At 37.4% G+C, this 140,627-nt stretch overlaps 1 protein-coding gene and 1 pseudogene across 1 annotated transcript; both read right to left on the bottom strand.

Annotated features, from left to right (window-relative positions):
* Positions 1–42,523: 42,523 nt before the first annotated feature.
* ZCWPW2 (zinc finger CW-type and PWWP domain containing 2) lies at positions 42,524–135,886 on the bottom strand. The gene is made up of 8 exons (XM_028107165.1): positions 135,546–135,886; positions 116,180–116,339; positions 88,462–88,576; positions 74,815–74,861; positions 53,570–53,628; positions 52,385–52,452; positions 45,871–45,995; positions 42,524–42,685 (listed from the first exon to the last, which is right to left on the bottom strand). Exons 1-8 carry the CDS (start codon positions 135,884–135,886, stop codon positions 42,524–42,526), a joined length of 1,077 nt encoding a protein of 358 aa, XP_027962966.1.
* LOC114212348 (ATP synthase F(0) complex subunit C2, mitochondrial pseudogene) lies at positions 127,301–127,742 on the bottom strand (annotated as a pseudogene).
* Positions 135,887–140,627: the final 4,741 nt, after the last annotated feature.

Below are 140,627 nucleotides of genomic sequence, written 5' to 3'. Positions count from 1 at the left end.
ATGGAGTCCATTGTTCTGGGCTTTGAGTTCCATAATGCCCCCATATGGATCAGCAGATAAATGAACTATTCATGCATTTCTTAGCAGAGGGTGGCCTTTTTTCCATAACATATAACCTATCACAGATAAGGCTTACCTAATGAAACTAGAAAATTGCATTGTTCGTGACTGCTTTGCATTAACTTAAGACAACTTTTCCAGATCAAGACACTGTCTCAATAGATGCAGCTACACGAGAACATATCATTAGGTCCTATCCTTCAATCTCTTAATCTCTGACTCTGCCTGTAAATGTGACAGAAATTAATTGCCACTTTAATTTAAGCGGTGTGGACAGCCAATCTGGATATTGCAATGTGAACATGCGCTTGCAAAGAAAAAAGTTTGGGGACTGAATTACTCATTAGCTGTTCTTCAGAATTTCTAAAAACCAGATTTCAAGCTCATTTTCTAAGTTGGGAACTTATTAAAAATAAAATGAGCTTGCATTAGTCTGAAATTCACTGTATGGCATATGACCCTTTATGTTAATAATACATCAGCCAAAAACATATAGAGCTCTGTGCCTCCAAAGAAGTGCTTACTCTCCATTTCCTCCCCAGTATATTGTAATAAATCAATTCTTATAGTATTTTTATAACAGTAAATTAGATTGTGTGTGTAAAGTTCTCAGCAGAGTGCGTTAGTGCATAGTGAGCACTCCACAATCATTCCCTGTTAGGCTGAAAATAGATGATAGAAATGCACTGTGAGCACTCATCTGAGGACCTTGATTTAGGAAGAAGAAATTGTCAGTTTAATCTTTTTATATAAATTATTCTAAAAGATATTTTGTATCTTCAAAGAATGAAGCCCCTTCTGACAATAGGAAGAAAGTCAGTGTGGTGTTTTGTGCAACGAAGTTTTGAATATGTCAGATTTTCCTTCCCCAGTGTAGAAGTAAAAATTACATGTCAGGTCCAACAGGAGCTCAAACAGCTGACTGGTAAGTTATTATTCTTACATGCTTGTCACTTCTAAATGTGTTTGTGAACTTCTTTCAAGGCTTAAATGAAGATTAAATCAAAATAAAGATACAATACTTCAACTAAATTTGTTCTAAATTTAGGCATGTGCTTGTAAAGAGTCCCACTGTTAAATGCAAATATTTTTCTTTCTCTGCCCTTCTATTTTTTGGGGACACAGATTTTTTTTTGCATCTGTCGTAAGTAAATATGGGCTCAGAAAATATATTACATTTCAAAACTGTTGATTGCACCTAATTATGCATGTAAATTGCTACTTCAAGCATGCAGACAGCTTGCAACATTTTGAAAATTTTGCCCTAGTAGTCATCTGAGGTATTTGTGTTACTATTTTGCTTTTGCCTTAAATGACTTCATTTCCCGATTAGCCTCCCGATAATGATGGATCTATCTATGAATAATTCTGACCTTTTGAGGTCTCTCTTTTAGATGACTCAAATTAGCAAATCAGCACTTTCAACAAAACACCCTTCTTATTGTTTATACCGGACCATTTGATGTTTTGAGTCATTGAGATGAGAGTTTTCAAAAAGGTGTCCTGAAAGAACCATCTAACCCCTTGCTACTCAAAATGTGGTCAATGGCCCGGTAGCGTCCCAACGCCTGTATTGTTAGACACGCAGTCTCAGGCCCCACCCCAGACTGACTGCATCATAGTCTGCATTTTAACATGATCCCCAAGGGATTCCTACTACATGCAAGTTTGAGAAGCACTGCTCTAATCCATCACATAGTTGGCCTTTCTACATTATAATTATCTTTGGCACTATTCCCCTAAAATACTACTGGGAGAGACTTATTAGGAAAACACAATCGTGGAAACTTTATCCCCCCCCCTTGATCAAGACTTTCGTTATTGTCCCTTCCTGCCCTCCCCTCCAGGATCTCAGTGTTGCATAAGGAGAAGTTACATTAATTAAGAATGTAACCGTGTTGTGTATCTGGTAATGGATTAGAAGTATACAATTTTCTCACATCAAAAGACATTAACCTAAAAAGGGAAGAGCAATTTATCTTGAATAATAAATTTTATGCAAACATGTGGAACTGGTTCCTTAAAAGCTTTGGTTATTTTTGACCTCCTGCTTGAGACTTGAAAGTGCACAGTTTCCGCTCTGCCTGGATTATTGATACTTTCTGCTACAACGCAAGCAGAAACCACCAAGTTTCTGGCTGTGCAATGAAAATCTAATAAAGCTTCAGTAATCTGGCATAAGGATGGACTAAATTATATGCCTCAGTATTTTTAGGAACTAACAGAACTTGTTACTTGAAAGAATTTCTTTAAAGTGCATAGAGGTAGATCAATGAATTATTCCTTTAAAAGGCTATCCAGTACAGTAGTTCTCACCTTTAACGTACAGGGTATTACCAGGGGAAAGCTGTTGAAAATGCAGGTTATGATTCAGCAGGACAGAATCTGGGCCAGAGAATATGCATTTCTAGCAAACTTCCAGGTGAAGCCAGTGCTTCAGGTCCTCAGACCTAACAGACTTGCTTTATCATCATTAATGGCTCTTAAATTTTAATCACCAGGAGAGTGATCACTTGGGGATTTTTTCAAATCTGTGATGCCCAGACTACCCGCTCCCAGACAAATTCGATCAGAATCTTTGGGGGTGAGAGCTAGGCATCAGTGGTTTTTAAACCTATGCAAGTAATAATGATATCTAGGCAAGATTGGAAATCACTGTAAATCCGTGATTCTCCAAGTGTGGTCCCCACACCAGCACCAGCAGCTCTTGGGAGCCAGATCTAAATGCTGACTCTCAGGCTCTGCCCCAGACCTACTCAGTATCTACACCTGAAGATCCCCAGGTGATATGGTTGCACCTTTAAAGTTCGAGAAGCACTGCAGCAACCTGATCATAACTCTTGAATCCTCTTAGCTCTTTACGGATCTACACCCTTTCTAAATGTTTGTAGAGAACCTCATGGATAAAGTTCCAATGGAGAAGAGGAATCCACAGGCATCCCTAGCTGTTTTAATATCCCTGTGATTAGTGGCACTGTCCAGCATAACTTTTCTGAAATAATAGAAATGTTTTATATCTGTGCTCTTCAATAAGTAGCCACCAGCCACATGTGGCTATTGAGCATATGAATTATGGCTAATGTGAGTGAAAAACTTTTAATTTTATTTCATTTTAATTGACTCAAATTTAAATAACCTCATGTGGTTATTGGCTCCCCTACTGAACAGAGCAGCTCGAGAGTAATCATCCTTCCTGTTGCTCAACCCTTATTCAAATTCCCAGGTTGAACACAGGGAGTTTTTGCTCAATTTTTGTATGTATTAATCCCCAGTGAATGCATCAGGATGAAAAACATCTGCCTTGCCACCTCATTTACATAATAAGTAACATTATGCTTATTATTTTGAATGAGAGGAGTTTAACTTGAATTAAATGCCACCAACAGTTGTCAAAACCTTTTTCCTAGTATTCATAATTACGTAGCTTTAATTTTACAGCCTTTTCAAACATCAGCACACGTGGGGTGCATTTGGAACTGCCTTAAGAAAAGGAGACAAAAGAGTGCAAATAGATTCTGGGTAGAAGATACATGAAGATACCCCCTCCCCCAATATCTTATTGGTGCATAATGGAAAGTTGCATAAATTAAGAGTGGATCTCTGTTGAAAATAAATATCAACACTTGAAGATTCCTCTCAAAATGGAAGATGAGATACAAAACAAAGGAGGGATCAAAGAGCTTAGGTGACAGAAGATAGTAAATGGAATTCAAAGTAGAAATGTACTCCACAATTACCCAGAATGTAAATATCTAATCTGTGGAATGGGACAGGATAGGAGGGAAGGGGGGGGATGGGCATGGAGGGAGGAGAGTATGAAACAAAAATACTCATTATCTGAAGACAGGCACCAGCATCCTGAGTCTTCCCTTCTCGGAACAACAAGCAGTAACCACCGTTAGTTACAGCAGCCCTGCCTACCGGCTATCAGGTACACTCCATACACCATCCCCCGCAGTCCACCCAACAACCCCGTGAGGTGACTACAATCAGGAACGACACTATTCAGAGGACATCATCTTAACTGACACATCTCAGAATAAAAAAGCAAATCCCTACTTGAGAGGGAACAGGACAGTGTTCAAATAAAGTCAGCCCTTTCCTTTGAAAAGGTCATGTGTCATTTCCAAGCTGAATTAACCACAACCTATCTTATAAAAGGAAGCTCACACTGGGAAAATATTTCATCATCATCATATTCATATTTCATCAGGGTCTCTGCCTTGCCCGGCTGCTGATCTGGTACTGTGTGATACAAGATTATGCCCGCAAAGAAATGTGTAGCTAAGGGCAACAGCCTCACTTCTGAGCACGGTCACTTCATAGCAACTGAAACCAATAAATAGACTGCCGTTGTTGTCCTCAGAAAAGAAACTCCAAGGGACTTCAGACAATATGATTTCAGGAGGTTGGCCGCCAACTCAGAGGCCATTCAAAACTCGTTTTGACTCTCATGCAGGCGTCTTCAGATCCCATCCACCAGACTCCTTTTCTGCAGAAAGTGAGGGCAAGTTTTTTATAATCCACATCAATCTACCTCAGAAGGGAGGAGGCAGAGTAACCCCGAAAGAAAAAGAAAATATTTACTCCCTTCCCCCGATGGACAACAAAGGCCAAACCCCATTCTGTGTTTACACCACTTTGCTGATAGCCCATGCCTAACAACGCAGCTGATTAAAAATTAAGTCACATGCTCTAATCATTGTTGTAGGCGATGTTTGGAGGATTCCCCCGCCCTTGTTCAGACATGTACATGTTTCTTGTCTAAAGTTATAGGCGTAGTTTATAGACATAAGGATTCCAGGGATTCTGAGCTTTAATTTCTGGGTCACCTGAAAATACTCCAGAGCATTGCAGCTTTAAGAGCAGTCACATTCTACTCTGGCAATATTGAAGCCCGTCTGCCTGGTGAGCGCGCCTGCTTGGATTCTGGTATCTTGTACAGAATGCCGGCTTTGCTGAGCTGCTCCTAGACTTGATTAGTGCCAAAATACCACCTTTGTTACTGATAAAGAGCAGCTTGGAGGAGGTAGCTTGCATCTGAAGGCAGATGATCTTCCTATTTCTGAACCCTCCAGGTCAGGCGGACAGATCCACCCAGTCACAGTCTTGTGGGGCTATTGCAAGCTTTCCTTGTGTGTGCCTTGCTGGCAGCTAGTTCCCAGAAGGTACAAGGAATAGATAGGCCAGTAAGCTCAGTTCATTTTTCCCAAATTCACTGGGCAGTTAAGATACCTCTCCTAGGACGGAGAGTAAAAAGGGGAGATGCTAGGAGTGTCTTGAACTCCCTACATATAGTAAGAAACATGAGAAGTAGGGAAGAAATGCTAAGCCCCCCAAACAAATTCTGCTTCGTTATCAGCCCCAGGTCCCACATCCCGTGTCCCGATCCTCCTCACTGCCTGGTGCCTCCTGTGGTGGGTGGGAATTCTGGGAGCCCACCCGGGACAGCTCCATTTCCTGCCTGTTGATCCACTCATTGGTCCAGTGTGGTCACCAGGCCACGACCTGCTCTACCAGTCACACTCCCCTCAATTGTGGGAACTAATTTACTGGGTCTTAGATGTGGTTGGTCAGAATTAACATTCCTCATACAAAGCTGTCAAGAATTAAAACTCCTGACCTGGCTCTCATTAGCATCATGCTAGAATCAACTGAGCAAACCAGACATTTTACAGAGGTGTAAAGCTTGCAGAGGTGCTACTCTAGCAAGTGCCTTTTATCTTACAAGTGCCTAATAAATATTACATTTTCATAATTTGGCTTTTTACACCAGAAATTATCTTTCATTCCCTTGTGTAGTATATTTTAGAAGACCCACCTAATGCAGTGCCTTGCGCATGGTGGGACTAAATAAATGTTTGAGAATGAATATTAAAGACCTTTTATGTGACGGCTCAGAAATGACTTTGCATCTCATCTTGGAAAATTTAGTACTCAAAAAAGTAAAACAAGAACAGGCTATTTAGAAAGCTAGGTTTTCACCATGGACTTACTCTTGTCACATGTTCGTATCAACGCCCCTGAATTATTGCAGGAAGGTAAATAACCATAACTTCATTCAAGTACCTTGTCTGAGCCTCCATTCCCTTTTTGATTAACTGAGGGACCTATCATTCCTTTCAGCTCAAGATCTGAGATAACAATAGTAGATATTTTCTGACCAGTTAAGTGCACACTGAAAGCAACCAATAATCAAGTGAGGGTAGGACACCGTCCGTAGTTTATAATGACATGCTTTCATTTTCATCTATTGAATAGCAGATCTCCTATTTTTGGATATGGCCACTGGTCTCCAGGTCATCAGGTCCTTATCTGTACACTGTGCTTTTCATTTGGGAAGCAGACTATAAGCAACATGCACAACTATAGTCATAATTAGGCAAGACTTTTTGGAAAACCAAGAATCTGAATGTAAATATGAAACAGGAAACAACCCACAGAGACAGCCATAAATAAAAGAAATTTTTCCCTCCTAGGGAAAACCAACAGAGGGTGGTGATGAGTTGTAAGATTCACCTGGATGTATTTTTAGAGCAAAGGACCACTCTGGTAGGGAGACTGAAATTTGAATGGGTGATACATACCGTTTTAATAGAAAAGTATTCTCATGTTAAGAATACCATATACATGCTTAGAAATTAAGGCATAAGTAAACACCAACTGTTTGCTTCTTCTCGCTACTCCCTCGGCTTGCAGGCGTCCAGGCTCTGCTCTCTTCACACCATTGTGTTCCGGGTCATTGGTCACCTCCCCGCTGCCAAAATCAGTACCTTTCCAGCTCTTGATCTTAGCTGGCCTCCTGTCTCATATTTCGCTCCAACCTTCTCAAGAAGCTACTCAGTCTTGATTCCCTCCTCAGCCTCAGACTATTCCTTACTGTCTGTCTTACTCTTTTTTTTTACTCATCTCCAAATGACCTGCCCTAGTCCACGTATACTCTCTCTTCACAAAACTTCAACTTGCTCATCTTGGAGAAATAGTGCTCCCTGTCACCACCAGAGAGATGAAGCAGAGCATTAGACATTTACCGATGGCATCTCTTTAATTATTATAACTGCTCTCTGCAGCAGCCCTTACTAACCCTATTGGATGCACGAGGAAACAGAGGTTCTGCCAGTCTGAGAAACAGGCCTAAAGCCTGTTTCGGGTAGTGAGCAGGATCAGATGTTTTAACCCAGGCCTGGCTGGCTTAAACTGCATGCTCCTTCACCACCTATGTATATCAATTATCTATTGCTGCGTAATAGACCACCGCAGAACTCAGTGCCTGAAACACAAATAATCATTTATGTTGTGCACACATGGGCATTGCCGATGGCGCTTGGTGGGCAGGCCCCGCCTCTGCTCCACGCTGGAGATCCACTGAAGATGGCTCACGCACAGAGCTGGTAAGCCGCTGCCGGCTCTTGTGTGGGAGGTCAGGGCCTCCCCTCCCCTCCACATGGGCCTCACCTACTCGGGCTTCTCCACAGCATGGTGGCTGGGTTCCCAAAGAGAACCTAATAAAGGGAGGCAGAAGTACTTGGTTGCGTAGAGTCGTTTCTGTTATACTGTCGGTTGAGGCCTTCCCATGTTCAAGGGAAGGTGAAAGAGACCCCGCCTCTTGTTGGGGAAAGAGGAAGGTACCAGAAGAGCTTACAGAACAGGAGGAAACGTTGTCTCGGCCATCTGTGCAGAAAACAAGCTGCCACAGCCTAGTTCCTCCACTCTAAAGAGGACTTTCCAATCTTTACCTCCAAGCCCTGACATCTCTTCTGAAAGCCAGTTCCCCAGGTCTGATTGTCCATTCAAGTTTTTCAAAAGCCGAATTCACTTTCAATCCAAGCATCATCCCTCCCAGTCACCGATGCTGAACAGCTCACCTGCGGCTCTTCCTCTTTCTGTCCCCGTGGGCCCACATTCCGATGCTCTAACCTGTCAGTTCTTTTTCATCAGGTGGTGTATCCATCCTTGCGAAAACATTTATTGAGTACCTACTATGTGACTGGCCCTGCATCAGTTATTGTTCGTTATTAGTGATAATGATACAGCAGTACACACACAGACATAAATATGTATGAAACGTTATATATATAAACATACATTGTCTTTGCTCTCAAGTAGTTTATAGGGTTTTGCAGAAAGAATAGACACATCAACAAAAAGTTGAATCAACAAAAAGTTACAACTGTCATAAACATTATATTCCAAGTACACTGCAGGGTGTGGAGGTCGCAAGGAAAAGGAACTCTATCCTAGAATTGGGTGAGTGAAGGAAGAAGGCAGTGAGTTTAAAGGAATAATAGGAGTCTTATTCCATCAGAGCTCACACACTGCAAACAGATATATATATATATAAATAAATAAATTTCATATCATTATATATTTATAATTATCATATATTTTATAATTTTATATTTATAAATTTAAAATATATTTTATATCTTTGCATAAATGTATTATTTTATATTTTTATTAAAAATTTATATTTTTACATAAATATATATGTATATTTAAATTAAATAGAATACCCTTTAGCTCAGGATGACTATCAGTTGGTCTGCCAAGAGACAGTCTCTGAAACATTGAATAATACCCACAACTGAACCTCTGTTCAAACATATTTCTCCATAGACTCTTTTTGAATGTGTCTAACCTGTGGAAGGTAAATTAATTTAGTTGGGATTAACCAATATCACTGAGCATTGTAATGTTTGAAAGTCAATGTAGAGAGATTTTTTTAAAGTCTTTCCAGGAATTTGAGAGCTTTTTTTTTTTATTTTAAATTGGTTCAGACTAGGTCTTTTTTTTTTTTAAAGATTTTATTTATTCATGAGAGACAGAGAGAGAGAAAGAGAGAGAGAAGCTGAGAGAGAAGCAGGCTTCCCGCCGAGCAGGGGGCCCGATGTGGGACTCGATCCCAGGAGCCTGGGATCATGACCCGAGCCAAAGGCAGACGCTTAACCATCTGAGCCACCCACCCAGGCGCCCCAGGAATTTGAGAGCTTTTTAAATCACAAGGAAAGAAATCTTGCATGGCCCTGTGTGCTGGTGTTTTGCCAGTTTGCGCACAAACATCTCCTTCATCGCGTTTGTTATGTCCCCTGCTCTGCTCTGTGTCACCAGGAACTGCATTTCTGGGCTCCCTTGCTTACTTGTCTCTGGTTTGTTTGCGTCCATGGGAGGCACTGGTAGAAAGGAGGGTACAAGGAGGGGAGAAACTGGGGTGTTTCTTCCATCTCTCCACCTTGGCTGAACTCAGCAGCAGCACCCTCTGTGTCTCTCATTCCCACCAGATAGCCCCAGATTCTAGGATTAGGGAATACAGCCCCCTCCCCCGAAGGCTCCCAGCCCTAGGAATGGGACCAACCTCTTGATCCCATGAACCTCTGGTGCTTTCCACACCCTCTGGCTGCCATGTGTGAACAATTGCATCGCAATGTCTTCTATTTGAAAGATTAGAGGGGCGTCTGGGTTCCTGATTGGACCCTGACTCTTACACCTAGCTAGTTCATTTTTTGAAGTTATTTTCAATTATTATACAATACACATAAAATTTGCCATCATAACCGTATTTAAGTGTGTAGCTCAGTGACACTAATACATGTATGTGCACACCATCACCACCGTCCATCTCCAGAACTCTGCTCACTTGCAAAACTGAAACTCTGTACCCATTAAACAACTCCTCATTCTCCCCACCCTGGCCCCTGGCAACCACCATTCTACCCTCTATGAATTTGACTGCTCTATGTATCTCATGTAAGTAGAATCATACAATATTTGTCCTTTTGTGACTAGTTTATTTCACTTAACATAACGTCCTCAATGTTCATCATGTTGCACCATGTGTCAAATTTCCTTCCTTTTTAAGAATAAATAAATAACATGCCATTGTGTGTATATACCAAATTTTGTTTAACCATTCATATGCTGATGGACCCATAGCTATTAGGAATAATGCTGCTAGGGACATAGGTCCCTGATTTGAGTCCCTGATTTCAGTTCTTTTGGGCATATACCTGGAACTGGAATTTCTGGATCATATGGTAATTCTATTTTTAATTGTTTGAAGAACGACCAGATTGTTTTCCCTGGTGGCTGCACCATGTACATTCTCACCAACCATACATGAGAGTTCTAATTTCTCCATATCCTTGCCCATACTTCATATTTTCTGTCTTTTTGATAATAGCCACCCTAATGGGTACGTAGTGGCATCTCATTGTGGTTCTTAGCTCATTTTAATACCAGAACAGTTGGCTTTGGGTGGCAAAGATCATTGACTCAATCTTGTCTTCTGGTCATATGGTAAGTAAGAAGCAGGATTTCTGGCATTAAGCTCATTGCTGCTCTATGTTCCCATGACAAGTTTGAGTAAGAGCCTTACGAGTGCCCAACAGTTGAGGCCCCATGAAGATTTCAGAGTAAGACAGCTCTTCTTCAAATCCCACCTCAACCACTCTATGACCTTGGACAATTCAGCATACCTCTCTCTGATCTCAGGGTTTTTTTGCCATTACATTGCAAATAATAACCTCTGCCTTGCACAGCTAGAAGAATTATATTTTCTCTACATATTTACTTATATTCCAGATTCTTAGTTTTAAATATTTGATACTTCATATCTTGCTAGCTTGTTTATATAGTTAAAACCTCATATGCTTTTGTTGACACAGTATCAATAAAAAGAACTGAAAATGTGCCCATGTTGCTCTCCCTGGTGGCTAAGCTTCAGAGAGGTGATTAATTAAAAGTACAAGTCCCTGATGTCTGATCATATAATTTCAAATTCAAACTCCACCACTAGTAGATGTGTGACTTTGGAAAGTTACCTAAATTATTAAATGTCTCTGAGCCTCAGTTTCCCTATCTGTAAAGTAGGTACAATAATTGTTCCTATATCTTTGGGTTGCTGTGGGGACTAAATGATAAAATCACCCCAAGCTCTTACTTATCACATTTATAGATATGCATTAAGGATTATTAGATTCCATTTTAATTGCAAATTTAAAATGTTAATGGATCCACTCTTGAAAGATCCATTCACTGAAACTTTTACATTTCATAGAGGAGATTCTAGTTGGGATATATTAGGGCACATTGATAAAGAATGCTGCTGGCAGGGCACCTGGGTGGCTCAGTTGGTTAAGCGACTGCCTTCGGCTCAGGTCATGATCCCAGGGTCCTGGGATCAAGCCTCGCATCAGGCTCCCCGCTTGGGGAGAAGCCTGCTTCTCCCTCTCCCACTCACCCTGCTTGTGTTCCCTCTCACGCTGTCTCTCTCTGTCAATTAAATAAATAAAATCTTAAAAAAAAAAAAAAGAATGCTGCTGGCTCCATTTGCAACCCTCACCTGCCTTTCCCAAACTCCAGGGTGCATAGGAACTTCATATCAAGTTAGGTAATCTACTATGGGGGTGGGACAAGCTCTAGGGGTCTGGTCTTCCCTCAGTATACTTAAATGGTAAAACTCCACTATGCTTTTAGTGTAGTACAGGAAGTCAGAAGTCTAGATTTTGATCAACAACCCAAAATGAGGTCAACCAGGGTCTTCTCATGAGGGCAGGACTTTTGCTCAACCACAGTCCAAAGTTCCCAGGAGTGTATAATGAGCCTGACTCATTTACTTCTTCTTCCTTAAATGAGAAAATAAAGCACAATATCTACCTCATTCATTCACCAATTCATTTCACAAACCCTTCTTGAGGACTTATGCCAGGCACTAAGAAAAATACCAGAAATGCAAGACACAGTTCTAGCCCTCCAGGAGATCAGGAGACTGACAATCAGCACAAGGTGTTATGGGAATCCACTGGCATCTAACTTAGTCTGAGGAGTCTGGGAGGAGGCGATGGCTGGGCTGAATCTGGAAAGATGAGAAGTTAACAAAGAATAAAAAGGAGGGAGTGTGATGTTCCAGGAAAAGAGAACAGTGGGTATGGAAACACGGAGGATGAGAGTAATGTGACCTGTTGGGGGGAACCTCAAGTGTGTTAAAGAGAAATGAGAGGCTGATGCAGAAGTTGGCTGGATCCAGATCATGAAGGCATTTCTATGTCATAGTAAGAAGTTCAGATGTCAGACCATGCATACTATGGGGGAAAGGTGGTGGTATTTTAAGATGGAAATAAGAAAAGGGAGGGGGTGTCTATGACAACTCTATAGAGAAGAGTAAGACTAGAGGTCAAAGAAACCAACTAGGACACCACAGCAGTAATAAAAGCAAGAAATAAGATTTCTAACAAGTCAGCTGCCACAGAAAGGAAGAGAAAGCACTGCATTCTAAATTGGAATTAGGAAGATGATCAACAGGACTGGGTGAGTCATTACATGTACCTGTTGCTTCTAAATTAAGAGTTCTAAGTTTATTGAGTAAACTATAACTATCCCCTAACCACATGTGAGTACATCAAACAAGTTTTCAAAAAATGGCCAAAGTGAAAGCAAAATCTGTGTGCCATGTAGTTGTCAGATATCAACCAAAGCTGACCTATTTTAGCATCAGCTATGCTCTTGAATTTCAGAGGCCAACAAATTCTGTGGAATTATTGTTGAGGAGAAAAGAGAAAAAGCCCATACCTTCAACATGGTGTAAATATTTGCTTCTATGTTTACAGTGTTACTCATTCTGAAGATTTCTGAAGATTCCCTTGAGTCTTTAGTCATGAAACTAAGTATATGCTTTTCTGTGTCAAACCTCAAACACCCATCTATTTTCTCTTGCCTGTAAGCAACTCTCCATGTAACCATATCCAACAAGAATCCATTGGTTCTATTTTTAAAGATCTCTGAGTAAATATGTTCCTTGATGTCCTTGAGCAACCCAATCCAGTTCTTAAGACCCTTCCCATGATGAAAACCTTCCTCACAATGACTGTAACTCTCTCCTATGGCCAAGAAAGACACTCCCTTTCTCATGCTGTTTGGAGAGTGCTGAAGAATAGCTATTGTACCAAAGGCATAGACTTGTATTTGACTGGATCTTATAAATGGAAATGACTTCTCCCTCAGAGATCAGTACAAGGCAAATGACACTAAATTTGCTGAAAATTACACCTCTCAGGTTCTATAGCTAATCACTCACCACTTATAAGTAAATGAATTTTGTTTTACAGTGGAAGGAATAATAAACCTGAACACCAATTCCAGAACTAGCCATATCTTCAACATTTTCTTTCCTCATTGTTTGCATATATATTTAGAACAAGGCAAAAAAGAAAAAAAAAGAACAAGGCAACCATTTTGGAGTATATAATTGAAAGACATTCACTATTACAAGATATAATTATCATATGTTTTATAGTAAATTCCTATGTCTAAGAAAGTCTTAGTAAGCTGGATAATGGTCTCCTTCCATGGTCAAGCACTGGCCACATTTTAGGGCTAGACCATGGGTATTAGATGATGGGAATCCAGAATTGGAATCTAGTAAAAACAAAAGGGGGATCAGGAGTGAAATGTAGGCTCAATTCAAGGCTATAACCAGAAAGAAAGTAACAAGCTATTTGTTTCAGTAAAGATGGGACCATGGAAACTTGATTTCACTAGTATTCTCTTGAATCTGTCTCTCTCTGCTGTATCATCTTTGTCCTCTGGCTGGCTCTACATGTATTAGACTAAATTATGTCACATACCTTCCCATGAACTAATCACCATGGCCAACATAATATGATGATCTAATTGATGTAAGCCAATCATATCCTGCCCCTGAATGTGTGTGTGTGTGTGTGTGTGTGTGTGTGTGTGTGTGTGTGTGTACGTGGTTGTGTGTGTGTGGGTGGGGAGTGGTCAGTGTCACCAAACCACATGTCTGCCACAACAGAAAAGGGATGGGACAAGATGCTAAAGAGGCATCAGTGCCCACTGAAATGTCTGCTGAATCAGTTATCAATGAGATAACAGGTGGATAAAATCAGAGAAAAAGGAAGCAAAAGAATTTGAGAACAAAACAGTCATGGCACCGGCTTCAGACTCAATTCACCAGGCACAAGAGAACCTGACACTGAAGCAAACCAGCCTCAAATGGTAGGTTGATTATATTCTTGCTGCTGTAGTCACTAAGAATAACTCCTTAGAGAGGATTAAAGCCAAGACGGACATTCATGGCAGTCACTTCCTGATTTTAATTATTAAGAAAAGAACAATGATGGTTATAATGCCAGATAGCTCATGGCAGTAAATCACTACTGTAGAATAGAAAAAGGCATTCATTCTTTCAAGCAACTAATGGACTATTTAGTAAATGTCTGCTCTTAAGGACAAAGTAGAACTCTGAAACGCTAAACATTTCATTAAATAAAACAACTTGTTTCCTAAGAACTGTGCTATGTGCAATGACAAGATGTTCTAGGACTGACTGAGTCCTTTGATAGGAACAAGATGTTTACATGCCAATGTTGAATAGGGAAGGGGGAAGGGCCGCAGCCTCCAGGCAAGTGCATTTTATAGTTACCAGGATCTGAGGGCAAATACCACTTGTTTTATTTATATCAAGAAATTCTGCCTAAGAGCCAATCAATTAGTAAATATCTTGCACAGTACTTGCAAGTGGTAAGTACTCAATAAATGTTCACTGAAATAAAGTATTTATTGAGTGCCTTGTAAGTACTGTGACAGACCCTGATGGTAGTTTAGAAGACCCTGAACATATCCCAGGGCATTCACTATTGCCAAGTATGTAGATGGCTTCTTATCACAAGCATCTGCGGCTCTGCTTGAGGGAGATACTTAGTCCTTACATGGGGTAGGCTGGGGGTACTGGGCAGTTACTGGCCCTGGGAGCAGCTCTCAACCAATGATGGATAAGGATGGGTGGATAAACGCCCCAGCTTCTCAGCCTCTCAGGTGAGACAGCTCTGAGGCATGTCCTATGCTGGTGTCACAGAGGTCTTGAATAGGAATGAACCTCAATTGCCTATAGCACTAAACTTCTCATTAATATACACTTCATTGTTTTCCTTCTCTGCCTTTTCTTGCTTTCCCATTTCCTGCCAATGCTTCCTGGGATCACCTTCTAAATAAACCAGCCCTTTTCCTTGCAACCTTCTCTCATGATCAGCTTCTGTAGGAGCACAGCCTGGGACAGTAGTCCTCCTAATAGCCATTCCCCCTTTTCTCTTCATTGTCACAACCCTAATATTTTGAGGAGAGGCAGTAAGCCTAGTCCCAGGATATGGATTATTACTGGGATACACAAAACATGGCAATCCCATTTTCTGTTTTCCTAGCCAACGTGGCAACTACAAGAGGGTAGCATGATCACTTTAGCCAGTGAGATAGAGGCATACAACTAATGGAAATTGGAGAAGCTGCTGTCGTCCTGATAACAAGTTATAGATGCAACTGCTCTCTTCTTGCCTTAAATGCAATTATGGTGCCATTTGGCATCTGCTACAGAAAAGAGATCCATAGCCAAGACTTTGTGGGCCCCCAACATCACTGACTTACTGAACCAACAAGAACACTGGGCCATCTCTGAGACCTCTTGTTATAGGAGAAGGTACAACCTTATATGTTTAAGTCATTGTTATTCAATTTCCTGTTACATGCAGCCAAAAGCAATCCTAACCAATTCAAATACCTAGGACTGTGTTAAGGGTTGAAAGAGATCAAGAAGGCACAACCCATGTCTGTTTCACTGGGGAGTAAAAACAATGTTATAAGATAATTAGAACCATTTGTATTAACTCTAAGATGATGGCTATGATATAATATTTGTTTCAAGCACAGATTCAAGTACTGTGGAGTGTTTGAGGCTAGGGAATCCTTCAGGTCTCTTCCAATTTCAAGTTTCTATCATCCTCTTCCTGTATGGAAGGAAAAAGAGTAGTGGAGAGGTCCAGGGAAGAAGAGAAGAAAGAAGTGGACCTTGAAAGGTGGAGATGAACATGAATCAAGTGAAATAAGGGGCACTGCAATCAGAGCAAGGGGCTGGAAATACACGCTTTAGAAATAATGCTTACAACTTGAAAGCCTCATAATAGAGACCCTACACGTGGACACCCCCAAAATGAAGTGTGAATGCAGCAGCTGCTGATGAATTTTGGGTGGATGTAGCCATACATGGATGTAGCCTTATTAGCTATTTCAGAAGACCATGTCTCCAAAGGATTGTCTGCCAAGACTGGATCCAGATCTCTTGCTTTTAAACCCTCTGAGGAATCTCAAAATCAGCTCAATGGATAATGACAAAAGTGTTAACTCGTGTTACACCACTCTCCGAAGATGAGACCAGGATGTCATCAGGTGTGGCATTAAATGCCAGCTGAAAAGAAAGCAGGAGAGACTGCTGTGGCGGAATTCACTGACACTGAACCCTGGAGCAGAGCCTGTTGTCATTACTTGGCATTTATGGCATCTGTGATTCATTAGCTATTCCTTGGCAAAATCCTGTGAACTCGACTCTTTTTTTTTTTTTTTTTAATAAAAGAAGGGAAAGAGGGCCAGAGAATAAGGTCAAGGTAACTAAGATTCTTTTCAACAGTAAGATAAACCAATGTTACCATGAGTCTGAAAGCTAGAGTTTTATGGCGGAAAGAAATACATGGTCCCTGCTGCTTCTAAACAGGACCACTGACTGTGTATTACACAGAGAACTAAAACTAGTGCTATCTACATTTTACAAAGTGCTAGCACGTATGCTGCCTTATTCATGCTTCACAAAACCCCAGGAGATAGATAAGTCAAAAATTAAATCCCTGGTTTGCAGAGGAGGAAACTGAGGCTCCAGAGGTTAAGCAATCAAGGTCACCTTGCTGGGAAAGGGCTGGAATTCAAGCCTTCAACTGCAAACTCCCATTCTCTGTTCATTACTCCACACTGACATGTAACTTTCAGCTACATGAAACCAACTTGAGGGCCAACTCTGATTAGCCTCTGAGTGCCCAAGATGCAGGCCAACACACAGATATATAACTCATTAGAATCTGTACCAATAAAGTAATTAATTCACTTACTCATTGAACAATTATTTCTTAAATGCTGATGATGCACCAAGCACTATGCAATGTGCTGTGGATCCTTAGAGAAAGAAAGGTCCTTACAATTCTTTTCAGAGACTCTAAGCATCTTTGAATACTCTCCTCACACCTGAGGCAGAATGCCTTTCCTGGAAACAGATGTTCAGCTAGCTTTCATATTGGGGGCAAGACCTGCCAAGGTTTGCTGCCTTGGATCATCAAGAACAAAGTGGTCTATAAAAGTGAACAGAAGATAGTGATGAGAGAGGTCCAGGAACCCAGAGAGAAAAGGTATATGTCAGAAGCTCCACAAGGGCACTGTCCAATAGACCTTTCTGGGATGATGGAAATGTCCTATATATGTGCTGTCCAATTTGGTAGCCACTTGATATGTGGCTTGTATGACTGAGGAACTGAATTTTTTTGAGGAACTGAATTTTTAACTTTGTTTAATTTTAATGAATTCCTAACCACATGTACAAAGTGGACAGCCCAGTTCTAGAAGCTAACCTGACAGCTGAGCGACTGGAACACGTCTGGTATCACAGGGTAGGGAGAGCGACAACGTTTGCTTGAACAGAGTTGGAAATAGATTCCCTTTCCAAAATTTCTCATGGGGAGAGAATTATCTTTCCTCAGAAAACCAGTTTGGTAAGCTAATTGGGGTCACAGCAAGGCTGTGAGAACATGGCTGTCACACTAATTTGAGGTTTCTGAATCTCAGCACTTTTGACATTTTACCCTGGGCAATTCTTCGCTAGGGTTAGGAGCTGTCCTGTGTGTTGCAGCATGGTTAGCGGCATCCCTGGCCTTTACCCAGTCCATGCCAGTATCATCCCCAGCTGTGGCAACCAAATATATCTGCAGACATTGCCAAACACTCCCTGGAGATCAAAATTGCTCCCGTTTGACAACCACTACAGGAGGTCAAGAAAGAAAGCCAAGGCCAAGCTGCTCTGCTAGGCAAAATAAAAAAAAGTAGGGGTTGCTCTGGGAAAGAAGAGAAGAAAACAGCCTTGAGGATGAGAAGTGCAGGGAAAAAGAGAACAGCCTGAAAGAGGCAAGCATTTTGGGGTCCATTAGGTAAAGAACCAGGGAGAGCCCCGAGTTGCAGCAGAAAAAAAGTCAAGAATAAGAAATCTGGCTCTTCAATTTGCAGTTGTTTTCAATGCTACCATATAAAATCCTCCTTCATAACCTCCTACACCTGCCCAGTAAAATTTACTATGCTTTACAAATGTTTCTGTGGGTGGATTTTTGTTGAAATCAAGAAAAAAGCTAAGATTCATGCTTGGATTAAATTACAAACCTAAAGCAGGTACCTGGGCAGATAGGTGATGATGATGATGATGATAAAACTAAAGCTTGGATTTGTTGAGCCCTTTTTATAAACCAGACACCATTCCAAGCACACCTTAAAATACATAAGTAACTTTTGATGACATGAGCATTATTATTAGTTTCACTTTACATATGAGGCTATTGAAGCACAGAGAGGTAAATTGCCCAAATCAGGCAGGACTCACTCAATCAGAAAAGCAGAACCCCCACGACTATTGTGGAATAAAAAATGTATTAAAAACAATGAGATCTTTTAGAACTGTGGGAAGACCTAGAGAAATGGAGGTCTGGAAAAAGGACATCCAAGGACCAGAGGAACATCAGTAACAAGGACATGGCACAGGTGGATGAGTGGAACTAGCAGACACATCCCACAGTGGAGCTGGGATCACAATGGGGGCGTCAAGTGTTTGGTGGTGGGCCTGGGCCCACAGCTAGTCAGTGGCTTATAGTCCACGAACGGTATGTGGAGTGGGGAAAAGTGGGGCATGCTGGAGTCCACAGGTATCTTTGGGTCTATCTCTCAGTGACACTGCTGTCTCCCTGATGGCGTTTATCTCTGCACTATAAATTAAGTTAGACTCCTTTAATCAAACACCTAAAAAATTAACTGAAAGACAGATATTCACACATTTATATAAATAGATGTTCATTCAATATTATTCATGAGCATAAAAACATGTTCACTGTGGGGGCGCCTGGGTGGTGCAGCCGGTTAAGTGTACACCTCTTGGTTTTGGCTCCGGTCGTGATCTAAGGATCGTGAGATTGAGCCATGTGTTGGCCTCCACACTGAGCGTAGAGTCTGCTTGAGAGTCTCTCTCCCTGTCCCTCTGCCCCTTCTGCTCGTGCTCTCTCTCCAAAATACATAAATAAATATTTTTTAAAAACCCACAAAAACATGTTCCCTATTATAAACAATTAAAAGAATAGGAAGAATTTATATAAGTTATAGTAGAGCTATCAAAATTATGTCATTTTAAAGACTAATGATATGAGGGAAAGATTATCATGTAATATTAAATGGAAAAACATATGTGATATGTGTGTATGTGTATACAGTGATACAGTTTTTTATAAAATTATTCATGCACACCCAAAAAATGACCAGAAGGAAAGATACCCACATCCAAGTGGGGGATAATGGATAAGTTAAAAAAATATCTTTTTAGATTTTATTTACTTGAGAGAGAGTGAGAGCAAGAGAGCATGAGCACACACAGATGGAGAGGGAGAGAGAGAAGCAGACTCCCCACTGAGCAGGGAGCCCAATGTGGGGCTCAATCCCAGGACCCTGGGATCATGACCTGAGCCAAGGCAGACGCTTAACTGACTGAGCTACCCAGGCGCCCCTAAAATTTTTTATTTAAATTTTATTTAGTTAACATATAGTGTATGTAGTTTCAGGGTAGAATTTAGTGATTCATCAGTTGCATGTAACACCCAGGGCTCATTTCATGAAGTGCCCGCCTTAATGCCATCCCCCCACCCACCTCCCCCTCAGCAACCCTCGGTTTGTGTCCTACAGCTAAGAGTCTCTTATGGTTTGTCTCCCTCTCTACTTTTATATTATTTTATTTTTCCTTCCCTTCCCTATGATCATCTGTTTTGTTTTTAAATTCTACATAGGAGTGAAATCATATGGTATTTGTCTTTTTCTGACTAACTTATTTCACTTAGTATAATACTCTCTAATTCTATCCATGTGGTTGCAAATGGCAGGAGCTAATTCTTTTTGATGGCTGAGTAATATTCCATTGCATATACCACATCTTCTTTATCCATTTATCTGTCAATAGGCAGCTAGGCTCTTTCCATATTTTGGCTATTGTGGACATTGCTGCTATAAACATTGGGGGTGTATGTGTCCCTTCAAATCACCATTTTTATATCCTTTGAATACATACTTAGTAATGCAATTGCTGGGTCATAGAGTGAAAGACCTAGATATGAGACAGGAATCCATCAAAATCCTAGAAGAGAACACAGGCAGTAACCTTTTTGACCTTGGCTACAGCAATTTCTGGCTAGACATGTCTCCAAAGGTAAGAGAAACAAAAGCAAAAATGAACTATTGGGACTTCATCAGGATAAAAAGCTTTTGCACAGGAAAGGAAACAACAAAACTAAAAGGCAACCTATGGAATGGGAGAAGATCATTCACAAATGACATATCAGATAATAGGCTAGTATTATCCAAAATCTATTAAAAAATTTATCAAACTCAACACCCCCAAAAAACCAAAAATCCAATCCAGAAATGGGCAGAAGACATGAACAGACATTTCTCCAAAGAAAATATGCAAATGGCTAATAGACACATGAAAAAATACTCAACATCATTCGGCAACAGGGAAATACAAATCAAAACCACGATGAGATACCACTTCACACAGGTCAGAATGACTAAAACTAGCAACTGAGGAAACAAAAGATGTTGGCGAGGATGCAGAGAAAGAGGAACACTCCTACACTGTTGGTGGGAATGCAAGCTGGTGCAACCACTCTGGAAAACAGTATGGAGATTCCTCAAAAACATAATGGATAATTTTATTTTCTTTTTCCTATGTTATATTTTCTCTTAGTGATTACAGAAAAATAATTTTAAATTGTTTAGTCTGCTTCATACTTTTTTTTTACATGGGCTTTTTTATTTGTTTGCTATTGTGTGTATTTGGCCAATTTACATAAGATAGCCACAGTTAAGATTCCTCACAAAAATCCCTTTTTCTAAGAAAAAAAAATGCAACTCACTTATTAAGGAAATGAGGGGAAAATTTTAAAGTCCTGTTCATAAACATCTCAAATGAGTTAAAGCAGCTCTGGAGGTCACAGCTTGTCCCTGTTCTTGTCCTCAGTAATGCAGTAAAAGGGGCCAGAACAGCCCCCCCTTTGGAATGGTTCCAAAATGGTTTGGAAAGTTGAGGTTCGGAGCTCAACTGTGGTGCTCTGAACCTCAACTTCAGGTAGGAAGCCTCACTGCCTTCTATTTCTCTCTCCCCCGCCCTCCTTGTCCCACCTTCACATGCAAGATCGAGTTGACTGAGCCAGTCTTAAGGTTCTGGAGCATTAAACAACTGACCTTCACCTTCTACTGGGGTCACGTCGGTGTCTTTGGGGTTATGTCTGAGTTGGCTTGGCACTGCATCTTTAGGGAATAAAGGGTGGTAAAATACTTCTGGCCAGCCTTTCACTCTTTCTCTTGCACTCTCCTGGTGTCCTAAAATTCTACCTCATTTCACCAAAAAAGAATTCCCTATGATTTTCTAAGTCTGAGGCCCATCATGCTAGTGGTCATGATAGAGCAGTTAGATGTGGAACAGGCAAACAGGCTGGAAGGAAACCCCTAATTGTACAAATGGAAGTTTCAACAGGCTGCTCCTACATTGGTTCATTGTAAACCTTGACATGTGGAAGATGCCCAGGAATGGGGAAAAAAAGAGTAGGAGATTGATACAGTCAAGCAGAGAAGTTTATTAACATAAGTCAGAGCCCTGGCCTCCCCTCCTTTCCCTCTGACACATGCGTGATCAGTGAGCATGAGGAAGCTGTGTGAAAGTGTTATGGGCTATTTCCCCTGTAAAAGTGTGATTCATGCGCATTTTGTTGACCTGGAAATATGATTTCCTATATGTTTTAGTTCTCCAGCAATGAGATCTTCATCCAGTTTCAGAGTCTCTGCACAATGCCAGCTAAGCTTCTCACTGGGTGACTTGGAAGAACACATTTGGTGCAATTGGCTAAATCATTTTCATCCTCTTACCAGCAGGTTCCAATCATGGCTACCTAATCAATCTTCTGGCCATCTCCATTAATCCCCAAAATGACCCAGATAATCCGATTGGCTGCAGTGCCACCTAGTCACAATTTACATCAGACCATCTGGTGATTCCATCTACTCTGAAGGTAGCCCACGAGGACCATCTGCTTCAATGCTCTATATGTCCTGCTGACGGAGGCGAAGGTTAAGGCCGACCACACACCACCAAGTCATTCCATCCTGCTTTTGCGTGAACCAAAGAAATCCTAAAATGCACTGTAATTTAGCTGCTCACATCCTGCAGAGCCTGCTTTGCATTTTCAGTGAACACATCGTAATATTCAGAATGCAAATTAAACTTTATGGGTGCCATAACCTTGGCCATTTATTGCAGCAGATTCCGTAATTGCCTGATGCTGCTAATACGGCCAAGACTACTTGGGCATTTTTTTTTTTTAAAGATTTTATTTATTTATTCATGAGAGACAGAGACAGACAGAGAGAGAGAGGCAGAGGGAAAAGCAGGCTCCCAAGGAGCAGGGAACCCGATGCGGGACCCGATCCCAGGAGTCTGGGATCATGACCTGAGCCAAAGGCAGACGCTTAACCATCTGAGCCACCCAGGCGCCCAGGCATTTTTTTTTTTTAAACTTTTGCAGATAGAGCTGCCATGTTGATTAAGCAATCCTGATGCTTTTTTGCACTGTTTTTTAGGCGAAGGTATTAGCTAAGATCCTTTTGCATGCAAGTAACCAGAGTCAGCCTCAGCTAGAGATGGACAGTAAAATTGAAAACAAAATATATTAGTATGTTCAAATTCAAGTAGCACTTATGAAATAAGTGGAGTTAACATTCTAAAGGAAAACCAGCTTGCACCAAAATACAAGGAGAGTTGGGGGAAAAAGTCACTTCAAGACCAACTGGTGGCTATAAATTATACTAGATGGTAAAATTTGCTTCTTTGAATAATTTGAACAAGGCATCTATAGCTTGCACTAATTTGGAAGAAAACCACCCAGCATTAGGATTATCACCAAATAATTAAGAAAATTGTGAATAGATTGATAGTATATATTTACTCATTAGTTCAATAAAAAAAAAAGGAAAAAAAAGCAAGCCAAGGCTATTATGTGACACCGGTAAGTCAATCAGAAAAAGGTCCCCATTCCTCTAGACAGATAAAGCTAGCCCTGACCAGGCATATTCCATTGTAATCCTCAGCCCTGGGGAAACCACCACCAAATAAAATGTCCCAGGACAACAAACCACTTCTAGTTTAAGCACATGGTGGTACAACGAGGTGCCTGATTTGGAAATGGAAATAGGCAATGTTGTTGGAATGTCCTGGGGGATGGACTTCCCCAAGGAAGATAACCGGCAGGGACTTGGATGGAGTTAAAGGAGGGGTTTCAGGATTTGAATAAAAACCAAACTCCAAGCCGTGTTTTGGGATGTCCTGGATTACAGGAGAATTGTTGCTCTTCCCCTGTCCCAGTGGACTGCCTGTATAAAGAAGAGTTTGGTTCCTTGCCTTTTGCCTCTTCCACCCAAGGCCATGGACATGAGAACTGGATCTTAAACGAGGACCCTGCAGAGCGCATTCCTTCAGGAGTGCTAATGGGCTTTCTGCTTGTTACTTGTGAGGTGGGGAAAAGAAGTGAACATTTTGAATAGATGCAGGAGGCTAAACAATCAAGACAACCGATATTCTGTCAGAGCAGCTCAGTAGATTGCATGAAAGGGCCCAGTGCTTTACCTCTCCCTGTGTCACATGAACTCGTCATTCCTCTCCCTAAAGAGGCACAATCTCTCTCCCTACCTTCATATCTCTGCTCAACCACATAACTTATTTTGGACAAATTGAATGAGATGGAAATAACCGTGTGCAAATTCCAAGCCTACTCTTCAAAGAAACTTCCATGTTTCTGCTCGTTCTCTTGTGCTGGTGCCATGAGAAGAACATGCCTGAGCTAGTTCTCTGCCCCGACAGTGGGTAAGACACATGGAATAGAGTTGTCCCAATCAAAATCAGAGCCCCCAGCCAACACCACGATGCAGGAGTGAACCCAAATGCAGGTCAGACAACTCATAAGTGTGTACATTATTACTAACAAATGATCATTGTTGTAAGCCCCTGAGTTTGGGGATAATTTGTTACACAGCAATAGCTAATTGATACAATGGAATTAGGCAGATCCTGGAGTCCCAGTATTCAAGTTTATGGACCTTTTTATAAACACTTTCCATTAACCCACTGCAACTCCTAATTTCTGCTTCTCTGTTTCCAGTTCCAAATTCCCAAGAGGGACAAATAGCTGGAGAGGATACAGTATAATCCCATAGAACATAATTTTCTGTGTTCAGGGGCCAGAAAACCTTTCCAAAGGTGTCTGCCACAGCTGGGCCATCTTCCCAGGTCAAGTACTGTGAGTGATTCCTCCTTAAACCTGTATCTCCTTGCATGGCTGATTATCAAACATCTCACTCAGTTCCAAATACAATGTCAGCAGTCAAGGAAAGTAGATGATATTAAGAACAAAACACTGTCTTTATCTCTGCCGACTGTCCATTTATTCCTGGAAATTCTCACAACCTAGTGTTTCCCCTCAGCACAGAATTGATGTTCATCATCAATTTATCATGGCAAAATGTGATCAGTGGGCACCCATGTCCTCTTATAAAAGGTTATTTCCTTGGACAAGTTGGGACCTGGTCCTTTGTACCCAGAAAGGCAGTTGCTCTGTGTCCTTTGGATAGTCCACATGGCTTGTGTAGACATGAGCCTGTCACAGGCTTCATTTAAAAGCCTTATCACAACCTTTAAAATCCAAGTAAACTATTCTCATAAAGTCCTGGGGAAAAGCGATACCATTTTTGTTTACTCTTTTCAAGAATTTAATAACTAGGATGATTTTTTCCTTCCAGAACAGGGTCTGTTTGTGTTTACCTCTTTATTCTCTCTCTACATTGTATTATGAGGTCTTGAAATAATATCTGAAAAACAACTTTTCTGGAGCTTGGGGTAAAACTCACTACTCTGTCATTTTGGGGATCACCTTATTCTCTTCTTAGAATACAGAATTAATTTTGGCCTCTTGGCCACTTTAAAAAACAACATTTTCTTTTTTCATGGGAATAAATGAGTATTTCCAACTTTGGAGTACCTGCATTCACACTTTAACTTAGTTTATTTCCAATAATAGATTTGAGACCAGAAGAAATTTTGCTGTTAATTTTAAAAATTTAAGGACTTAAAGTTTAAAGAAAAAAAAAACACAATTGAAAAGTGCACCAAAAAGTGCACTATAAAAAAAGTACATGACAAATGGAGGTCCCTTCATACCAGATTTTTTTTATCCTAATACCAACTGGGAAGCAAATACATAGAATCATCTCACTTAGGCCATTCAGTCAGTAACTCTTGGAAAGCTATGCCACTTTTCTTACAATGGCTTCTCCGTAACCCACCTCCTGTTTTAGGGACATATGACAGCTTTCACTTAAAAACATATGAATATATATGCTATAAGGAGTGAAACTGCAACTTTACCATTTTAGACAAAGACATGTGAACCAATTTGCTAAACAGTTTCTGTTTGTAAAATATCATACGAGACAAATCTGAATTGTGCACTAGGTGTAGATGAGCCCAGTGCTTAGTTTCACACATATGCCAAGGGCCAGTGAAGTCAGGTGACCTCATCTACAACTCTGTAATCTGTCGTGTGCGTGTGAAATTTCTCATGTTTTGAAACACTCACACGTTCCGCCTTTATTTGGCTCCAAAGGTGTTTTCTGTTGTATAATTTTATTATTTAGTTCTTTTAAAGATTTTATTTTTAAGTGTCTCTACACCCAACGTGGGGTTTGAACTCACAACCCTGAGATCAAGAGTTGCGTACTCTCCTAACCGAGTCAGCCGGGTGCCCCTCTAAGTTTACTTAAGTTTAGTGTGACTTCACGATAACCATGAGTTCTAAAAGACTGAAAACTTGATGAAAGTCAAAGTATAGAAAGAATACATGTTCCAAAAATAACTTCCTCATAGGACTCCTCCACTAAGATGAGTGGGAAAATGCGCTGATGTGCCATGTTAGCCCATGGACAGGCCCAGAGGTCACCGGGAAAGCCCATCAGCAGATGAGAAGTAAGCAGTGTGGGCACTTACATTTTAGGCAACAATTAGCCACCAACACTGATGAGCTCTGCAAATGGCTGCAGGGTGCTAAGCTCAAACGTGCACCTGTGAAGTCAAAGGGGCAGGGCATAGTTGTTCTGCATCCATCTCTAGTCTCGGGCATTAGTATGGTTAGTAATCACATGGCTTTAAACAGTAAAAAAAGAAATATAGAATGGGAAAATCGTGTACACTAGATTATCTAGCAAGATGGTATGTGTAGTGTTGAAGACCACGGTTCTGGAGCCAGATTGAATTGGAACCCCAGCTCGGCTGCAAGAGTGGGCAAGTTACAGAACCTTTTTGTGTGGCAGTTTTCTTATCTGTAAGACACGGACAATAGCAGGGCCCATCTCCTTGAGTGGTTGTGAGGATCAAATGTTTTATTACAAGCTTATGCACATAGCACAGTGCCAGGCACATAATAAGCGGTTAACAAAGTTAGCTATCATCATTCACGCAAAGGAAAGTGGAGCATCAAAGCAAATACACATTGAGTCTGATTTTTAATTTTCTTTCATCAATCACAAATTTTCTTTTGCTTGAAAAAAACATTCAATTGACAAACTCACTTAGATAAAACTTTTCTCGATTCTCCACCATAAGCTTCCTACGGTTGTTACTCTGAAATAAAACAGAATGAGTGTCAGAGTAGTAGATGTTGTCTGTGCCTCCCACATCACCTTGTCACCGTGTCATCCTGATCATCTTAGTCCATTCCAGTGTGCACAGCAGGTCAGAAGCATGGGAATTACCATCCTCTATGACCAGCCCTTAACTAATGGCCAGCGGGAACTGGTGTATAAATACCCCAGCTTCCTCCCTCTACTCCCCTTCCCAGGGATAGCTCTGAGGCGTGTCCCTCTGCTGGCTCCCAGGGTTCCCCAGCAGGACCGAGCTCCAGTTGCCCACAAGGGTAACTTGTTGATAGCACACCTTCAGTGGCCCCTTCCCTTCCCTGTGTCACTTCCCCACCTTCCTACTGTAGTGTGTTGTCTAGCACAAATTACCTGTGTTATCTGTCCCAAATAAACCACTGAGCCCAAATCTTGTCTGATTCTGGGGGAAACCCCAACGAAGACATCCAGCAACACAAATACACAAGCTTCAAAAATGTGTTCTAAACATTTGTCTTTAAATAAAAAAAAGTATTTAAATGCACACCAAGCAAATTCAAGAAATTCCAACCTATTCTATTTTCTGTAGAACTTGTTTTGAGCCTTAGATATTTAATGGTTTCAAGAGAACTTTTTATTTCTTCTAAAAATCTTTGGCTCACGAATGCTATCACACAGTGAACATTTCTATTCTTTATTTCAATCTCATTTGAGACTGGAAGAATAGCTTTGACCTTGTTTGGAGTCACTTGAACTCCGTGGGCTCCAAGCTAACTTTTTCTCCCACACCCAAGCTCCATTTACTGCCAGCAAAACATGACTTCCTAGTTCAAATAAAAATATCTTTGAAAAGCCTTATAAAAAGGTTCATAAGATGTGTTGGTATTTGAAATGGCTCTGAGGTATATAAATGAATCAGGAACACACAGATTAAGTTTCCTTTGAAATGTAGTTTCCAAAAGAAAGGAGTCCTTGGGGGAAAGTATTTATGAGGATTTACTGCTTTGTTTTGTTTATTCTATTTTGTTTTAGTTAAAATGGTTAAAGAATTGTTGAAAATTTTCTCTTTGATAAAATCACTCTTGAATTCTCTTGAAACTACTGTTTAGAGAAAATCATTTCTCCGGAGAATAAACATTTAAAGTTCTTGCTACTTAGAGAACCAAATTCTTGAGGTTCTGTTAATCCAAAAAATTTGTTTTAGTGTTCTTAAATCAAATGTCTTTAAGGATTGTGCATTTAACATGAATAGATTTCAGCATGTTTACATTTATGCCAAATTTATAAGGTCATTGGCATTACAGCTCATAAAAAATCATTTGTAAGAAAGATTAAAGTTTCTTTACCCTTAAAATTCATTTGCTTGCTTTCCACTAAAGTTAATGTTTTCAGTAAATCATTACCATATTCAAGTGTGTCTATATTTTAAACACTTCATATTCATTAAATATGCACCAAAGAAATATTTTTTAAAAATACTTTTGCCTATGCATGACTAGGCTAATAAAAAAATTCTCTAGAGATTTAAAGAGCCCGTTTTCATAACCTACGCAATACAGTAAATATTTTAGAGCTCAGGAAAAATTCATTATAAATGATACTACACATGCCTATAAATGATACTACACATGTCCTCAAGTATTTTAAATTAATTTGCTTTGATAAAAATGTACAGTAGTAGGTTTCTGGGTAAACTATTTATTAAGTGCATTTCCTTTTAGTTATCTCTAATATTTTGCCTCGCAGTTTGAATAGCCACTTATTTTTATTTAAGAAGAAAAACACAGAGTAATTTTTTTCAGTACTAATCTTTTTTCTTTAAGTAACAAACTCCTTTTCCTCCCACAAACAAATCCTAGTCTTAAATAGTTGTCCTTTTTCCTTTCTAGTTATAGCTCAGTGGCAATCGCTCTATTCTCTTCCCCCTTCACACCCACCCACCCACACACGCACGCACGCATGCACACACGCGTGTGCACTACAGGATTTCTGTCTGCATCTCTGTTTCTGTATATCTTTCTGGCTTCCTCTCTGATTCTTTCTCTGTACCCTACTCCCCGCCTTCCCTTATGTCTCCCTCTCTATGAAATCTGCTTTTCAGAATTAAAGCACAAATAAAATAATCCATTAATTTGCCAAGATTATGTTTATAAAAGAGAGCAAGCAAGCAAGAAAACTGTCAGTTTTATATCGAGAGAACACTGCTGCCATAGGAGAACATGAAGGAGCTCTTGTTTATGTGATAATTTAAAATGTTAAATGTAGGGTTAAGTTCTGCTTAATGCCTACACACACACACACACACACACACACACACACACACACTGGAATATTATGCAGCCATCAAAAGGAATGAGATCTTGCCATTTGCAACGATGTGGATGGAACTGGAGGGTATTATGCTGAGCGAAATAAGTCAATCAGAGAAAGACATGTATCATATGACCTCACTGATATGAGGAATTCTTAATCTCAGGAAACAAACTGAGGGTTGCTGGAGTGGGGGGGTGGGTGGGAGGGATGGGGTGGTTTGGTGATAGATATTGGGGAGGGTATGTGCTATGGTGAGTGCTGTGAATTGTGCAAGACTGTTGAATCACAGACCTGTACCTCTGAAACAAATAATGCAATATATGTTAAGAAAGAAAAAAAGAAGAAGATAGCAGGAGGGGAAGAATGAAGGGGTGGAAATCGGAGGGGGAGACGAACCACGAGAGACGATGGACTCTGAAAAACAAAATGAGGGTTCTAGAGGGGAGGGGGGTGGGGGGAGGGGTTAGCCTGGTGATGGGTATTAAAGAGGGCATGTTCTGCATGGAGCACTGGGTGTTATGCACAAACAATGAATCATGGAACACTACATCAAAAACTAATGATGTAATGTATGGTGATTAACATAACAATAAAAGATTTTTAAAAAGTTCTGCCTAATGCCTTTCAGAGGGGTGTTTACTTATTAAAGATAAACTTGTTTATCTGAGGTGAAATGCAAGATTAAAATAGTGCAGATCTCTATGAAATACAAACACAATTTCATTTATTTATGATCACCAACATGCTGTAATCAAAGCAGATCTCATTAGTCAGTGATCACTCGATTCATTTTGACATGTGTTTCTTGCAGCAAGAGAGGGAAAAGAGGTGAAATTCGTCGCATAGAATGACAGGAACATTTAGGAAACAGAGTTTTATTTGTTCTCCTGTTGGGAGAGCTAATTACTCATCGATTTGAGACCTAATGTCTTGATAAACATATATTGATTGAGCCTGATTATTTCCTGCAATGTCAGAAACATTCACACATATTTGTGTTACTACAAAAGCTATGTAATTTATTGGTGGGCATTAATGGCTTTAATGAAGTCAGAAAGCTTCAAGTGGCAGAAATAATGAAAGGAAGATTGCAATCAGTGAATTTTCTAATTCTCCATTCCAGCTACAAATATTAGCCTATTTTGACTCGTTAGCCATGTTCATGTTTATATAATGATTCATTTACATTAATAGGTCTGTTTAAAGTACACCAACATCCAGTGCCCAATTCAAATTCAGGAAACAAGAGAAAGAGGAGTCCAAGCCACTGAGAGAGATTTAAATGTGTAGTTGGACTGGTGAGAAACACAATGAACTAACTAGTGAAATCTGCAACAAATGGTGAACTCAGCCTCAGCCATATGGGTCTTAGTGAACGGGCTACATTCTTCCAGTCTCATGGCCTTTGAACTTGCAATTTCCTTGCTTGGGATGCTCCTTCCCAGACACATGCATAGTTCTCTGCTTAAGTGTCTCATCAGAGAAAGCTTTCCTGACACCCTATATCAAATACATAAAATAGCATCCCCATCTTTGATTTTTCTTCTTGGCTTCATATCTTCATTGACCTGGTCCATATTTTTTTTTTTTTTAATTTCTATAGGTCTTATCCACTAGCATTTACTTTGTTCCTTTTTGTTTACTGCTTTCCTTAGCTCCTAGAGAGTGTCTGGTGGGCATTAAATACTTGTTGATTTGACTAGAAGGTAATTGTGAAGCACAAAACCATCATTTCTTTTGACTAATATCTCAATACAATGCGAGTCACTGAAAGAAATGAAAGATATGATTCTTCTTTTTAAGATGCTTATCATCTATTTGGTAAGAAGAGCCTGTCACCCATTATATTAGCTATCTGTTGCTGTGTAACACATTAACCCCAAACATCAGTAACTTAAAACAATGAACAGTTATTATCACACACAGTTTCTGTGGGTCAGGAATTGAGGAGTGCTCAGCTGGGTCGTTCTGACTCAGAGGGTGTCATGAGCTTGCAGTCGAGATACTGAGCTGTGGTCATCTGAAGGCGGGACTGGCGCTGGAGGGTCATTTCCAAAAGAGCTCCTTCACATGGCTGTCGGGTTAGTGCTGGTGTTGGCAGAAGGCTTCAGTTCCACGACATGGACCTCTGCTTGAGTGCGCTCATGCTGTGCAGTTGGATTCTTCCAGATGAGGGATCCAAAATGAGTACAGTGGAAGCCACAATGTCTCTTATGACCCAGCCTTGGAGGTCAGAATGTGTCATGTTTGAGATACTTTCATGGTGACCCAGGTGAGCTCTGTTCAGTGTGGAAGGGGACCAAGCAAGGGTATGAATCCCAGGTGAGAATCATCTTGGAGATTGGCTACCACACATGAAATAAACAATGAAGCACACATGCCCATGTGTAATTAAGTACTACATGATAAACACATGCAAGCTTCAATCAGTTTTGAGAATACATAATTAGAAAGGCCAAGTCAGATAGCAAATTTCATCCTCATTTGGGCAAGCGTGTTTAAACATTTATAAACAGTATTTATTAAGCACCCTGCTTTCTGTGCCAGGTCCAGGGATTATGAATAAAGCCCAGATCCCAGGAAGGAGGTACTCATAGTCCATTGTGGGGAAGGTAAAAATTTTGGAGCAATAATGATTTTGAATGAATTTAAATACTTTGTGTAGGAGGGCAAGAACTATCATCCAAAGCCCGTTTTTCTCTGGGCACTAAAAGCAAAAATTACAAATACACAAAATAATCACATGTCAATGGAAAATAATGCTTCATGCTCTCATTATAAGCAATTTCAATTTAATACAAGAAAGGTGGATTTTAGGAATAGTCAGCTAAGTAATCTAAGATCAAATATTCACCGATCATGATTATAATACCCCAGGGGAAGCCATGTGACTACCTCAATAAAAGAAATCAGTAGAAACTGATGTTATTCTCTCAAGCACCTCGACTTCCCCACTTTTGCCCAAATTGGAATGTAACTTCCTAGATTTTTAAATTTTCAGTCCACCAAAACTTTTTCCAGCCCAATGACTCTCCAAAGTAGTATTTGTCACGACAGTGATTGACCGAAAGGACATTTAATGTCTAAATCAAGTGACCATTGATTCTTTTAACATTCTCTCCTGCCCATCACCTGATTTATTATTATTCTTATCTCAGTCACACATTTCAGCCTGCGTCTATGGCCTATGTTCATGCTAATTTTCATCCCTCTCTAAGTAATTAGGGAAAAAAATCTACCATCTCATAGTCATTTAGTCGATGTTCCTTAAGACAGAGATTAACTCAATGCACTGCTTTAGGTAACACAAAATTCAAGTAGAAACCAAACCCCAGTCTAGCAGAGAAACAGACACTCATACACCTCTGATGGAAGATAATAAACGATAGCCATAAAAAGCCTTGCAACTGTGTAGACAATCTCACTTATTAATTCCTATTCTAGGAAAGTCTTGAAAAAAAATTAAGGTACACAAAGATGGAATGATAAGGATGTTCATGACAGAGTGGCTTATAACTGTATAATTGGAAATGCAGAAACAAATTAAATGTCCATCAAGGAAGGGAGTCATCATTAAAAAAGCAATCATTAAAAAATCATGTTGTAGAACAACATCTTATGACAATGAAATACATTCACAATATATAGTTAAGAGAAAAAAGTGATGGAAATAATTACGTGATTTTTGTTCCATATGTGCATTTAAGAGTACATATTTACTTGGAAATAAGGTTGTAGAAATTTTTAAATGTCAACAGTGATTTACCTGTAGCTGGTAGAATTGTAAAGTGATTTGCATTTTCTTACTGGAATTTTCTCTTACTCTTGTCCCCCTGGCAGGAGAACATGCCTGGGCTAGCACATTGAAAATGACAGGTGATGCATGAAGCAGAGCTGAGTTGCCCCATTACCCCATCTGAGACTTCCCTAGATCATCTGACTGCTAGCTGGTCCCCAATAGACAAATAAGCCTAGCATGATCAACAGAAGAACCACACCTAAGCAGACCTGCAGCCGACCACAGACACACAACTGAGATCACCTGTAAGTAGCCAAGTTGGCTGAACCTTGCAGGTTCCCAAACTAAAAAATGTGCTTTGTTGTTTGCCCCTGGCATTTCATGGTCGCCCAATACCCTGCATTATTGTAGCAATAGATAATGGAAAGAGCTAGAGCTTGTCAGGATTTGGGGAACTGGAAAAAAAAAAAAAGCAATGACCCCCCTGAGATTCAGTCCAAAGGTGTTTGAGTATAGAGCTTGTTGGAAAACGTTTTTGAACAGGTGAGACTGGTAGAAAGTTTTAAATCAATATCAGAATAGAACTAGTGTTCTAACCCACCCACGCAAGGCACTATGCCATGGTCTGGGTGGGTCACGAGTGGAAGGACACGGAGCCCCCACCTCTTGGAGGTCACTCCGCAATAATGAGAATTTCTCTTGACACAGATAGATACTGCTCTCAGAGAGTTAGCAACAATCGTATTAAAATGCTACAGCCCCAAAGAGCTTCAGATTGCTGAAGTTGGTTCAAAATGCATTAGCTCTTCTCCAACACGATTCTGAAAGCACAGTAAAATCAAAAAGTCTCCGCTTGCCGCCCGATGAACTTGAAGTAATGAGGTCTATAAGTTGACTTGAACAGAAGAAAATGATATTAAGCTTTCATGGAGGACAAATGAAAGTATCTACCTGTAACCTTTCTGACAGCCAGAGACCCTTTGCCATTTAAAACTCTGCTCGCTGTGGCACATTATTCCCAGGCAGCTGAGAGTTTAATAAGACTTCGCTGAGACACCTCACCTTCCAGTCCCTGGCTGCCTGCTGGCAAGCCTACGGCACTCGCCGAGAAAGCTGACAATCTGAGCTAACATCAGGGCACAGATTTCCTCAGACAGAGGGGCACCGGCTGGCATAGTAATGTCTGCCCGCTGCCCCCTCCGTGCATGCAGATCGCACCACGGTCTGATTCCAAGCCAGTCGCAGCGCCCGGCACCCTTGGGTGTTGATCTTGGAGATTCCGCTGGTCCTTGCTCTTCCTTGCCAAAATACCCGGCTCTCCTGCTGAATGAAGGGCTGCCCCTTTAGTGTGATATATAAGGCTTTCTTTGAGCAAAGGCCAACCTGCCTGGTTCAGCCTTCATTCCCAACATTCTTCCCATCAAACCCACCATCCCCTGTGCTCTGCTTACTTGGGTTAGGGTATCTGCTCTTCCTCTGTGCTTTGTTCAGCCTGTGACTCTCATGGTCTCCAGCCAGCCCACTCTTCTACCTTCAAATTCTGGCTTTGCTTCACAGGTCGCTCTTCCCAACTAGACTATAAAAGTAGTAGTGATACTTACACAACAGCCAATGCGCCAGGGCCTTTGCTAGGTGCCTTCCCCATTTTAACTCATTTCATTCTGTTCAACCACTCTAGGAGATTAGTATTGTTATTACTATTATTATCATCACCAACATCCCAATTTTCAGATAAAGAGAGTGAGGCACAGAGAGGCTAAGGAAGCTTGCCTGAAGTCAGAATCAGTTCCATGGGGTTGGAGATCATGTGTGTCTTGTTCACTGTTGTATTACTTGTGTCTAACACGAAACCTGGCCCATTGTATTGAAGGAAGGAAGGAAGAAAATGCCTCCATGAAGCTGTTTCTGGAGTCAGAATTAATCTCACTCTCCTCTCCTTTCACATCCATTCCCCAGTACTTAACACACAAGTACCTAACACATAACCTCATAAGGTTGGACCACCAATTCCAAATAATCTGCACTTTCATCACACAGTGCCGCACATCCACACCCTAACCCTCGTTTGCTGGGAAGAAGTCAGGCTTTCCTAGATCAGGTAGTTTCCAGCTCTGGTTCTGCCTGAGAGCAGTGGGCGCTGAGAGAGGAGACCAGGAGTCTGTGGGAGAGGTGGGAGAAAGACCACGGGCAGGGGTTGGAGGCTGGGTGGCCGCCACTTACCCTGAAGAAGCACAGCGCTGCCCCCTCTGGAGTGAAGGGGCTCCGAGAGCTTGCGGGCTCATTTAGAACTACCATCCGACATGAGTGTGCCTTGCCAATCCCCCCTCCTGTGCCTCCCACACTTTGGCTTCATCCACAGTAGCAGGGGAAGTTCTAGAGGTTATGGAGAACGGGGGCAATGGATGGCAGCCAGACGACTAAACAGGAAGTGGAGAGGTAAATGGTGGTGATCATATCGAGGACCTCGGGTCTCCTCCAGCTGTGTTGGTAAAAGTACTGAGTCCCCTTAGGTCAAGGCCTTGTCAGGTTTAAAGATCAGGTATCATTGTCATTGGCCTTCTTTGCAATTCGAGAAGAACCAAAGGAGGGACTTGAGTAGGGAGCCCTAGTTCTCACTTGGCTCCCTCCATGAATAGCTATTCTGTTGGCAGCTAAGGACGAAAGCTGTCTGTAGACGTCAGACTCTATAGGGTGGTTTCTCACTTCTGGCAGGGGGCACCTGACACAGAAGGAATTGTATTAAGGGATTTTGTAATTAGTGACTCTCAGCTATCTAGAAAGAGAACTCCCTTCTGCTTTCAGACATTCAATCTTCAAATGCACTTTGTTTTGTGGACCACCTATAGATTTTTATGTTCTTCCATCACTGGACTGTAAGCTCCAGAAGAGAGGGGACATGGCCACATTCATAGTTTTCTCCTGCCTGCTCCTTTCCCTCTGCAAATTGCAAGAGGGCTGTTTTACAAAATTTTATACTTATGCAATTTAATTGTATATCATAATAAGCAAGTGTCACTGCTAAAATAGACTAATTCTGGTCAAATATTTTGGTGAGCTTCCTGTCTTTCAAAAGATCTTTGGAGCCAGGACCGAAAGTCCAGCTTGCTGGAGGAGGGCATGCTGAACACAACCCAGGTTCCCTACGAAAGGCATCCATAGATTTACTGGAACACATCCAAAATGCCACAGAATCCTGCCACTACCCATCAATATTAAGACTTTCTTCCCCTTTTTCTTTTTTAACCGAATGTCTGTGAAGAAAGCAAGGTGATTTAAAGCCATAGCTGAAATTCAACAGTGAGATGTCCCTTAAAGACAGACATTACTCTTAACACACCCATCAGAGAGATCACACGCTGCTAGTGTCAGTTTCCAAAGATTCATTTTAAAAAAGAGGAAAAAAGGAACTCTGATATTGATGACTAATAGAGTAATATGTATTACTTATTAAGTAATAAGTAATACTTATTAATACTAATAAGTAAGTGATCATTTCAAATGTATAATTACATTTTAGCCCAGTAATTATTAGTTGCAATGTACTTAAACACATACTCTGTATCCTTCAAAAAGAATAGATAAGAAATGAAGTTGATTTACAAAGCACTTTCACATAAAATATCTCATTTATTCCTCACAACAGTGCTTTTGCTTTAGATAGTTCCGTCCCCCATTCACACATGAGGAAACTAGATGCTCAATCCACCACCCACCTAGTAACCAGATTATGAAACAGTATAGACAGTAAACAAGGGCATGGGATCTGGAACAGACAGAAATGTACTCAAATTCTGGCCTTTCCATCTACTGGTCATGTGACTTAGACAAGTTAATAAAATCTGGACCCCAAACTAGATTTTGCAACTTAAAATCCTATGATACCATACCAAAGAGCTAAGGAAGACTTGAGGAACAGAAATGGGATGGAATTATATGCATACTCTTCTTTGCCAAATGAGACATTCCACCATTATTGGCATATCTCCACCTTTTGTAAACACTATAGAGTCTAAAAATACTTAAAAGGAAGAAGTGACCCACTCTTATGAACCCTTAGTGATATGTTGGTGGTGTTGGTATCCTGTTTACTTATAATATCTATATATATGCTGCCTCCATGATAAAGCAATCTGAGGCACTTTACAATAAAACTCACCACTGTGAGCTGGGTAGGGAATGGGCTAAGCCTTCCCAGTTGAGGAGCCAATCTGGACCAGATCCAAAAAAAGCTGGGAGTGTCACTGGGCACAAGGCCTTGCGCTAGCACTCTGGGTCCATCCCAGGAGGCAGGGCTATTTTGATAGTAGCTCCATCCTAAGAAGAAAACATCCCATGGGCCAGATACAGCTGGAAAGCCGCCACTAGAGCTGATCGGTGAAACTGTTGCTGGAACTAAGAAATCAGGTGTATCCGTTAACTATTGCTACAATAATGCTGTGTAACAAACCACCCCAAAACTCAGTGGCTAAAAGCAAAACACTTTCTTCTATTCAGGATCTACAGATCACCTGGGGCAGCTCTGCTTCATTTGGCACATCTCTGGGTCTGGGTCTTCTCCTTGGCCTTTCATCCTTCCTGAACTAGAGGGCTTGCAGGAACATGTTCTTTTCAGGACAATGGCAGAGGTACAAGAGGTAAAGAAGAAACACCCAAAGCCTCCTAAGTCCTCGACTATAAATTGGTACCATCACTCCAGCTCTGTTTCATTGATCAAAGCAAGAGGCCCAGGCCAAAGTCACAAGGCAGGAAGTATACTCTGACTGTGACAGAGCCATGATAATTATGCAGTGCAGGAAGACACAAAGAACTTGGATCAGCAACTACTTCACACCTACTGAGGCAGAGTCATTTTTTTCCTACAACTTAGTGGGTTTTCTATGTATTTGATTCCAGTCCATTCTATGTGTCAAAGCCACATTTTTTTTCCAAGACAGGCTTTTCTCTCCCGATTTAATTACTAGCACTTTGGGCACATCTGGTGGCAGTAGTACTATACCTTTAAGCTTCATAGGAGGTTTAAAAGTCACTTGGTAATAGTTTGTAATGTTATTAGCCACACCCCTGATTGGGTCTTTACCCTGAGGCCATGTTTTCCTGCAAGCCACCTAGATTTGGTCTTTGTCTCTCCTGCTATGATGCAACAACCGGACCCTAGACTTGATCTTTGTCCCCAGGCCATATCTAAATTCGAGAATCTTCTTCTGGCTGGAGAGGCTGAAGATTAGAAACAGCTTTATTTTTTAAGCCAACAACTTCTGGACTGCTTGCAAACTGTGTTTTATTTGGTTCTGAGCATATCTCCTTTCCTGTAGTATTTACCTATATGCATTTATTTAAAAGCAAACAGCTCAAGCTTTCAAAATTTTTCTTGGGAAACGAATTTCTCCTAGCTCCCCCGTCCTTTCATTTGATTATGCTGTTCACTGCTCTGCGTGCTTACACCACGCAACAAATCAGTGGGTGGAAAAATCGTAATATTTGGATTTGCATACACAGAATGTTCCACTTGAACCTTAAGGTCAAATTTATCTGTACAAAACAACTCTTCCATAACTCTACTGAGTGATAGCAAGATCTGGCTTAGCCCCAAAGAAGAAATTAGAATTTTTTAATTGTACTTGTTTAGATCTCTTCTTGGAACCATAGAGAAGAAATAAGAGAACAGGATTTGGATATTCCTATTTTGGATTTTCAAAATCTTACCTTTGTCCCTTGGAAGGGCCGCAGGTGCAAATTCTACTGGTCTGGAAGTGTGTGGAACAGAACTATACCATTTGTTAGCCCCAATAAATGGTGGAGTCATGGAATACCAGTTATTTGGTAGAGCATTAGATAATAGAATGGTTTGGTTCCATCAAAAGCATGACACAGATCAGTTCAAGTTCATGAATCAAAGGTTCCTCCTTTTTAAAATTTTTTAAAAAGATTTTATTTATTTTTTTGACAGAGAGAGTACAAACAGGGGGAGTGGCAGGCAGAGGAAGAAGCAGAAGCAGACTCCCTGCTAAGCAGGGAGCCCAATGTGGGACTAGATCCCAGGACCCTGAGATCACGACCTGAGCCAAAGGCAGATGCTTAACTGACTGAGCCACCCAGGCACCCCAAGGTTCCTCCTTTTAGAGTTAACCACCAATTTCCTCCACAAAGGCTCTAGGCTGATTTATAAAGCTTATGATAGTGCTTAGGTCTATTAGTGGATGTATAAACTATCTATGGCCCACCACCCTCCACTGCAGAATCAGTGAGTTCAAGGCTGTAGACATTACAGACTTTTGCAAGTATATGGGTACACATCCCTCTTTATCCCACTGGTGGCAACAAGAGGCTAACCTATCAAAAGTGTATGGCCTGTCTCCACTAGAGATAAAGCTAAGCTTCTGACCTCTGGGAATCCCTGCATAAATTCAACTTTTAGCATAGGGCAAATGGACCAGGACTTCCTGGAATATAGGGCAACAGAGCTGGCTTTGGTGCTTACCTCTCCACAGTCTGTAGATCTAACTGGGGACTCAGCTGCCAACAGACCCAGCCCTTCTATAGGTTCATGGAGGCTGTACCCTATGTGGGTTTCACCCAACTCGTTCCAAAGAGGATCAGTCAGCCACTCCACAAACTAGACAAAGAGGGGCTCTCATTCCAACCCAAATGTTTGGGCAGGAGGTCCTGACATATTGCCTTATATCTCCCATATCAAATTTGGTATGACTCGTGTACTTAGAATTCAATCTCCCTGGATGGGCAGATATAATTTCCTTATGATGTCCTCTTCTGGGCCCAGCAAGAGGCTCTAGCTGTAAAAGTATGGTGTTGTCCACCTCTAGGCCTGCCTTAGGAGTCAGCATAGTCACATATAAGTCCGTGGTCCCAGTGCCCCAGAAGCAGGTTTGTTACCTCAGGTTCTACTGAAAGAAGCATGTTATTCCATCGGCCCTAGGAGAAACAGGCTGTCAGAAGAGAAATGCTTTGAGACAACAATTGTGGTTGTAACTTGCATAGTTTTCTGTGTGTTGATTGTCCTATGTTCTATATATATGTTTTCTAATACAGCAACTTCTGTGGAAAAAAGCCTAGGCTCAGAGAAATTAAATAACTTGCCTCAGGTCTCCCAATGAGCACTGGGACCTGAAGGCCAGCATTGGGTCTCCACAGTCCCACTGCTCTGCCCTGGTGTATGTTATCTGGCCTGCCTGCCCTGGAAATGCAGTATTTACCAGTAGGAAGGGTTTGCCAGCCAGGCATGATTCTCAGCTTTGAGGATAGAGATGTTAGTTGACTGCTCCTTCATCCGTTTTCCTGAACACATTCTATCTGGAAATTTGAAGAGGACTTTTCCCCAAGAGCCTCTTCTTGGAAGGAGATTGAAGTCTCCTCTGCATACTGAGCCAACCCAAATGTTTGTTTTCAGAACCATTTTGAGCTGCTCAAGTGCACAAAGACTTCAGTGGAAATTCCAGACTTTTACAACTTAGAACGTCGCAGAAATGAATTCAGTCTGGAAATTTCAGTATCTTACCTATAGAATCTGACTTTGATGAGCACTGGCTGTTCCACCAAGAGGAATTAGCTGCAAGTGATCTAATGAGTCTACTACATGGGAGCTTATATCAAACACTTGAATTGTGGGTCAAGTCCTTCAAATACAATCGTAGCCATTTTACAGTTGATTCTAAGAAGTAACAGGAAAATGGGATCGATTACTTCTTGAGACATTTGTGAATATAAAATCATAGTGACAAGAGAAAAAAGAAAAGTTTTTCTGAAATGCTATGGAGTAAATTCTGTTGGAAGAAAAAGAGAAAGCCTTAACTTCCATTGTTTTATACCACTGAGAAGTAAATATGATGTATTGAGAGACTATTCATCGTCACTCTGGTTTGTGGAGTGGTTTGGAAAGGCAGGCACTGTCAAAGCATGAATAGTTAGAACTTGTGCTGAATGCACACAGTTTGGCCCAAACTGGGTATCTGCCCCCCATTTCTAATATGCATGTATTCATTTTTTTTAAGATTTTATTTATTAGAGTGTGTGTACAGGGCGGGGGGGCAGAGGAAGAGGGTGAAGCAGACTTTCCACTGAGCGCGGAGCCCAGTGTGGGGCTCAATCTCAGGACCCTGAGATCATGACCTGAGCTGAAGTCAGACACTAAACCCACTGAGCCACCCAGGCGCCCCCGATCTGTATGTATGCAGATGTTCAGTGAACAGCATTGTGAATACCAAGAACCCAGGAGTTGTTCATACCTCCCCCTAGTGTTGCATCTCTATATCCAGTCTCTAAATACTAATAATCCACTAATATTAAGGTAGCTGGAAGCCATTCCGCTCTCTTCATATAGCACCATAGTCAGGCTCTCAGAATCTCGTAACTGAATTCCCCAAGCCGCCTCCTAACAGGCCCCCTGACCCCAGTGTTACTCCTGCTCACTCCAACCTCTGTGCTGCTGCTGGTGTGATCTTTCGGAAATGTAAAAGGGATTTTGCCGTCTAAAACTCTCCACTTGGCCCCTGCAGTTATAAACTCCTTGGCCTGTTTACACAGTGCTGCCCATCTGCTGTGACAACCTTCACACCAGCACACGGTCACTCTAGCTAATTCAACAAGCAAGAGGGCCAAGATGCTCTATCACTCTTTCTTTTCTCTCCAAGCTTTGGTTTTTGTTTCCATGTGCTTGGAATGCCCCTTCTCTGACCCCATACTCCCAGGAGAGAGATAGGCATGGAAAGCGAGCAAGTGTGGGCAGTAGAGATGGGTGTGCAACACGATGAAGGACACTCGGCAAAACTGTTCATGGGGATTCCTACAGGATGGGATGGCAGGGGAGGTGTTAAGGGAGTGGAATTGCATGATATACTTTTTGCCTTCCTATAATGCTTATAGATTTTTTTTATTGAGAATATGCTTAATTTATCTCTTTATATTTTTTCACCACATATTCCCATCCTCACCTTCAGAGATACTGATTCAATGGGGAAGCATCCAGGATTCTGATCTTCCACAGCCTCCCTACCTCCCCCTAGACTCCGTTAATCAGTTTTGGGAATCATGGTTGAAATGGTTATTTCCCAATATAAGGCAACTGACACCTCTGAGAAAAACGTCAACTCTATTATACAATACTTTTTTATTATTTCCTTTTCTTTTGTAGTAGCTTAATTCCACTACCAATACATATTCTCATGTCTCTACTACACTTGAATTATCTGTATGAATTATAATAGCCTTGACAGCCATCTAAATAGCCACATTTGAATAAAGGGCCTAAATAATCATTGTAAAAAGCATGTGTTTGTGCAGTAAGTTTATAAACCATTTTAAAATTCAGGCAAACAAGAAAAAAAGCTACAAATACAAATATCAGGGCTTCTTAAATCCTAAATTTTTAACACTAACTTAAGTACCATTTGATTGGTTCTCAAAACAATGGCTATTCTCAAAGTATAAAATAGAAAGTTATTATAAATATCAGCTTTGGTATAACATATACCTATTTCCCTATTTTCAAGTTTTTGACTTCGGGAAAATATAAACATGTAAGTGTTCTTATAATTAACTTTTGAAAATATTTATAATACCCTAAAATTCAGACATTAGAGCATCTATTTCTTTAAATTTGTTTGTTATATTTTCAATACATTCTCCAGCTTTTAATTTTATCCCATCAATTACAAGATAGTCCTCTTCATAGTGGTTTTCAAATGGACTGCCTGCTGGAACTCCAGGGTTGCATTTAGATAACTGTAAAAATAACCATACAATTCATCAGAACTACATCAGGTTTACTGGAAGACCAGGCTTAATTATTTGAACAAAATGTAAAGTAGTCAGTAACTTCACAAGCCACAGCAGTTACACAAAGTGTTCTGTTATGCTGGTGGTCCAATAATGATCCCCATGTAGAGTAGAATGTATAGTAAATGTGTTAATATGAGAAGAACTGATTATTCAGGCCCTATCTCTTTTCCCCAACTTTATACATATTTAGTTTTAATATTAAGCTTTGGGGAAACATGATCAGCTTCATTCTATGAGTTTTCTATATTTGTTTATTTTTTAAATTATTATTATAGGTAATACAACTTAAAACCATTTAAATCACTTTCTCTGGCTATCTTCTCATAAGCCTCTGCATTACTTACAAATAGCAATCGTTTGCTCTAGCTCAGTAGGAAGGGACACTAGTAAAAACAATGCAAACATCCATAAACACACACAAGATTTATAACTTCAAGGCTCATTAAAGGTAGAGTGAACTTCCATGAAATTAAGAAAAAAACAATTTATACAAGTATATTCACGTACCAAAAAGTGTAGCTTTTAATACAAATAATTATTCACTAAACTCTGTCTTATTTATATATGGCTTATCTAATTCAGGTGGATTTTACACAAATCTGATATTAATTCCCTCTCATTGCTTGCAAAGCCGGGGCATGACAACCAGTGTTAAAATTAGCTAAAGAAGAGTGTAATGAGGAAGGTGACTCTACTAAGGAAAATAATCTCATAAAACATTTCAGTGACAAATAGAAGAGAATTTTGATTATCCACGTGTATATGCATTTTTTTTTAATGTTGCTACTCTCACCCATTGGTATAAATGCTTGAGAGTAATCAACCTGAACCCTCATACATGAAATGGATGAAAATCATCAAATTTACAACTTTGAAAAGAGCTCAAACAATATCTGCTCAGAGAATTAACATACTCAGAACCTTAAAATTACCAGGTGGCTCTTTTGGGGATGTTAGTTTGTAAGAGGCCACTTTCTCCTGCAAACACAACACAGCTCCAGTTTTAAGTGGTGTTAACTTTGGAAGCCATACTAATTTTCTCTACTAACTTAAAAAAAAGAAAGCAAGAAAAAGAAAAGAAAAAAAAGAAACCCCTGAGGTGATCATTTCTTTTCTTTTAAACTGGAAATTGTTCCAGCTTTGATAGTTGGTTTCATTGCTATTCTCCTCATTTAGAAGTGAACAAGGCCCTAAATATACTGAACCTGGTATGAATGCCAGGCTTACAAAGCTCAGTGCAGAGAAGGGCTTATGACCCAGTCTGCAGGGGGCACTCACCTGCCTGCCAGCAAGTTAAAATGATTAATTTTTACAATTCCTCAATGGCTTTTGAAAGCATAAAATATTACAAGAATCTAAAACAAAAAGCAAGCTCCTGCCTGGTGATATATTAAAACTACGTATTTTACCTTAAGAAATAAAACTCAGAAGTCATTTTCTGTTCTATCATCTTACTGGTTATAATGGTAAAACAGAAGCCAATTCTGTGGCTGTAAAAGCTCCAGGACGTCTCTATAAAAATCAACCTGGCCAGAGTTTTGAAAAGACAAACTGCAAAGACTGAAAACACATTGCACAAAACCATATGGTGCTCCAACAAAGCACACACTTGCTAGGAAAGAATAATTTGTATATTCATTACGTGTATATAATATATATATCACCAGTCTATAGATCTTGTTTTACAGAAAGTAAGATCTATACAGAGAAAACAAGTTTTCTCAAAAAGGAGCTCTAATTGGAAAAATGGCATTGACAACCCATGCAAATTCAAATATGGGTTGATATTGCCGGTGCTAATTAAGAAAGCTATGTTTTTCAAGTTGGTAAGAGTTTTCAGCATTAATTTTATTTTCTTTTGGTGTATTGATCTCTTTAACTGTAACTCTTGTATATTTTGATTTCTAACTCAAGAAGGGAGGTGTTTACGAATCATCTTTTTTCTTGTTGGGAGTCCTGAATGAAATCACGCAATTGGGCAGTCCTCCAAAGGGTGTAAACAACCTTGTCCATATACAAATCCACCTTTTTCAGCATCTGAGAAGAGACACACTAGGGAACAGGTAGTTGCTCCAAGTGAGAATGTGAGAAAAGATATGAAGTAAGGAAATCTCAGCCCTTATTCTCTCCGGTGACCACCACTGCCAATTCTCATCTGTAGTAACAGCTAACCTTAGGTGTCAGTTACTATGCAAAATATTTTTCCTGGTTTGCCTTATTTAAAAAAATCCTCTGGGGCATGTGATAAGCAACTGTGCCAAATTACACAAGTCCTCAATGGCAGGACTAGGACTGGGACATTGATAGGATATTCCAGAGTCAGTGCTCCTAACCATTGCGCTCTCTCGACTCCAGGCACAGTAGGTATCTACACAATGAATGAGAGAATGAATGAAACCTTAAGGATACAGGACTTCTTGTTGCCATTTTTCTCCCTATTTCGAGAACAGCTGTACTGCCTTGTGGAAGTGTCTGCATTATGACTTATTTTTCTCACACCTACCACATTGCTGCTCTGTATTAATGACCTGGGCTCGCACCCTCATTTTATTTGCACGAACATGGAGCTGATGTGCTGAGCAGCTTGTCAACCAAAATTTATGTTGCCACATACAAATATTGAATAAAGTAATAAGCACACACTTACTTAGCACAACATAGGTAGCCAAAAGAAAAAAAGAAGGAAAATTCTACATCCAATGTGTTAATACTGAGGTCTGCCCCTGCAGAGGTTGTTCTGTGCACGGACCAGGCAGGGCAGATGTCCTAGCAAGCTGCTCTTAGTCTGGCCCATTCTCCTGACTGTGAAGGTGGGCAGCAGTGGAGAGGTCTCTCTGCTGTGGCACCCCATCAGCTTCTGTGAGCCCCCCCAATCTTTCTTCATTTCAGCCTCAAAGATCTGAAATACAATGAGTTCTTCCGCTCATAGATTTTTTTTTTTTCAAAGACTAAAAATGTATTCTGACTTTTCAATAGGCTACTAGTTTATTATTCACTTCAGGATAATCAAGGGCTCAAATTTCAGAAGGGAAAAAAAGAATTCTCCATATAGTTAAAATGTACATCCAGAAACAATTTCTGCCATGTAAAGAAACTGAAGTTGCTGTTTAGGCCTGATCATGGGCTACCTTTGCTCCTCCATTTACCTCCTCTTCCCGCTCCTCTTCGGACTCATCAGGGGCCGTGGCGGGCTCCAGCGCCTGTTGCAGCATTTGCTCCAGCTCTTTCAGCATAACCTCTGTCTCACAGACAACTAAAAAACATCAGTAAAAAAGGCTACATCTTCATTAATTCAATCGAATCCGTAATCTTAACCACCCCAAAAGAGAACATTGTCCAAATGGACCAAGATAAAAAAAAAATTTGTATACTTTTCACGTATGACCTCCACTTGATGCAAAATAATTATGGATTTCCAGGTGAATATTTTACACTTATTCCTTTAAAAATGTAGGTGATCTTCTTGCTATGGTCACAAAAAGCTCACTAGGAGGGTTTTTTGTTTTGTTAAATCAGGGCCAAACTAAATTGTTTTTTATAAACCAGGGGTCAGCAAACTCTTCCTGGGAAGGGAAAGAGAGTAAATATTGCAGGCTTTGTGGTCTCTGTCACCACCACTCATTTCTGCTGCTACAGTCTGAACCACAGACATGTACCTAAACAAATGTGAGTCACTATGTTCCTATCAAACTTTATTTACAGAAGCAAGTGGACTGTGGGCCACAGTTTGCCATCCCTCCAGTAAACACTTTTTTAAATTTTTTTTTAAATTTTTTTAAAGATTTTATTTATTTATTTGAGAGAGAGAATGAGAGAGAGAGAGAGAGAGAGAGCATGAGAGGGGAGAGGGTCAGAGGGAGAAGCAGACTCCCTGCTGAACAGGGAGCCCGATGCAGGACTCGATCCCGGGACTCCAGGATCATGACCTGAGCCGAAGGCAGTAGCTTAACCAACTGAGCCACCCAGGTGCCCAACCTCCAGTAAACTCTTAAAACTACTGTTTAAGAGGGAAAACCATGTAATTAAATGGCGAGGCTAAACACAGGCTAGTCTATTCCTAATCCAAACACCAACAAATCTTAATTGCTTAATCTGATATCTATCTGTATCTATCTATCTATCTATCTATATATATGTAGATATAGATATATTTTAAATACCACACTTAAACAAAATTTGTGTGCGTGTGTGTGTACTACTGTGACATGAATTCACTGAACTTGCTGAGCTAAAATAATAACCCCACAAAAGAAATAAACTACTATTATATAACTCTATAGACTCAACTACTGATTAATAACATGCAGTTGAATTCCTGACTTAAAATAAACATTTTTGTTTGATATAGTCTTGTTGAAGTAAAAATCAAGAAGACCACATGTGGCCTGCTGTCCTGTACAACAGACAGATGGAGCATCTGAGACGCCCTTCCAAAGGCAACATGATTCAAAGAGAAAGGCCATGAATACACACCCCATCATTTTCCACTCTGGTGACAAAAAGCAGATATACCACCTCCTATTATCCACCATTCTTTGGCAGGTCACCAAAAATCACACTAGGTAGAGCAGCTAAAAGTTCGTGGAACATGAAAATAGACCCAAGCAGGACATACGCTTTCAAGCTAAAATATTATCAATGTATATGGAAGCAAGGCATTCTCAGCACTAAGTTTTAATCTAATTGTTGAACATATTTCAAAATTTTCTAACTAATCATGTTTAGGAAGAGTGCATATGATATATGCATCCCTTTATGTGTGTGTGTTCATCCTTGTAAACTAAGCACGTTGTAAGGTAAAAAACAGAGACTGTTAATGTGAAAAGTTTTATGTTTCCTTTCCTCCAGTTCAAAAGAATCCATGTTTTATCAGAATCTTCTTTGCTGATAATTTTCTCTCATCTTTTACTCATAAGAAGGAAATTTTAATGACTTTTTTGAAAAAATTTTTTAAGGTTTTATTTATTTATTTGACAGAGAGAGACACAGCGAGAGAGGGAACACAGCAGGGGGAGTGGAAGAGGGAGAAGCAGGCTCTCCGCGGAGCAGGGAGCCCGATGTGGGGCTCAATCCCAGGACCCTGGGACCATAACCTGAGCTGAAGGCGAACGCTTAATGACTGAGCTACCCAGGCACCCCAGGAAATTTTAAAATTCTGCTAGAACATTATTAAATAATAGTGTTAAATAAAAAGTCATGGGAGGTTATGAAATAGAAAATTTTCCCTTTCTTGGTTGTCACTACAGTATAAAAAAACAATTTTTAGTTAACATTTTTCACATTACAATTTTATCTACAAAAATAATTTTTCTGTCAATACTTATCACTTGCCCCAAGTGCTTTTATATTCATTCAACAAATATCAATTATTTGCCTACTAAGGGCAAGGGACTCGAGAGTAGGCACAGACCAATGAACCTCCCTGGACATCATCTCTTCCCAGCCAGTCTTAGGTTTTCTCTATGAAAGACTTCTTTCAAAACAGTTTGAAAGTAGCATTCTGATAAGCCATTTGCATAACACAGAACCAGTTCTTATGTTTAAAAACACAACAAAAACTATAACTGACCTGTTAGTTGTGTCCACATATATATGTGTTCTGTGTAATTGCTAAAGCATAAGAACACAGAGTTTGAACTATTATGTTCTAAAACAATGGTATTACAAATTTGGTAGGCATAAGAATCACCTGGAGGATTTACTACAAAAACATGAATGCAACCCATGTCTACTGATTCAGAATTTTCTAGAGGTATGTACATTTTTATTGAAGCAATTTTGTTAATGGAATTAACCTCTCTTTATGATAGATTTCCTACTTAGTAACCTGTTACTTAACAGACAACTACTTGTGGTTATCTTCACACTGATTCTCTAGTCCCACTCACGGATGTTGTGTTTTCCTACTTTACATGCTGAGTCTACGGAAATTGATACTGACATTTAATGCACTATTGAGAAGATGGATTTTGAGTTACGCTCTAAAGGAAAAATGGCACGCAAACATCTTTATATTTCTAAGGCTAGGCTAAAATACAATCAATTTATGATAATGAATGTCATTACCAAATGGCATCATAGTCCCTTCATTTTCAAGTGATCTGGAAAAATATGTACACTGCCTTTTGATCATAGGGTAGACAAAGTAATGGAAGACTTCATAAATCAACCAGGGTTCATAACACCAACTTGACTGATGTCAAATTCTGCCACCAGAGCAATGGGAGGTTTGCTTTCCTAAATAGGTATTCCTATATTGTAAATGGATAGAGTTCAAAAATAATTCTCAAGAAACAGCAGTTATTGTAATCTACAAACTAGGTTATCAAAATTGGCCGATGATATCCTCCAAAGATAGAGACAGAATGAATGCTTTTGCTGATTGCATGACCAATCATCTTCTATCAATACTGATTATCTTGTAGTTTCCCTGACTTGTTTCAATTTGTTTAGAGTAAAGTGGTAGCATTACAGTTATTCCATCACTCAGAGAAAGTTCTTTAAAAAAGAAAAAGGTATCTCTTATACCGAAGTCTGTATCTGGCTTTTAAAAATGAATTTTTATAAAATGATCTGTGTAGTTTTTCCATCCCTGATAAGAAGTAACTTACTGTTGGTCTCAATAAATCAGTTGCTATTTTAAAAGTCTTCAAATGTATATTTATGGAGTTTTCTCCAATCTCTACTTTTCTACTAAATCTTTAAAGAAGCTGTTTATTTCCTATGTAAAGAGGCTACTGGTTAGGCTACCTACCCCAAAGCTGGCACTGAAAAATATCATCTTCAATAAGCTGTCAGGGTCATTTCAATATTGAAATTTTGAAGGCATTTTTATGGAAGAGGGTGAGGAGGACAAAAAAGTATTTGGGTTTTGTTTTGTTATTAAGTAACCACAAACACCCCTCTTGTGTGCTTACAATTTAAATGTAGAGATGAGTAAAATACAAGTTGGAATGTAATGAAGAGAGCACCATTCCTGGAGACACAAACAGAAATAGGAGGCAAGGAGTTTTCTAGGAAAGGGGCATGTCAGTGAACCCTACCTTTTAGTCTATAGGTTAAGGGTAACTCTGAACAAAGAGTAGGTGGACAAAGTTTGTCCTCAACAGCAAAAAATCAACTTTCTCCCCGTCACCCCTTCTACCTCCCAGGCCCAGCCCCTAAGGCCTTCATGCCCCGCCCCCCTCTTTGGGCTTTCCCTATGATCCAGACCTTTCCTATATTAACCATCGTTTTCCATGCTTATCTGTCTCAGGTAGCTGATGAATATATCCTTTGCTAATTTATTATTGAATGCCATAGATTATCAGTTGAACCTGGGTAATATGCCAACCTTTTATTTATTTAAACTTTTATAGACTGTCTACTACCCGAAAAGAAATGAGGTATTTACCAACAAAAACCAATGATACAACAAAACAGATGATGAAAACCCAAAGACAAAAAGAAATCAAAATCAGTTCATTAAGGGGGTATGAATGGCAATAACGAAATCTTAAAATTGCTTAGGTCAGCTACCAGTACTGCACCCAAACCCGACAGAGTTAGCTTAATGATTCCTGATATTCAAAGCAACAAAGGACACAGCTGCACACTTTGATTAATTTTAAGAAGATATGTGACTTAGAAAAACCATAGAACCTCTTAAGTGTCTCGGTTTCCCCATTTATAAAATGGGAGATATATTATCTACCTTATTTACTTCATATAGATCTTACAAGGGCTAAATAAATATATATGAAGTGTTTAGAACAGTGAAGACACATAGTAATTGTTATAGGTGTTGGCTACCATTATTACTATTGGTATTATTATTTCATCATTGTAGATGATTTTTCTTGTCCTTAAACACTGAAAAAAAGTGAATTAAAGGGACAATATAAATATAATTTATAATATTCCTGGTAGTAATTTTCCCCAAAACACAGATCTGCTCAACAAATAGCTATTTCTTAGATTAAATCTGCATAGCCATGGGCATACAGTTTAAATTATTTAATGATTCCTCAACTTTTTCTATTAATTTCCAAAAGTCCTCTCCTTGTTGGATAAGAGGGCTTCTACTGCATGTCTTAATCACAGATGAAACAAGTGACACGTGGACAGGTAAAGTAGCTACACTTAATTAGCTCTCCTTCTGGCTTCTAACTAAGGAAGAGAGAAAAGCAAAGGGTAGAGTTTAAAACCCAGAAAGGAATAGCAAATCTGGGCAGTAGGTTGATGGGAGACTTTAGCATCTGGGAGTGTAAGGAAAGTGGCTCCAAAAAGTAGGGCAGACATTCAAGAAGATGGTATAATTTTCACTGGATCTAAGACTGATCCTACCTCAAGCCAAGAAGAAAAGGAGTGATTTCAGAGACTTAGATTAAGGGATCCACTGAACTATGGGTAGGGGTAAAAAACTGAGGGGGCTTAATCCACTCTTTCAAGAAGTAGTCAGCTCTTGCAAAGAACACAGTAGACTAGATGTTTCTGCTTTTTAGTTGTTTGAAATGGGATAAAGGAGTAAAACACAGAACAGATTAATGATTTGAACAATTAACTATTGAGACTTGAGAGCCACACAGAATGGGTGGCTGAAAGGCTGTCAGTGGATAACTATGGAGATGCATTCACTCATTTATGCAAAGAGTGATTTCCAGTCAATGAATTCCTGGCTCTGATGGCTTTCTTCTGCAGTAGCCCCTGTGAGTCGAAGGCGGGAAGGATCCCAGCATTGGAGCCCTCAGCTGCAGTACCAAGGTCTCCTAGTGGGAACTCAGTCCAGGGATAAACTGCCTTTTGCCTTTCTACAGAAATATTTGAACTAATTATGTGAGGCAAAGGGACAACATAGTCAAGAAAAGGCACCCATGTTAGCAGGAAAGTAGCAGCAGAATAAATTTAAGAGATAGAAACAACAGAATTTTGTAGTGGTTTAGGAGAGGAACAAAAGGATTTAAAAAAATAACTACTCTGTCCTTCTTCTGACTGCTTTCCTTTTTCTTTTAATAAGACTAAAGATGAATGGCTTATTTAGTCAGTTGAAACACAGAGCCATAGGACCTGGGGGTGACCACAATGGAGGGGGAATATGGTGTGGATAACTTCTTGGGGTTTAATGGGCTTTGGAACCTCTTTGCGTGGCTGCCAAAGTTTCATCTTACATATAAGCACTTGCCTGCTTTTCAAGACTATCAAAAATGAAGGAAGAGTAAAGCTCCTTTGAACACTAAAACTTTCTCCCTGCATTCCACATTCACCCTACCGTGTTCTAATACCAATGGCAATTAATTCAGCTGGAAGCCCCAGGTTGCTGCTTTTTTTTTTCTCTCCCTTTGGCACCCCAAGGACCCCAGTAATTTTGAAATGGAGAGGTCTGGATTTTAATGTATTGATGCGGGTATTTCCTTCCATAGCCACTGGTGCTTTATTTTTTTTTTTTTAAATAATACATGATAGAGCCAGAGAAAATTTAATTCACGGAGATAGAAATCTAAAGACAACTGAAGAGATCTAGTATGTAAATCAATACCAAAAATGACCCACTAATAGTTCTCATATATGTATTTATGTACATTTTTTTCTTCCAAAAATTCCAACTACATTTGGTAGAATTAAATAGAAGTAAAAGAACTAAAAGCAGGAGAGGCTTTCACATACCCATGTTTTCCTTTGATAAGGCATCATCTGAACAAACATTTTCAAAAGAGCATTTAAAAATAGCTTTCCTAGAAAAAGAATTTGACAGATTTAGTTTCAAAAGAGCAATCATGTATATTTAAGTGGCCATTTGTATATTCATTGATAATTATAAATTATGAATATATTTCTTTATCTTGAGGTACGTTTCCTTGGTTGTTTTATACAGTAAGACAGCACGATACAGTGAAAAACCAAAGGGAAATAATATTGATCTGAGCTCTCACTAGGTGAGAGTGAAAAGCGTGGAAAGCTTTTCTAGGTGAAAAGCACTAATGACCCACCAAGTACCTTATATAGGCTTTTTCATGCAATCCTCCCCCAGAAAACCTACTAAGGAATTGCTACTCTCATTTTATAAAGAAACTGAAGCTCTAAGAAATTGAGAAATTTGACAGTGTAGGAAATGGTTGGACATGACACAGCTAAATTCTGTCAGACTGCAAAATCCATGCTTTTCCCACGACACTGTGTTGCTGACTTAGAGTCAGAGAACATTTGTTCAAATGCATTTTCTCTAACCATAAGATCTTGAGAAAGCCAGTTAGTTTCCATAAGTCATAAGTTTTTTGCCTTTTAAATAGAGATGATTATGATACACCCCCTACCTATTTGATGGGGTTATTGTGAAGTATAACTAAGATAAGTAAGGCCTTTTTAAAAATTTAATTATTCATCCTCTGAAGAAGGACAAAGAATAAGAGAAGGACTATCATATCAGAGTCAGACTTTGTCTTTGAGCAGGACTCCTTTAATACAGCACTGATTACCAGTCATCAAAAAAATAAGTCAATTAACTGTGTGGTTGGTTCAATGATAAACACTAAAACTTGTCATCGGTGGCTTATCAGTTCATTATAAAGCCCTGTTTCTGGTTTGCACTATTTTAAAACCAAACACCCGCTTCTCATCTGCTTGCTCACATGATATTAATCTTTGATAATTCTGCTTCAACATATTTGTATAAACATAAAACCTTCTCCATACTTCTAAAACTACTACTTATCACCTTAATTCTTTTAGAAAATTTTCATGTTTCCCTAGAGAAAAAGAATCAAGAATCAGGGGGCAATGACATAATAATTAAATTACACACACACACACACATTTCAATTTTATCGTAATATTTTTCAATAAAAAAAATACCTTTTCCTTCTTCTAAATTTGGGCTTCTTCTTTTCAGTAGTGTTTTTGGAAACTTGCATCTATAAAATAACAATAAAAAGATGAGTTAGTTCAAATGGGACTAATGAGTTCAGTAAGATAATGGGTCCTATATGGTCCAAGTAATTTAGTCCAGAAGAAAAACTCTGGCCCACAGCTCTCAACCACACCTGGAACTCCAAGTCAACCATTTCATAGTCACTACAATTACACTGATCTGCTCAACTTTCAGGAATAGTAGACTAATCCAATGAGTGCCCATCTCCCATGTCCACCCCCCTTCTCACTTCACAAACATATAATAACACTAGGCAAAACAATCTTTATGTTTTAAAACATAGATGACCTTTAAAGAAAGAAAAAGAACTATTCAGATGCCAGAAACATGAAGGGTGCAAAACCATATGGATAGGAAGTGACATGGTAAAGGCCTACAAAAAATGTATACCAGGATAGGGCCAAAAGGGTTGGGGATTTTAATATCTAAGCAAAGACGAGATGAAGGATGTGGAGAAATTGGCACCTCCATACACTGTTGGTGGGAATGTGAAATGGTGGAGCCACTTTGGAATACAGTTTAACAGTTCTTCAAGATGTTAAACAGAGAATTACCTTATGATTCAGCAATTCTACTCCTAAGTATATACCCATGAGAAGTGAAAACATTATGTCCATACAAGAAATTGCATATAAATGTTCATAGCAGCATTATTCATAAGAGCTCCCAAGTAGAAACAACCCAATGTCCATCGATGGATAGATAATATGTAGTCTATCCATACAATGGAATATTATTTAACCTTTAAAAACAACAAAGTCCTGACAAATACTAAAACATGGATGAATCTTGAAGCCATTATGCTAAGTGAAAAGTGAAAAAGTCAGACACAAAGACCACATGTTGTATGACACCACTTATATAAACTGTCCATAAAAAGGTAAATCCATTGAGACAGAGACAGATTAGTAGTTGTCAGTGGAAGGTGGGAAATGGGCAGTGACTGCTAATAGGTATGAGGTTTCCTTTGGGGTAATGAAAAAATGTTCTAAATTCATATAGCGGTATTGATCGCAAAACTGTGATTATACTAAAAACCACTGAACTGCATATTTTAAAACAGTGAATAAATTACATCTCAATAAAGGTATAATTTTTTTAAAATTTGGTGACACGGAAAAATGGAAAGTAAGGAGACAGAATATAATATATCAATGATTAACAAAAGGAACCCAACATAGCGATATTACTGTTAGAAAAAAGCATAATCATAGATAAAAAGGGTTATTACCTAATGCTAAAAGAAACAACCCACCCAGAAATATATTAGTCCTCACCTGTATATACCTAGAATTTCAGCCTTAAAATATATAAAGTGAAAAACAGAAAAGAATCACAAGTAGAAACTGATAAATCTACATTAAAAGGAGATTTTAATTTACTTCTCATACAAAAATGAAAAGGCAAAAAAAAAACAGCAAAGAAACAGGAATGTTCAACAACACAGAAAATGTTTAATCTAATAAACACATCTTGAACCTGGGACTGAATAATTAAGGAATACATATAGCTTTCAAGCCTGAAACATTTACAAATTTGACCACCTACTAGGTCACAAAGGAAGCCTCAAAATATTAAAGTAACCTCTCTATTTTACAGACCACAGTCACTGGCTAAAATGCAATAAAATAAGAAATCAGAGGTGCCTGGGTGGCTCAGATAGTTAAGTGTCTGCCTTTGGCTCAGGTCATGATCTTAGGGTCCTGGAATCGAGCCACACGTCAGGCTCCTTGCTCAGCAAGGGAGCCTGCTTCTCCCTCTCCCTCTGCCTGCCGCTCTGCCTACTTGTGTTCTCTCTCTATCCCTCTGTGAAATAAATAAATAATCTTTAAAAAAAATCAAAACTCAAAAGATAGCTGAATAAAATCTGTAATCAATTCATAGATGTAGAATAATTACATTCTCCCATGAACCTACGCATGATAAGAGTTATGATCTATGTCATTTGGAATTATTGTGTCACATTTTAGTTACTGGTATACGTGACTTATTTTTTCACTGGGTAATACATTTGTCTCCATGTCATTCCTTGAACGCTATAGGAGCATGTGAAGTGTTTGCGGAATACATGAATGAATAAATGTTCAGAGAAAGATACAATAAAAACAAATATCACTAGGAAAAAACAGTGCCAATGTTACTGTCCATTCTGTCCCATCGTGGTTGTTGATTTAAGCATTTAACAAATTCATACAATTTGTCCTCATCTCCTAAGACAGAACCACAATGCAACTTTCACTGCAATGTTAGCTTCTTTTGTCTTTTCACTTTAACCTGCTAAAGTGAGCGGTTTCTTAGCCCATTTTGTCTAAATCTTTCAGTTACACTGATCTTAATTTTACTGATCTTGAGTCAAGCAACCACACTGCAAGGGTGGGAACAATTTTTTTTATATATATTAAATGTTTAGCAGCTAGCAGAGTGCCATTCACATTGTATGTTCAAAAGCATTAACTATAATGAGATGAAGGTTGAATTTAATAACTCTCAAAGCATTATTAAACAGCTTAAATACATCAATAACCATTCAAAAGAAGTTTGTATGAAACACTCAGGGAATTCATATTATGATGATGCTAAAAAATAAGTGGGTTTTGTGTGTGTGTGTGTGTGTGTGTGTGTGTGTGTGTGTGTGTGTGTGATCTGCAACCACAAGGTAATACTCAAATATTTTTTCCATCCCTGTTTCATATATATACATGAAAGTAAATAAGGTAAAAGAGCATTAGGAAATATTATTGTCTAAATCATTGTTCTACATCTCCAAAGACAATGTAGAGCTATTTCTACCTTGTTATTAAGGATCAACTTAAATTATGTGCATATTTGAGTATAAAGTGAAAAGGTTGCTGCAAGGGGAAATAAGATTAAAGTAACAAAGTACAAACTACTTCATAGGTATTAATAGAAAGAAATACTGTTAAATAGCTACCATAAATCAGGGAGATTTCTGTTAGAGATAATAAATTCCTTTCTACTTTGTTAAATATTCCATAAAAGCCAAAATGAAGTAGTCAGTATTGCCAAATGCCCCATACTTTCCAGCTCCACGCCTTGATAAAATATGCTATGATGGAGAAGAGCACTGAATTTGGAATGACAGGATCATGATTTGAATTTAATCCTGGTAAGCTGTATCACTTCTGGTAAGTCACAGACTTACCAGAATATCTAGCAAGAGCCTGGTATAAAGTAGACACTTAATAAGTATTTTCTGACTAAATGACCATTCTGTATTTCAGGACCTTCTTTTATAACTACTGTTAAAATATAACTATCTCAAAGCTTTTGGGGGTAAGATGAAATTAAATAACATCCCAGAAGGTATTTAACAGTGCTCAACAATTAGTCAATGTTCAATCATTGTTTAACCCGTTATACTAGTCCACTGGGCTAGTGTCAGAATTCTATCATTTTTCCTTACAGCATATGACAGAACTTGGCACTTGTTACGGTTGGACTTATGGTAATCCATTAGTTTCCCAAGGCTGCCATAACAAAGTAACACAAACTTGGTAAAGCATCAGAAATTTATTTATTTATAGTTCTGTAGGACATAAGTCTGTCTCTTATGGACAGACCCTTAAGGATACTGGTCACTGGATGCAGGCCCAACTAATCCAGGATGATCTCATATCAAAATCCTTACCTTAATTACCTCTGCAAAGATCCTTAATTCCAAATAAGGTCACATTCTGAGGTTCCTGGAGAACGTATTTTCTGGGGGCTACTATTCAACCCACAAGTAGATACTATAATCTTTATCTATTTTATCCCTTCCACTTCTCTTCCTGTGTTGCAGCTGATTCTCCCATGTTGTCGAGCCTCATGCTATTCAGAGTCAGGGCTGCCACATGCAGAATTAGCAATACCTGAGAGTTTGTTAGACATGCAAATTCTCATGCCCATCCTAGGCCTACCAAATCAGAAACTCAGGGAGTGGGGCCCAGAAATCCATATTTAAATAAGTTCTTCAGGTGACCTGTACCCCAACTAGAGTTTTCTAGGCCTTGGTCTAGCCCACATGCATCCATACAAATATAATGCTATATACTGTCATTGATTTTAAAGAAACCAAAGCCAGTATTAATTCTTTTCTTGCTAGATGTAGAGGAATCTACAATAAGTGTATGTATAGAGAGCAAATGCCATTTACTGAAAAAAAATATATTTATTTAATGATAATTAGGACTGCTGACTGGATTGGCAATGGCAGAATTGCCCTTAATTGCCACAGACAGATAATCCATAAGAATTGTGTTTATATCAGATTTATATAATCTTCATAAAGTGACTTGACGTTGCTCATATCCTTAAGTCACTATTCATCTAAATGAAAATAATTTTATTTTTAAGAAGAACTTTGTTAGCTGTGTTAAATCTGAGGGCATAAAATTTTGATTCAGCATTTTATGCTCATAGAATACATAAATATGTTTTGTAACCTTCCATTGAGAGTAATTGTCAATCAACGAACACTAAAGAGCTGCCTACTTTGACAGAATTTCCAAACGTGAATCTGTGTCTTGAATAATATACACAAACTCCTTGTCAAAAGTTATCATATAGAAGGAAAAGCCAATATTCTTATTTCCATTTGGAAAATCTGCTGGGAAAATCTGCTTGGAATAAGGATGAAAACTAGTTTTATGCAGCTTTGTAAATGATGGTTATTACTTAATCTGAGTTTCCGGAGAGTACAAATAATAAAGTTAAGTTTTCAGGCCTAGATAATAATTGTTTTCACTCTTCTTTGAAAAGGGGGAAAATTAAAATAATCATTTTCTAGCCCTATTTTAAACAAGATTTTAACAGAGAGAATACAAATCTAGTGCTTCTTACATAAATGTCACTCGATTACCATATGCTCCAGTCCAGTCGCTCTTAGTAGAGTTCAGTATTCCTGCGAGATTTGAACGATATCAGAGATCAGTCCCTGGCAATATGACTTATAAATATCTTGCTGTCCCCTGCACTATCTTTAGCCATGTGTAAGTTCTTACTAAAGCACTGTGGATTTCTCTGCTTTGAGGGGCTTAGCAGAGAAAACACTGGAGTGTGTATTCAAGCAGTGAGCTGAGACAGAGGAGAGTATTTTCCCTAAAAATAGAAGTTGACCACTAGACCACCTGAAGTAGAAGGCATGAAAGACTTTCTATTAACACCTCACAATCCTGGCTGAGGATACAAGTTAACAGCACACTTCAAGAAACTCTATGATTAGCTACTTCACTGACAATTTTTAAAGTCTTGGATTTAATTTTTTTAATGGTCTTTGACTATACCAAGGATAAAACATATAAAATCAGGAGGTTTTTTTTTTTTTAATAGGACAGATTTCTCTCATATCCATAAAGAGATTAAAAATACTAAAAGCTAATGGAAACAGGGTGTCCAGGGAATAAAGACCTGCATGAAAAGCAGAATTTATGCCACAGTTGTTTATCTGATTGAATGGTACCAGTAAATTAGATTACGTGACCTCTCTTTGGAGACTCTAAAAATCCAAGTCTGTTGCAAACAATTCCTGTCTGCACATAGTTTTTCCTAAAGTCATTGGGCATTTTAGCAAGAGGAGAACAAGGCTTTCTAAGGAAGACTTCCTAGAATTGACATACAGGTCTACCTTGGGGATATTATAGGTTCAGTTCCAGACCACTGCAACAAAGTGACTATTACAATAAAGTGAGTCAAATGAATTTTTTGGTTTCCCCGTGCATATAAAAATTATGTTTATACTATCCTGTAGTCTATTAGGTGTGCAAAGCATGTCTATAAAAGCAATGTACATACCTTAATTAAAAAACTTTATTGCTAAAAAATATGCAAACCACCATCTGAGTTTTCAGCAAGTCCTAGTCTTTTTCCTGGTGGAGGGTCTTGCCTTGATGTTGATGGCTGCTGACCGATCAGGGTAGTGATTGCTGAAGGCTGAGGCGGCTGTGGCAATTTCTTAAAATAAGGCAACAATGAAGTTTGCCACATCAATTGACTCTTCCTTTCACAAATAATTTCTCTGTAGTATGTGATGCTGTTTGAAGGCATTTTACCCATAATAGCACTTTCAAAATTGGAGTTAATCCTTTCAAATCCTGCCACGGCTTTATCAACAAAGTTCATTATATTCTAAATCCTTTGTTGTCATTTCAACAATCTTCACAGCATCTGCACCAGGAGTAGATTCCATCTTAAGAAACCACTTTCTTTGCTCATCCATAAGAAGCAACTCCTCATCCGTTCAAGTTTTATCATGAGATTGCGGGAATTCAGTCCCATCTTCAGGTTCTATTTATAATTCTAGTTTCTTGCTATTTCTATCATATCTGCAGTTACTTCCCCCACTGAAGTCTTGAATAACTCAATGTCATCCATAAGGGTTGAAATCAATTTCTTCAAAATTCCTGTTAGGTTGATATTTTGACCTCTTCCCATGAATTACAAATGTTCTTAATGACATCTAGAAGGGTGATTCTTTTCCAGAAGGTTTTCAATTTACTTTGCCCAGATCCATCAGAGCAATCACTCTCTATGGCAACTATAGCCTTTTGAAACATATTTCTTAAATAATAAGACTTGAAAGTTGAAATTACTCCTTGATCCATGGGCTGTAGAATGGATGTTGAATTAGCAGGTATGAAATCAACATTATTCTCATTGTATATCTCCATCATAGCTCATGGGTGACTATGTGCATTGTCAATGAGCAGTAATATTTTGAAAGGAATAATTTTTTTTCTGAGCAGTAGGTCTCAACGGTGGGCTTAAAATATTCAGTAAAACATGTTGTAAATAGAGGTACTATCATCCAGGCTTTGTTGTTCCATTTATAGAGCATAGGCAGAATAGATAATTTAGCATAATTCTTATTGGGCCCTAGGATTTTTGGACTGGTTTCAACTTAAAGTCACCAAGTGCATTAGCCTCTAACAAGAGAGTCAGCCTATTCTGTGAAGCTTTGAAGCCAGGCATTGACTTCTCCTCTCCAGCTATGAAAGTCCTAGATGGTGTCTTCTTCCAAAATAAGGATATTTCATCTACAGTGAAAAACAGTTGTTTAATGGAGCCACATTCATAAATTAGGTTAGCTAGATCTTCTGGATAACTTGCTTTGGCTTCTACATCAACACTTAACTGCTTTACCTTACACTTTTATAAAGACAGCTTCTTTCCTTCAACCTTATGAACCGATCTCTGCTAGCTTCAAATTTTTCTTCTACAGCTCCCTCACCTCTCTCAGCCTTCAGACAATTGAACACACATTTCTCTTCTATCCCCCAAGCTGCTCCCACTGCCACTGCCCATCTTATGAGAATGACAAGGAGATCAATCTGGCTAAAGTCAGATCCATGGACTGAAAGCCAAAGCAAAGAAAGGGTTAAGCAAATACTTAAGTCCCAAAGTAAACTTTTTTTTAACTTAAATATGTATTTAGTTAGAATGACTAACTGGAATATCTTTAAATAGAGCAGGGGTGCCTATGCCTGCTCAGTTGGAAGAGCATGTGACTCTTGATCTTGGGGTTATGAGTTCAAGCCTCAAGTTGGGTGTAGAGATTACTTAAAAACAGAATCTTTAAAAAAAAAATTACTTCCCTGGAAGTCTGTTTCACAACACTGCCTTGTAGTGGTACAGTTTCCCAGTTTCCCTCCATGTTTTGAGCACAGGGTAATTGAAATTAGTATGAAAATAACTTTCTACATTAAGATTTCCATTGATGATTTAAAGGGGTAAATGGATAATTTATATATATATATTAATATATATTTCTATGTATTTTAAAAATGCAAATGCACAACAAAATAGTGCAATTGCATTTTAAAATTTAGATTTGGGGTGATGAAAATATTCTCTATTTTGATCAGGGATGGTAGTTACATGAGTGTATACATTTAAGAAAAACTCATGAAACTCTACACTTAAGATCTTCCACAGTGTTTAAATTTTACCTCAATACAAAAAATTAAGAAAAAGGTAAGTCAAATGAAAGAAAACTATAGTAACTAACAGTATAGAAAAATGGCAAAATGGTTATAGAATACCTGAATGATTCAAGTTTGGGGAACACTGGCCAATGGAAAGGTGAATGATGCCCACGGAGTAGAATCCAAAAGGAAACTAAATGAGTTTTGAATTCTGACTGTGACTCTTCCCAAGGGGTTCCTCTGCTTACTATTCTTTTCAGAGATTTCTGTCTGCCTGGGGCTAGAAGCCAGCAGTAGGGATCTATTTTAATATTTATCTTTGGGGAAGGATGCATATAAAGTTAGTGAATCAAGTGAATTTCAGTACATGAATTCTATATTAATAGCAAGCTTATTAGTTAACACAAATATCTAGACATCTAGTCATAAAATGTAAGCAACTTATCCTGCGACAGGGCTAATGAAAATTTCCTGATTATGAAGAATTTTTGCAATAATTTTGGGGAAAATATTTTTTCATCAGAAAATATAATAGCTTAATTTCCTCACACATAAATGTATAAATCAAGACAGTTACATTAATTTTGTCATTCAAAGTGTTACAAGTTAAACTCTTGGCAGTAATAAAAGCGAAGTGTTAGGAAAAAAGATACCCATACATACACACATAATTTCTGTATATAAGGAAAAAAATTAGAAAACATAATGACAAAGAGATCCTTTTCCAATTAGTAACAGTATCTGAGATAGTCTTAATTAGAAATATGTAAAATTCTACATTAAAAAAACTAAAGAGAAATGAATAGAGAGACAGGTTGTGTTTCTACATGGGTATATTTAATATTATAAACTTATAAATTCTCCCTAAATTAACACATAGATTTTCTACAATACCAATCATCATCTCAACAGAATTTTTCTTGGGACTTCACTATATAATTCTAAAGTTCATTTGTATGTAGTTAAAATGATTTAAATTGTGCTTTTATTGGGGTTTCCAGAAGAAAGGCAAGGTAGGGTAGGGTGAACAGTTCAGGATTGGCTAGTTTGAATAATTCTGGAGGGCTCTGGCCTATAGGAATGGTCTCCAGTTGCCTAGTACTCAATTCTGGGATGATTTAGGGCAATGGAAATAGTGGCTTGGTATTTCAGAGTTTGGTAAGAAGCCAGTTGAGGTTGATAAGGGTTTAGGACTGGTTGATTTGCATATGAAAGATGTACCCCTTGCTACCTGTAAGGGGCAGTCCTTCCCCAGCCAGAAAGGTTTTTTTAAAATGTCAAAATATCATAATATACAGAAAATACATACATACATTATACATATATATACACCCACACATATACGTATGCAAAGACACAATACAATTTGAAAAAGTAAAGATAAGAACTATGAAAACAATTTTAAAAAATTATAGAAATGAAGGATCACAAATCCACACATTAAAGAAAAGATAAACAATAACTAAGGCAATTTGAAATTTGTTTTAAGACCAGATAGATGAATAGATACAGAAGCAGGTATTTTGACACATCAAATGTCATATGTTACATGATGAAGATGGCATATTATATATTATAAAGAAGGCAAAAAACAGTAAAGAAGGGAAACATTACTTGCTAGTCAATAAATGGTATTGGAATAGTTGGCAGTGTAGGGAGGAAAAATGTCTTTTTCCTCTACCCTTCTAAGTTCTCAGTGGGGGCTCTGGTAACAAAAAACAGATTAACAAGAGAAAAGCATTAGGGGCACCTGGGTGAGTCAGTTGAGTGTCCAACTCTTGATTTCAGCTCAGGTTATGATCTCGGGGTCCTGGGATCGACCCCCAACTCGGGCTCCATACTTAGTGGGGGGTTTGCTTGAGGGTTCTCTCTCTCCTTCTCCCTTTACCCCTCCCCCCTGCTCACACACACACTCTCTCAAATAAGTAAATAAATCCTTAAAAAAAGCAAACAACAACAAGCATACAGATTTATTTAATGTAAGTTTTATGTGACACGGCAGTCTTCATTAAGGACATGAACACCCAAAGAAGCAGTTAAACCTGAGTTTTTAAGCTAGGTTTGAAGAGTAGAAGGTCATGGGAAAATATGACAGGACATGAAAGGGAAGGAGCTAAGTGTAGGAAACTGTGGAAATGGCAAGGCTTACTCCCTCAGATTCTTCTCAGGTTCCCTCTACCTTCAGAGATAAAAATGCTTCTTTCCTCCCATTGTAAGGATGACATCTTACATGAGGCTCTTACAACCTGCTCCAGGGTAAGTCAGAAAATTCTTCCTGCACCTGCCATATCACAAATTCCTTCAGCTTGAAAAATTCAATATACCAAGATGCCATGTTTGGGGTAGTATGTCCTGAAACCCATCTTAGCAAGTTGCATAAAATTTTTATACCCTATCCTTGTATCTCATATAAAAATAAATCCATATTCCCATAATAATAGCTAACATTTGTGAAATGTTTTCTATGTTCTAAGCACTGTGTTATGTACTTTATACAAATTGTCAGAGCAATCTTTACACAAATTGTCAGAGTCAGAGTCTTTGCAATACTTCCATTCTTCCCACGTAACAGGAGATTGAGAGCTTACAGAGTTAAGTAGCTAACTTAAGATCACTCTGCTAGTAGGTGACAGAGCCAGGATTTATGCCTTGACAGTCTACCTCTAGATGTTCTTCTTCTTACTCACTCCACTGCATTATTATCTATGAAGAAGTTTATGCTAAGTAATAAGTAAAAAAAATCTCAGAAATGTAGATGTGACCACATACAAATATTTAACCTCCACATTTCCAGGAAAAAAATAATGGAAAAGCAAGCAATATGCTGGGAAAAGCAAATACTGAAACGATGACAAAAAATTAATATTTTCAAGACTAGCATATAAAATGTTCATATAAATTTGCAAGCAAATATTAAGAACTCAGACATAGACAATTTATTACCTCAAGTCAAAGAAACGCAAATTAAAACAACAAAGTATGACATACACTGGCGACAACATCTTTATGTGACAATACCTGTCAATGACTGTGGCATTTGCATGCACTGCTGGTAAGAGTGAACAACCCGACGTGTTCCTATAGCTGTCCTAGGGATCCTTCTACCAGGAATTGTCAGAAGGAAACCAAACATGTGGTGGGAAAGGAAGCAATATTCATGGAGATTTTCATCAAAGTGTGACCAACAGCAATAGAAGAAAGATTAAATGAATCACAACATATTTTGTTTTAATGAAAGGGCAGTCTTTCAAAGCATGTCAGAAAAGCTCTAAAACCCTAAAAGAAAAAAAGGTTTTACTATGTAAGTACAACAAAAGAACTACAAAAAAGGAAAACTGAGAAAATGTTTGCAGCATATTAACAAAGTATTAACAATCAATAACTAAAGAGAGCACCTACAATTTAATAAAAAAAAATAAGAGAGAGAAGCCAGCCTATGGAAGAAACAGGCAAGAGTATAAACAGGCAGTTTTCAGAAGAAATACAATGTCAATAAATACATTAATAAATGCTCAACCTCGGGGCGCCTGGGTGGCTCAGTCAGTTAAACGTCTGCCTTCAGCTCAGGTCCTGAACTTGAGGTCTTGGGATGGCACCCTGCTTCTCCCTTTCCTGCTGCTGCCCCTGCTTGTGCATGCTCTCTCTCTCTCAAATAAATAAATAAAATCTTTAAAAAAAAAGAAGTGCTTAACCTCATTAAAATAAAAAAATAGATAACAGCAAATGAAAATAACAATATTATTGTTATTTTGCATCTCCTTTTAAATATTGGCAAATATGTAAAGACTGGTGATATCTAAAGCTGGCAAGACAGTAGGAAAAGCACTGGTGGGAGTACTCAGATGTAACTGCTTTGAAGAGAATTTGACAATACTTGACTAGAATTTTTAACTTTTATTTTGAAATAATTTTAGATTTACAGAAAATTGCATATTTAGCTCGAAAGAGTTCCCATATATCCTTCACCCAGCCTTCCCTAATGTTAACATTACACATAATCATAGTACAATTGTCAAAACACAAATTAGCATTGCTACAAAACCATTAACTGAATAAAGACCTAATTCAAATTTCATCAGTTTTCCCATTGATGTTCTTCTTCTGTTTCAGGACTCAAACTAGGATCTCACATTACATTTGATTATTATGCTTCCATAGTTTCCCTCAATATGTAACAATTTTTCAGTCTTTCCTTATATATAACCAGATTTTAAACACACACACTTTACCCAGCAATTTCACTTATAGGAATTATTCTGCTGAAATTTGTGCACAAATGTACAAAAATGCACAAAGATGCTTATTTTCAGATTTTGAAATAGTGAAATGTTAGAGGTGGGGCAGCAAGGGGGAAGAAAATGACTTGAACTTTCCATTTTACACACTTTTGTAACCCTTGGTATTTTTTCACTAGCATGTATTATATAAATTTATAATAAAAATACAACAAATTATAAAGAAAAAAAGACTGGTAATGGCTAGGAGTTGGCAAGTTAAGGCAGTCTAGACATTCCCTTACACCAGTAACGGTACTATAGGTGGTACAATAATGTAGGGGAATTTGGCAAATGGGAGAAGTTTAGCAATTTGGCAAAATTTAAAATGTGCCTACTCTTTGACTCAGCAAGTCCTCTTCTAGCAATTTTTAGTGTAGAAATATTTACAGAAACATTTAAAGAGATTTGTGTACAATGATGTTGCTGCATTTTTATTTATAATTTTGCTAATCCAGAATCAACCTAAATGTCCAGGAGAGTGTTCAATAAATGAAGAAACTTCTATAAAAAGATATGCTATGCAAATGGGTTTGATCTGGTAGATCTCTGATTTGAGATGATGTCCACAATATATTATTGAATGAAAAAAGTAAGGTTTAATTCATTCCATTTATGTTAACAAAGTATATCTACTTTATACATATAAATATTAGATTTTATTTACTCATAAAAATTTATTTGCACATATAACACATATATTTATACTTTATATAGTATACATATACTATATAAAGTATATAAAATTATTAACAGTGGTTTTTCTTTCAGAACTGAAATTATAGCTGGGAAAGAATTTATATCTGCTCTTTTTTGTTTTCTCACAATGCTACTTCACTAATTAAAAAAAAACCTCTTAAAAGTAATAAGAACCATAAAACATGAAAAGGATTTGTGATATAATACATACATGAAAACATTAATAGCACATTATTCAATGATTAAAACTATGCAAATAAACATGTATATAGAAATAACTGTAAACAAATGCATAAAATTAATTTAAAATTTTTAATTAAGGGGATGGATTGTGGATGATTTAAAAAATTCTGTCCTCCAAATATAATGTTATTATATTACTTTGAAAAAATTAAATGATTAAAATGTGGGACTTACTTTTAAAAACAGACTTTTACTTTTATCTAATAGAACTATGATGCTATTGTAAGTCTGAAAATTTTAAATGATTCTTAAATCCTTCCTATTTCTTAGAAATTAGAAAAGTACTAGGCTTTATTAAACAAGCACCTACTAAAATACAGTAAACTCTATGCTATTATACTGGCTTTTCATGTTACCTTTATAACAATCACATAAGGTAATTATTATAGTTCCCAAATCAGAGATTAATCCGATGAGGCTCAAAGATTAAGTTAACTTGCCTAAGGTACGGAACTAGCCCTTGAAGGCAGATCTGGCTCATTCATAAGTTTCTATTCTCTCTACCACAATATGCTGTTTCCTGAATATTTGTTTTTATATTCAAACATCTTTCAGAATCTGTAACAGGCAACACCAGAAGCTACTCCACCCATTTCCTGATACACTACTATTTTTATTCTTTCATTTCCTTATTTCTAGGGCCAACTGACCCAGATATTCACTCTGGTCTGCACAAGTCCTTTGACATTCTGAAATTACTTACTGAGCTGTTATAAATATTTCATGGAATATTAGAGCAGAAAGGGACTTAGAGACAATCTAGATCTTCCCCTTCTGTTTTTTCGAGTGGGACTCAGAGATTAGTGAGGCTTACTCTAATTCTCTTTCATTCAGACAGCTCCACTGGGCAGAGCGGTGGTCAGGTGAAAAGGTATGTGCACCTAATACTATTCCCCTCTATCTGAACGGGTAGCCACATGCGGCTGAAGAGCTCAAAGAAGGAGCCTATGGGAATGGCAGAGGCATTTATTTAGAGCTCTCCTACTTGACCCAAGAAGCACCGTTTCCTGGTAGGCACTTAGGAATGGTATTCAAGGTGGCAACATTCTTACATCTTGGTCCAAAAAGGCAGCAGCACCAGCCAGTGCAGCTCAGCACAGGCCAACACAGAACTTGGACAACTTATTCCTCAAAGTCCTCTCATGATTTAAGGGAGGCAGGTAACACTATGGTTACCTTTGATCTATCAAGCCCATTTGGGGAATTTATCCTATAAAAATAATGGCATCAGTATTTAAAGATATACATACAAGGAGGTTTATGAAAGCACTGCATGTAGCAGTTATCAAACCATACCCATGACTTGAAAACTCCCACACATTGATTGACTAACTGTGATATATCTGCTATGGTAGGCTCTGCAGAATGTTAAAAACAGATCTGTATCTGTTAGCCTTAAGTAGTTAAATCTATAGAATAACATATAATCAGATCTCGTTGTTGTAAAAACAAGACAACCACAAAACACTTACACACAATAAGTATACATATTTGTTTACATAAATATAAATAAATAGACTGTTAAGATTTGCAACCCAGGATAAGGAGCTGTACAGCCAACTACCTTACTTTTTTATTATTCATCTCTGTATTGCATTTTTGGCAGTGGTGAACATCCCTATACCTATTTTCTTCATTCACGAACCAGAGACAACACTGACTCTTCCACATAATTGTTGTTGATTCAAATGAAGTAGCATAGGTGTATGTCTGGCCTTAGCAGGCACTTAATACATATTATTATTATTTTTATTGTTATTATTACCTTTTGCTTTCACACCAACAGCTTCTTCTTGTCCACATATAGAGTTTTATATAAAACAGTTCTATCTTTAAAGAATACTATCTTCAGGGGAGCCTGGGGGGCTCAGTCAGTTAAGCGTATGACTCTTGGTTTCAGCTCAGGTCATGATCTCAGGGTTGTGAGACTGAGCCCCACATCAGGCTCCAAGCTCAGCACGGAGTCTGCTCAGGATTCTCTCTCTCCCTCTCCCTCTGCCCCTCTGCCTGCTCGCACTCTCTCTTTCTCTCTCTCTAAAATAAATAACATCTTTAAAATAAATAAGTAAATAAATAAAATCTTAAAAAACATAGTATCTTCAATATCCATAGATCCAAAATGTATAGAAAAATAAAAACTGCTTTATTAGGTGAAATTAACACTCAAACTCTAATACGACTAGCTTGCTAATACTTTAATAAAAACTAAGGAAAATAATATTAAATAAAAGTACCTAAGGAGCACTGTGTGGCTATGGTGAATTCCTTCACTTCTCTAACTATAAATGATCTCCTTTGTAGGTGATGATGACAATATCTGCTATGCCTTCTTCCCAAGGGTCTGAAGTGAAAGACAATGTTTCTGGAAATGCTTTGTAATCTGAAACTGCTATATTGATGAAGAGTTGTTTTAAAGGTAGGATTGTGCCTGTTCATAAGGATGAAGCTCACGATTATTTAAGAGTCAAATATACAAAGTAATTCATATACTTAAAAAGATACTAAAAAGTGATTTGGTATCTCAAAGATAGTAAAGGGATTTAAAAAGCAAAGAAGTGTTAAAAGAAGGTGTGGTATTATGGACCATCAGAAATGCAATCCTACCCTGGCTGTGCCTCTCTTGTTAGTCGCTTAATACCCCTGGGAGCAGCTTCCTTGTAAGAACAATTATGGTAATACCTATTTCCCACTCGTATTATAGGGGTCAAATGAGGCAATCTATCTTAGTTCTCAGCTCTATCAGACCTAACCACTCCCTTTTATAAGAAATATTTTGAAACGTACCATTCTCTATTCTTAAATGAAAGTCTTAGACCACTAACTGTAACCCCGTATGTAGACTGGTCCAGATAGAAGCTGTATTCTCCTCCTTCCCTTCACCACTGGGTGCGGCCATATTACTAAATTTTGCCAATGGGATGTCAGAGAAATGACATGTGCAGCTTCAAGTTAATGTTTTCTTGTTCAGCTAATTGTTTGGACTCCTTTTCCACTTTACCTATTTTCATGGGCCAGAATGTAGATGTGATAGTGCAATCAACTTTTGACCATATTGATTAGGACCAACCCTGGGGGTTGGCATAACAATAAAACAGAAAAAACTTGGGAGTCTAAATGATCTTATGGGGCAAAGCCTCTTCCAACCCTGGATCATTGGCCCACATTTGGTCAGGTATACAATAAAGAGACAGATAAACTTCTGTCTTGTATGACTCCCTGTAATTTGGAGTCTCCTTGTTACAGCAATTGTAGCCTGTAACATAATTAATATATCTGACTACATGAATAATTTCAAAATACTATAACTGTAAAAAGAAATAAAATATTTTGATAATAAAATAAAAATTCATTTCTATATGTGTATGCTTGAGAACAACTACATTTGAAGACATAATCAGTAAGATAAATGCCAGTCAACCTTATCACAAATAAATAAGTTTGGATAAAGTCAATCTGTACTGGTCTATAGAAAAATGTACCAACAGAAGTAGTGGTGGACATAAGAACAGAAACTACTTTTTTTTTACTTATAACTTTATTGTAGACATACTTCATTCATTCCTTTTTTAAAAATATTTTATTTATTTAGAGAGAGAACGAGACAGAGCATGAGTGGGGGGGGAAGGGTATAGGGAGAGGGAAAAGCAGACTCCCTGCTGAGCAGGGAGCCCAATGCAGTGCTCCATCCCAGGACCTTGGGATCATGACCTGAGCTGAAGGCAGGCACTTAACCAACTGAGCCACCCAGGTGCCCCATACTTCATTCATTCTTTTATTATTCTTATTAATTTACATATCTGACTTCTAGACTGTAAGAAAGTATCTGCATTTCCTTTTTTTATTTATTAAGTTTTAGATAGTTAACATACAGTGCAATATTGGTTTCAGGAGAATTCAGTGATTCATCATTTACATACAACACCCAGTGCTCATCATAACAAGTGCCCTCCTAATACCCTTCACCCATCTAGCCCATCCTGCACTCACCTCCTCCATCAACCCTTGGTTTGTTTTCTATCATTAAGAGTCTTCTATTGCTTGATTCCCTCTCTCCTTTTTTTCTTTTCCCCTTCCCATATGTTTATCTGTTTTCTTTCTTAAATTCCACATATGAGTGAGATCATATGGTATTTGTCTTTCTCTGACTGACTTATTTCACTTAGCATAATATACTCTAGCTCCATCCATGTCATTGCAAATGGCAAGATTTCATCATTTTTGATGACTGAATAGTATTCCATTACACACACACACACACACACACACACACACACACACACGCTAAAATACTGAAATATTCTGAAATATGGCTTTTTGCCTAACATGTTATACTTCAGTATTATTTGAATATAAACATATTCCAATATATATGTGTATATACATATACAATGAATATAACATATATTCATGCCACACCTTCATTCATTCATCAGTTGATGGACATTTGGACTCCTCTATAGTTTGGCTATTGTTGATAATGCTGCCATAAACATCAGGGTGCATGTATTCAAAGATTCCTTTGAATCTGTATTTTTGTATAATTTGGGTAAATACCTAGCAGTGCAATTGCTGGATGGTAGGGTAGTTCTATTTTAAACATTTTGAGGAATCTCCATACTGTTATCTAGAGTGGTTCTACCAGTTTGCATTCCCAACAACACAAGAAACAACAGGTGTTGGCGAGGACATGAAACTACTTTTAAGTTAAGTAGTAACAGATCAGACATTTTACATAATGAAAGAAAAGAAACTAATCTTAATTGAAAGAGAGATAATATTCCAAAATAAATTATAGAATGCCCAAGCATAGAAAATGAGAAGTATTATATTCTCCCAAATGAGTCTGGCAAAATAATTCCCTATAGGGGAAATAATTCTCTGTGTGCTATGACATGAGATGACCTAGTCACAGAAATCCCACAACACATCAGGGCCACATTCAGTCTCTAGTACTTGAAAATAATTTGACCATAACTTTTAATACGTGAGGAAGAATGTCTTTTTTTTTTGTAAGATTTTATTTATTTATTTAGAGAGAGAGAGGAAAAAGAGAGCGCAAGTGGGAAGAGGGCTAGAGGGAGAGAGAGAGAATCTCAAGCAGATGCCATGTTGAGTGCGGAGGCTGACACGGGGCTCAACCTCACCACCCTGAGATCATGACTTGAACTGAAATCAAGAGTGGGGCACTCAATCAACTGAGCCACCCAGGTGCCCCAAGGAAGACTATCTGGATAATCTTGATAATAAATTACAAAAAGAAGCAATTTATTACATAAGATATAATAAAGAATTTTAAGGTAGACTTTGGGGACAGTATCAAAGTAAGATTGGAAAACAACAGACTATCTAAAAATAACTTCAATCTGTAATATTTGTAACAGATTTCTTAGCATTATTCTAAAGTGTTACAAATATTTAAAGGGTAGCAATACTATGAAATATTTCTAAAGGTTTATTTTTTGAAATTCAAAGAGATCAATACATTTATCTGTCAATTTACTAATATTTGATTTTAAGACTGTTAAAAGGCATCACAAATTTCTTGTTTCAGATTTGTAAATGTTTTCCATGGTATCTCAGCAACTGCACTTCTACTCTTTACAGCTAAATATGTAGTTAAATATGTTCCAATATGTTGAGTAGAAAATAAGTAAATTATTCAATAATTTCTAGAACAGTGTGTTTATTACATTTCAGTTTCCTGCTCTATAATAAGTCTTCTAAATTCCTTGGCTTTTTGTCTAACATGTTATACTTCAGTATTATTTTGTATTGAATCACTACACAATTAACAGTTGACCCTTGAACACCACAGGTTCGAAATGCACAGACCATTTACACACAGATTTTCTACGGTACAGTATTGTATATGTATATTCTCTTCCTTATGATTTTAACATTTCCTTTTCTCTAGCTTACTTTATTGTAAGAATACCGTATATAATACATATAACATACAAAATATGTGTTAATTGTTTATGTTTTTATTATGGCTTTCAGTTGACAATAGGTTATTAGTAGTTAAGTTTTAGGGGAGTCAAATGTTATACATGGGTTTTTGACTGCAGCAGTCAGTGCTCCAACCCTGTGTTGTTCAAGGGTCAACTGTATATTTGTAGTTTGTTGAGTCTAGCAGCACATTCAAAAGTCATGCCAAATGCAAGATAGTTAGTTTCCTTACCTTTGCCCAACAAAAAGCCCTGTATTCCTCCAAACCACTGTAGCCCAAGACACTTCTACAAATTCCTAACACACTCCAAGACACATAGGGAAGTGTCTCTCAAATTATCTGTGTTAAAGGATCAGTTTTTCCCCCAGTATGCCCAAGATCTATACTTCATTACAATTAAAAATGTTACTAGGAAAAAAGTGGAATAGAAAATAAATACAAAATATAAGTTCCATTTTATCATTACACTCAACAGACAAAAATGACTCTGTTGAATTACTATACAAGTTTCTAAATGGTTCCTGTCAGTTTTTGCTCTTAGCTCATTGCAGACCAATAATAAATAGTTCACAGACTAGCTCTGGTCCACGGATCACACTTTAAATAGCACTGTCCTAGAGACAGTAGTACCATAGTCATTGAGAATCACTGGTAAAAATAAAGCAATATATAGAAATGTTAGTTATTATCTTTATCTTTTTTGATTCTAAATATCCTTTAGCAGAGAATAAAATAAACAATTCCACCCACATTAACAATCGTGCACTAGCTCACACGTTCTGTCTAAATGGTCAGACATACACACAAGTACTCTTTCCTTTCAAGAGACAACCTTGTCTTCTATGATATGGAATTCCTCTCTGCAAGGGTGCAACAACATTATTTAGCCAGTGAAAAGTACAGATTACTTTTACAAGTCAAAAAGCAAAAGGGTAAAACAAAATCAGATTTTAAAAGGACTCATGATAAAAATAAATAAATAATACAAAAATAAAAGAATTCATGATATATACATACTCAGAATACAAAAATGATGCTTACCTTGTTGCCTGTCCATCTGTAGGTTTGTGACCGACATTTTTTCTGTTCTGCCAGGTCACACTCAACCTTCCCTGGGCCCACCCTGCACCAACCCCACCATTCAACACAGGAAATACTAGAGGGATAGGCTCTCCTTTCAATCACAATCCTTTTTCTTATGACATCAATATATTATTTGTCTAAAAGAATTTGATTTAAGCATTGGGTCTTTCTCTTTTTAAGTACTGTCCTGTTAAGAATACTGTCATTTGAGGAGAATGTCAAAGTTCATCCTATCCCAATCATAGTTTTTTTTTTTTTTAATTTATTATTTGAGAGCAAGAATGAGAGAGAGAGAGTACATGAGAGGGGAGAGGGTCAGAGGGAGAAGGAGGCTCCTCGCCAAGCAGGGAGCCTGATGTGGGACTCGATCCCGGGACTCCGGGATCATGACCTGAGCCGAAGGCAGTCGCTTAACCAACTGAGCCACCCAGGCGCTCCAATCATAGTTTTGACAATAAGTAGTTAAACATCTCCCTGCATACAATACACAGAATGATGTGTTAAATTTTTTAAATTCTTTTAAAATGCTATTGACTTTACAAATTTTATTTAAAAAATTCTAGGTTTAGGTTGATATAAATGGCTGATCTTATTCTCAACTTCAAGGTAAAGTCCATATTAAGCTGTGGTTTTTAGTTGTTTAAATTTTCCATGAGATTGCACACATTCCAATAACATGGTACACAAAAAATATTTTAGTATATGAGAGTTTGTACGTGAAATACAATGTAAATAAAAGCAATTGCTAACTTGTTAACTTTAAATTTTTCTACTGTTCTAATTTCTAATAATTCTATAACACTGATATAAGTAGTCATAAATATTACATTTCTAGTGTCAACCTAAGAAAGGAAACATATACTCAACCAACATTTAGAAGAAAAAACTCATTATATGTCATTTTGCTTTTAAATATTAATTCAATTTTCTTTTAAAAATAGCTTTAATCAAATGGAATTTGAAGTCTGCATATTTTATATAATGAAACATGATCTTACCCTTTTCTTGGCTACCACAGCAACTTTGCCATCTGCCTTGGATTTATCTGTAAGATAATAAAGTATGGTTGTTTCAAAAAAATGCCTACACTCCTGTTTAAATAAGTGCAATGTTATACAATTAAAATTTTCTACTTTTCTCATACTGTAGTATGGGTTTTTAATGGTTCTTTTGATCAAAATGCTAACAAACTCAACTTCCCAGAGTAGAACAAAATAATCCAAAAGTAATAGCATTAGGGATTCATATACTTATTTGACAAACCTCCTCCCTTAAATCTAATTAGTTAGATGTTCTCGAGTTAGAATCTAGTGTATCTTATTCTAGGTTCCGGTCAGCTTATGTACTCTCAAGTATATGGGATCTGCACTTGATCTTAGCCAAAAGGCCGAGAAGCGATCAAGTATATGGGATCTGGAATGAAATCCCAGTGATCTCTACTTGAACATCCACTCCATGCCAGACATGGGATAAAGACTTTACATAGACAATATCTTATTTAAACTTCATGATAATCTTGCAAAGTATGTAGTCCATCACCATTTCACAGCCAAGAAAGTTGAGGCTAAGTACCATGCCTGAGGCCATGCAGTGGGACCAGACCCAGTTGACGGCAAGTCTCTAATCTTTATGTCTGCTGCCTCCATGTGGGATCCCTATGTAACACTCAACAAAAAAGGACTACAACCAAAGAGAATACAGAAAATTATTTTAAGATTTTATTTTGATATATGCAAACCTGTGTGTGAATTAGTAAAAATTATTGGCAATAACAATTAATAATTGGATTTTTATGGGTTCAATGTTGAATCCCAACTACATGAATTGTACATAAATATTTACTCATACATTTGTTTTATTAACCTTAATATTATGGTAATGAAAAACGAATAGAGCTATGGACATTAGTATTAAGGTTTTAGGATTATATTTAACATTAAGAACACATAGAAATTAAATTTATCAATATAGGACTATAATTCACAATGAACATGTAAAACTAACAAAAAGAATAAATATCCATGAATATAAGAGTAAATAAATGCTTGCTATCTAAAAGCAAACTTTGCAGTAAGAAACAAATTATTGGCATAAAACACAGAAATCCAGAGAAGATTATTATATTTATACCTATAATTAGCTGGCCACATGTAAACTGCCCTCTTTCCTATGTTTAGCTGTGTGCTTGGAATAATCCCTTCTTCTGGAATACCCTTTTTCTCCCCACTGATGAATTTACAAGACCATTCACCATCACAGATGATTCCTCCGCCTAGGAGAAATAACCATCTCTGTTGCAAAACCACAGCATCCCAGGACACAGAACTTTCTTCCTTGTATTATGGTTACTTCTATATATGTCTAAGCACTCTGCAAAACTAGAATGTGCCTTAAAGACAGGGACCATGTTTTATATAAAGTAGGTGCTCAATATTTTTTTATAATTAAAAATGTACATGTATTTTATTCAAAATCTTATATGGATCTGAAATATACATTTTACTTGAACAAACTAATATAATTTATTGATTAAAATACATATAATGTTTACATGATATAAGTTACTATACTAGACAGTGTAAGGTATAAAACACTGTATATGTTCTCAGGTCTTTAGTTTCTTTATTGATAAACCAGGAGTAATTAATTATTATCTTATTGGTATATTATGAGATTCAAATAATAGAATTTACATAAAGTTCCTAAAACAATGTCTGGTAGCTAATAGATTATCAACAATGTTCTCTTTCATTTTAGCTAATAAAGACATTCTAGGGGTGCATGTATGTGTATGTGTTTGCGTGTGAGAGAGAGAGACAGAGAGAGCTAATCTATGGAATACTAGCAAAAATAGTTTAGTGATGACATATTTTACTACTGTATCATCTTGTTAAGTGATTCTATCATTCTCCCATTTAAATAATTTGTTTTAGTCTTTTTAACATAGTTGGAAATAAGTTGATAAGTAATGATAAAAGAGCAAAGATTATTGAAATTCCACAATTATTTCAAATTTATAAAAGGGCCCTGATGATAATTATAAGATAGAATAAATTCTGTTGTAGCTAAAATTTTTTTCTTTTCTCTTTTGAAAATCACTAATAACGATAAAAGCCATGATGAAATATCAACCTGTACCCATAGTTAAAACTGCACAAAAAGGAAACTCAAAAACTAAAACTAGATCCAATGGACCCTGATCATATACTGAGAGTTAATAAAAAAAGAATACAAATTCTCCTCAACATATACATCATTCTTATGTAAAATTTCCAGTAGGGAGACAACTGTGAACAGAAATAGCCAAACTGCTGTTCAAGGAACATTTTATGTTGAAAAGTTGCACAACCTGGTACAACATAGAAGTGTTTTGGGGAGTATCAACAACCACTCTGATTTTCAAAGGGATTTGCCAAAGGGAGAAAGTCTGATGTAATGCTGAGAAACATTACAATCATTAGGAATTTTTCTATTAATAACAGTAAGTCCATGTTCAACTTCAGCAACATTAAACACTTTCTAAGAGCTGAATTTTCCCTAGTGAGAGAAGTTTAATTTCCTCCCTTCAGAAATCTCTGCATGTAGGGACCCTCACACAGAGTGAAAGCAGTTAACAGGAAATGTAGATCTGGATAATTAAAAGGGTCTTTACTCCACTTCTGAGCTATAGCCACATCATAGTTTTAAAGTGCAAAAGAGGGGCTCCTGGGTGGCTCAGTCGTTAAGCGTCTGATCTTCGGCTCAGGTCATGATCCTAGGGTCCTGGGATCGAGCCCCGCATCGGGCTCCCTGCTCTGCAGGAAGCCTGCTTCTCCCTCTCCCACTCCCCTTGCTTGTGTTCCCTCTCTCACTGTGTCTCTCTCTGTCAAATAAATAAATAAAATCTTAAAAAAAAAATAAAGTGCAAAAGAGGAGTGGCAGGTAGAAAATGACAATGTTCCAAGCCAATAGAGGTGGTTATGCCTCATGACTCATAACAGATGTTAAAAATTTTTTATTTATAAGGATATTAGAGAGGAGTACAAATATTAACATAAATCAATGGCTTCTTTTTTTAAAAAAATATATTTTTTAAGATTTTATTTATTTATTTGACAGAAAGAGACACAGCGAGAGAGGGAACACAAGCAGGGGGAGTGGGAGAGGGAGAAGTAGGCCTCCCGCTGAGCCGGGAGCCTGACGCGGGGCTCGATCCCAGGACCCTGGGATCATGACCCGAGCCAAAGGCAGATGCCCAACGACTGAGCCACCCAGGTGCCCCTAAAAAAATATATTTTTAAAGCCCGTCCATTCATGGCCTCAGAAAATCTGTCAGTCTACGCTTCTTTAAAAATGACAGCTGAAAGAAAGCATTTTCTTAAAAAGGTAGAGGATAGGTCCAGTTTCCTATCTGGCATGTAAAGAGCTTAGAAGTCACATTCCATCCTCACAACAAGTAAAAAGCTGAACAAATAGAAAATCAATAACTCTTCTTAGATCCCTTAGAGAAGTGAGGTCAAAGGGCAAACCACTGCCCCCAAATTTGGAGAGACAGGTGAATACAAAGAATCACAACTTAATGGAGCAGAAACCTCCACAGGAACTAGCGCTGGGGTAGGAACACCTGAACTGTAATTGATGAACTGCTGGAGCCTCAATGTGAACAAGCTGAGAGAGAGAAATTCTAGGGGGGACCCAGTCATGCAGGAGGGAAGCACACTTTTGTGAGTTTACCTACAGGAGCTCTATCAGGTTCTCATGGTGAAGACTGGAGAAAAATACCTTTGTGCTTCCTCAGTGGGGAAAAAAAAAGTAACCATTTTGAAATATGCCAGGGCATTCGGTTCTTAGCAGTTTGCCCTCAAGATAAACTATTTTACCAGAGCCTCACCTATTGTGGTTTTTCAGAACCTAACCAATTAGTGGGAAGGGAACAAATCTAGCCTGCTGGAGTCTTCCATGTGGGGGGAAGGGAAATATCCAATTCTAGCTCCCCTTTAGCCATCATGTACCATGTGAGGGGGTGAAAAGAATGAGAAGCACTTGTGCGGCTCAAAGCCCAGGACTGAGACCTATGCATAGAGCTATAGACTGCCCTCTCCAGCCCCACATGCCTTACCACTACACTACTAAAGGCTTATTTACCACAGTTTCTTTTACCTGGTACATCATGTTTGCCTTTCCACAAAAGATTACAAGGCATACTAAAAGGCAAAAACAATTTGAAGTGACAGAGTAAGTATCAGAAACAGACCTATATATGTCAGAGATGTTGGAATGATCAGACTGTGAATTTATTTTTTCTTGGTGTTTTGCATTTTCTTTCTTTTTTTTAAAATTTTATTATGTTATGTTAGTCACCATACAATACATCATTAGTTTTTGATGTGGTGATCCACAATCCATTGTTTTCATATAAACAGTGCTCCATGTGCTCCATGCAGTACGTGCCCTCCTTAATACCCATCACCAGGCTAAGCAATCCTCCCACCCCCCTCCCCTCTAAAACCCTGTTTGTTTCTCGGAGTCCATAGTCTCTCATGGTTCATCTCTCCCTCCAATTCCCCCCCTTCATTTTTCCCTTCCTTCTCCTAATGTCCTCCATGCTATTCCGTATGTTCCACAAATAAGTGAAACCATATGATAATTGACTTTCTCTGCTTGACTTATTTCACTTAGCATCATCTCCTCCAGTCCCATCCATGTTGATGTAACAGTTGGGTATTCATCCTTTCTGATGGCTGAGTAATATTCCATCATATATATGGACCAAGACCAATGGACTTCTTTATCCATTCATCTGTTGAAGGGCATCTCGGCTCTTTCTACAGTTTGGCTATTGCGAACATTGCTGCTATGAACATTGGGGTTCATATGGCCCTTCTTTTCACTACATCTGTGTCTTTGTGGGTACAGCCACTTTGGAAAACAGTGTGGAGGTTCCTCAAAAATTTAAAAATAGAACTACCCTATGACCCAGACTGTGAATTTAAAACAACTATGTTGAATATACTAAGGCTCTAGTGTTAAAAGTAGGCAACATTCAGGAACAAATGGGTACTGGAAGCAGAGAGATGGAAATTCTTTTTTTTTTTTTTTAAGATTTTATTTATTTATTTGAGAGAGAGAGAGAGCTTGAGCACAAGTGGGGGGGGGAGCAGAGGTGGAAAGAGAGGGAGAAGCAGACTCCCCATTGAACAGGGAGCCCGATGAAGGGCTCTATTTCAGGACCCTGAGACCATGACCCAAGCCAAATGCAGATGCTTAACTGAGCCACCCAGGTGCCCCAGAGAGGTAGAAATTCTAAGAAATAATAATAAAAAAAGAAATGCTGGAGATTAAAAATGCTGTAACAGAAATGAAAAATACCTTTGATAGTTTCATCAGTAGACTGGACACAGCTGAGGAAAGAATCTGTGTGCTTGATGATATATTAATAGAAACTTCTAAAACTGAAAAGCAAAGAGAAAAAAGACTGGAAAAAAAGGAACAGAATATTCAAGATCTATGGGAAATCCACAAAAGTATAATTTATGTGTAATGGGAATACAAGGAGAGAAAGAAAGGAACAGGAGAGATATTTGAAGCAATAATGACTGAGACATTCCCCCAAATGAATGTCAGATACCAAATCAAGATCCAGGAAGCCCAGAGAACAATAAGCAGGATAAAAGCTAAGACAGAAAATCAAAGATAAAGAAAAATTGTTGAAAGAAGCCTAGTGGTAGGGGGTGCCTTATCAATAAAGGAGCAAAGACAAGAATTTCATTCAATTCCGCTCAGAAACCATGCAAGCAAGAGGAGAGTGGAGTGAAATAATTAGTGGTAAGAGAAAAAACACCAAATTACAATTCTGTACACTGTGAAATTATCCTTCAAAAATTAAGGGATATATACTTGAGAGAATTGGAGAAAGTGATTTGTTACTAGTAGACTTACCTTGCAAGAAATGTTAAAAGAGAAGGAAAATGATGTAGAGCAGAAACTTGGATCAACATAAAGAAAGGAAGAGTATCAGAGAATGGCTAAGTGAAGGTAAAATATAAACTTTAAATTGTCTTATTCTTTAACTGAAAACAATTTGTTCAAAATAATAATAGCAACAATATGTTCAATTTAGGAAAACCATTTTCCTAAAACTTTTTTTCCCTAAAAAGAATTAAAAAGAAAGCATAACCGATATGCTGAGAGGAAATAAAATCATATAAAATACTCAATTAAAACCAAAAAGGTGGAGAAAAAAACCCACAAAAAGGTGAGGTGCCTAGGTGGCTCAGTTGGTTAAGTATCTGACTCTTGATTTTGCCTCAGGTCATGATCCCTGGGTTGTGATATCAGGCTCCATGTTTAAGATTCTCTCTTTCCCTCTCCCTCTGCCTCTCCACCCCTGTCTCTCTCCCTCTCTGAACAAACAAACAAAAACACAAAAGGCAGAAAAAGTGAAAGAAAAAGGAACAAAGAAAAAGGAAAACAAATAGAAAACAGTAACACATATGATAGCTATTAATCCAACTCTATCAATAACCACTTTAAATTTCAATGGTCTAAATATACCAATTAAAAAACAAAGACTGTCAGAGTGGAGTAATTATATGCTGTCTAAAAAAAAAAAAACTCAGTTTAAAATATAAAGACACATAGGGGCACCTGGGTGGCTCAGATGGTTGGGTGTCTGCCTTTGGCTCAGGTCATGATCCTAGGGTCCTGGGATCAAGCCCCACATCGGGCTCCTGGCTCAGCGGGGAGCTTGCTTCTCCCTCTCCGTCTCCCCCTGCTCATGCTCTCTCTCTCTCTGTATCTCTGTGTCTCAAATGAATAAATAAAATCTTAAAAAATATATATATATATAAAGACATACAGAGGTTAAAAGTAAAAAGATACAGAAAGATATACCATGTTAAGACCAATCAAAATAAAGTTATTTTAATAGGAGTAGCTACATTACTTTTTTTTCACATAAAGAATCATTTTAATAGGTGTGTTAAATATGAGGTTATTGTCAAATATTAAGTTACATCTTACTAAGATATACAATTTTTGAATTTTCTGCTTTGTCATTTGATTTCTTAATGAACAGACCAACAAGAATCTTTGTACTAGGAGTAGCTACGTTAATTTCAGACAGAGCTGGCTTCAGAGGAAGGAAAGTTATCAGGGATAAAGAGGAGCATTACCTAATAACAAAGTCATCATTACCCCAGGAAAGACATAATGATTATTAATACAACTGTGTCTAACAACACAGTGTCAAGGCATGTAACACAAAAATTGATAGAACTCAAGGAGAAATAGATGAACTCACTATTATAATTGGAAACTTCAGCAGAAATGAACAGGTCCAGCAAGCAGAAAACCACTAATGACATGCAGTAGTTCCCCTGTATCTGTGGGAGATATGTTCCGAGACCCCCCAGTGGATGCCTGAGACCATGGATAGTAATAAACCCCTATATGTACTGTTTTTCCTATATATACATAGTTATGATAAAGTTTAATTTACAAATTAGGCAGAGTAAGAGATTAACAACAATAAAAACAACAGTAACTAATGAAAAGAACAATTATAACAATATACTATAACAAAAGTTATGTGAATGTGGTCCCTTACTCTCTCAAAATATCTTATTGTACTATACTCATCCTTCTTGTTAAGATGTGAGATAAAATGCCTACATGATAAGATAAAGTGAGGCGAATGACACGGGCATTGTGACATAGAATTAGACTACTACTGACCTTCTGACAATACATCAAAGGAGGATCATCTGCTTCCAGACCATGGCTGACCACAAATAACTGAAGCCATGGAAAGTGAAAGTGCAGATAAGAGGAAACTACTGTAGTTGAACTCAACACCATCAATCAACTGAATATAATCTACATCTATAGACTACTTCATCCAGCAAAAGCAGAATACACATTCTTCTCATGCTCACTTGGAACATTCACCAAGATAGACTATGTTCTGGGCCATAAAATATACCCTAACTCATTTTTAAAAATAGATATCATATAATAGTCTGCTCTCAGACCACAGAATTAAACTAGAATTGAAAAACTGAGATAACTAGAAAACCCCCAAATACTTGGAGATTAAACAACGCATTCCTAAATAACATATAGGTCAAAGAAGAAATCTTAAGAGAAATGTTAAAATATTTTGAACTAAATGAAAATGAAAATACAATTTATCAAAATTTGTAAGACACAGTGAAAGCAGTACTCAGAGGGGAATTTATAAATGCAAATATTATGAAAGAACAAAGACCTAAAATCAATAAGATAAGTTTCCATCTTAGGAAACTAGAAAAGGAAAAGCAAGTTAAATATGAAGTAAACAAAAGAAATAAAAATTAGAGCAGAAATCATTAAAATCAAAAACAGGAAATCAATAGAGGAAATAAAACCAAAAACTATTTCTTTAAAAAGATCAATAAAATCAAGAAGACTCTAGCCAGTCTAAGGAAAAAAGAGAGAAAACTATCAAAAATGAAAGAGAGGGCATCATTACAGATCCCAAGATATTAAAAGGATAATAAGAAATGCTGTGAGGGCGCCTGGGTGGCTCAGTTGGTTAAGCGACTGCCTTCGGCTCAGGTCATGATCCTGGAGTCCAGGGATCGAGTCCCGCATCAGGCTCCCTGCTCAGCAGGGAGTCTGCTTCTCCCTCTGATCCTCTTCCCTCTCGTGCTCTCTATCTCTCATTCTCTCTCAAATAAATAAATAAAATCTTAAAAAAAAAAAAAAAGAAATGCTGTGAATAACTATGCTCACAAATCTGATACCCCAGATGAAATGGACCAATTCCTTAAAAGACACAATCTGCCAAAAGTCACACAAGAATAAACAATCTGTATCTTTTTATAAAATTGAATCAATATAATAATCTTCCAAAACAGAAAGCATGAAGCCCAGATAGGTTCATTGGTGATTTCTATCAAACATTTAAGGAACAAACTATACCAGTCCTCTATAAACTCTTCCAGAAGATAGAAGCAGAGGGAATACTTCCTAATTCACTCACCAAAGCCAGTATACCAAAACCACATAAAGACAGTACAAGAAAACTACAGACTGATTTCTCTCATGAACATAGATGCAAAAATCCTCAATAAAATATTACAAATTAAATCCAACAATGTATAAAAAGAATTACATACCATAAATAAGTGAGGTTTATCTGAGGTATACAAGACTGATTCAATATTCAAAATCAATTAATGTAATCTGTGACATCAACAGGTTAAAAAAGTCACATGATCAGATCAATAGATGCACATAAAGCACTTGACAAAATCCAACACCCATCCATGATAAAAACTCTCAACAAACTAGGAATAGAGGGAAATATCCTCAATTTGATAAGGAGAATCTATAAAAATCCTACTGCTAACATCATACTTAATGGTGAGAAACTCAAAGCTTTCCCACTAAGATTAGGAATAAGTCAAAGATGTTCCCACCTCACCACTCTTTTCAATATTGTACTGAAACTCCTAGCTAATGCAATAAGAAAAAAAAAAAAAGGAAATAAAAGGTATAGATTGAGAAGAAATAAAACTGTGATGACATGATTATCTATGTAGAAAATCCAAAAAAGAATAAAAAAAAAAACCTCCTGGAACAAATAAGTGATTATAGCAAGGTTGCAGGGCACAAGGTTAACACACAAAAGTCAATCACTTTCCTATTTACCAGCAATGAAAAAGTAGAATTTGAAATTAAAGACACATTACCATTTACACTAGTACCCCCAAAGTGAAATACTTCAGCAAAATTTAACAAAATATGGACAAGATTATATGAAGAAAACTACACAACTCTGATGAACAAAATCAAAGACCTAAACAAATCCGAGTATTTTCCATATTTATGGATGGGAAGATTCAGTACTGTCAAGATGGCAGTTCTTCTCCACTTGATCTATAGATTCAGTGCAATCTCAGTGAAAATCCCAACAAGTTGTTTTGTGGATATCAACAAACTCAATCTAAAGTTCTTATGAAGAGACAAAGATGCAGAATAGCCAACCCAATATTGAAGGACAAAGTCAGAGGACTTGGCCCCACCTGACTTTAATACTTACTCTAAAACTACAACAATCATGGCAGTGTAATATTGGGAAAAGAATAAAAAAAAAAAAAAAACAGATCAATGCCAAAGGACACAGACTCATTTCTAAATATATAATTTTGTTTTAATATCTACTTGATTTAGATGTTGAGCTGGAATTAATCTGACTTAACCACTATACCAAACAGAATAGAGAGCTCAGAAACAGACCCAATATAGTCAACTGATACTTTACGAAAGAACAAAGACAATATAATAGAGAAAAAATGGTTTTTCAACAAATGGTGTTAAACAAATAGATATCTACATGTCAAAAAAATGGATCTAGATATAGACCTTGCACGTTTCACAAAAATTAACTCAAAATCACAAATCTAAATGAAAAATGTAAAACTATAAAACTTGTAGAGGGTAACATAGGAGAAAATGTAGATGACCTAGGGTATGCAGATGACATTAGATATAGCATCAAAGGCAAGATCCACGAAAGAAATAATAAGCTGGATTTCATCAAAATTAAAATTTCCACTCTGCAAAGAATACTATCAAGTGAATGAGAAGATAATCCAGTGTGGGAAAAAGTATTTACAAAACAAATGACAAAGGACTGTTATCTGAAATATACAAAGAACTCTTTTTTTTTCAGGTTTTATTTAAATTCTAGTTAGTTAACATACAGTGCAATATTGACTTCAGGAGTAGAATTCAGTGATTCATCATTTACATACAACACCCAGTGCTCATCATAACAAGTGCCCTCCTTAATCCCCATCACCCATCTGCCCATCCCCCACCCACCTCCCTCCATCAATCCTCAGTTTGTTCTCTATCGTTAAAAGTCTCTTATGGTTTGTTTCCCTCCCTCTCTCTTTTCTCCCCCTCCCATATATTCATCTGTTTTGTTTCTTAAATGCCACATATGATTGAGATCATATGATATTTGTCTTTCTCTGACTGACTTATTTTGCTTCGCATAACATAACTCTAGTTCCATCCACATCGCTGCAAATAACAAGATTTCATTCTTTTTGATGGCTGAGTAATATTCCCTTGTAGATATACACCACATCTTCTTTAGCCATTCATTAGTAGATGGACATTTAGGCTCTTTCCATAGTTTGGCTATTGTTGATAATGCTGCTATAAAGATACAAAGAACTCTTTAACACTCACAATAAGAAAATAAACAATTGAATTAAAAAGCAGGCAGTGCACAGACACCTCTCCAAAGAAGATTTATAGATGGCAAATAAGCATATGAAAGGATGTTCATCATCATATTTCATCAGAGAACTGCAAATGAAAACATCAATGAGGTACCACTGCAGACCTAATAGAATATCACATTTCATCAGAGAACTGCAAATGAAAACATCAATGAGGTACCACTGCAGACCTAATAGAATGGCCAAAATCCAGAATACTGACAACACCAAATGTTGGCAAGTATGTGGAGCAATAGGAACTGTCATTCATTTCTGGTGGGAATGAAAAAATGATGCAGCTGCTTTGGAAGATAGTTTGGCAGTTTCTCATAAAACTAAATATACCCTTACCATATGAAATGGGTATTTTTTACATATCATTTACTGATCCTGCAGATTTCAACAATGAAAAGAGCTGCATCAAACATAATAGTGTGCCAATTTCTGTAGGGTAGGAAGAGTTCAGGCCAAGAAATTATTAGTCTTTATTTGTGGGTTGGAAGAAGACATTTTGGGTTAAAGAAATCCTCAAAGTTGCTGGGATGAAATAAGTTGTTTGCCTCTAAGCTACTCACCTTTTGTAAAATATCTGAATAATGTCTAATTACCTCTCAAAGTTACTTTTGAACACAGTAAGAAGCTGAATATGTACTAGAATTCACCATGGAAGCTAAGGGATTACAGTGCCTATTTTGGTGATAGTAAAGAGTGAGTATGAAGTGAGTGAGCCTATTATGGCAAAGACTGAATTCCTGTAAGTGTCTTTGTGCCCCTCCATTCTGGCTCCTTTGGGGACAAGAATCTCTTTAGGCAGAGACTCTATAATCAGACTGAATTACATCAAATTCTGCATGCAAAAGTCAGCAGGCTTTCAACAAGAAAATGGTCTACTGCAAAACCAATGAGAATAACCCCCCTCCATAGTCTCTGGACAAGCAAGAATGCCAAAGGACACAGACATAAATACACAGCACATACAACAATGACAGAGACATAGTTCCACATTTATTGAAAGAGTGTGTCTACTGCTAATGTGAAATGGCTATAATATAACTTTAAAAAATAACTGACTATATTATTTCAAGACATTAATATTAAAAAACCTAAAAAAAAACCCGAAATATTTCAAAGTTTATTTTGGTTACACAAGAAAAATGTATACTCCATGAAAAGAATAAAATCGTATTTGTGACAATACAGTGAGTTCAACCTTTACTGATAATAAACAGAGACATTATATTTTCAGCACAAGGAATAAAATCACATTTATGGAAATAAATGTCTCTTTTCCCAGTCTCAGAGTAAACCAGAGTAATGTGCTTGTCGTTCTTTTCCACTCTTTTAAAATCTACTTATTTCCTTTAAAATCTAAACTTAGGTAGCTGGGTTAATATTTAAATTTTTCTCAAATAAAATATTTTCACATCTAGGTTTTAAAAATATATATATATTATATTCCAAGAAGAAAAAAATGTCACTCTTAAAATTCAGTCAGCACTAAAAGGCCAGATCCTCTCATAATCTATTTTGAAATTTAAGATGATCACTTTAGAAATTAAGATGATAATTATTATTATCACTAAGAACGTATTTAAGTTTATTGAAAATCATTATTTTAAAGATTTTATTTATTTATTTGACACAGAGAGAGAACAAGTAGGGGGAGCAGCAGAGACAGAGGGAGAAGCAGGCTTCCCACCGAGCAGGGAGCCCAACGCAGGGCTCGATCCCAGGACCTTGGGATCATGACCTGAGCCAAAGGCAGACACTTAACGACTGAGCCACCCAGACACACCGAAAATCATTATTTTTATGTGACAATCATATTCAGAATTAAAAATGTGTCCTTCCTACTATAATCCCTATGATGAATTCATTTAAAAAGCTATCTATAAACCATAATATTTATGATTCAAGAGCACTTTCTTTGAAAATGACCTGAAATCTTACCCTATTTTTTCACCTCATGAAAAAAGTTGAAGATTGTTTTTAATCTCTGCCTTGAATTTCTTTAAAAATAAAACATTTTGAAAAATACTTTGTTCTGAAAGAATGCAGCATATGCAAGTGAAAGTTTCACCCCAGAAATATATTATAAGGCCACAGCTTCTAATTTTGAAATATATACTTTGAAATACACAAGAGAACTTAAATAGATAGTCTAAAGGTAAAGAAGATGATAGAAGCATTTAAATAGAATGTATGTTTAGTCACTGAAAACAGTTTCAAATACATACTATTAATCCATATAAAAATTTTTTTCAGGGGACAACGATATATTCTTATGAAGAGAGAGAGATTTTTTTAAATGTGCAAATGTATTTTGGAAAGCATGCATCTGAATAAATCCTCATTTTGGGGTGGTAAAGAATAATAAAGCTCATATACCCTGTTTGGATAGGCGGCACATTTCCAGTCTTTGCTCATGAGAATATCCATAGAGGAGGTAGGCTTCTTGTAGTGCACTTTTATACCATTTCTTTTTTTTCTTACATTTTTCTGGCTAAAGAAACACAGAAAAATAATAAGACTCATTTCTAAATATATAATTTTGTTTTAATATCTACTTGATTTAGATGTTGAGCTGGAATTAATCTGACTTAACCATTATACCATATATTAGACTTTGGTATATGATTATTATTTTATTATTTTAGAGTATACCAAAGTTGGGGAAATCTTGTACATTATAAGTCAAAGGGTCAGATTCTTGATTCATTTAGATAATATTTTAATATGATTCATCTCACACTTTAAAACTTACAAAAAGGCCACCAAAGTAACAAGTCAGTATTAATATATCTTGTTAGAATAATTTGATTCTCTTTTAAGAGCAATGATAGTGAAGTGGTATAAATTGAAAAGCCAAGTTTCTTATTGTACGAAAATTAATTCTATTCACATCCAGTTTTGGTGTTATGACAGGCAGGTCACATATTCATACAAGTTCCTTAAACTTTTGCCCCAATTTCTTCATCTGTAAAATGTGGATAACAGTATATAGATCATAAAGTTTCATGAGTATTAAACAAAATAATAGTTTTCTGGCATAGTATGCACTCAAATGTTATTCTACTTGAATTCAGTACTTTTTCTACATATAAATTAATTTAAAAAATATTTTGAAAAGAAAAACAAGAGTAAAAGAATCTCTATGTTAAAAATGACAACTGGCTCCATAATTTTTCCAATGTTATTTTAGAACTTGCCTAAAAAGTTTTTTTTTTTTTTTAAGATTTTATTTTTAAGTAATCTCTATACCCAACCTGGCTGGGGCTTAAATTTACAATCCCAAGATCAAGGGCTGCATGCTCTGACTGAATGAACGAGGCACCCAGAATTTGCCTAAAAAGTTTTTTTATAATGCTTTTAAATGTTACAGTTTATAAAATGCATACCACCGTTTTTTTTCCTGGAAACTTTACCATCAAAAAGAATACAGGTTTTTATTCTATAATCCCACATTTACCACTTGCATATAATGATCATATCTTTATCTCAGATGTAGAATTCACTCTTTATATAGAAATGTAAATCTATGTAACATCTATATTCAGTTCATTCAGAGAATGAAACTGTCTATATATTTATTTTTTTATTTTTATTTTTAAAGATTTTATTTATTTGACAGAGAGAGACACAGTGAGAGAGGGAACACAAGCAGGGGGAGTGGGAGAGGGAGAAGCAGGCTTCCCGCGGAGCAGGGAGCCCAATGAGGGGCTCGATCCCAGGATCCTGGGATCATGACCTGAGCCGAAGGCAGACACTTAACGACTGAGCCACCCAGGTGCCCGAAACTGTCTATATATTTAAAGCTCTTTTCAAATTCATTATTCTTGGAATCCCCAAATTAATATAAGCTATCTGTTCCCATTACACTTAATATTTTCTTTTAATCATTTACTACATTCTGACTTGTATTATAGTTATTTGTATTCATAACTGCCCCCACCCCACCATAAAATGAAAGGTCCTGAAGATAGAGGCAATAAATAGTATTTCATCTTTGTGTCCTCCACAGTACCCATTTGCCTAATCTCATTGTATATCATGTAAGCATTCAGAAAGTGGTTGTTAAATTGCATGTTGTTCTGGACACTGATTTATTTGATATAAAAGCAGTCAAACAATACATTCAAACAAAAATCTATTTTTTTAAAAAAAATCTACTTTTGTGCACAGAGTATTTAAATTTTATTCATTAATTTCATAGAAAAAGGATGAAAAGATAGATAGATACAATTCAAAAAACATTAGAAACTATAAGAATATCTAAGCTAGCATCTGCAGATTTAAGATAATTCCTACCACTCAAATGTTATAATGATGCTAAATAAGAAATTAGTGAAAAATAGCCTAGAAGCCGATATGGCACTAAACAACTGAAGTTAAGGAAGTTTCTTCAGAAAAACCAATACTGTAGACAGCTAAAGTAAACTTTGGTGAGTTTGGAGAACTAAAACACTTTAAAAAAAAAAAAATCTGTGTCTGAGATTCTTTGAGAATTTATCAGTAAGTATGTGCCATCTAGTGGTAATACAATTAAACATCTTCAAAGAAAAAAAGACTTTATAAAGAATTTTGAATTCTGGAGTTAGGCTCAGCTATGCATTGTATTTTTCAACTAAAGAAATGATAGGTGCACATCCTAAAGTGTAGACTGTGCCTCCCTACCCATCTCTGGTATTGTTTCTCCCACAGGTACCCATTATTACCAGTTTCTTTTATAGTCTTTCAGAGATACCATATGCATCTACAAACATTTATATCATTTATATAAATACAGCACATTTTACAGACTGTTTGAATAGTTATATATACTTTTGAGTTTTTCAATTTGTCTTACAGATTGCTTCATTTATTGATTGATTCAACATATTCTTAAACCCTTGGGATCTATCATTGAAGAAAACAGATAAAGCTTACATTCATTCTCTGCAGTGTAACAGACAATTGATAATAAGCATAACAAATCAATAAAGCCTAGAGTATGTTATAAGAGGTTATAAGTTCTATGTAATAAAGAAAAGTTAAGGCTATAAAGTAGTCCGGGTAACTCTCATGAAAAGGTGACATTTGAACAAAGACCTGAAAGAGGCCAGGGAGTCAGCCACATAGCTATCCCAAGAAAGAGTACTCCAAGCAGAGAAAAAAATACTCTAAGATGGGAGAATACAAGTGTATTTAAGAAGCTTCGAAGAAGCCAAGCTGGCTGAGGCTGAATGAAGAAGGCAAGTAATAGGGAATGAGGTCACAAAATTAACAGGGGCCAGATCATGGAGGTCCTATCAGGCCACAGTAGGGAATTTGTCTTTTATTCTGAGTAAAATGGGAGCCATTCCACAGGTCTGAGCAAGAATTACATTTGATTTGATTCAATGTTTTAAAACAATCATTGATTGTTTTGACCAGAATAGACTAAACAGGGGCATGCAGATATAAAACAACTAGCTACTGCAATAATCTAGGCAAGAAATTATGGTGGTGTCGACCAGGATAGTGGCAGCCACTGTGGTAAAAAGTGGTAGGATTCTGGACATAATATGAAGGTAGAGCAAAAGGAATTTTTGCCCAACTGAAAACTGGTTGTGAGAGAAAGAAAGGATGACTCTTAAGGCTTTTGGACTGAGCTAGTAGAAGGATAAAATTTGCTGTCTATAGAGAAGAAGGCTGTCAAGGAAGTGAGACTTGTGGGGGAAGATCAAGAGTGTAGATATGTTGAGTATGAGATGTCTACTGCGACATCCAAGTGGAGATAACAAGGAGGACTGTGGTAAGGGAATCCAGAAGAGAGAATGGAACTGCAGATAAAATTTAGGAATCATCCACACACATGGTATTTAAAGCCAAGAAATTGGATGAGATAACTAAAGGAATGAGGAAATAGATGTACGTATATCCACACATGTGCTATATATGTACCATTATTTATTTGATAAATGCTCTAATAATGAACATTTAGGTTATTTTTAATACTATGCAATTTGAAACAATGCTGTAATAAAAAAATTTGTCCATATGTCTCTTTGCCCATGTGAAAGTGTGCTGAGGAATAAATTCCTAGATGTTGAATTTCAAGGTTTGAAGTATGTATATTTTAAATTTTGGAAGTTATTGTGAATTCACTCTTGAATGAGGTGGTCACAATTTACAATGCCATAAACAGTATGTTTCCTCACATCCTGGAAAACACTTCTGTTACCAAACTTTTAGATCTTTGTCAATATTTTAAGGGAAATATGGTATTTCTTTTTTATTATCATTTTCATTTCTTAAATTTAGTAATTATGAGAAATTTTTAATATTTTTCCAGCTTTGAGATACAATTGACATATAACTATGTAAATTTAAGAGCACAATATAATGATTGGATACATGCCATTACCAAAATAGGGTTAGTTACTACTTCCATAAACTCATATAACTTTTGTGCACGTGTATGTAGTGAGAACATTTAAGATCTACTTTTTTTGCAAGTCTATAATACAGTATTATTATCTTTAGTCTCCATGCTGTACATTAGATCCTGGAACTCATTCATCAATTTTTCACATTTTTAAAACCATTTTCTTTTCTACAGAATGATTGATTGTTCAAGTCCTGTGTTCATATTATATTGGTCTTTTTCTCACTGGTTTATAAGAGAATTTTATAAATTAAAAAAGTAATACTTTGCTACATGTATTGCAAATATCTTCTCTTGTTGACAGTTTATCTTTTAGATATTTGTATTGTCATTTTTGTTTATTTAAATCTTTCATCCTTCTAGCACTAATTTGGATATGAGGTATGAGGTATAGCTTCTACTTTATTTTTTTCCCAAGTAGCTAGTTATTTGTACCCATAGAATTTATTAAATAATACAACTTTAATTATTTGAATATAACCTTTACCACTAACTATATTTCCAAGTACTCTGGAGTCTGTTTTTGGAGTTTATATTGTTCTCTTTATCTGCTGAATCACTATTAGTACCGACCTGCTTTAACTACTGGAGCTTTATTGTAATTTTATATTTTATAGGTCTAACTCCCTCTTCTATATTTAATTTTCCTGTACATTTTAGCACTCATGTTAAGTCCTTTTTAAAAATTGAGATCGCTTTAAAATTAATTTAGGGAGAATTGACATTGTTCCACATTAAATTTTCTAAACCAAGAAGAGGACTGTATCTTTCTATTTACTTAGGTTTTATTTTCTGCCTCTTAGTAGCCAAGTTTTATTCATATAGCTCTTACACATGCTTCTTAAGCTTATTCCAGTGTATTATGTATGTTTTGTTGCTATTATAAATGGGAACTTTTATCCCTTCATATTTTCACACTGGTTACCTCTCTATAGTAATTTTATAACTGCCACATAACTGAATTTTCTTATTGTTTATAATAGTTTTTTGATTTGAGTTCCATGGTTTTTCCAGGTAAACAATCATCTACAAATAAAGGTAACTTTGCTCTTTTTCTTTCCTGTATGTGTACTTTTGCTTCTTTCTCTGGCTAACTGCATTAGCAGTTCTACCAGGACAATTACATAATACTAGTAATCTTATATACTTTTAAAAACCCAAATTTCCTACCTGAACAACCAGTGTCTTCTCTAATTAAAATAAAACTTTCAGTTGAATGAGTTCGTGTACTTTCCAAGACATGCTAAAGTGATTCACAGTTACTTAAATAGAAATCTTCTGCAGAAGCTACCAAAAAAATGTTTATTTGTAATCATCTTCATAAACTAAGCTGTTTAAGACATTATCATAATGTTTCAACTGGAATATGCCAAGGAAAGGCATATACTAATTACTAGGGCAAAGTTTGTGAAGGATGAATGAACATCATGCTTGAATGAATTATAGTAATAACATTGTGATTAGGTTCAATTTAAAATACTATTGTATTTAATGAGATAAATGTTCAACTTGAAGGTTTACATTTTGGACAAAATTCAGCAAAGGAAACAATGCTGTCTTGAATAAACCCAAACTAAGGCAAAAACTATCATTCCCCCCGCCTTTTTAGGAAATAAATTTTTTTTTTTAACAAAAATTATCTCTTAAAGGCATGAAAACATTTTCATTGACCATTTCGGCCAAAAGTCAAGTAAGATAATTAACTTTAGATTTAACAGGAAATTGTTCAAAACCAAATGGTATTGAAAATAAAATTTAAAATTCAATCAGAAAATAACTGCCATTCAAACTCACTCTATCAACTGGAATCTGGAGGTTTCTTAACCCTTGACTGAAACGTACTGCAGCTCTTGTGAATTTCCTGGTAACTCTCAGATAATAAAATGTCCCAGAGTTATTGAGTCCCCTGAAATTCAAAAACTAAAATGTCTACTTGCATGTTAAGAGATAAATTCTAAACTCCATTTTAAGTTAGAGCTACTGTCCTCCACAAGCTAGGAGCATACTTCACGCTCAAGTGGTCCTCCTTTTCCTCTATGTGCTTCTCTTTCTCTCCCCACATCTTCAGGGTTCTCTGGGATTGAAAAGATTAGGTGTGGAGAACGGAAAAGAAATTGTAAAAAAATGTTTTTGGCTGCTACCACAACAATTTGGGGTTGGTGCTTTCTCGTTTTAAAGTGTTTTTTATTATGGGGTGCCTTGTGGGTTTTTGGAGAATGTTTTCTACCAATTAGGAACAGCTCCCTTTGACAGAGGAGGTCTTTCTTTCAGCTGATCGCTTTCAATCTCCCACCCCATTACCAATTTTCTGCATTGTTCTGCCTAGATTGCAAAGGAGCAGAAAGCCATCTTGGGTGGGGACCCTTCTAAAATGACCCCTGATTCTTTTTCCCAGGTTGCCTACATCATTGCTCCCCCAAACCATGGGAATGCTGGCCATTCTCAGTGCCTTTAGCTCTTTTCACTCCCGCCAGACCTGATAACCAGATAACTCTTGCTCTGTAAGGTTCTTCAGAGGAAAGCTGGATGCCAGTATGCTATGTTGCTCAAGCTTCAGAGTACAATATCAAGCTCTCAAAAAATCCCTCATACAGGAAAATCAACAACTTTCCTTTTCCCAAGATGGAGAGTGAGGAGGTGTAGGGAAAATACCACAGAATATCATTATTTCCTCCAAAGAAATTTCTGTATGTTCAACCTCAAACATTTTATATCCTTGCATAAATTGGGCTAAGGGCTGCCAAGTCAGTTTTGGCCCCTCCTTTGCAACATTTAAGTATTTTTGTCTTCATTTTTTACAGTCTTAAAGACATGTCTTTCACTAAAACCTGGGTATATCTAATAATGTTAGAACTTTCAAATTATCTCCCACCCCAAAACAAAACAAAACACAGACAAGTTTTCAAATATACTTAAGAAGAAAATTTTAAAGGCAGCTCTTTAGCAAACTTTCAAGGTGCTACAAGCTTATAAAGTCAAGGATAAAGATCAATGATTTCACATGAAATCATAGAAAGGACTGGACATCTTCAAATTCCAGTAAATTCTATGATCCCAAGAAGGAAGACCATGCCTTTCATTGTGCTTATAATACTCTGGCAACTTGAGTTTTCTCAATCAGTTTATTGTATTTGGGGTGGAGGGGGAAATAAGTAATCATCATAGAAAGAGAAAAATAAGTAATCATCATAGAAAGAGAAGGAAGACACACAGACTAAAAATTTGTGTGAATTTATGAATGTAAATAAGATGATTCTTGATAGATGTGTTCTTGGTAGATGAATAAGCATGTAAATATTTGGAGTAAAGATGAGGTTTGAGACTACTAACAGATGGTTAGACAGGGAAGATAGTACCCTCTATCTGAGAAAATTCCTAGCTGTGTCCAAAACTGAAAAGTTTGTAAACTACTGTCCTATATGATCTTGTTTCAACTGAGTATTATTGGCTGACTGCAAAAGACTTAATATCATTTTTACATTTCCCAGGCTTTGAGGAAGAAACGGAATGCCCCTTTTATTGAATAACATTTGTGCTATCACCACATACTAACATGGAGTGACAAAGTCAAGGAAAATAATATATGTGTGTTGGTCCACCCAGTAAGGCCAGAGGAACGAAATCTGCAATCCATCAGAAATTCATATCTTTTGTTGCTTTGTATTTTAAGATTGCTTCTCTGCCTCAGAGTTTCTCCACCTCAGAGTTAATCAGATAACAATAACCTAGAGTTGTAGCAGGATAAATCTTATGCCTCAAACTTGAATGTGTAAGCAGTGTCCCATTACTGATTTCTGCTAAATAAAATACAGTGTAACAGCCCGCATCCAACAAGGATAAGAAATTTGATCTCAGTCATTTGAGGGCCCACCCCTTACTTTCCCTAGGTTCATATAAATTGGAAAGAAATTAACGATGGCCAAAGAGTGAAGACAGATCATTACTCTACAACCCAGAATGGTTACATGAATAGCAACATCTCTGTTCTAGTCCCTTGAAGTCAGGTGGTCTAAAGCTTCATGGCCAGGCCGTCTAAAGCTTCATGGCCACGTCTAGACAAAAGAAGTTTTTTGGGAGTTCGGAACTTATTGGCATGAGTTCAACCTCCCTGGGTGCACCACACCGTGCTATTCTTCTCTGAGGAACTGCCACTTGTCGGGGCACTGACAGACTTTTGTCCTCTTCCAAGTCTGAAAGGAACTCTTCCCTGCTCAGCTGCTCAGCACTCCTGCCTGTCCCTCTCTGACTTCTCTGTCCCCAGTCTACCCTTCCTACCCTCGAGGAACTCAGGTCGGGATGACAGGCAAGCTCTGCTTTTGATTTCCACAACAGAAAACTCCCCTGACACATGGGAACGTAAGGGGCCTGACTACTTTTTGGAATAAATGAAAGGGGAAAATACAATCAAAACAAGAAATATTATCAACCAACCACTGGTGTTTGGTTGGCTGGGGACAAGAATTTCCTAGTGAAGGGACTTTGAATATTAGAATAGGCAAGTGGTAGTCTTTCCTCCTCTCCTCTTGGCACCTTACTCCCTTACTCCCCCCCACCTATCGCTTTTCCTTAATTTCCCCCCACAGTACTCCTTGACAACTAACATACCTTATCTTTTTATTATTATTTGTTTGTTTACTATGGGTCTTAACCTACTAATTTAAGTCTCATGAGGGCATTTGAATTTTGTCTGTTTTGTTCACATGTGAGCCTAGAAGAGTCGTAAATAATAGAAGCTCAGTAAATATTTATAATTATAAATAAATATCTTTTTGTTCAGGGTGGCATTGGTAAAATCCAGTCAGAAAATTGGAGATGAAAATGAAAGCTCCTATATTTTAATCCTGAATTATGTGATTAACCCTAGAAGAGTAAAAGAAAAATATATAAAGATGAGGACTATTGGGCATTATGATAATGGTGATATTACTTCTAAGATGACACAGAACTTCAGTTTTTGTATAGAAATCAGATCTGTAAAATATTTCACGGGCCACTGATTTATTCCATGATATTAGTAAGTATATTTTTCCTTAGGAAAAAAAAAAGCGTGTCTAACTTCAAGTACTTTAAATACTATGTAAAAAATAATACCTAATTTTAAAACTAAAGTAATTCAATCAAGTGCTTTTTAATGTGACCTATTTGGGGGATGGTAGAGTCTCACTACAGTCCTGTAGGTACAATGGTAGCATCTACAATCCGAAATTATCATTTTGGTTACATCAATATTAAAGTTAACTGCAAAATAAGTACTTATAATTTAGAAAATTTATCTTTTAGACACAATGTTGAGCATATATTAAAGATCTGAAAAACCAGAATCATAGGTACTTAGCCTGCTTTACTGAGCTTCATAAATTCATTGAAATGACTTCAAATATTGACCATTACTTTAAGTTATTTCTTACATAATATGCCTTTAGAAACATGGGGATATAATTCATAGATTTCATAATCTAAAAATATATAAAATAATTTTCCTTTGAAATGCATCTCTACTGAATGTTTGAGGATCAACACTACTGCCTATTCTAAGGTACTCTGCCTGGTGATTTATGTTAATTGCTGCTATTTATACATTCAGACTTGCAGTGTAGCTCACTGACTCTAACCATGCATTGCCCTGATGCATCGTTCTATTTACTATCACAGCAAAGCTACTGTTCTTCTCCCCTGTTGGGCAGACTGTTTTCACTTAAAGCAATTCAGTAGAAAGTTAATCACAAGGATATCTTGTCTTCCTTAAATTGGATTTCTGCAACAGCAACCAGTAATCTGGACAGTAAGAACATTCCCGTTCCTTTGATGCTCACTAGAAGATAGTCACATCACACCCATGCGCATCCACACTTCTTGGCTTCCTCTCCTCCCATCTCTCAACTTTAACATATGTTCATATAATCTTCATATAGTCAATTCTGGGTTTTTAGACAGTTTACTCCAATTACTGGACACCTGAAGGAAATATTGCTTTCAAAATCTTATTAACTTATTGTTTACTCTAAGTTTCCTATGGACATAAGTAGGAATTTTGCTTACTCTAATGCAGCAGGATTTTAAGATCAAAATAACTTATGTCTACTCCCCACACTACTGGAAAGTGTGAACTAGCTAAGTTGACAAAAAAAAAAAAGTTCTAGTTCTGTTTAGTCTGATCCTTTACAAGGATCGGAGAGATTATGTATTATACCCAAGAGATAATACTGAGAATGCAATGAGTACTAGGGGAGAAATTAGAAAGAAAGAATAAGGAAATTTGAGGGTCCAATTACAGTGTGATTCCATTACTTGGCTTGAAATATTGGGAATTACCAAAACAGGAACTGAGTATTCCTTCCAAAGCTGGGGGTAGAGGGCAGAGGAGGAAGCCAGGCAGTTTAAAATAGTCCCAATGGAATATCAGAAAAATCACAGGATACCAGATGAACTTTTTATTAACTTAGACTTTAACATATATTTTACTAAGTAATTTGAATATCTAAGCTCTTTTCCTATTAGGATAGACAACTGCTACATGCTGTGGTGGTGGTTGTTTTTTAAAGAAGTACCAGTCTGACATTTTAGGTTGGTCTATTATTTAGACTGACATCCTTCTGAAAACAATTTTTATATAACCAATATATTGGTCATTTAGTGTGATGGAACTGAAATCAGATTTTGAGAGGAGAGAAAAAGAAGAGGGCTCCAGCTGTCACAGTAGGGAAGAAATCAACCACCACCAAAGAGAGAAACTATTTAAAGGGACAGGGGAGTCTAACATCATAATTTTGCTGAAGATGTGTCTGGCTTCTTTAGCACCACAAACTCATAAACACACTTATATGTTTCACACACATACATACACACACAAAATGCAACATAATAAAAATACACATTTTCATAAATATTTTCTTTAGCTAATTCCAGTAAACATAGAAAATAGGTATTTATGGTGAGATAATCTGCTATATAGTGGTTCTTGAGATTCACCGAGGAACAATATAGATTCACAGAACATTCCCAAGTAGGTTCAGGAATAAATATATATACTTGTATATATGTGTGCTTATATATACCAGAAATACATACATATATATATGTATATATGCATACAGACATATGTATTCTTTTCCTAGTTTTATTGAGAAATAATCACACATCACTGTGTAAGTTTAAGGCATACAGCATTATGGTTTGTTTTGCATATATTGTGAAATGATTACCACAATAGCTTTGGCTAACATGCATCTTCTCATATAGGTACAATAAAAAGAAAGGAAAGAAGAAAAAACAAAAAAAAGTGTTCTCCTTATGATGAGAACTCTTAGGATTTACTCTCTCAACAACTTTCCTATATATCACACAGCAGTGTTAGCTACAGTCATCATGTTGTACCTTATACCTCAGTACTTAATTTACTTTATAGCTGGAAATGTGTACCTTTTGACCACCTTCCTCCAATTCCCTTCCTCCACCCTCCACCTCTGATAACCACAAATCTGATCTTTTTTTCTATGAGTTTGTTGTTGTTGTTTAGATTCTGCATATAAGTGAGGCCATATGGTACTTGTCTTCCTCTGTCTGACTTATTTCACCTAGTATAATGCTTTCAAAGTTTATCCATGTCATCACAAATGGGAGAATTTCCTTATCTTTTTTATGGCTGAATAATAAGGAATAGTAATATTTTAAAGAGCTCTATGACAATGAGCAATTTTGAGAACCAGCAGTATAGTAAAACAAAACAAAAAACCAAACAAATCCCAGCATCAAGATACCAATCTTTGTACTAAAATAACCAATTACTGCTAAGGTTACAAGAGAATAAAATAGATACTAGGTTTTAATGATACTCATGAAGGGGTCTTAAATCTCTGGCTAAGAATCAATACATTAAACATGAAGAAGAAAGTTTTCACATCTTTGTCCAACTTTGAAAAGTTCTGGTTTACGGCTAAGTTAATTAACCAAGTTGGCTGAATTAACAGCAGGAGATCAGTAAGAAGGATATTGTGATCTTCTAGTTTACAGATGATAGCTTATCATGAATTTGGTATGCTTATGAAAATTAGAAGCAGATGGCCCAACATAAATTTCAAGCAGGTTGACACATAATGTAAAAACCTGGAGTTTGTAATCAGAAGACCTAGGCTTGAGTCTCAGCTCTGCCACTGTGTGACCTTAGGCAAGTCACTTAGCTTCAACTTTCTTAACAATGAATGAAGATCACATGATATATTGTATGGAAAAAGTACTTTGTAAAATGTAAAGCATTTTTCAAATGTTCATTATTAATGTCATAACTGATCAGGACATAAATATTTATCATTTGGTCTATGCAATCCAAGACAATGAGAGAGGAATTCTATTCACAGCAGGGAGGAGTTGACTGACTATACATCTTATTTCCATAGGAGTTCTATGAAAGAGTCTATTATTAATTTTTTGATTTACTAATTTATCCAATGCTTGTGTAGTACTAGGTGTCAAGTACAGTTTTAAGCACTTTACAAACAACTCATTTTAACTTCCTAACAAGCTCATGAGGTAGATACTGTTGCTATCATTTTACAAATAAGGAAACAGAGGTACTGAGTTTAGAATTTGCCCAAGCTCATGTAATTAGTAAGTGACAGAGTTGGGGTTCATACACAGGCCATCAAGCTCCAGAATTCATGGGCTCAACCACTATAAAATTTTATTTCACTAAAAGGCAATTCTGTTAGGGCACCTAGGTGGCTCAGTCAGTTAAGGGTCTGCCTTTGGCTCACATCGTGATCTCAGGGTCCTGGGATCAAGCCCTGTGTCAGGCCCCCTACTCAGTGGGGAATCTACTTCTCCCGCTCCCTCTGCCCCTCCCTCCTGCTCGTGCTCTCTCTCGCTCAGATAAATAAATAAAATCTTAAAAAAAAAGGCAATTCTGTTGCACAAGTCTCAAAGATGGTGTTATGAAGAGGCTTGTAGCCCATATCCTAAGAAATAGAGGGTATTGAAAATAACAGAGACCTGTCATCTGGTACTTTCTGTATCAGGTCATGTTTATATTTCTCAGGAAAATTTTTTCTATGATTATTAATCAGTAGTTGAAAACTTAATCACCATTGAACATGTAGTTAAACATTCAATTTTATGTTACATATATTTTATCATAATTTTTAGAAAGAATCAAAAACTCAAATTTGTTTATTGCAATAGCTTAAAGAATTTTACATATTCTGCTTTCAAGTTGTAGACTTTTAAAAAAGATTTATTTATTTATAATAAATAAATTATTTATTTATATGAGAGAGAGCGAGCAGGAAGGAGGAGCAGAGAGAAGGGGAGAGAGAGAACCCCAAGCAGACGCCCCACTGAGTGTGGAGCCCAGTGTGGGGCTCAATCCCAGGACCCTGAGATCATGACCTGAGCCGAAATCAAGAGTTGGACACTCAACCAACTGAGCCACCCAGGTGCTCCTCAAGCTATACTTTTTATTTTGCAAAACTAAGTATATTGTTAAGTCTGTAGCAAGAGAGCTGTTGTAAACACTGCTACATAAAATGACAGTATTAGTAATGAATTATTAGTAATAAAGTATTACTAATACATTGATGAAACAGAGCACATGAAGCAAAGTGAACACGGAGTCAATGGATAATTTTTAAGGCCTGTGCTTATCTAAAGTGTGGCTATCTCCCACTGCTCTGGCCAGGCTGTCTGTTACAGCTAGGGACATTCAACAGGACTGGGAGGATGGGTTTAAATCAGCCATGAAAATAAGCATGTGCTTATTTGTCCTGAGCCTTAAAAATGTCAGGATTGGCCTAATGGATTTTAAGCAAGAGTACATATGGTTTTCAAGACCTGGACCTAAAGAAAAGTTACTTGGCTGCTACTTTCTACTCCACATTTGCTTGTTTTTTATGGAATATGTGTTTATGGGGAAATAATTGTTGTATTTATTATAGACAGGTGCTCAGATTCTGTTTCACAACAGAATTATAAGAGCAAGTGGGAATTCTAGGAGAAGAGGATGGTTAAATATGTGGTGCAGAGTAAGTGCACATTTTGGGAGCTAAACAAAATGGTAAGGAAGTGGTAATTCTGAAATTTATTTTCAAAGTTAGTTTAGTCGGTATTGTTTAGGGTTTAGGGAGAATGGGTTTTGACTGAGTCCTGGATTGGTCTTGGCCTTTGGCTGGAAGATATGATACAATCAATCAATATGTGGGGGAATTAGAAAGAAATGAAAAAGAAAGTTAATAGATTAATTGTAGACTTTCAGCTATATGATTATGAGTTTTGGATTTCACTATTCGCTATGGAAAAATGTACCAAAAAGTTACTCCAGAACTATTTACTAATTTAAGAACCCTAACATAAAAGATCCATTTTAAGGTAGACTTACTCATAAGGGGTATGACTCTGAAGGCAATTTAGTGAGCTCTGTATTTTGACTTAAAAACAATGATCTGACTCTGGTTCCTTTAACAGAAACTAAACATTTCTAGAAAATTGAGAAAACCATATATTGGAATTTCTTAGAAAAGATTATTGCTGTTCCAGTGAAGAGTCAATACAAGAAACCTAGGTGATACTTAATACATTTTTCATGCATTTGATGATGGGAAAGGTAGCCACCTGTTCCGTCCTTTATAAGGCTGAGTATAAAGTTGGCCATATTACTTGGGTTTGGACTTTTAAACTTCAGTAGAAGTTCACAGCTATCTAAATTCATAAGAGATGAAGTCGGGAGATGACAGAGGTGAATTCAAGAATTTATTTGGAGCAGCCAAGTCAGCATACATAAATGTGAGTGAATCAAAAAGCGGAATAGAGATAGGGAAAGAAACTGGTCTCATTCAGTTGCAAAGAACATGAAAGATAATATTTCCTATTCTCCTTCTAAATTCCATCAAACAAATCCAAAGTACTCTCAAGGCATTGCTGATATGGGGGACTACTCACTCACCAAGGAGTCAGATTAAGAAGGCTCTAACTTATCTCCTGCTTTCAATAGTTCAGAGAACTTCTGTTTACGCTAACCTAGAAAAGCACTGCAGCAATGGTTTTTTTCAGTCATGTACCAAAGAATCAAAGGATACGATGATCAACTAGCTTTATTTCCTCCCATTGCCAGGAGCATCATGTTGGTTGATGGAAAACACTAAAATTATATCATTTTTCACATATGATCTTAATCAAAAGATAAGATATTATTCTCCATCTTATTGTTCTTGGTATCTTTTTGTAGATGTGGGTTTCTAGGGAAAGGCAATAAATAATTTAAATGTATACTTCACCTGTAGTTTCAATGAATAACATCAACTAATGTCTATTAAGAGTCTACTATAGTGACTACACTTATCGTGGTGAGCACTAAGTACTGTATAAAATTGTCAAATCACTATGCTGTCCACCTGAAACTAATATAACATCATATGTCAACTATACTTCAAATAATAATAAGTTAAAAGGAGCCTATTATATGACAAGCAGTATGCCAAATGCTTTGCATGTATTATCTCAGTTAACCCTTACAATATCTTTATGAGGCAGATACTATTATAACCCCCATTTTAAAGTGAGGCATGTGGGGTTTATAAAGACTAAGTGACTTGCCTGAGGTTAATCATCTGGTAAGTAGCAGAGCCAACCTTCAAACCCAAAGAGCATGGTTCTAGAGCCTGCCTTATTAACTACTATGACAACTTAATTTTTTTTTCCTAATATACATTACTATAGAAGTTTTCTTGGCATATTTGTCACAAGTAAGGTCACAGTTGCAGAAACATGTTCTAATTTCCTTAACCATTCTCCAGGCCAAAAACTAAAGCATGTGTAGAAAACAAGCAAACAAACAAAAAATCTTAATCCAATAATACCAAATTTACAGCAAATTTTATATCAAATATGGCACTTGTACAGTAGAAACTGACTGAAAGTTTGATAGCTATACAGATTATTTGCCAGCAGGAACGTGGTACAAAAGCATATATATACAGATAGTTCCTAACTTATGGTGGTCCTACTTACAATTTTTCAATTTTACAATGGTGCAAAAGTGATACACATTCAGCAGAAACCATACTTCAGATTTTGAATTGGAATCTTTTCCTGAGCTAGCAATATGTAGTTGATACTCTCTCATGCTGCTGGGCAGTGGTAGCAAGCCATAGCTCCCAGTCAGCCCACAATCACGGGGTAAACAACCCGTACACTGCCAACCTTTTTGTACCCATACAACTATGCTTTTTTCACTTTCAGTACAGTATTTGATTAAATGCAATATTCAATGTTTTATTATCAACTAGACTTTGTATCAGATGACTTTGCCCAACCATAGGCTAATATAAGTGTTCTAAGAATATTTAAAGTAGGCTACGCTAAACTATGAAGTTTAATAGGTTAGGTGTATTAAATGCATTTTTGAGTCATGGTGTTTTCAAATTATTATAACTTTATCAGAATGTAACCACATTGTAAGATGAGGAAGATATATATCTTGCAAATGTAGTTTTCCACTGAGTTGGCTCAACAGATTTGTATCCAGTTTCACTCCATTACTCTAAGAGGGAAACACTGCCTGATGATCTAGTTATAAACTAATTTGCTAATCCTTATTACAAGTTACAGTCTTAGAATTTGGATCATAAAGAGCAAAACTCTTGCTCAAATAAATGTTAATCCAGATGCACTTGTTATGACTATTGCAAATGTAATTTGAAAATATCAAGAGTTCTGCTTGTCACTAGTCCTCCAAAGGGGAAAATCAAGGGACAAATAAAGAGCAAGTCTGCCAGAGACTGCCATGATTCAACACATATATTAGAATTAAAGGTGAGAATTTTCCTCATTTTGTAGGTGCAAGTCTGGGAAAACATTCAACAATAAATTAGACCACTGAGTATGAATAAGCAAATTGGCATGGTATAGAAAAAGAAATAACTTGAACTTTGGAGTTAGACAAAATAACTCTAATCATTATTTCATCATTTGGTGGCTGATTGACCTTGGGCTAGATAAGCAGCCTGAATCTCAGTTTCTTCTTATATATGTAAAAATAGTGACAATGCCTATCTTCATGGAGTTGCTGTAAAACTTTAAAAATTATATGAAAAGGATCTACCCAACTCGTGGCCTAAGGCAGAGACTCACTATATCATTGCTGCTCGTAGGCTCTTTTAGCTGTTGGAGTCATCATACTGCATGCTGACATCAGAGCCCTTTGTTGGAGGATATTTACTAGACCAAATTTATGCTCAATAAATTGATCATCAGTTGGTAATTTCTACTCATATGTTTACCACTATACAGCAAATAAACAAACTTATTAGTAAGTTAATATAGGATAACAAGTTGTACTATCACTTCTATTTACAGGCTGGAAGAGTTAGAGTAATGTGATTTCAGTCATTTGGCCAAATTCTCAAGGGTACTAAAATTTCAGAATGGTTCTTCTAAAGATACAAGTTACAAAGAATGGTGACATCTTCAGTGCCATCATTAGTGTATCTTTTGGAATAATCCCAGGGGTTTAACACAAGGTCTATATCTTCTTCACACTGCTTGTCTGTTATCTGGTGGGGAGGGGGAGGTGGTTTGCTGAGAGTAGTCACTGAGGGATCCAGGCTGAGAGAGGAGCAAATCAACATTCCAAACATTATCAGTCACAGTGCCACAGGGAAAGACTGAACTCTGGAGGATGCTGCACTGCACACATTTACGTGCTCAAAGAGGTGACATTCATCAATTCCACACAACTCACTGGCCCCACCCCACCACAAGTATCGAATGTGCAATTCTACTTTGTAACAGGAAGGAAGGGACCTGAAAAATTCTGGTGAACACTTTCATTGACTCCTCTAATTAGGAAGCAGAATGGTAGGAGCTACAGAAGCTCAACTTTAGCAATATGGCATTGCTTCCTGTTTATCTCCCCGGAAAATACAGGCAACTCCATAACACAATGGGTAAATACTCAAATGACATCTGGAGCCCAAAGAGATGGTTGCATACCTACAGGTATATCCTACATACCGTAGTAAGCAGACTACTAAAATATACAGCCAAAAAAATCCACTCATATCATTGACAAAATAAACCCCTAAATTTTACCACAAGAGCATCACAGCATCAGGGGTGAAGTATCTACTTTTCTTGGCAACCTGAAAAACTTTTAGAAAAGTGTAGGCCAAGCAATCATTGGTTGGAGTACATTACTTATGTCCAAGAAAAATTATAATGACTCTATACAACCAATAAGACAGATGATCAACTTCAACATACTAAAAATATTAAGTTCAAATTATATATCAGCTTTATCAGCAATATCTATAAATTATACATAATGTTGAATGACAGGAATGACCTTAAAGCTGTGTTCAATGAAACAGATCATTATTGGGTTTGACATGTGAATGTATGGCAGTAAGCATAATTTCCAGGCAAACCAAAGTGAAAGACTAAGCAAAGAAGAAGGCAACAGGAAACAGTAAGTCATAACTACAGTTATATTACTACACTAGTTATATTACTACACTAGATAAAGCAACTCTGATGCCTCAAGTTGAGAAAATTTAGTGTGTGGTTCTTATTCTCTGGCCTGCACATTAGATTCATTTGACAAAATTACTGAGGCCTGGCCCTACTCCAAGAGATTCTAATCTAACTGATTCACTAGACTGGAGCCCAGGCATTACCATGTTCTTGTTGCTATTGCCTTTTTGTTGTTATTTTGTAAAGCTTTCTAATGCATAGCCAGACTTAAGAAATTAAGTTAAACTAAGTCATGTAATTTAACAAGCTAAAAAATAAACTCACATATAACGGGTTCTGCAGACAGGTATCTGCTAAATATAAAAGAACAGCATTTGTGCTAGCGGGGAAATAATTATTTTCCATGCAACAACACTTAAAAAAATAGCCATCCAGGGGGAGGGGATAAGATGGTGGAGGAGTAGGGGACCCTATTCCAACCGGTCCCTGGAATTGAGCTGGATATCTATGAGACCACTCTGAACATCCACGAAATTAGCCTGAGATGTAAGAAGATAGATCTGGATCTCTACAAACAGAATATCACAGGTGGCTGGTTTTGAGGTATGAAGCAGGTAGCCATGATTCCGAGGGCAGATATCAGAGGATAAATGGAAGGGGGAGGGAGCTGAGCTGTGGGGATCCTACACCGCTGGTGACTGATAGCCTCCTGCGCTGGGGACCTGGCACAGACTCACAGACCGGTAGCGATGGGGAAAGGACTTTAGGGCAGTCCCCCAGACGGAAACCCTGAGTGGTAGGGCTGAGCCTATGAACTAGGGGTGGCTGGTGGTTTTAGAAGTACAAAGGGCAGAGACAAACCCGACCTGGAGGCAAGGACTGGGAGTGCTGCAGAGGGGCACACAACCTAGGATGCTGCAGTTTATAGCAGCACAGAGAGAAACGGAGATAGTGTGGCCTGGAGAGATCACTGAAGAACAGACTATGATCTCTCTGCTCTGAGGCAGAGGGTTGGAAACGGTCTCTTCTGCTCTGACTCTCGGAAGAGACATGGAAAGCCACCAGGGAAAGCTGCCAGAGAACAAAATCCCCCCAAAACAGGTTTTCACTGAGCCCATCCCCCATGACAGGGAGCAGGGCAACTCTGCCCAAACAGGGTTGCCTGAGTAAAAGTGCGGCAGGCCCCTCCCCCAAAAGACAAGTTGGGAGAACAAGAGGCCGGCAACCCTAAGGTCCCTATAATACAGGTGCATCTTGCTTGGGTTCTGGTAAAAAATTTGGACTCTGTACATTCCCTCAACCACCCCTCAACAGAATGACTAGGAGAAGGAACCCCCCCAAATAGGAAAGACTCAGAGACTGTGATTACCTCTGCCACGGATTTACAAATGGATTGGATACAGATATAACCAAGATGTCAGAGATGGAATTCAGGGTAGCAATTGTGAAGAAAATGGCTAGAATGGAGAAATCAATTAATGGCAACATAGAGTCTCTAAGGGCAGAAATGAAAGCTGAATTGGCAGAACTTAAAAATGCTATCAATGAGATCCAATCTAATCTAGATAATCTAACAGCTAGGGTAAGCGAGGCAGAAGAACGAATTAGTGATCTAGAAGACCAATTAATAGACAAGAAGGAAAAGAGGAGACCAGGGAAAAACAACTCAAAATCCATGAAAATAGAATCAGAGAAATAAGTGACACCATGAAACATTCCAATGTCAGAATTATTGGGATCCCTGAGGGGGTGGAGAGAGAGAGGACTAGAAGATATATTTGAGCAAATCGTAGATGAGAACTTCCCTAATCTGGGGAATGAAACAAACATTCATGTCCTAGAGGCGGAGAGGACTGCTCCCAAGATCAAGGAACACAGGCCAACGCCCCGGCATGTAATAGCAAAACTCGCAAATCTTAGAACCAAGGAAACCATCCTAAGGGCAGTTAGGGAGAAGAAATTCCTTACATACAGAGGGAGGAACATCAGAATAACATCACACCTATCCACAGAGACCTGGAAAGCCAGAAAGGGCTGGAAAGACATATTCAGGGTACTAAATGAGAAGAACATGCAGCCAAGAATACTTTATCCGGCAAGGTTGTCATTTAGAATGGATGGAGAGATGCAGAGCTTCCAAGACTGGCAGAAACTGAAAGAATATGTGCACTAAGCTGGCCCTGCAAGAAATATTAAGGGGGGTTCTATAAAAGGAGAAAGACCCCAAGAGTGACAACAGAAATTTACAATCTATAAAAACAAGGTCTTCACAGGCAAAATGATGACAATAAATTCATATCTTTCAATAATCACTCTCAACATGAAAGGCCTAAATGCTCCCATAAACTGGCACAGGGTTGCAGACTGGATAAAAAGACAGGACCCACCCATATACTGTCTACAAGAGACTCATTTTGAACCTAAAGATACATCCAGACTGAAAGTGAAGGGACGGAGTTCCATCTTCCATGCCAATGGACCTCAGAAGAAAGCTGGGGTAGGAATTCTTATAACAGACAAATTAGATTTTAAGCTAAACACTGTAGTTAAGAGACACAGAAGGACACTATATCATTCTTAAAGGGTCTATCCAATGAGAAGATCTAACAATTGTAAATATCTATGCCCCCAACATCCATCTACATAACTGTTAACCAAAAAAGAGTCATATTGATAACAATATGTTAATTGTAGGAGACCTCAATACTCCCCTCTCAGCAAGAGACAGATCATCTAAGCAGAAAATCAACAAAGAAACAAGAGCTTTGAATGACACATGAGACCAGATGGACATCATAGATATATACAGAACATTCCACCCTAAAACAACAGAATACTCATTCTTCTCAAGAGCACATGGAACTTTCTCCAGAAGAGACCACATACTGGGTCAAAAATCAGGTCTCAACCGATATCAAAAGACTGAGATTATTCCCTGTATATTCTCAGACCATAATACTTTAAAACTGGAACTCAATCACAAGAAAAAATTTGGAAGAAATTCAAACACTTGGAAGCTAAAGACCACTCTGCTCAAGAATGTTTGGGTCAACCAGGAAATCAAAGAACTTAAACAATTCACGGAAACCCATGAGAATGAAAACACATTGGTCCAAAACCTATGGGATACTGCGGAGGCAGTCCTAAGGGGGAATACATAGCCATCCAAGCCTCACTCAAAAAAACAGAAAAATCCTGAATTTACCAACTAACTTTACACCTTAAAGAACGAGAGAAAAAGCAACAAATGATTCCTAAGCCACGCATTAGAAGAGAAATAATTAAGACTACAGCAGAGATCAGTGAATTAGAAACCAGAAACACAGTAGATCAGATCAACAAAACTAGAAGCTGGTTCTTTGAAAGAATTAATAAGATCGATAAACCACTGGCCAGAATTATCCAAAAGAAAAGAGAAAGGACCCAAATTAATAAAATTATGAATGAAAGGGGAGAGATCACAACACCAAGGAAATAGAAACAATTATTAGAAATTATTATCAACAAATATATGCCAATAAATTAAGCAACCTGGAAGAAATGGATGCCTTCCAGGAAACCTATAAACTCCCAAGACTGAAACAGGAAGAAACTAACAACCTGAAAAGGCCAATAACCAGTAACGAGATTGAAGCAGTGATCAAAAACCTCCCAAAAAACAAGAGTCCAGGGCCTGATGGATTCCCTGGGGAATTCTATCAAACATTCAAAGAAGAAATAATACCTATCCTCCTGAAGCTGTTTCAAAAAATAGAAACAGAAGGAAAGTTTCCAGACTCATTCTATGAGGCCAGCATTACCTTAATCCCCAAAACCAGGCAAAGACCCCATCAAAAAGGAGAATTTCAGACCGATAACCCTGATGAATATGGATTCCAAAATTCTCAACAAAATCCTAGCTAATAGGATCCAACAATACATTAAAAGGATCATCCACCACGACCAAGTGGGATTTATCCCCAGGATGCAAGGGTGGTGTAACATTCGCAAGTAAATCAATGTGATAGAACACATTAATAAGAGGAGAGAGAAGAACCATATGGTCCTCTCAATTGATGCAGAAAAAGCATTTTCCAAAATACAACATCCTTTCCTGATTAAAACTCTTCAGAATATAGGGATAGAGGGAACATTCCTCAAGTTCATAAAATCCATCTATGAAAAACCCACAGCGAATATGATCCTCAGTGGGGAAAAGCTGAGAGCATTTCCCTTAAGATCAGGAACATGACAAAGATGCCCACTCTTGCCACTATTGTTCATCATAGTACTAGAAGTCCTAGCAACAGCAATCAGACAACAAAAAGAAATAAAAGGTATTCAAACTGGCAAAGAAGACATCAAGCTTTCTCTCTTCGCAGATGACATGATACTTTATGTGGAAAATCCAAAAGACTCCACCCTCAAATTACTAGAACTCATATAGCAATTCAGTAATGTGGCAGGATACAAAATCAATGCACAGAAATCAGTTGCTTTCTTATACACTAACAATGCAACTGTAGAAAGAGAAATTAGAGAAACGATTCCATTTACAATAGCACCAAAAACCACAAGATACCTCGGAATAAACCTAACCAAAGAGGGAAAGGATCTATACTCTAGGAACTACAGAACGCTCATGAAAGAAATTGAAGAAGACACAAAAAGATGGACAAACATTCCATGCTCATGGATTGGAAGAATAAACATTGTTAAAATGTATACACTACCCAGAGTAATCTATACCTTAAATGCTATCCCAATCAAAGTTCCAATGACATTTTTCAAAGTGCTGGAACAAACAATCCTAAAATTTGTATGGAATTAGAAAAGACCCCGAATCGCCAGGGAAATGTTGAAAAAGAAAAACAAAGCTGGGGGCATCACGTGGCTCAATTTCAAGCTATATTACAAAGCAGTGATCACCAGGACAGCATGGTACTGGCACAAAAACAGACATATAGAACAATGGAACAGAATAAAGAGCCCAGATATGGACCCTCAACTCTATGGTCAAATAATCTTCGACAAAGCAGGAAACAATATGAAATGGAAAAAAGACAGTCTCTTCAATAAATGGTGGTGGGAAAATTGGACAGCTATATACAGAAGAATGAAACTCGACCATTCTCTAACACCATACACAAAGATAAATTCAAAATGGATGAAAGACCTCAAAGTGTGACAGGAATCCATCAAAATCCTAGAGGAGAACATAGGCAGTAACCTCTTTGACACTGGCCACAGCAACTTCTTTCAAGATGCATCTCCAAAGGCTAGTGAAACAATAGCAAAAATGAACTTTTGGGACTTCGTCAAGATAAAAATCTTCCGCACAGCAAAGGAAACAGTCAACAAAACAGACAGGCAACCCAAAGAATGGGAGAAGATATTTGCAAATGATACTACAGATAAAGGGCTGGTATCCAAGATCTATAAAGAACTTCTCAAACTCAACACCCAAAAAACAAATAATCAAGTCAAAAAATGACAGAAGATATGAACAGACACTTCTCCAAAGACATACAAATGGCTAACAGACACATGAAAAAATGTTCATCATCATTAGCCATCAGGGAAATTCAAATCAAAACCACATTGAGATACCACCTTACACCATTTAGAATGGCAAAAATGGATAAGGCAAGAAACAACAAATGTTGGAGAGGTTGTGGAGAAAGGGGAACCCTCTTACACTGTTGGTGGGAATGGAAGTTGGTACAGCCACTTTGGAAAACAGTGTGGAGGTGCCTCAAAAAATTAAAAATAGAGCTACCCTATGACCCAGCAATTGCACTCCTGGGTATTTACCCCAAAGACACAGATGTAGTGAAAAGAAGGGCCATATGCACCACAATGTTCATAGCAGCAATGTCCGCAAGAGCCAAACTGTGGAAAGAGCAGAGATGCTCATCAACAGACGAATGGATAAAGAAGATGTGGTCCATATATACGATGGAATATTACTCAGCCATCAGAAAGGATGACTACCCAACTTTTACATCAACACGGATCGGACTGGAGGAGATGATGCTAAGTGAAATAAGTCAAGCAGAGTAAGTCAATTATCATATGGTTTCACTTATTTGTGGAACATAAGGAATAGCATGGAGGACAGTAGGAGAAGGAAGGGAAAAATGAAAGGGGGGAAATTGGAGGGGGACATGAACTATGAGAGACTATGGACTCTGAGAAACAAACCGAGGGTTTTAGAGGGGAGGGGGGTGGGGGGATGGGTTAGCCCAGTGATGGGTATTAAAGAGGGCACGTACTGCATGGAGCACTGGGTGTTATACAGAAACAATGAATCATGGAACACTACATCAAAAACTAATGATGTATTGTATGGTGACTAACATAACATAATAAAATAAAATAATATTAAAAAAATAGCCATCCAGCACATGTTCACATCTATTTTCTTTAAGGAAGGGGGAGATTTCAGCTGTCTTTATAGCTACTGATTTTTTAGTAAATGAAAAAATAAAATGTATGAATAAACTAATACAAATTACAAATACACAACTAAATATCACCTTCAACTTTTTTCTAAACTATATCCCAGTGTATCTATGAGAAGTTTTATTTATTGTGGAAAACCTTATCATCTGTACCAATCAATAGACAGTGACAGCTCTGTCATGCTTTCAACAATAAAATTAGTAAGTCAGTGGTTCTATAAATATATCAACCAGGGGAAAGTGACTATTAAAAAAAAAAGCTTGGCAAACATGAAGTAAAAGTTAAAATTTTCATAATCTAACACTAAAAAGGTATTTCATTTTCTCATAAATGCAAATAATATCTTTCTAGGATAACATATTTTTCTCCCACCTTAACATATACACTGTAAAATATACATAGTCCATATGCAGTGAAAACTCTAAAATAGTTAGTCATCTATTAAACTAAGCTTACACAAATTAGGATAAAATGATATTGAAATAATGTATGAAGTAAGATTTAGTTGATTAAAGCAGTGAAAGTTATAAATGCCTATCATTCTTTGCTAGTTTTAGAAAAAGAGAACAATAACCTGTGCAATGCACATCTCTCCTCCACTTCTAGAAAAACCTTTAAGAAAGTCCACATTGTCTACATACATTAATTTTTGTGTGAGTGATCTTTTTTCATGGGGGAAGGGGATGTGAACTTAATAACCAGATCAATGTACTACAGTGTAGAGACAGCATTTGAGGATATGGGAGTTCCGGCGCAGAGAGGGGCATTAAAAGATTAAATTTTGGGGAAGTCTAGGCAAGGGAACTGTAGGTTGGGGTTGCTACTATCTCCATCTCTCAGAGACAGGAAAATCTCAGCTATCCCTGAATAATACATATTTTGAAATTATTCTTTTTTAATCAATTTCTCATATGTAAAATTTTTGACCATTTTTCTATCTTGGCTGGCAGTATTGCTGAGTCAACCTTCTTCCTTTCTGTTTCTTGAGTAGATTGGGGCAATGAGGCATCAATATGAGTCTCCCCTTCTCTGTAAGTGCAGATCCTTAGATAGGCAGAAGTGGGGAATCAGAGCACAGAGGGACAACCTGGCATGTGCCAGCTGAATTTGAGGTAGAAGGGTATTAACAGTTCATCCTAAAATGAAGAGACCCACAGAGAAAGGCACCCATATTAGATCACCTCCAAGGTAGCAAGTAAAGAAAAAAGACAGATAAAAAGAGTAAGGGACAAAGAAAGTGCCTGTAGGAAAGGTACCCTGAATGACAACAGAGGAGAGATCCTGCCCCAGAGCTTGTGAGCACCCAGTGGGTTATCCATCCAGAGCACCTGGTTGGCTGGGAGAGTAGGGGAAGGAAGAGGGGAAACAAATATTTTTTTCTGTCCCATCCTCACATTAGGGATCTGCTTAATTTAAGCAGCCCCGAATCGATGACCTTTGCAAGAATTTCTAAGTTTACTTTAATGCTTTCAGAAGGTTAAAAACTATGGCTTCAGATGCTTGAGTTTGGCTTTCTTTTGCATCAGATTTGGTCTGTGTCCTTGGGACTAACGGTATGCTCACTGGAATCATCAGACTACTTAAATTAATCCTGACAGAATTCAAATCCTGAGAAATATAGTTGAGACAATTTAAAAAGTCACTTCTAGTTTTTGCTTATATTTAAATATAATTTCTTAAGAATGCCTTGCTTTTTATCCTATTGTCAGATCTCTAAGATTCTAACGTCCGCTTCATGAGAAGCTAACAGGTTTCCCTGTCCTTTAGGAAAGGGGAGAAGGGCACAGAAAGGAGAACAATTCTTCCTGTTTTCTGTGGTTGCCAGCAGAACTGCCTAGGAACACATCCAAAATATCAGAGCAGAGAAGGTCCCTCACATTAAGAAGAATGGCTCACAACTACCATGAAATGAATGTATGTATTTTATTGTATACTTAAATATTTTTATTAAGATGGTCTTCCCTTCCAGTTGCTTTCAAGTTGAATAGAAAAAGATACTGCTTATGCCAAAGATATAGCAAAAGCCCATTTTAAAGTACCTCAAATTTACACAGATTTACTTATACTGTGGATTAAATGGTGTGTCTTAAATGTATATACACTTACATGTACATTTGAACATATCTACTTTCCACTATAAAATAGAAACCATCCAGTCAAAGGAATCCACATTTGATATCTATTTTTAAATCAGATTTCTAATGAAAGCATGGTTTGCTGATGAAAAGTTTCAATATTAGAATACAAACACAGATAATTGAATTGATTTATGACTAAACCAAACCATGGAAATAAGTCCAGTTCACCTATTCTCATTAACCTGAGAATCCAGTCTATTTATTAGTTGTAATGTGTGATTTAAAGTTTAAAAAGAGTAAAAAAGATACTGAAGGAGTTAGTATAATGAAATATTCTCTTTGAAATTTGAAAATCTCGTGCATTCCATAATTAATTTTCCCTGTGAGCTAGGCCTACAACTTAAAAGTCTTCTCAAGGGAATTTTTAAAAACTACCAAATGATAATCTTAAAATTGTTTCAAAAGGCAATTATATAAAGTCTTCAGTTGATTTATACTATATCGCCATTAGGAAAATAAAATTTAAAACTACCCTACTTTCCACACTTCGAGAAAATTTGTTTAAAAATACAAATATTCAATTTTAAACAAATAGTATATACTGTTTCATTTATATAAATATAAAAGTAAATAATTATATATCTTTTAGGTTCTGAAACAAAAATGGCCATAACTAAAAACAAGTGCAAGGAGAATAAAGGTTTGATGTTACTGTACGTACCTTTAATGTGATACTATAATGTCCAACAAATGTTGCATTTATCCATGATCTTGAATGGGGATCACCCAGGAATTCTATGTGATATTGTTCAACATTTCCATCCAGGTCGTAGATCACATATTTCCCTTTAAAAGGATCTGGGCGAAGTATCCCTGGCCAACTTCCAAAAGAAAGTATTTTTAATTATTTTGATGCTTTAAAAAAGGCAGAAATCAATACATCTGTCATAATTATATACCAAATTTTCTCCTTTGAATTTTAATAACTCAGAAAACTTAAACATATTCATACTTGTATCCTTTAAAAGTAGGATATTCATTTGATACAAGTAATCAGTTGTATCTTTGTAAATACAGAAAGCTTTGGAAAAGTCACATATTTAAGATAAACATAAAACATAAGGAGAAAGAATTATAAGACAAAAGAATGATCTCTAGGATCTGGAAGAGATATTTAGACACTGCTAATAGGAAAGATAAGATTCATGGCAGGTTTAAATCAACTCTAACCAATAAGAATGCTTATTACTTGGCTGCAGAGACGGAGCCGAGGCGCGGGCTCTCAGCTCGCGGTGGCCATAAACTGTGATCCGCCGCCCAGTCGGGTCACTGCTCCTCCAGCAGGGACCCAACAAGCAGCAGAGCAGGGGAGACTACCCTTCCTCCCCTGGGAGGAGCAGCGCAGGGATCTGCTGGGTTTGGAGACTCCACACAGGGTCGGGTGCCAGAGATAGAAACACTTGGTCACAGGCCGGGTGAGCACGGAGTGCGGCCGGAGACCGGGGAGACGGGAGTGATTGTTTTTCTCTGGGGGCGCACTGAGGAGTGGGCCCGAGTTCTCAGCTCCTCCAGGCGGAGATTGGGAGGACACCATTTTCACTCTCATTCTCTAAAGCTGTACCAAGAGCTTGCAGGGAACAAAAGCTCCCAAGAGCAAACCCAAGCAGATTGCTTAGCCCGGATTCACAAGGGCTGGGCAATTCCGCCTCAGGCAAAGACATTTGGGAACCACAGCAACAGGCCCCTCCCCCAGAAGATCAGCACGAACAGCCAGCCAAGACCAAGTTTACCGATCAAGGAGAATGGGAGAACTCCAGCGCTAGGGGAACACTGCACATAGAATTCATGACTTTTTTACCATGATTCATTAGTTTTTCAAAGTTAATTTTTTAACTGTTTTTTTCTTGAATTTTTCTTTTTCCCTTTTTCAACCATCTTATCAATCCCTTTTAAAACATTTTTTTATTTTTCATTTTTAGAGTCATATTCTATCCCTTCTTAGTAGTTACACTTATTTTTGGCATATATATATAAGTTGTTCTACAGTTTCTTCTAAGAGATCAAAATATAGCCTAAATCTCTAGTGTATGGCTTTGTTCTAGTCTCCTGCCTGCTCACATTCTCTCCCTTTTTTTATTTTTTAAATCTTCTTTCTTTTTTCAAACAACTTCTTATCAATTCTTTTTATAAAATCTTTTATAATTTTCATCTTTACAGTCATCTTCCATCCTTTCATTGTATCAACCCTTATTTTGTACATATATGTCTTTCTTTCTTTACAATTTTAGGAGGCACTATCTTCTGACAGACCAAAATACACACAGAATCTAGTGTGTGGCACTGATCTATGCACTAGCCAGATCATATGTGATCATATTTTTTTTGTTTTGTTTTGTTCTGTTTTTGTTTGTTTTTATCTTTTTCTTCTTCTTTTTTTTTCTCTTTCTTTTTTCTTTCTTTCCCTTTCTTTTCCCCTGGTTTCAGGTCTTTTCTGATTTGTTTAGAGTATATTTTCTGGGGACGTTGTTAACCTGTTAGCATTTTATTCTCTCATTCATCTATTCTCCTCGGGACAAAATGATAAGACAAAAGAAATTACCTCAGCAAAAAGAACAAGAGGTAGTATCGTCTGCCAGGGACCTACTCAAAACGGACATTAGTACAATGTCGGACCTAGAGTTCAGAATCATGACTTTAAAGATACTAGCTGGGCTTGAAAAAAGCATGGAAGTTATCAGAGACACCCTTTCTGGAGAAATAAAAGAACTAAAATCTAACCAAGTCGAAATCAAAAAGGCTATTGATGAGGTGCAATCAAAAATGGGGGCACTAACTGCTAGGATAAATGAGGCAGAAGACAATCAGCGATATAGAAGACCAAATGATGGAAAATAAAGAGGCTGAGAAAAAGAGAGAGAAACAACTACAGGATCACGACGGCAGAATTCGAGAGATAAGCGATACGATAAGACGAAACAACATTAGAATAATTGGGATCCCAGAAGAAGAAGAAAGACAGAGAGGGGCAGAAGGTATATTGGAGCAAATTATAACAGAGAACTTCCCTAATGTGGGGAAGGAAACAGGCATCAAAATCCAGGAGGCACAGAGAACTCCTCTCAAAATAAAAAAAATAGGTAAACACCCCGACATCTAATAGTAAAACTTACAAGTCTCAGAGACAAAGAGAAAATATTTTTTTTTAAGATTTTATTTATTTTTTAACAGAGAGAGAAAGACAGCGAGAGAGGGAACACAAGCAGGGAGAGTGGGGAGGGAGAAGTAGGCTTCCCGCTGAGCAGGAAGCCTTATGTGGGACTCGATCCCAGGACCCTGGGATCATGACCTGAGCCAAAGGCAAACGCTTAACAACTGAGCCACCCAGGCGCCCTGACAAAGAGAAAATCTTGAAAGCAGCTCGGGAGAAGAGATATGTAAGCTATAAAGGTAGAAACATTAGATTGGCAACAGACCTATCCACAGAGACCTGGCAGGCCAGAAAGGACTGGCATGATATCTTCAGAGCACTAAACGAGAAAAATATGCAGCCAAGAATACTATATCCAGCTAGGCTGTCATTGAAAATTGAAGGAGAGACAAAAAAATTCCAGGACAAACAAAAACTAAAGGAATTTGCAAACACGAAACCAGCCCTCCAAGAAATATTGAAAGGGGTCCTCTAAGCAAAGAGAGAGCCTAAAAGCAGCATAGACCAGAAAGGAACACAGACAACAGACAGTAACAGTCACCTTACAGGCAATACAATGGCACTAAAATCATACCTTTCAATAGTTACCCTGAATGTAAATGGGCTAACTGCCCCAATCAAAAGACACAGGCTATCAGATTGGATTAAAAAACAAGACCCATCGATATGCTGTCTGCAAGAGACTCTTTTTAGACCCAAAGACACCCCCAGATTGAAAGTGAGGGGGTGGAAAACCATTTACCATGCTAATGGACACCAAAAGAAAGCTGGGGTAGCAATCCTTATATCAGACAAATTAGATTTTAAAACAAGCCCGTAATAAGAGATGAGGAAGGACACTATATCCTACTTAAAGGGTCTATCCAACAAGAATATCTAACAATTTTAAATATCTATGCCCCTAACAGGGGAGCAGCCAATTATATAAGGCAATTAATAACAAAAGCGAAGAAACACATTGACAACAATACAATAATAGTGGGGGACTTTAACACCACCCTGACTGAAATGGACAGATCATCAAAGCAAAAGATCAACAAGGAAATAAAGACTTTAAATGACACACTGGACCAAATGGACTTAACAGACATATTCAGAACATTCCATCCCAAAGCAATGGAATACACATTCTTCTCTAGTGCCCATGGAACATTCTCCAGAATAGATCACATCCTAGGTCACAAATAAGGTCTCAACTGCTATCAAAAGATTGGGATTCTTCCCTGCATATTTTCAGACCACAATGCTTTGAAACTAGAACTCAATCACAAGAGGAAAGTCGGAAAGAACTCAAATACATGGAGGCTAAAGAGCATCCTACTAAAGAATGAATGGGTCAACCAGGAAATTAAAGAAGAATTAAAAAAATTCATGGAAACCAATGAAAATGAAAACACAACTGTTCAAAATCTTTGGGATACAGCAAAGGCAGTCCTAAGAGGAAAGTATACAGCAATACAAGCCTTTCTCAAGAAACAAGAAAGGTCTCAAATACACAACCTAACCCTACACCTAAAGGAGCTGGAGAAAGAACAGCAAATAAAGCCTAAACCCAGCAGGAGAAGAGAAATAATAAAGATCAGAACAGAAATCAAAGAAATAGAAACCAAAAGAACAGTAGAACAGATCAACGAAACTAGGAGCTGGTTCTTTGAAAGAATTAACAAGAATTACAGACCAATATCCTTGATGAACATGGATGCAAAAATTCTCACCAAAATACTAGCCAATAGGATCCAACAGTACATTACAAGGATTATTCACCATGACGAAGTGGGATTTATCCCTGGGCTGCAAGGTTGGTTCAACATCCGCAAATCAATCAACGTGATACAATACATTAACAAAAGAAAGAACAAGAGTCATATGATCCTCTCAATAGATGCAGAAAAAGCATTTGACAAAGTACAGCATCCTTTCTTGATCAAAACTCTTCAGAGTATAGGGATAGAGGGTACATACCTCAATATCATAAAAGCCATCTATGAAAAACCTACACCGAGTATCATTCTCAATGGGGAAAAGCTGAGAGCTTTCCCCCTAAGGTCAGGAACGTGGCAGGGATGTCCACTATCACCACTGCTATTCAACATAGTATGAGAAGTCCTAGCCACAGCAATCAGACACCAAAAAGAAATCAAAGGCATCCAAATCGGCAAAGAGGAAGTCAAACTCTTACTCTTTGCAGATGATATGATACTGTATGTGGAAAACCCAAAAGACTCCACCCCAAAACTGCTAGAACTCATACAGGAATTCAGTAAAGTGGCAGGATATAAAATCAATGCACAGAAATCAGTGGCATTCCTATACACCACCAACAAGACAGAAGAGAGACAAATTAAGGAGTCGATCCCATTTACAATGGCACCCAAAACCATAAGATACCTAGGAATAAATTTAACCAAAGAGGCAAAGGATCTGTACTCAGAAAACTATAAAATACTCATGAAAGAAATTGAGGAAGGCACAAAGAAATGGAAAAATGTTCCATGATCATGGATTGGAAGAACAAACATTGTGAAGATGTCAGTGCTACCTAGAGCAATCTACACATTCAACGCAATCCCCATCAAAATACCATGCACTTTTTTCAAAGAAATGGAACAAATAATCCTAAAATTTGTATGGAACTAGAAGAGACCCCGCATAGCCAGAGGAATGTTGAAAAAGAAAAGTAAAGCTGGTGGCATCACAATTCCGGACTTCCAGCTCTATTACAAAGCTGTCATCATCAAGACAGTATGGTACTGGCACAAAAACAGACACATAGATCAATGGAACAGAATCGAGAGCCCAGAAATGGACCCTCAATTCTATGGTCAACTCATCTTTGACAAAGCAGGAAAGAATGTCCAATGGAAAAAAGTCTCTTCAACAAATAGTTTTGGGAAAATTGGACAGCCACATGCAGAAGAATGAAACTGGACCATTTCCTTACACCACACAAAAATAGACTCCAAATGGTTGAAAGACCTAAACGTGAGACAGGAGTCCATCAAAATCCTAAAGGAGAACACAGGCAGCAACCTCTTCGACCTCAGCCGCAGCAACTTCTTCCTAGAAACATCGCCAAAGGCAAGGGAAGCCAGGGCAAAAATGAACTATTGGGATTGCATCAAGATAAAAAGCTTTTGCACAACAAAAGAAACAGTCAACAAAACCAAAAGACAGCCGACAGAATGGGAGAAAATATTTGCAAATGACATACCAGATAAAGGGCTAGTATCCAAAATCTATAAAGAATTTATCAAACTCAACACCCAAAGAACAAATAATCCAATCAAGAAATGGGCAGAAGACATGAACAGACATCTTTCCAAAGAAGACATCCAAATGGCCAACAGACACATGAAAAAGTGCTCAACATCGCTCGGCATCCGGGAAATCCAAATCAAAACCTCAATGAGATACCACCTCACACCAGTCAGAATGGCTAAAATTAACAAGTCAGGAAACGACAGATGTTGGCGGGGATGTGGAGAAAGGGGACCCCTCCTACACTGTTGGTGGGAATGCAAGCTGGTGCAACCACTCTGGAAAACAGTATGGAGGTTCCTCAAAAAGCTGAAAATAAAGCTACCATACGATCCAGCAATTGCACTAGTGGGTATTTACCACAAAGATACAAATGTAGGGATCCGAAGGGGTATGTGCACCCCAATGTTTATAGCAGCAATGTCCACAATAGCCAAACTGTGGAAAGAGCCAAGATGTCCATCGACAGATGAATGGATAAAGAAGAGGTGGTATATATACACAAAGGAATATTATGCAGCCATCAAAAGGAATGAGATCTTGCCATTTGCAACGACGTGGATAGAACTGGAGATTGTTATGCTGAGTGAAATAAGTCAATCAGAGAAAGACATGTATCATATGACCTCACTGATATAAGGAATTCTTAATCTCAGGAAACAAACTGAGGGTTGCTGGAGTGGTGGGGGGTGGGAGGGATGGGGTGGCTGGGTGATAGACATTGGGGAGGGTATGTGCTATGGTGAGCGCTGTGAATTGTGCAAGACTGTTGAATCACAGATCTGTACCTCTGAAACAAATAGTGCAACATATATTAAGAAAAAAGAAAAAGAAGAAGATAGCAGGAGGGGAAGAATGAAGGGGAGTAAGTCGGAGGGGGAAACGAACCATGAGAGACGATGGACTCTGAAAAACAAACTGAGGGTTCTAGAAGGGATGGGGGTGGGGGGATGGGTTAGCCTGGTGATGGGTATTAAAGAGGGCACGTTCTGTGTGGAGCACTGGGTGTTATGCACAAGCAATGGATCATGGCATGGAACACTACATCAAAAACTAATGATGTAATGTATGGTGATTAACATAACAATAAAAATAAAAAAGAATGCTTATTACTAAAATATTAATCCACTGAGCTTCTGACGGAGTATGAGAACGCTGGCATTTCCTGAGCTAGGGCTGCCAAAGGGGTACTTTGGTAGCACAGGCTGTGATAACACTGGAGAGTCTAACTACTGCGGAACAAGCCAAAATAGAGCTCAACAGTTCTGCTCCACTGGAAGGAGACCAAATTTCTAATAAATTTTAGTACAGGAAATAAAATTTATCCTTTACTAAAAATAAATCTTTAGGAGTATGTCCTTTTGTGCCACAAACCTCTAGAAATTCTAGAAATATGTTTCATTTTTCTCTTTGACAAAAACAAAACATATATACATCAACTAAGTTTTAACTATTTTACCAATCTTTCTAGACTCTGACCTACTGTTTGGAGCCTAAAAGGAGCCTAAAAGCTCCTACCTTTGGAGCAGGAAAGGAAGGCTGCAAATAAAGTCAGGAAGCTGTGACTAAGAGATGCCAAGTTCTATCTCAGTTTGCAGCTCCCTCGTGAAAAAAGATAGTGAGGTTCAAATCAGGAGATCCAGGCTCTGGCTCTGCCTTCAACCACACAAGAGGCCTCAAGCAGGTAATGAGACCTTGCTGTGACTCCAGTTCCTCAATATGCTGTTACAAAATTCACAGAAATATGTGCTTTATACATTTTTGGTTTTTGGCAAATTAAAATATTATAAAGTGCCATCATTATGAACCAAATTGTGTTCCCCTCACCAAATTCATATGTTAAAGTTCTTATAACCCCAGTACCTCAAAATGTGACTGTATTTGGAGATAGTGTTTTTATGGAAGTAACTAAGTTAAAAGGCGGGCCCTAATCTAGCATGACTGGTTTCCTTTTAAAAAGAGATTAGGGATTGCATTGAATGTATAGATTGCTCTAGACAGCATAGACATTTTAACAATATTTGTTCTTCCAATCCATGAACATGGAATGTTTTTCCATTTCTTTGTGTCTTCTTCAATTTCTTTCATGAATTTTCTGAGTACCCTATCAAAATACCATCAACTTTTTTTCACAGCTGGAACAACTAACCCTAAAATTTCTATGGGAACAGAAAATACCCCTAATTGCCAAAGGAATGTGGAAAAGAAAACCAAAGTCGGTAGCATCACAATTCTAGTCTTTAAGCTCCATTACAAAGCTGTAATCATCAAGACAGTAAGGTAGTGGCAAAAAATAGACACATAGATCAATGGAACAGAATAGACAACCCAGAAATGGACCCTCAACTCTATGGGCAACTAATCTTCAACAAAGAAAGAAAGAATATCCAATGGAAAAAAGTCTCTTCAACAAATGGTGTTGGGAAAAATGGACAGCCACATGCAAAAGAATGAAACTGGACCATTTCCTAAACCCTACACAAAAATAGACTCAAAATGGATGAAAGACCTAAATGTGAGACAGGAATCCATCAAAATCCTAGAGGAGAACACAGGCAGCAACCTCTGTGACTTTGACCATAGCAACTTCTTGCTAGACACATCTCCAAAGGCAAGGGAAACAAAGGCAAAAATGAACTATTGGGACTTCATCAAGATAAAAAGCTTTTGCAGAGCAAAGGAAACAGTCAACAAAACCAAGACAAACCAAGAATGGGAGAAGATATTTGCATATTTCATATCAGATAAAGGGCTAGTATCCAAAATCTATAAAAAACTTATCAAACTCAACACCCCAAAAAACAAACAATCCAATCAAGAAATGGGCAGAAGACATGAACAGACATTTCTGCAAAGAAAACATCCAAATGGACAACAGACACATGACAAAGTGCTCAACATCGCTCGGCATCAGGGAAATATAAATCAAAACCACAATGAGATACCACCTCACACCAGTCAGAATGGCTAAAATTAACAAGTCAGGAAACGACAGATGTTGGCGAGGATGTGGAGAAAGGGGAACCCTCCTACACCGTTGGTGGGAATGCAAGCTGGTGCAGCCACTGTGGAAAACAGTATGGAGGTTCCTCAAAAAGTTGAAAATAGAGCTACCCTATGACCCAGCAATTGCACTAGTGGGTATTTACCCCAAAGATACAAATGTAGTGATCCGAAGGGGCATAAGACCCCAATGTTTATAGCAGCAATGTCCACAATAGCCAAACCATGGAAAGAGCCCAGATGTCCTTTGAAAGATGAATGGATAAAGATGTGGTGTATATATATATACAATGGAATGTTACTCAGCCATCAAAAAAAATGCAATCTTGCCATTTGCAATGACGTGGATGGAACTAGAAGGTATCATGCTAAGCGAAATAAGTCAATCAGAGAAAGACAATTATCATATGATCTCACTCATATGTGGAATGTAAGGAACAAAACAGAGGATTATAGGGGAAGAGAGGAAAAAATAAAACAAGATGAAATTAGAGAGGGAGACAAACCATAAGAGACTCTTAATCATAGGAAACAAATTGAGGGTTGCTGGAGAGGACGAGGGTGGGGGAATGGAGTAACTGGGTGAGGGACATTATGGAGGGCATGTGATGTAATAAACACTGGGTATTATATAAGACTGATGAATCACTTACCTCTACTTCTGAAACCAATAAGACATTATATGTCAATTCACTGAATTTAAATTAAATAAAAAATAAATAAAAAGAGAAGATTTGGACACAGACATACACAGAGGGAAGACCATGTGAAGACACAAGGAGAGAGATGCATCTACAGGCCAAGGAGAAAGCCTCAGAAGAAATCAAGCTGCTGACAATCTAATCTGAGACTTCTAGCCTCAGAATTGTAAGAAATTAAATTTCTGTTATTTTTAAGCTATCCAGTCTGTGACGCCTTGTTATGGCAGCCCTAGCAAACTAATCATATAAAGGTATACAATTATATATAGATACAATAATTGGTATAATTGAGAGGTAGAATGATACAAAAACATTTTTTGCCTCATTTAATTATTTAGAAACTAGATAAATTAGATATTTAGATAATTTTAAAACCTAAAGGAGGCATACAGATCATGCTATAAGAATCTGAAATTACAAAAGTGCAAAATCCATAAATTACTTGGGCTTGAGGACTATAGATGGTTGAACTATTAAATTATCAATTGATATGAAAGTTACAAAGTCATATAGAAATACATCTACCATACCATTGTAAAAAAGTCTTTACAGATTATAAATAACACAATGTAAACTAACAAAAATATTTCAGTATTATTAATGTAAAAAGTTTGGTTCCAGGAAACTGACAAATCCCAAGTATAGTCACCAGAAGGTGGTGAGTTGGGTGCACCAGTCACCAGGGAAGGTGGAGTGTGAGAACGGAGCAGACGTCTAGCTGCTCTGTGGATGTTGAGTGGAGTTCTTTGGCTCTTGGACCTCTCTGAGTTAGGGAAAGGGTAGGTGGAAGGTCTGCCTAGCAGCCTTAAATCATGGAAGAGGAAGGGATAGAGGATTATAAATTGAGTCAGACTATGTGGAACCCAAAGCAGCCTAATACTTTGGAAAATTGGAAATGATAATGGAAAGTCAAGTAGAGGTTCAGGACCTAAATGAAGATGACTATCTAGTTACTGTCAGGTTCACATTACAGTATCATATTGCTATTTGGCAACCCTTATTGGGCTTAAGAGTGCTTAAGAGAAAACTTGGGTGGAGTTTATCTTTTAAACCTACATTGGAACTCTACATTTCTGAAGGAACTCACTCAAAACAAGAAGATTTCAATAGGCAAATAAATGACTAAAAATGAATGGTAGCTGTATTGGAGACTCCTAATTTATCAGAAATTAAGAAACAGTGGGTCCTCCAATGGATTAGAACTATTTAAAAAGAAATCAAACAGTGATTGTTACATTACATTTGTTGACTATCCTTTGTAAAACACAAGGGGCTCATGTGTACTACTAGGTGATTTGCACCTCACAAAAATTTTAATACCAAATTATAAGTAGCACCAATTCCATTCAATGTAAAACAATCACAGGATTACTAACACTTGAGATATGAAAGAAAAATATCTTGCAGTTATTATGTTTAAGATAAGCTTTTCTGACACAAATTCTGATACATCTTCTTTTACACAAAACCTACTGGGCCCGAGAGTATTCAATTTATATATTTTTATTTTTTATTTTTATTTTTTCTTAATAATACAGTATTTATTTGTCTTCCCTCTGTCAAACCCTGAGCCAACCACTTTCCCCAGGCTGTCTGGGGAGGTATAGGAAAAGTAACATACAGGGCAGACAAGACACGGGAGAAAGACCTATGGGAGGTGGAGATGGCTCCTTCACGTGGCGAAGAGGATGAGAAAGGCCAACATCAGGCAAAAGAGCCCCATGGCCTCCAAGAGGGCAAAGCCCAAAAATGGCGTAGGAGAAGAGCTGCTGCTTCAGAGAGGGATTCCTGGCATAACCATTGATGAGGCTCCCAAACACAGTCCCAATTCCAGCCCCAGAGTCAGCCACCCCTACCGTGGCAGCCCCAGCCCCAATGAACTTGGCGGCTGTGTTGATGTCCCTTGAAATGGGATGCTGGTTTGGAAGCTGCAGCTAGGAATTAAGTGAGGTCAGGGAATGTGGGGCTGCCAAGCTGCTGAGGCTCTTATAAGGTACCTCATCTGTCAGTGTCTCCGGTGGTTTTAGCACCACTGCAGACAGTGATCAGCTCAACAGCTGAGAGGTGCTCCTGACCAAGAAGGGGGTGGGGACGAACTTTGCACAGGTGTACATTTTCAGGGGATGAGGGGGCTGTGGCAGGAGAGCTGCTCCCAGTGCAGAGAAGACCCCGAGAGTATTAAATTTAAATTATTACTCTATAAAATACAAATAAAAATTTAAAAAATAAATAAAATATAAGTGAAAATAGAGATGACTCCTAAAAAGAATGAGATGCCAATAAAAGAAAAAAGCTTCTGTTCATTATTTAAAACATGTCATATTAGACAAAATATTGCATGCTGATTTACAGATGAATTATGAAAAGTATTGTCAAATGTTCAGGTAATTGGGGCACGTTAGTATTTCTTCAAGTGGTGCAAAGGAATTGTCTGACTTCTAGTTGTGTGTTTCAGGTAAAAAAGAATGTACCAAACTGCGGGAGAAGCTGAGGAGAGGCAACAGACGCAGAAAACATGATTACTTCCCTCCACGTGCTATATCCATTATTTTCTGACTCAGTGTGATTGAAGAAGGCTGATGTTCACTTTTTGCTTTTACTCTGATCTCTTTTTGCGTTCCAAAACTGTCAACAATGATAGTGCATTGTGCACTTCTACTTCCTGATTTTTCACGTTCATATTGATGAGAAATTCTGAAATGTTGTCTTGTGGGCTTAAAAGTGGAGAGGGAGAGTAAGAGTAGGCAAACCAATGGGAAGGTATTAGAATTACAAGGAAAGTTGTGTGATTAATTTTAGAATCTGGGGGTCGTGGGAGGTAAAATGTACACATACAACAAAGACAAATAGGCATCAGGTGTTGGAATCCACTTGGGGGAAAGGGGAAATTTGGGCACAACAAGTAGCTTCAAGAGGAGTGCAAATATATCATGAAGAAACTGATCTCATACACATTTCTCATCCAATGGAAATGATCTTTAATAAGAGCTACTGCCTTCAGAAGTTGAAGCTTAAGCATGATTTTAGTTGTGTATTTATACTTAATGAGAAGTACATGACTGTTATTTTCAAACTATGGTTTGGATGTTTAAGAGGAGAGCTAATTTTACTTGGGCCTCATTCTTAATCTGTGGGAAACAAAATGGATGAGTTAGAATCATCACTAACTGAATGCTGTATTTGCCACAAAATCCCTAAGCTGTACCTAACTACAGGGGGCTTATAGGAAGAGGCAATTCCCCATCCCCACCCTCCCCCCCAACACATTATAAGTATATTAATCCACAGATAAAAGAATGCACATAAGGAGTAATCAAATAATATTTTATAAGACTGAAAGGATCTACAGAAATCTCAATTTATAAATTTTAATACTATATCTAAAATGTATCACTGCATTGGTTTGTTAAAGGCATATTTTACTACTAAATTGTTTATACTATAGCACCTTAGAATGCAAATATATTTTCTATAAATTAATTTTCATATTTACAAAAAAGCTTTGTAAAATGTGTAAATATGCCCAAGGTAGTTACTTTCAACAGAAGCCTAGTTTCTGCTTGACAATGTATCTGCCCCTACTAGTGGAGATATGCACCATTATTTTTTACTTTTAACTTCTATGCTCTTTCTAGCTCAATACAATGCTATCTGATCATTTTTTTTATAAAATTAAGGCTGCTTAGGGATGCCTGGGTGGCTCAGTCGTTAAGCGTCTGCCTTCGGCTCAGGTCATGATCCCAGGGTCCTGGGATCGAGTCCCACATCGGGCTCCTTGCTCAGTGAGGAGCCTGCTTCTCCCTCTCCCTCCTTTGTTCCCCCTGCTTGTGCTCTCTCTCTCTGACAAATAAATAAAATAAAAATCTTTAAAAAAAATTGCTTTCTCTTTAAAAAAAAAATTAAAGCTGCTTAACATGAAGATAGCTTTTCTCTTCTCTCTTCTCCCCACCATCAGCACAAACAGACATAGCATAACCCAAAGGCAAGAGGCTGCATATGTACTTTTATAAGTATATAAGTGTGTGCTAGCTCACAGTGTGGAGGTAAACGTAACTATTGTAATTTGATTTTCCACGGACCTTGCCCATAGACAAAGTGCTTTCTCTTGACAATTTTTTATTTTTATTATATAAATAGGCATTTCTAGATTCTCTATCAGTCTCTCTTTAGCTTTTTAAAGCTTTATTAGAGAAGGTCAGCTGTTCTGGGAAAGAATAACTTGGGATGTTGATAAGATTGAGTTTCTGAGCCTTCAAAGTTGGGTGTAAGGCCATGGGCTAATGAGAACTGACCCAGATAATGCAACCTGCTAAGTGTCTCTACAGCCAGCTAGCTGTAGAGCTTTCCACTTGAAACTTCAATGTCTTTAATACTGTTTAATTAAGAACTGATGTTTGACTGTGTTTGGTGGGTTAATTCTAGCTTGACATTCTGCTATTGCAATTTCTCCTGTTATCATCTTTCTATGTATCTGTAGCACTGAATATGAAATATAACTAGATTTGAGTTTTTTAATATTTTAAGGCTATATTTTAAGCCTGTGCTCAACTATACTTAGTTCATAAAGAAAAATACATATTAGTACTTAGCCAAATGCATTCTATTCTTTCCAAATAGCAAGAAGTAGATACAGCTGCATTTTGCAGGTATTTTGATGGTCCTAATCATAGATTAGAGATAATTTAGGGCCTGGAGTAAAACATGTTTCATTTGTATTTCAAGTCCTAATCCTCAGTTACAAGCACAAAACTGCAAAAGAAATTCCTAATCAGATTTCTAACATAATATACCAGATATAGTGACAAGAAACAAATACATTTCTTGAATTAGTGAATATACAAACTCTCTGCTTTCAAAATAATAATTTTATATCTGAAAAATGACATGGACTACAAATACTTTCATAAGTAACCCCATAAAATAAGCATTCATATTCATGTCTTTTAAGATATTTGTTTTTACAGGGCACCTGGGTGGCTCAGATGGTTAAGCGTCTGCCTTCGGCTCAGGTCATGATCCCAGGGTCCTGGGATCGAGTCCCGCATCGGGCTCCCTGCTCCTTTGGAGCCTGCTTTTCCCTCTGCTTCTTTCTCTCTCTCTCTCCCTCTGTCTCTCATGAATAAATAAATAAAATCTTTAAAAAAAAAGATATTTGTTTTTACATAGCTATCTAGTTCCTCTTCATGCCCATCCTAATTATTTTACAAAAGAAAATAATATTTTTAATATTTAAATAAATAATATGTATATATTTACAACATTTCACATTTGATCTCTAGAAAAGTCCTCAGTAGCAAAAGGTACATATCTCAGAGAGATTTCCACATTTGCAAAGATATTAAACGTATTAGTTTGCTAAAGCTGCCATAGAAAAATACCACAGAGTGAGTGGCTTAAACAACAGAAACTTACTTTCTCATAGTTTTGGAGGCTTTGAGTCTAAGATCAATAGGTCAGCAGGGGTGGTTTCTCTCGAAGCCTCTCCTTGGCTACCTTCCTGCTATGCCTTCACAGAGTTTTTCCTCTGTGCATGTGCATCCCTGGTGCCTCTTTGTGTATCCAAATTTCCTCTTCTTATAAGAATACCAGTCAGATTGGTGTAGGGCCCACCCTAATGACCTATTTTCATTTAACCACCTCTTTAAAGGTCCTGATTCCAAATACAGTCACTTCTGAGGTTTCAGCTTTAAAGTATCTCTTTTGGGAAACACGATTCAGCCCACAATAGTAAGTGACAGAACAATAACACAAATGTAGGTTTGATTTGAAGGCCTCTTGTCTGTGTGTGCACGCGCCTCTGTACATGTGATGTGTTACAGTAAGTCCATCACAGTCTCTCTATGAAAGCAAACATTTTATATTCTTCATGGAGAACAGCTGTATGTGAATGAAAACAAGGTAATATGACCCAGAGTATGCCAGCTTTGAGAATGTTAAGTAGGAGAATATAATGTAAAATAGCAAGGGATTCTAGGAAGATAGTAGCAATGGTGTTAGGGTTTTAGAATCTCCTGAAATTTTCCCGAAAGTACAGGTAGAACAAACTATAATAGCACAGTCAAATCTGACACACATCTATAACAAAACTAAGTGATAAGCTATCCACAGAAACTACCAAAATAGAAGCAGGCAAGTACAAACTATTGACAGGTCCAAGACCCACATATTACTAGCATCTGTATGAGGGAAAGCTGGTGGTGGGGGGGGAGGCAACCAGGGATCTGATGGATTTGTGAAATAAGAACCTCAAAACCGTAAGGAGTACTTACTGAAAAGTGCAGCAGGTCAACATGAGCACAGCAGCCAAAACTGCGAGGTGGATAGCAACAAAACCTGAAGTTATTGGAGCTGTCTGGGCTCTGTGAACACTTAAAACTAACCAACAAGAAGCCTTTCCAGGACAAAAGCTTACACTGATGAGAAGCTGCTGGGAGTATAAACCCAATCAAAGAAGAAAGGATCAATATGAATAAAGGATAGAGAAGGTACAAATAAAAGTGGGGATACAACGCCAAAAGCACCATCCATGAAAAAAAGATTGGTAAGTGGGATTTCATTAAAATTAAAAATGTCTGCTCTGTGAAAGATACTAGTAAGAGAATGAGAAGATAAGCCACAGACTGAGAGAAAATATCTGCAAAACACCTATCTGATAAAGGACTGGTATCCAAAATATACAAAGAACTCTTAAGCTCTACAATAAGAAAGTGAACCACTCAACTAAAAGATAGGCAAGAGACCTGAGCAGACATCTCACCAAAGAAGATATACAGATGACAAATAAGAATATTAAAAGATGTTCCACATCATATGTCATCCTGGAAATGCAAATTAAAACAACCATGTATGTCCATGAAAATACATAGAGGAAACTTAAATGCCTATTACTAAGTGAGAGAAGCCAATCTGAAAAGGCTACATATTGTGATTACAATACAGCATTCTGGAAAAGGCAAAACTATGGACATAGTATAAAGAGCCCCAGTTGCCAGGGGGTGGTGGGAGGGATGAATAGGTGAAACAGAGGAGATTTTTAAGCCAGTGAAACTATTCTGTATGATACTATAATGGCGAATACATGTCATTATACATTTGTCAAAACCTATAGAATGTACAGCACAAAGAGTGAATCCTAATGATTCACTATGGATTTCGGTCAACAATGATGGGTAAATGCTGATTCATAGATTGTAAGAAATGTGCCACACTGATTTGGGATGTTGATGGTATATGAGGTTGTGTGGGGCAAGGGGGGAGATATGTGAAGACCCTGCACTTTCCATTCAATTTTGCTGCAAACTTAAAACTGCTCTAGAAAATAAAGTTTATTAGTTAAAATATGGAAATAATTTAATTTTAAAATTTAAAAAATAAAATTAGAGAAGGAAAAAAGCTAGGAAATCTCAGACAACAAGTTCATACTTTTGATACTCGGAGAAAATAATAGAATAAGGGGCTCTGGGTATGTGATTCAGACAAAAAAGCTAAAGCAAATCTATTCTGCAGATTCCAGTTCTGGACAAGTTGAGGTAGACTCAATTCTCTATATTCCTCCCACTAAGAACGCCAAAAATTCCTCAGTATTATACATCAAATAAACATAAGAAGATTCTTAAAGATGAAGAGAAGATAAACCAGAGCAGGGCCTCAAGACCTGAAGAATGACATGGCAGTGAGTTCTCTCAGTGCTCTTTTTGCCTCATATACCCTAGACTGGGTGCTAAAGAAGCCAGCAACCCAGAGACACCAATGGATGCAAAGGAACAAAAACTCCATATGAAGCCTACTCTTTCTAGTCATAGGACCAGGATAGGATAGGGGCAACCTGGCAAGACAGAAAACTTTAAAGCAATAGCTGCTTTTTTCCCAGCCAAATACCATGGAAAAATCTACAGATTCCCATCTCTATCCTTATCAACAAAGGCCAAGTGGTGAGCCTGGACTTCAACCCACCCAGCAGTAATAAAGCCCCCACTTCCTCCCCACTCAGATAGTGGTAGAGGAGGACTACCGGGAAGTTGGAATTTTTATCATCTTCCAGAATTAACATGATTCTCCCTCCATGGTATCAGTGGAGGTGAGTAACAAGGTATCCGTACTTCTCCCAGCCAAGTTGGTGAGTGAGGAGGCTGAACTCTCATCCCTGCCCAGCAGTAATGAGGCACCCCTCCCTTTCCAGAGAGTAAGTGGAGGCTGAGTAGAAAAGTTAGACTTCCACTCCCATCTGGCAAGAAGGAACAAGACGGGGGCACCTGGGTGGCTCAGTCGTTAAGCGTCTGCCTTCGGCTCAGGTCATGATCCCAGGGTCCTGGGATCAAGCCCCGCATCGGGCTGCCTGCTCCGTGGGAAGCCTGCTTCTCCCTCTCCCTCTGACCCTGCTTGTGTTCCCTCTCTCGCTGTGTCACTCTCTGTAAAATAAATAAATAAAATCTTTAAAAAAAAAAAGAAGGAACAAGAGGTTCCCTCATATCTCTCCAGTGCAGTAGTAGGGGCAGCCTGCTAAAACAGATTTAAATAAGATCCCAAATGAGAAAAAAAAATAGAAAATCTAACAAATTAAAAAAGATATAGAGAGAACCAAATGGAAATGTTACACCTGCAAATACAATAACTAAAACAAAAAGCTCAATGGATAGTCACAATAGCAGAATGAATATGAAAGAGGCAAGAATCAGTGAACTTAAAACAGAAATGATCCAATCTGAACAACAGAGATAAAACAGACTGAAAAAAACCTCTTCTTAAAGAATAGAATTCATTTCATATAAAAGTACAAAAGAGATTCAGTAGGTGTCCCTCCAAAGCAGCTTGTGCCCTGATACACTCTGCAAGCAACCCCAACAGGGACTGGCGCCACTCCAAAATGACTTCTTCCCTGGGAGAGGGGAAGATAACCATACAAACCAGTGCACCCACAGTCCCAGTAGCCAAAACTTATAGCTGGAAGCACAGAGAGAATGAATGCCCTGTTGATCAGGCCAACTACAGCCCCAGCAGGGCGGACTGGGGGACAGGCCTCTGGTCTGACTGCTGACACCACCCAACCACAGGCCCACGGCAGCCCCAGACTGATCCCTCAATGGCATAAGGGCCAAACTCTGCTCAGTGTACCCACAACAAGCAAAGTGGGCCATTGCAGCCAACTGGACTAGAGGCAAACACAGCTCAGCCACAATAGTAGGGTGCAAGCAACCCATATAGGACCCACCCCTGGTTCTAGTGAACATGGGGCATTGCACTATGGGCCACCACAGGACCTCTTCTTCATAAGGCCACTACTTTCAAGATCAGGAGACATAGCTGACTTTTTTAATACACAGAAACAAAGAGAGTTAGATAAAATGAGGAGGAAGAGGAATATGTCACAAATGAAAGAACAGGACAAAACCATAGCAAAACAGCTAAATGAAAGAGATAAGTAATATGTATGATAAAGAATTCAAAGTAATGCTCATAAATATCCTCATTGGACAATAGACTTAAATTAGAGCTCAATAACAATAAGATATTTAGAAATCCCCAAATGTCAGGTAAAAATACATTTTTAACAGATCATTTGAAAGAAGACATCACACAGGAAATTAGTAAATATTTGAAACTGGTAATAAAACACAATATATCGAAATTTGTGGGATATAGCTAATGCTATGCTTAAAGAGAAATTTTTAGCTGTGGTTGCCTATATCAAGAGGAAAGAAAAGATTTAAATCAGTTACCTAAAGTTTCCAATTTAAGAAACTAGAAGAAAAAGAATTAGACCCCAAAATGTCAGGGAGATAATAATGATGAGATCAGGAAACAATAAATAAATTAGACAAACAGTAGAAAAAAAGTCGATTCTTTGAAAAGTTTTAAAAATTCATCAACTTAGCAAGACTGTAACTCAATAGTTTATTATGAAATAACAACAACTTTACCTTGGCCAATTCTGTAATTTTACCAAAACCAGGCTTCCAAGAGGGAGCTGTGAATAGACAATCTTAAATCCACTTTCATGAAGCTGAGCCTCTTCAGGAAAGTCTTCCTCAGAAATAGAGCACTTATTGTATCTTGAATCAGTGTTCATGAAGCAGTACCATGGTTTATTGTGATCAACCTTGGCTGCATCCTCACTTGACAACGATCTCCATTTCAAACAGCTTTCATTCTCACACTGAACCCACACTTTGTTTACATACATACTGTTTTCCGCTGAGGAATTCATTGCAGTGTGACAATATTCTACTATTGTCTTACCATCCAGTTGTTCTTTTTCCATAAACGCATTTAATCTGGAAAACAAATAAGAAAAAAAGAAGAAAGGTTCAAGAATATAAGGAAAGTTCAAACCAAAATCAGAGAAACAGCTCTTTGATACCTTCTTTGCCCATATCTTCTCTATCCCATAAAGACTATACATTTTGAACAATTTGTTTCCACCTACCCAGAAACAAAGGAACAAAATAGAAGCATCAATCACTCTGGGCATAAAATGCTCCAAAATTAAAAATAAATTTGTAATCACAAATAAAAATAAAAATAAGTATGACCATTTTTACAGAGAAAACTGAATCTAAGAAAAGTAATTTGTTTGCAGTCCCAGAGCTAGTATATGGTAGAGTCAGGATTTAAAGGCAGGAAGTTTGGTTCCAAATTCTGTGATCTTACCCGCTAAGCTTTATATATATATATATATATATATGAAATGAATATATATACTCATATGAAATGACTTGATGACCCCTTTCATTTTCTAATTCTGAGGAAAATCAAATGTAACAAAATATTTCACCATATGAACATTTGAAATCTGCTTTTAAAAACTAATCTTCTGCTTATATAGTTTTGCTTTTTATACATTAATTCAAGGAGTTTGAAAAAAGCATTTCTCAGTTTTTTATTATGAAAATTTTAAACATATAAAACATTAGAATTGTATGATTAAGCTCCCAACTTCTAGCTTCAATAATAACTGTGTGTATACTAAAAAATAATACAACTAAAATAAAGTAAAATTAATTAACTTATTTTGCAATAGAAACCTGTTTTAAAGAATGACTTCAATATACCATATTCACAAGTTAGCAAAACACTACTATCCAAGTATAAGCACCATTTAAAGAAGCTCTTAATTCATGAGTTAATCACATATTTAGAAACTCACTTATCATATTTCAGGGTCACCACAAATTGCTTTAGAAATTTGCCAATTTATGCCAATAGCCATAGTTCACAATTTTTTACCTGTTAATGTTGCTCGTATGACTGTATCCACAGAAAATAAACCTCAAAAAAACTATTCTACACATACAGAGACCCAACAATATTCACTGTGGCACTATTTATCATACCTAAAGAGTGGACAAATCTAAAAACATGAAGAACTAAATCTATTGGAAGAGAAATAAAAAATTTTGCTAATAATAGTCATGTAAATTTCTGGTTAATTATTTAGCTGGTGAGGAAATTTATGAGAAGCATGCCTGCAATTTAGATTGCATTTGAAGTGAACAGTTTTTTCCTCAATTCTCTGCGCCACTGGACAGTACAGAAGTTGTTGAGTTCAGACATTGGAGCCAAATTATGTGTGAACTCCTGGCTCTGTTATTCGCCAGCTGTCCCTGGGCAAGACATTATTTTGCATTTCACTTCACATTAGGTGTAAGTGTGTGTGTGTGTGTGTGTGTGTGTGTGTGTGTGTGTGTGTGTGTGTGTGTAGCAGTTTTGTTTATTTTCCATCCTTGTATCTTCTTTTACTGTGCTGCCTAAGACAGGTATAATATTGAATAGAAGTCATGATAGTAGACATCTTTTCCTAATTTCAAAGAGAATGCTTCTACTATTGGACTATATAGTCAAATACTTATATTTTTTGATAGAGACCATTGCCAGAAAATTTTTCCCTTCAATTACCAGTTTACTATGAGGATTTTTTGTTAATAATGAAGCACTGTTGAATTTCATTTATTGCTTTTCTGTATGTATTGAGGTAAACATAAAGATTTTTTAAGTCTATTAATTGGGTATGTTGTAATAATGAATTTATTAATGATAAATCATACTTTCATTCTAGGTAAACCCTACATGATCAAGTGTTATGAGATTTTTTAACATATACTGCTGTATTTAGTTTATTAACAGTTATTTAAGATTACATATATGTTTATAGATGAGATTGGTCTAATAATTGCAATTCTCTTTGCCTTTGTCTGGTTTTGATATCAAGATTAAAATAACCTCATAAAATGAAGTACAGAATGTCTCTCCTTTTATGTAAAGTTTGCCTAAGGGGGCAGTTCCCAATTCTGTCTTACTTTTAAGAATTCTGGTGTATCTACTATGTCTCTCATTATGTTTCTCTCCTTCACTCTGAAATTTATTTATATCTTCTTTTTCTTCATTTATCTTGTCAGTACTTTTTAAACACAAACAGAATTTGAGTCTTCCCATTTACTTTTTTAGAATCCTATTTAATTAATAGCTGCACTCTATTCTTTCCTTCCTCTACTTTCTTGGGCATTCTTTGTTGATCTTCCCTTTCTCGAGTTGGTGCTTGATTAAATTATTTTCAGTCTTTTTAAAATTAATTTTATTTAATTATGGTAAAAACACTTAACATGACATCTACCCTCTTAACAAGTTTTTAAGTGTATTATACAGTATCGTTGACCATAGGTACAACATTGTATAGCAGATCTCTATAACTTATTCATCTTGCTTAATTAAAACTTTATACCTGCTGATTCATAACTTCCCATCTCCCCTTTAACCCTACTCTTCGATTCTATGAATTTGACTATTTTAGATACCACATATAAATGGATTCATGCAGTATTTGTCTTTCTGTAACTGCTCATTTCACTTAGCATAATGGCCCCAACTTAATCCATATCCAATATTTTGCAGATTTTGCAAGGCTGAATAATATATTCCCTTGTAGGCTTTCTTCATCCATCCATCAATAGAAACTTAGGTTGTTTCCGTATCTTGGCTATTGTGAATAATGCTTCTATGATCATCGGAGTGCTAATTTGTCTTTGAGATCCTGATTTCAATTCTCTTAGATCAGTACCCAGAAGTGGGATTGCTGGATCCTATGGTAAGTTCTATTTTTTAACTTTTTGAGGAACCCCCCCCCCATACTGTTTTCCATAGCAGCTGCATCATTTTGCATTCCTACCAACTGTGTACAAGGTTCCAATTTCTCCACATTCTTGCCAACATTTATCTTTTAATTTTTTGATAATAGCCATCTTAAACAGGTTTGAGGTGATATGTAACTGTGGTTTTGATTTGCATTTCTGTGATGATTACTGATGTTGAGGATCTTTTCATACATCTGATGGCCATATTTATGTCTTCTTTGGAAAAATGTCTATTCAGGTCCTTTGCCCATTATAAATCCTGATTATTACTATTATTTCTATTAGTTGTAAGAGTTCCTTACATATCTTGGATATTAACTCCTTATTGAGTATATATTTTGCAAATGTTTCATTCTATTCTGTAAGTTGCCTTTTAAGTTTGTTGATGGTTTCCTTTGTTGTGCAGAAACATTGTAGTTTTATATAGTCTTACATATTTGGTTTTGATGTAAGATCCAAAAAAATCACTGACAAGACTAATCTCAATGATCTTCCCAAGTTTTTTTGTTTGTTTGTTTTTAAAGATTTTATTTATTTATTTGACAGAGAGAGAGAGATAGCGAGAGCAGGAACACAAGCAGGGGGAGTGGAAGAGGGAGAAGCAGGCTTCCTGCTGAGCAGGGAGCCCAATGTGGGGCTCGGTTCCAGGACCCTGAGATCATGACCGGAGCCGAAGGCAGATGCTTAATGACTGAGCCATCCAGGTGCCCCTCCCCTATGTTTTTTTTATAAGAGTTTTACAGTTTCAGGTCTCTAATTTGAATCTTTAGTCCTTTTTGAGTTGATTTTTGTGTATGGTATAAGGATCCAATTTTATTCTTTTGCATGTGACTATCCAATTTTCTAATACCATTTATTGAAGATGCTATCATTTCCCTATTGTGTATTCTTGATGCCTTTGTCAAAAATTAGTTGACTATATATATGTGGGTTTATTTCTGGGTTCTCTATTCTGTTCCATTGATCTGTGTGTATTTATGCCAAAACCATACTATTTTGATTACCATGGTTTTGTAATATAGTTTGAAATGAGGAGGTAAAATGCCTCCAACTTTGCACGTCTTGCTCAAAATTGTTTTAGCTATTTGGGGTCTTTTATGATTCCATATGAATTTTATGCCTGCTTTTTTCTATTTCTGTAAAAAATGACATTTGAATTTTGATAGGGATTGAGCTGAATGTGTGGATCACTTTGTGTACCAGGGACATTTTAACAATATTAATTCTTTCAATCCATGAACATGAGATATCTTGCCATTTATTTGTCTTCAATTTCTTTCAGAAATGTCTTATAATTTTCATTGTACAGATCTCTTACCTCCTTTGTTAAGTTTATTTTTAAGCATTTTATTCTTTTTGATGCAATTAGAAATGGGATTTTCTTAATTTCTTTTTCAGATAATTCGTTGTTAGCGTATAGAAATGCAACCAGTTTTTGTTTGATTTTGTATCCTGCAACTTTACTAAATTAATTCATTAGTTTTAACAGTTTTTGGGTGAAGTCCTTAGGATTTTCTATACATAAGATAATGTGTTCTGTAAACAAAGACAATTTTACTTTTTCCTTTCTGATATGGATGTCTTTTATTTCTTTTCCTTGCCTAATTGTGCTGGCTAGGATTTCCAGTACTAAGTTGAACAGAAGTGATGAGAGTGGATGCCTTTATCTTGTTCCTGATCTTGATCCTGATGAAAGCTTTTCATCAGTGAGTATGTTAGTTGTAAACTTGTTATATAAGACCTTTATTTTTTTGAGGTACATTCCTTCTATACCTAATCTGTTGAGAGTTATATCAAAGGTTGTTAAATTTTGTCAAATGCTTTCGCTGCATCTACTGAAATGATAATATGATTATTTTCTCCTCATTATGGCAT

Source organism: Eumetopias jubatus, unplaced genomic scaffold (assembly GCF_037043125.1).
Source record: "Eumetopias jubatus isolate StellerSeaLion01/CBP00866 unplaced genomic scaffold, mEumJub1_p1.0 scaffold_1, whole genome shotgun sequence".
Taxonomy (NCBI): Eukaryota; Metazoa; Chordata; class Mammalia; order Carnivora; family Otariidae; genus Eumetopias; species Eumetopias jubatus.
Note: the sequence above shows the minus strand (reverse complement) of the source record. Positions and strands in the feature narration are given on the sequence as shown.

Coding starts and splice junctions, on each gene's coding strand:
- ZCWPW2 (XM_028107165.1), bottom strand. CDS start 135,886: ATGGAAAAAGAACAACTGGATGGTAAGACAATAGTAGAATATTGTCAC. Junction 74,862..88,461: donor GTGCCGCCTATCCAAACAGG/GTATATGAGCTT, acceptor ATTATCTTACAG/ATAAATCCAAGGCAGATGGC. Junction 52,453..53,569: donor AAATTTAGAAGAAGGAAAAG/GTATTTTTTTTA, acceptor TTCTTTTTCTAG/GAAAGCTATTTTTAAATGCT.